This window comes from Malus sylvestris, chromosome 10 (assembly GCF_916048215.2).
Source record: "Malus sylvestris chromosome 10, drMalSylv7.2, whole genome shotgun sequence".
NCBI lineage: Eukaryota > Viridiplantae > Streptophyta > Magnoliopsida > Rosales > Rosaceae > Malus > Malus sylvestris.
In genome coordinates, this window is record NC_062269.1 from 32887768 (window position 1) to 33026537 (window position 138770).

General features: G+C 37.8%; 14 protein-coding genes, 2 long non-coding RNA genes, 1 other non-coding gene and 2 pseudogenes across 26 annotated transcripts; 12 read left to right on the forward strand and 7 right to left on the reverse strand.

The window, feature by feature from the left end:
• The first annotated feature begins 1395 nt into the window (after positions 1–1395).
• LOC126586371 (thiosulfate/3-mercaptopyruvate sulfurtransferase 1, mitochondrial-like) lies at positions 1396–6727 on the forward strand. Of its 3 annotated transcripts, none has more exons than XM_050251209.1 (12): positions 1398–1642; positions 2644–2832; positions 3120–3179; positions 3402–3464; positions 3798–3922; positions 4047–4209; positions 4553–4612; positions 4762–4820; positions 5205–5286; positions 5511–5574; positions 5974–6063; positions 6108–6124. In XM_050251209.1, coding segments are annotated over exons 1-12 (1062 nt in total). In that variant the 5' UTR covers positions 1398–1537; the 3' UTR covers positions 6110–6124. The 3 variants fall into 3 exon arrangements, with proteins under 3 accessions (XP_050107164.1, XP_050107166.1, XP_050107165.1); XM_050251208.1 differs by lacking the exon at positions 6108–6124 and adding an exon at positions 6382–6727 and having other exon boundaries at positions 1400–1642; positions 5974–6041; XM_050251207.1 differs by having other exon boundaries at positions 1396–1642; positions 5974–6334.
• Positions 6728–7269: 542 nt separating this feature from the next.
• TRNAR-CCG (transfer RNA arginine (anticodon CCG)) lies at positions 7270–7342 on the forward strand. The gene has a single exon. It is a non-coding gene; the product is annotated as a tRNA-Arg (tRNA).
• A 3340-nt stretch (positions 7343–10682) lies between these two features.
• LOC126586369 (uncharacterized) lies at positions 10683–17791 on the forward strand. The gene is made up of 9 exons (XM_050251204.1): positions 10683–11020; positions 12358–15228; positions 15332–15412; positions 15949–16101; positions 16254–16417; positions 16576–16723; positions 16823–16945; positions 17137–17224; positions 17344–17791. Exons 2-9 carry the CDS (start codon positions 12496–12498, stop codon positions 17535–17537), a joined length of 3684 nt encoding a protein of 1227 aa, XP_050107161.1. The 5' UTR covers positions 10683–11020; positions 12358–12495; the 3' UTR covers positions 17538–17791.
• Positions 17792–17969: 178 nt separating this feature from the next.
• LOC126584477 (DELLA protein DWARF8-like) lies at positions 17970–20961 on the reverse strand (annotated as a pseudogene).
• A 102-nt stretch (positions 20962–21063) lies between these two features.
• LOC126586375 (nuclear transcription factor Y subunit C-2-like) lies at positions 21064–23602 on the forward strand. Its single transcript, XM_050251214.1, has 2 exons — positions 21064–21229; positions 22460–23602. The coding sequence occupies exon 2, from the start codon at positions 22513–22515 to the stop codon at positions 23344–23346; it is 834 nt and encodes a 277-aa protein (XP_050107171.1). The 5' UTR covers positions 21064–21229; positions 22460–22512; the 3' UTR covers positions 23347–23602.
• A 3413-nt stretch (positions 23603–27015) lies between these two features.
• LOC126586378 (SKP1-like protein 11) lies at positions 27016–28140 on the reverse strand. The gene has a single exon (XM_050251218.1). It carries the CDS (start codon positions 27846–27848, stop codon positions 27231–27233), a length of 618 nt encoding a protein of 205 aa, XP_050107175.1. The 5' UTR covers positions 27849–28140; the 3' UTR covers positions 27016–27230.
• Positions 28141–28955: 815 nt separating this feature from the next.
• LOC126586370 (DEAD-box ATP-dependent RNA helicase 36) lies at positions 28956–31608 on the reverse strand. Its single transcript, XM_050251206.1, has 6 exons — positions 30919–31608; positions 30267–30589; positions 29937–30140; positions 29775–29856; positions 29417–29515; positions 28956–29273 (listed from the first exon to the last, which is right to left on the reverse strand). The coding sequence occupies exons 1-6, from the start codon at positions 31522–31524 to the stop codon at positions 29115–29117; spliced, it is 1473 nt and encodes a 490-aa protein (XP_050107163.1). The 5' UTR covers positions 31525–31608; the 3' UTR covers positions 28956–29114.
• A 4494-nt stretch (positions 31609–36102) lies between these two features.
• LOC126586374 (peroxisomal 2,4-dienoyl-CoA reductase [(3E)-enoyl-CoA-producing]) lies at positions 36103–39350 on the forward strand. Its single transcript, XM_050251212.1, has 5 exons — positions 36103–36386; positions 37292–37451; positions 38015–38184; positions 38260–38482; positions 38922–39350. The coding sequence occupies exons 1-5, from the start codon at positions 36201–36203 to the stop codon at positions 39074–39076; spliced, it is 894 nt and encodes a 297-aa protein (XP_050107169.1). The 5' UTR covers positions 36103–36200; the 3' UTR covers positions 39077–39350.
• Positions 39351–39438: 88 nt separating this feature from the next.
• LOC126586379 (ATP-dependent zinc metalloprotease FTSH 12, chloroplastic-like) lies at positions 39439–47058 on the reverse strand. Its single transcript, XM_050251219.1, has 4 exons — positions 44075–47058; positions 40459–40566; positions 40241–40321; positions 39439–40032 (listed from the first exon to the last, which is right to left on the reverse strand). The coding sequence occupies exons 1-4, from the start codon at positions 44198–44200 to the stop codon at positions 39955–39957; spliced, it is 393 nt and encodes a 130-aa protein (XP_050107176.1). The 5' UTR covers positions 44201–47058; the 3' UTR covers positions 39439–39954.
• An 11498-nt stretch (positions 47059–58556) lies between these two features.
• Positions 58557–60338, reverse strand: LOC126586377 (ATP-dependent zinc metalloprotease FTSH 12, chloroplastic-like). Of its 2 annotated transcripts, XM_050251217.1 has the most exons (3): positions 59807–60338; positions 59569–59664; positions 58557–58934 (listed from the first exon to the last, which is right to left on the reverse strand). In XM_050251217.1, exons 1-3 carry the CDS (start codon positions 60215–60217, stop codon positions 58851–58853), a joined length of 591 nt encoding a protein of 196 aa, XP_050107174.1. In that variant the 5' UTR covers positions 60218–60338; the 3' UTR covers positions 58557–58850. The 2 variants fall into 2 exon arrangements, with proteins under 2 accessions (XP_050107174.1, XP_050107173.1); XM_050251216.1 differs by lacking the exon at positions 59569–59664 and having other exon boundaries at positions 58559–59011.
• Positions 60339–64234: 3896 nt separating this feature from the next.
• LOC126586368 (guanine nucleotide exchange factor SPIKE 1-like) lies at positions 64235–79585 on the forward strand. Its single transcript, XM_050251203.1, has 30 exons — positions 64235–64643; positions 64875–65037; positions 65623–65750; positions 65893–65996; positions 66109–66164; positions 66307–66404; positions 66543–66674; positions 66799–67110; positions 67306–67587; positions 68115–68282; positions 68371–68562; positions 68680–68723; positions 69193–69262; positions 69671–69832; positions 70164–70271; positions 70452–70489; positions 71247–71391; positions 71641–71767; positions 72592–72785; positions 73244–73374; positions 73843–73918; positions 74178–74288; positions 74895–75077; positions 75752–75898; positions 76074–76247; positions 76390–76737; positions 76829–77161; positions 77711–77896; positions 78032–79006; positions 79117–79585. The coding sequence occupies exons 1-30, from the start codon at positions 64584–64586 to the stop codon at positions 79369–79371; spliced, it is 5502 nt and encodes a 1833-aa protein (XP_050107160.1). The 5' UTR covers positions 64235–64583; the 3' UTR covers positions 79372–79585.
• Positions 79586–79918: 333 nt separating this feature from the next.
• LOC126586380 (uncharacterized) lies at positions 79919–84998 on the reverse strand. 5 transcript variants are annotated; one of them, XR_007610782.1, is made up of 4 exons: positions 84553–84998; positions 84027–84466; positions 83264–83337; positions 79919–80010 (listed from the first exon to the last, which is right to left on the reverse strand). It is a non-coding gene; the product is annotated as an uncharacterized LOC126586380 (long non-coding RNA). The 5 variants fall into 5 exon arrangements; XR_007610783.1 differs by lacking the exon at positions 79919–80010 and adding an exon at positions 83070–83094; XR_007610781.1 differs by lacking the exon at positions 79919–80010 and having other exon boundaries at positions 83101–83337; positions 84027–84088; positions 84395–84466.
• A 1768-nt stretch (positions 84999–86766) lies between these two features.
• On the forward strand, positions 86767–87968 carry LOC126584478 (uncharacterized protein At4g26485-like; annotated as a pseudogene).
• A 3878-nt stretch (positions 87969–91846) lies between these two features.
• Positions 91847–93874, forward strand: LOC126586376 (uncharacterized protein At4g26485-like). Its single transcript, XM_050251215.1, has 4 exons — positions 91847–92070; positions 92472–92682; positions 92905–93267; positions 93526–93874. Exons 1-4 carry the CDS (start codon positions 91917–91919, stop codon positions 93539–93541), a joined length of 744 nt encoding a protein of 247 aa, XP_050107172.1. The 5' UTR covers positions 91847–91916; the 3' UTR covers positions 93542–93874.
• A 2638-nt stretch (positions 93875–96512) lies between these two features.
• Positions 96513–97432, forward strand: LOC126584479 (uncharacterized protein At4g26485-like). The gene is made up of 3 exons (XM_050248840.1): positions 96513–96666; positions 96830–97028; positions 97141–97432. Exons 1-3 carry the CDS (start codon positions 96513–96515, stop codon positions 97430–97432), a joined length of 645 nt encoding a protein of 214 aa, XP_050104797.1.
• Positions 97433–107283: 9851 nt separating this feature from the next.
• Positions 107284–109152, forward strand: LOC126586381 (uncharacterized). Its single transcript, XR_007610785.1, has 3 exons — positions 107284–107530; positions 108159–108230; positions 108509–109152. It is a non-coding gene; the product is annotated as an uncharacterized LOC126586381 (long non-coding RNA).
• A 3002-nt stretch (positions 109153–112154) lies between these two features.
• On the forward strand, positions 112155–113118 carry LOC126584481 (zinc finger BED domain-containing protein RICESLEEPER 1-like). Its single transcript, XM_050248841.1, has 3 exons — positions 112155–112676; positions 112904–112965; positions 113070–113118. Exons 1-3 carry the CDS (start codon positions 112155–112157, stop codon positions 113116–113118), a joined length of 633 nt encoding a protein of 210 aa, XP_050104798.1.
• Positions 113119–117361: 4243 nt separating this feature from the next.
• LOC126586382 (uncharacterized protein At4g26485-like) lies at positions 117362–119738 on the forward strand. Its single transcript, XM_050251221.1, has 4 exons — positions 117362–117613; positions 118333–118534; positions 118758–119114; positions 119399–119738. Exons 1-4 carry the CDS (start codon positions 117460–117462, stop codon positions 119412–119414), a joined length of 729 nt encoding a protein of 242 aa, XP_050107178.1. The 5' UTR covers positions 117362–117459; the 3' UTR covers positions 119415–119738.
• A 10091-nt stretch (positions 119739–129829) lies between these two features.
• LOC126587127 (probable protein S-acyltransferase 16) lies at positions 129830–131177 on the reverse strand. Of its 3 annotated transcripts, XM_050252103.1 has the most exons (5): positions 130937–131177; positions 130540–130617; positions 130358–130465; positions 130157–130247; positions 129830–130057 (listed from the first exon to the last, which is right to left on the reverse strand). In XM_050252103.1, exons 1-5 carry the CDS (start codon positions 130988–130990, stop codon positions 130035–130037), a joined length of 354 nt encoding a protein of 117 aa, XP_050108060.1. In that variant the 5' UTR covers positions 130991–131177; the 3' UTR covers positions 129830–130034. The 3 variants fall into 3 exon arrangements, with proteins under 3 accessions (XP_050108060.1, XP_050108059.1, XP_050108058.1); XM_050252102.1 differs by having other exon boundaries at positions 129830–130247; positions 130358–130459; XM_050252101.1 differs by having other exon boundaries at positions 129830–130247.
• Between the last annotated feature and the right edge of the window lie 7593 nt (positions 131178–138770).

The window sequence follows — 138770 nt, forward strand, 5'->3', positions numbered from 1 at the left end:
GTAGGAGTTCTTACTCAAAATTGTTTGTTGTGATTCATAGAACTTCATGTTTATGATCATAATTGTTCATATTAAAAATCATTATATAAATATCTCTTTTGCAAAAAATCAATTAAAACTAAGATCGTCTAGTCATCAAACTATATAAAAACAAATGAACGGAGTTAGTCACAAATTGTCTATATTTGCTACAATAGATTAACTAAACGATTGTAGTTTAATTCATTTTTTGCAGAGACGATCTTTATAGAGTGATTTATAATATAAACTATTTTTATTATAAGCATAAAGTTATGTGATTCTATCACTTACTCATTTAAGTTAAGTACTTAGTCGTTGTCACATTATTCTATCACTAATTGTCTGATTTTCCTTCAAGTTGAGATGAGAGGAGGGAACTTGAGATAAAACTTGGATTCAAGTAATTGAAATCGTCCCTATGAAAGAAAAACGTATTTTTTGAACGTATGCAATTTGATCTCCACTTGCAGATGAATTTGACAAGGACATTTTTACTCCAGACAAGGGGTTCTCGTTTGGAAGTATTTTTAAAATGACTGAAAGTGTTTTTGGAACCAATCCTTAGTAAAAATGCAAGTGAGTTATAGAAAAGTACTTTCACCAACAATATTTTCAGTTATTTTAAAAGTGCTTCCAAACAAGCCCAAATTCTCTGATGTAATGGTATTCAATCTCTCGAACATGAAACACATGATTTGAAGCCAGTGACAGAGAGATATTGTCACAAGATAAAAGTTGATGGTGTAAGCAATGTGAAATCACTTTCATGAAACAACTTCTAAGTCCAAGTAGTTTCAGAGACGTGGGTAGCGATCTATATTCAACTTTTGTAAAAGATTTTGCTACAATGTCACTTCATCTAATAGACTTTGGCTAAGAAATATATAATTATCAGGAAAACTAATGAAAATGACTTGAAAATTTTGAGTTTTAACGATAAAGACAAAATAAATGATAAAATGAATAGTATCAGGATTGACTTTTTAGTGTAAAAATGTGATTTTTTGTTAAAGTGAACAGTACTGAGAATTTTTTATTAAAATTCTCATAATTATCACTCATAATTTCGGTCAAAAACACATCTGGTTAAATCTAATGAATAAACGTGCATATTACATTATTTATAGTATTTTCTTTTTATTAATAATTCAACCACCATTAATTGAGTTGCATTATTTATAGTATTTTCTCGTAATGAAATTGTGAATGAAAAATGCACAGTGGTGCCACATTGGCAAACGATTCTAAGTTTAGGGGGAGAATTATAAAAACTTCTATTCTAAGTGGCAAATACACAAAAGAGGAAATTTCAGGTGACGTAAATGCAATTTTCCAAATTCATATGCTCGCATATGAATTTTAATCTTCCAAACAGGCCCCTAAAAAGGTCCGAGGAAATGAAGGTATAAAGTAAAAATCCTGTCACCGTCCCACTGAGCTCAGCTCTGCTGTATCGATAGAGGGAGACCCTTTGACTTCTTCTTTCATTGTTTAAATTCTATGGTCTTTTGAGTGAATGGCTTCATCTCTTTTCGCAAGGACTCTCCTGGGTCATCGCCTTTTCCACTCTTCCTCTCACTCTCTCTGCCAAAAGCCCCAGCTTTTCACTTCCCTCGTCCATGTAAGTATCAATCTTCCATTCTTTCGTGTTTAATTTTCGGTTTTGATTTGTGGGTTTTGTTCTTTTGGATGATATGTTGATTCCCTTTGTGTAAATTTTCGATCTTTTGGTTTTATCCTGTCACTTTTTTTGCTTCCATGTATCTGTTTTTTTGTATTTTGTTCATGGGTTTTAGTTTTATTGGTGAATTGAGTTGTCTGGAATGCTTTTCAGTTTTTTGCTGACATGGGGTTTTCTTGTTTAATCAGAAGTGGCATGTGGTGATATTTTAGTTTACCATTGTGTAGGCTTTGAGTGTAGTTTTTATGAACATGGTCTCGGTTCCTGATTGCATTCATTGAGCCTAGCAGCTCTTGCTTGACTCCAATAGCCATGAACTGAAAAAGATGGGGAATTTGTTGGAGTCTGCTTGTTTGTTTTCTAAAATCTGTCTTTCATAGTCGCTATAATATGAAGTATTTGGTATTGTACCTTAGCTTTACTGTATAAATGCATAGTTCCCGCAGTGGGTTATTGGCTACGTGTTTAATTAAATATCGTTTAGACTGTAGAGTGCTTGAATACCGGTTGTTTAGCTGTCTCTTACTTACAAGATAGTTTTCATCAAATCGTTGAAAATCCTATGTTCTCTTAGGCACAAGGGTTATATAAAGATGTTGGTTTGGTGTAAGTGTTTGCAGTGAAATCATTGAAAACATGCATTCTTCCTAGGGTGGGTACAAAGTTTACTGCAAACTCTTCTTAACTCAAACGTTAGGTTTTATGGTCTTCTTCTGGTGCAAAGTTTAAGTGGCTATTTCTGAATCGCCATGATCCTCAGATTTCTCAGTGATAATATTGTTTTGGTTTTGCGTATCTATTTGGAAGTTTGTTTACTTGGTATTTGAGTTCGGTATTCATTTTAAATATGTGCTAGTGGCCTAGTAAGTTTGAGCTATTTATTAAATCGAATCTTATTTCTTATGCCAAGATGCAATGTGATGATTTTTCTGTACAAGCAGAAGGGAACAGAATTCTTACGAGCTAAACCTGCCTATACGAAATATAGAACATCTTCCTGGGTTCCTCATGTTATGGCTTCATCAGTAGCTGGCACAAGAGCTGATTTTTCAACACAATCTGTGTCTACAAATGAGCCTGTTGTTTCTGTTGATTGGCTCCATGCTAACCTCAAAGAGCCTGATCTGAAGGTACCATGTCTTGGCTTGTTTGTATTAAACATAATTTATTCATCCTCCCTTTTCTTCCACTGGAGTTTAAGTTTGGAATAAGTTGAATATAATACCATTTACCAAGAAATGCTTGATGCTCAGTGCTTTTTCACCTTCTATTGTATGTAATTTGTTTTTCAGTCGGATCATGATGTATTATATCAAATCATCTTCTTCTAATTGGAGACTACACTTTTTTTCTGCTTTCCTATATGCTTCCTTTGTTCCTATGCATGTTGGTGAATTTTTTAAGTTATCTACTTCAGGTGCTAGATGCGTCTTGGTACATGCCCGATGAGCAAAGGAATCCAATTCAAGAGTATCAGGTGCTCACCAAACTTTCTATTTGTGATAGTCATAACTTTAAACTGTCTTTTTTTTTCTCAAAAATTTAATTCTGGACTGCTGCCGCCATGTAATAATTCTTAATAATATATGTATCAACTCCAATCTTGTTCTAATATCGTCATATTACTTCATATTGCTTCATATTGTTTCACTTACCACTCCGGCTCATTTTGGTCAATTCAATATCTCCGTCATGACAGGTTGCTCACATTCCTGGTGCACTTTTCTTTGACGTAGATGGAATTTCAGATCGCAATACAAAAGTAAGATATTTTCTATTCTATGTTTCTCGTCAAAATATGACATCAGATCGCACTAGTCTCGCTTGCTGTAAATGATTTATTTCATTCTCTTAGTTTGAGTTAACTTAGAAATACATCCTTATTTAGCCATTTTGGAAAATAATTCAAAGTATATGATTAAGATGTTAGTATTAATCTGATGAATGATTGTTCAAGTCAACAAATTCTGATGAATAATTTAGCCATTATGGGTGTGTGCACCATCATCACTAGGCATACACACCACTTTTCTAACTATCTTTCTCTCTCCTGTTCTCTATTTATTGAAGATTTAGAAATGATGACTTGTAACAGTTACCGCATATGTTACCATCAGAGGAAGCATTTGCTGCTGCTGTTTCTGCTCTTGGCATTGAGAACAAAGATGATCTAGTTGTGTATGATGGAAAAGGGATCTTTAGTGCAGCTCGTGTATGGTGGTAAGTTGTGGGGCTGATTCTGAAAGATTTAAGGTTTTAACTCATCTGAAATGTAATAAATAATTGTGCTCTGCGCTTTTCATTATGTTACAATCTAATGCTTCATTTCCTTATAAAATGAAAGGATGTTCCGAGTATTTGGCCATGACAGAGTCTGGGTTTTAGATGGAGGCCTGCCAAGATGGCGTGCATCTGGATATGATGTTGAATCTAGTGCCTCTGGTGATGCAATTTTGAAAGCTAGTGCTGCCAGTGAGGCAATAGAGAAAATATACAAGGGACAAGCAGTAAGTTCACAGTTTATATACTTGTCTCTGAAATCTGTTATGTTTTGACAGTGACAAGGATTTTGGAATTCTCTGAATCCAAAAGCCATTAGCATATGGTTATGGTTATTACAGTATGTTTTGTGGAACATGGATAAAAGTAGAACTGCCACCGCTACCGGATATCATAATGCTTTTTTGTTTTCTTTTATGATGTTAGTCTGTACATTGTAGATTTTTCTTGACATCTAGAAAATTGCTGTTCTTACACAACTTTTATTGTTGTCCTAAGTTTTTATATTAACCTGTGATAGTTTTCAAGGCTTGTTGTGATGGATTCAGTGAATGAAATTTTGTTCTGCAGGTTGGGCCCACCACATTTCAGACTAAGTTTCAGCCACACCTTGTCTGGACTCTTGATCAGGTTTGGTCTCTCTATCTTAATTAACTAGTAAGGGTGTATGTCTTGAATTCATCCCCTGAAATTGGTGGCAAGTATGGTTTTCAACTGACAAATTAAACCCATTCCGCTTCTTTTTACCCTTGTTTTATATTTCCTACTGTATTTTTCAGGTTAGAAAAAATGTTGAGCAAGGAACTCACCAGCTTATAGATGCCAGATCAAAGGCCAGGTATTCTTTATGCTACCAAGTGATGTGAAGCTTGAGTAATTCTTGGTCTGTTATTTTTTCCCGTAATTTTGGAATCACCAGCTGGAACCAGTTCATTCATTCATCGTCAAAGAATTGGTTTGAAATTAGTAATTTTGATTGAGATAAGATAACACTATGTTGAGCACCCTAAATTTTCTGTGTTTTTTTATCTGCCTCACATAAAGGAATTTATTTCAGATTATATGGAGATGGTTTATTAGAGTTTATTTTTCCTATTTGTGACATGGTTTTGAAGGCATATTTCTTATGACTGTTCTTGCATTAATCTTGGATTTAACTGAAATTTGTAATTGCATTAAAAATCTTGGATTTGAATCATTTGACAGAAATTTGCTGTTGCAGGTTCGATGGAACTACATTAGAGCCTCGGAAAGGGATAAGAAGTGGTCATGTACCTGGAAGCAAGTGCATTCCTTTTCCTCAGGTAAAAAGATCAAATGCTTGTGTTATTATAGTGGTTACCTGATGACGCATCCCTAGGGTTTGTGATGATTCTATCAGTGTCTGAACTGTTAGCAATTTCAACTCCCCTTTTCCTAATAGTCTATTTCTTATTCCTTTTGAAATTGCAACACAAATGTGTTGGATTGTGTAAAGAACGGTATGCTGCATAAGCTGTTGATTAACAAATGTGTTGTTTCCTTACAGTTGTTGGATTCTTCAGGGACACTCTTAGCAGCAGATAAGCTGAAAGCCCGATTTGACGAAGAAGGTAATAACCTTTTTGTTTTATGGTTACCTTTTGCTGTCTTAGATCTTGGACACTTCTGTTTGTTGTACCCTAGGTTTCCGTACACAAGAATTCAGTTTTCAAGCATTGTCTCTTTTTTAAACATACAAGCTCAACCGCAAACAAAGAATGCATGTTTTGCCTGGTACATTTGCTCAGACTAGTACATAGATGTTGAATGTCTTACTATTTTGAGATAGTCACCCCCTCATTTAGCAGTGCATAATTTTACCGAAGACCCAATTTCCCCACCCCAGTTTATGGAAAGTATATATATGCTATTTGTCCACGCCATGTGGATTATATTTCCTTGGTAGAATGTTTTAATTGGTCAGAAGGTATATGTGATAATTAATTAACGATCCTAACCTCATGCTGCAGGCATCTCCTTGGAAAGCCCTGCCGTAACTTCATGTGGTACTGGTGTAACAGCTTGTATTCTTGCATTGGTAAGACTCTCTCTCTCTCTCTCTCTCTCTCTCTCTCTCTCTCTCTCTCTCTCTCTCTCTCTCTACAAACACACACACAGAGACAAACGTAGGTGTTTGTGTGCGCGCACACTTGTTTATATCTTAGTAGGATGAAAAGGAGATAGTAGTCCATCTTTTATCTCCTTTGTCTTTGCTTTTAGAGATAGAAACACATTACAGAGATGAATATTCTTTTCAATAATTGCTCATGAACGTAAACAATGGTTTTAGTTTTCCAGATGCATTCTTTCAATATATGTTTTAGTAAGAAACCCTGCCGCTTTTATTCACACTTCTCGTATTCATGTGCTCCCGTTAGGGTCTTCATCGACTTGGTAAGCCTGAGGTACCAGTCTATGACGGATCTTGGACTGAATGGGGTGCGCAGCCCGACACACCCATCGACAGTTCTACAGAAAGTGTGTAACGAAGCGGTATTGCCGGAAACTTGTATCACAATTAAGACATCCGGTTACAAGTCATGCTGTTGAATTGAAACCTGTGTTTTTCGTTTAAAATCTCAACCTCTTATGCCCTCCGTTGAACTGTAACGAGTTTCTTATGTGACACGTGAATCAAAGCAGCAGATTGAAGGGGTTTATTTCAAGTCGAAAACCTTGTAATCATCCCTGGCTTGGCAAAGTAAATAAAGTTCTATTTCCATATTTCTTGAACTTGTCACTCTTCCTTTCCGTGTTTAAAATACTAAAAGTGACCTTGGAAGTTCTACGGATTTTTAACGACTAATTACGGAAAATCGAACTTTGTAACTAGTCAACTTTAATTATAAAATTAACGGAAAAAAAAACTAAAATAAATTCGTGTAAATACGAAATACGAGAATTTGAATACTGAAATGGGGTCGTCCTTCCTCCATGTAAACATTTCGTTCTCGAAATTATCAGTATCTATCGCATAACATGTAGCTCAAACATTAACGATGCTACATATGCATAACAAGGATTCAAACCAGCAATGCCAATCGTTTGAGTGTCGTCCTAGTTACACTGGTGGGTGTCCCCTTCTAAGGAGCTTCGGCTTGCAACAAAGCAGGTGGTCGGGATCGGATTTGAATCGGACGAAATATTTTCGAACTTTTCAGCTCGGAATCGGATATTTCTATCCAATTTGCATTCCTAAATGAAACCAAATCTGAAGAAAAGGAAAACAATTTAAATAAAATATTATGGTAAAATTGTCAACATCTGATCGCGTGGCCTAATGGATAAGGCGCTCGCCTCCGGAGCGGGAGATTGTGGGTTCGAGTCCCATCGCGATCGTTTTTTCATTTTAATCATATTTTTTTTTTTTGGCTGAGTTCAATTTCTTGTTCTTCATGATGGACCTAATGGGGGCAGATTTGAGAAAACTAGAGTCCCTCTCCCCCACCATGGAAAATATATTAAGAAATTGTAGTAATTATAAATTTCAAGTATAATGGATTCATGATTTTTCAGTTTCACAATTAGACCCTTTTTTATTATACATACAACGATAGTAGAGGAGAGAGGTTTAGAACACAGACTTACGAACGAGGGATAGAGATGCTATTTGCCACTTAAACTACAACATTCAACTATGACTACCATGGTAAAATCACGCCCACTACGTATATTAGGCATGTTATATTTTTAAAGTGTCTAAAGTCAATCATAATTAATAAATTTGCTTAGGTAAAGTCTAGTCAATGAGTTTTATTCGAGTAAAAAAAAATTATGTCGGAATTTATATTGAAAATAAAAACTAAATTTTAGGGATTAAAGTCATATTTCCAAATTTTATAATTGAAATATAATGCATGATCTAAAATACCAATCATCGAAGCATTGAATTTACAAACTAATTATGTATGCAGTCTATGCACCAAACAACACAAAGTTAACAGAGATTTTCTTCTTTATATACATATATATGCAAAGTTTGTTTCTCACGCATTCCAACTGTTCATCAATAAGCGTAAATCATAAACCAATATTATCTTAAACTTGATCGCCTAAACCTAAGAATATGCGTGTCTTAGGGCTCCTTGAGCATTTCAGACATGAAATTTTATTTTAAAAGATCTTGGTGCAATTAGTAGTAAACCACCAACTTTTAAGATTTCCTAAGCCAGATTACACCACCAAAACCAAAACTTCTATCCCTCATTGCATTTTTATAAACATGGCTATGTGTACTGTCGGATCAGGTAGCCAATCTCAATGTAGAAAAAAAGATATTTGGAGAAAGAAGAAACACTGAAAAAGGATACAAACTGGAGTAGTAGGCACAAAAACTGCGTTACAAGCTCAGTTGAGAAACACCAGGTTCTTAATATAAAGAAGTCCAACAGCCATAGGAGGGGACTCAAGGACCTCATATATCAAGGCTAAAATGAGCACAAATTATTCCTAGCCCTATGCTCGTGGAGAAAATTCTTTAGTACGACTACTATCGTGTGAGATCTGCGTTCATGGGAGCCACCCATTGTAGGGGCTACAACATCCGCAAGTTCCTAACCAAAAGTTTGTTACCTTTGATTTGTCAACCCAAACGCGTTTTCATCTTCTCGTGTGCGTTGGAGGGAACCAAACATTTTCTTTGTCAAAATTGAAGTCTTGCAGAAGTGCTTAAATGGTTTTAAGTTGAACGCTTACATTCTAATATTTTAAAATCTTTTTCATTGCTAGTGCTAATTCAAAGGCTTAGCATTTGTTTTATTTTTTTCCTCTCTGTGAATGAGAGTATCAAATTGAAGAAAGTTGAGGTTCCACTATAAAATTAATTGACAATATAGGGAGTAGCTCAACTTACTTATAAACTCATGCAAAGTCCTTCCTCACATCAATGTGGACAACACAACATGGTGATGTGGAGCACGTATGACCATTAGACTTTACAAGCAGGACAACCTACTATAATACTATGAAGAAAGTGGATGTTCTATCATAAAACTAATTGATAATATAAAGAGTAGTCAAACTTACTTATAAGCCAATACAAAGTTCATTCTCCTATTAATGTGAGATTCATTCTCAACAAAAATTATAAATATAAAAAAAGAGGACTACTAGATAATTCGAATTGTCACCATCAAACCGCCATAGCCATTCACAAAGATGATTGCGAAGCTGCCTGTTGTTTTCTTCCATTTTTTTTTATGGGATTCTCTTATTTTTTTTGGATTTGTGACAATTTTAGATCATGAAAATGACAAATAATTCTAAGGAAACGACCAAACCGACCATGTTCTTCGAAGTTCAAAATATCAAATTGCAAAGGAGGCAACTGTCCATAGCCAAATTCCAAGCTTCTTTTATCATATAATTCATTATACAAAAATAAGATAATTATAAAAGCATGCGAAACTAAAAAAAAGTCGTAAAAGTAGACCGACCACATCTAATGAAAGTCAAAATAGTATTCCAACACTATAGATTATGATAAATTGGCAGAGAAGCGTGTGATCTAAAATTGTAATAATTTTTTCTTTTTAAATGAAAAAAGATTAGACGAGATTATCTTTCGGCAGTGATAGTGTGTGAGGCGCCTATTATCTTCTGAAGGGGTGAGGATCATTACATCCAGAAACCATCTGCTCATCCCTTCTTCACCAAATTTCTTGATGATAAATTGCAAGATAATTCACGTGTAGTGTTATGTGATTTATTTGTGAATTAGCAAAAATTTATATGAAAAACAGGCAAACAATTTCACATTTTTTGAACAAAAGTTCAAAGTGATTGGTTTCGAATTCTTCATTCATGGAAGATGAATATAAAACATTAAGTGAGGAGAAATATTACTAGACTATAACGCTTGTATTTAACCAAATATTTAAAATAAAGGTGGATTCATGTTCAAGAAGCTTGTAAATCAATTGGTTAAAAGCATAAGCTCTTAATTTTGATGTCCTAAGTTCAATTTCTCATTCCCCACCATATCACTATATAGAAGGAAAAAAAAGTGAGTTGATGTCAATGTGCAATAGGTCACTTTGTCAAGACAAAAACACCCACTTCTTTTGCACTAAAGTTTGAAATATCCTTCCCACAATAGAGAAAAATAAAAGTGTTCTCAAATTTAGAAAAAAAAAATCTACTTCCTAATTCCTTCACACAAAAAGGAGAGCTTTGCCAACAAGGGTTAGTTAAGTTAGTAATATTGTTCTCTTCGTTAGACCAAGGCCTAAGTTCGTGTACTTTGCTGTCACCAATCGTTTTTTGTGTGCGATCTGTAAAAACCAAAAATGGTTCTAAGACCCCGTTATAAGCCCTCAAAGACAGCCTCCCCTCCCTCTAAACTTAAAGTTAAAGCAAACAAACAAAAAGGAGGGTTCACAACATCCATGGGGATTCTCCTAGGCTAGCCTAACTCTGTTCTTAACTAACCTTGTCTAATGTACTAAAATTATCATACAAGTGATTGAATATTTAAAAAAAAAATAAAACAAAAAAACTTTCAACCACTTATATTATAATATTTGATGTTCCAGTATACTGAAAAAATATCTCTCAATCAACTCGTAACATTCTAGTAATATCCCAACCCAATAAGGGCAATCCTGGAACATGAACATTATCTTCATCCAATTGACTTAAGCATCAAAGCGAATAAAAACAATAAATTAGTAACAAAAACATGATTTTTACAAAAGACAGAGAAATCAAATCCTCCAAACCCCTTCTGAGTTACGAGCAGTTATTAAATTATTGGGAGGTAGCCAAAAATTAATAAAATCTAAAATTTTGAACAGGAAGAGCGAGAAAGTGAAGCAAAGTGAGGGTTTTTATTTCTTGTTTCTTATTTCTCATATTTTTGAAATCGGGCTTTTTGAGCTGCGGTCACAAAGACTCCTCCTTTTTCTCTGATTCAGTAACGGTGGGCCGGTGGCTGGTTCACTGAAGCCTTCCTGAACCTAAAAGATTTAAACTTTGGAGCTTTCTGGGTGCAAAAGCGTTGTTCTTTCAATCAATCAGGTACATGGTGGGTTTAATTTCATTTCTTTGTGTTAATTTGACCTAGTTCTTGTTTGATTTTTGTTTTTGGATTTTTTCTGATCGTAGTTTGGTTTTCTGGGGTTTTCCGGATTTTGATCTGTGAGTGGTTCAAGTTGTTTTTATGGATATATACGTACATATATGTATGTATGTATGTATTTGTGGATTATACTTGATGGAATTGTGAAGTGAGCTATTAAGGTCATGATTCGTTTGGCTTGTGATTGTTAATTGGTGAAGGAATTTTTTTTATTAATCCATAAAAAAAGAAGGAAATTTTCATAAAGTTGTTTTATTTATAAATGATTTGTTTTGTTTGTGATGGTTTATGATTATTGATAGGTATATTCGTCTGCGGCGATATATAATCAAGCTAAAAACTCAAGGATCAAATTCTGTTCTTCGTCTACGTTTTTCGTTAATTGTAGCTCGCAGTAATTCTTTAGTTTTGGTTTCTCACATTGACTGAAGAAACAAGTAAAAAAAAAGAGAAAATACTTTATCCGTTTGATCAGAGTTGGTTGTAGCTGAATCCTACACACATACAAGGTGGGTGGCCAATCGGGTTTGAAGAAGTTAGTTGGCTAAGGTAGTTAGAAATTTAGGTGTGGAAGTGTTAAGGCTCGACCTTAAGGATTTAACAATCCTTTTCAATAGGGTGGGAAGGACTTCTTATAGTATGATTTGTCTTTGTTTGAACAGAATTAGAAAGAATGTTATACAAGCAATTTAGTCACCTAATTGAAGTTGTTTACATAATCATATTGATTGTAATGGGGCCTGCAATCTTTATGGAGTGATTACAGTGAATAAGATTTAGGTACTTACAGTTGAAGCCCGGAAATACTTTCCCACCCTCCCTCGCCACTTGACATAACCCAAGGGTGGGCTGCATAGTGTTAATTACTCAAATAATTACATCATTTACATGTAGTGCAGAACTCCATGATCGTGATCATATGGTAATGCAACATGTATACATTGCATGACAGTGAGTATATTTTGCAATACACATATGCTAGAAAACTAATTTGTATATTATTTTGATATGTTATGGGGAAATGGTAGTGGAACATTAAAGGTTTCCTGGGTTTTTGTTTTATTTAGTTTTATTTTCCTGCTAGCTTATTCATAAGTTAAAATGTGGAGACGCACTTTCTCATATTTTCACTACTTGTTGAAAGTAAGCGAAAGAAGATTTACTGGTATACATGTTTTACCAAATGAAGCATTTCTTTTATGATACTACCGAAGCTTTTGGATTTTTTATGGACAATAGAGACCGGACACTTATTGAAGCTTGTTTTCTGTTTCAGTTTTTCTCCCTGCAAAGATCAGCGTATTGGCATCTCATAGGAGCTGCCTGTGACTGTGAGCACTCAAAATATTGCTTCATTGCCTGAGTTTTTGACAGTATTTTGGTGTTGAGGTGAGGAAGAAATTCAAACAATGGTATGCCTGAACAATTAAGAACGCATAAGCAGTTCCAAGACAATTCCATGGAACCTGGGAGGGATGATTACGAACCTGCATCCCAGTCATACATGCCAGACTCTCTGAGCAGCATGCATACTGATATGAGATCTAATGACTTTATACCAGAAGTTAAACCTGCACATAATTTCTCCATACAGACCGGAGAGGAGTTTTCTCTTCAATTTATGCTTGATCGGGTGAACCACAGGATTCCTTTGCATCCAAATGCTGTTGGCGATCCAAATTATGCAACAAATTATGTTGAACTGAAAGGAATTTTAGGCATCAGTCATACAGGATCTGAGAGTGGGTCAGATACTTCGATGCTTCATATTGCTGACAGGGGTCCAAAACAGTTTGAAAGAAAGAGCTCAGCTTTATATGACAACAGAAATAAGTATGCGTCAGTTCAATCAGTACCACGAGCTTTATCTGGCTATGGAAATAGTCATGTGCATGGATATGCCTCTTATGCAGCCTCTGATAGCTCATCAATGAAAATGAAGGTTCTCTGTAGCTTTGGTGGTAAAATCTTACCCCGACCAAGCGATGGGAAGCTAAGGTATGTTGGAGGCGAAACACGCATTATCCGTGTAAGAAAGGACATTTCCTGGCAGGAGCTTATACATAAAGCTTTGTCAATTTATAACCAAGTGCATGTAATTAAATACCAGCTTCCTGGAGAGGAACTTGATGCTTTAGTTTCTGTATCTTGTGACGAGGATCTGCAGAATATGATGGAAGAATGGAATGAAGTAGAAGATAAAGAAGGACCACAAAAGCTTAGGATGTTTTTGTTCTCCATGAGTGATTTGGAGGATGCTCAGTTTGGTCTGCACAGTGTGGATGGTGATTCTGAGGTTCAGTATGTAGTTGCTATCAATGGAATGGACCTGGGGTCAAGAAAAAATTCGGCATTACATGGTTTGACGAGCACTCTAGCAAATAATTTAGATGAGTTCAATGGACAACATATTGAGAAGGAGACAAGTAGGGTTGCAAAAGACTCGATAGGGGTAGGCTCTTTGAATTCAACTGCTAATTTTGTTACATCGAGAACTGTTCAATCTTCCGAGCCAATCCTGCCTAACTCTTCAAATGCCTATGAAACCTATCCTCCTTTTCAGCATACCCAGGTGATGCATATTGGACAAAATATGCAGCACCCATTGCACAATGGCCATGCCCTTCCAAGTCACTCCCCATTTGGAGGAACTGTTTCAGTGTCTCATCATGGGATTCTGAATCCACAAGGAGGTTCAATTGAAGGGCAGCCATCCAGTGGCTCAAGAGAACAGAATTTCGAGATGCCAGTAAAGGAGGTGAAACCCAAACGTGATGGTTTACTGCAGCCAGAGAGTGACCCTGAAAAACTCCGCCCCTCAGGGGTAGAGAACTCTGTTCCTTTACAGCCACATGATGGAAATTTGATGAACTATCTTCCTGTTGAAGAAGCATCAAAAGATGAAAGAAAGTGCCAGGAACCTGAAAAGGTTGCTTCATCAATTGATTCAGGGAACCCAATGCTGGTGCAAAAATCTAGTGAAGTTGAGGATAGCTTCACAGCTAGCAATGCATTTGCTCCTGCTTGTACTGACCATTTGTCCAATGGAGTTGATTCGGGTTACCATGAGCTACCTGTGCTTCCTAAGAGAGTCTACTACTCAGAAAGAATTCCCAGGGAGCAGGCAGAGTTGCTGAATCGATCAACAAAGTCAGATGATTCTCATGGTTCTCCGTTTCTCGTTACTCATTCACGTTCTGATATCACCCAGCAGGATTCAGTCATGGAAGGAGTTAACAAATTACAGGAACATGGCAACCTTGCTCCCCCGACTGAACAATCTACCCCAACAACAGGTACCGATGCTCAAACCGTTGATGATGGATTCATCCAACCTCAAAAGTACAAAGAATTTGCTGATTCAGTTTCTCAGATGAATGCAAAGCTTTTGCAAGATGTAGATGGTGAAGTAAAGCGGGCATTGCCAAACCATATGGTTGATAACATTGCAGAAGCTGGATCTGAGTTTCCAGATATAAGTCAGCTACCTTCTGGAAAGCAACATGAGGTATCTGCATCTAATCATTTGGAGGTTAATCAGAAAGAGGACACCAGCAAGGATCCAAGGACTGTTGACACTATGGGACATGCAGAGCCCAATTCTTTGACAGGGAAGTTTTCTAAAGATGTTTCTCAAGCAGCAGCTTCAGTTGGTGTTTCTACCCCAGTGCAGGGAGACATCATTATTGATATTGAAGAACGATTTCCCCGTGATTTCCTGTCAGATATATTCTCCAAGGCAATACTTTCCGAAGACTCCCCTGATATTGGTTTGCTGCAAAGGGATGGAACTGGTTTGAGCTTAAATATGAAAAATCATGAACCAAGACACTGGTCATATTTCCAGAAGTTGGCACAAGAAGGGTTTGATAAAAAAGATGTTTCTCTTATGGACCAGGATCTTGGTTTTCCGCCTGTGATTGGAAATGAGGACAGTAGATCTTATCATGTTACACCGTTAACAGCAGAAGGAGCTGGTTCTCAGCCTAAATTTGCAGAAGACATGCACACAGAGTTGCCTGGAATGGCTAAAGCTAACGCAACAGCTCTGCACTCTAATTATGGTCATTCCCAAGTGAAGGACACTGAAAGTATGCAATTTGAGGGAATGATGGAAAACATAAGAGCGCAAGAGTTGGAGTATGAGGTAGTCTTTTGATCAGTTCTCATTTTTCTTAACAAAGTGCTCCTTTGCTAACAATGTTTCATTTACTCTTTTATCAAAAAATGTTTCATTTACTTTGATATAGGATGGGAAGTCTGCAAGCAGAAGAGCTGGTTTACCTCCTTTAGATCCTTCTCTGGGAGATTTTGATATCAGTACCTTGCAGGTGTGATGCTTACATGTTCAATAACTTGATACGAAAGTTTTCTCTTAATAACTTGGTTAGGTAAACTGATACCTATTAATGATTGATTATAGCAAAAGAGATACAAAAATAAATAAAAATAAAAAATAAAAAATTTGACTTCATTCGAGTGTAGCTCATAGTAGAAAAAGCGTTTTTTAGTCTTGTTAGAGCTTGGCTTAGGATTTGAATCTGGATCATATTTGTGTGTGAGTCCATGCATGTATTGGTGCATGGTCACACGCACACAGAGAATCATTCCTAACTTTTAATGTGTAATGTTTTTCCATTCATTAATTGTATTACGGAAATTTTGAACATTCTGGATGGTCTTTGGTTGTTTTATTGTTGTTAGAGAAGTTAGTTCCCCAGTTACTTGGTTATTCTTTCTTTTATACATCTAAACAGACTTGCTACTAAATGCACAGGACCTGTTATTTATGGCATTAGTTAAACTACTTTGTCCAGACTTTCCATTTAACATCTGTTTGATTCTTTCTTCTTCATTGACATGATAGTTAATAAAGAACGAAGATCTCGAACAGCTGAAGGAACTGGGTTCTGGTACCTTTGGGACTGTGTACCATGGAAAATGGAGGGGCAGTGATGTTGCCATTAAGAGACTAAATAAGGGCTGCTTCACTGGGAGATCATCAGAGCAAGAGAGATTGGTAGCCATTCCTCCCCACCTCTGAATTTTGTAATGAAACTCGCATTCATTGATGCAAGTGGACGAAATATGATCTCATATTTTTGTTGCTTCTATGACACGTTAATATTTTACTTTTCAAAGCCTTATTGGTAATTCTAACTCCATTGTCAGACTATAGAGTTCTGGCGGGAAGCTGACATTCTTTCAAAGCTTCACCATCCAAATGTTGTGGCGTTTTATGGTGTGGTGCAAGATGGACCAGGGGGAACACTTGCTACTGTTACGGAGTACATGGTTGATGGTTCTCTTAGGCATGTCTTACTTCGAAAAGACAGGTAACAGGTGGTTGTATACCGTTCTATATGTTACTAGTTTGTTTTGTGCTCTCAGATAATCATAGCTATACTTTCATCCATCTGTTTCAAGTTCACTGTTTCTGAATGGAAGCGATTTTTTTCTTTCTTTTTCACCTTCTTTGAATCTTTGAACGCAGGTATCTCGATCGCCGCAAGCGACTAATAATTGCCATGGATGCAGCATTTGGAATGGAATATTTACACTCGAAGAATATTGTGCATTTTGACTTGAAGTGTGACAACTTACTTGTGAACCTAAAAGATCCTGCGCGTCCAATTTGCAAGGTAATTATTATGAAATTACTGTATTGAACTAGGAAAATGATTATTTTTCTCTCTTTGCAACTTGCATTGAATATTCTAATAATACGTATGGCTTCCCAGGTCGGTGATTTTGGGCTTTCAAAAATTAAGCGAAATACCCTGGTTTCTGGTGGTGTACGGGGAACGTTACCATGGATGGCCCCAGAGTTGCTGAATGGCAGCAGCACGAAGGTCTCCGAAAAGGTAAGATTTATTTTTGAGTTTTTGAGTTTAAAATTATTTAGTTTATTATGTATCTTTTACAATGGAGATAGAAGTAGATAGATAATAAGTAGATAGAAGTATATATCTTTTATAGGGTCTGATTAATGTCGAATGACCTGGTAGACGCACTTCATTGCTTCCCTCGTCTGACTCTTGATTAAATGTTGCAGGTTGATATTTTCTCCTTTGGCATTGTCTTATGGGAGATTCTCACTGGCGACGAGCCGTATGCCAACATGCACTATGGAGCAATTATAGGTAATTGTTTTTACTCTCTTCCTTTCGTTGGGGTTGTGCTTGCATGTCAATATTGTTGCACCGCTTAAGACTGATGTTTGCCTCCGGATTTAATTTTTTCGAATTTGGAATACCTGCAGGAGGTATTGTAAATAACACATTGAGACCCACCATTCCAAGTTATTGTGATCCCGAATGGAAAACGCTTATGGAGCAGTGTTGGGCCCCTAATCCTGCAGCCAGGCCATCGTTCACAGAAATCGCCAGATGCTTACGAGCAATGACTACAGCGGCTAGCCAACCTAAAGCACACGGTCACAAAGCTCCTAAATAATAATATGAACACTTGTGTCGGTTTTGCACTATTTAGACGCGATGTTTATTCGTTCAATCGTTAACTCATAAGATAGTGTGTATGATATCTGATCGGAGCACAGATCCATGGTTTCCACTATTTCCGGAATGGAATTGGCTCCGATTAAGCAGTTCCTTTTGTTTTACTTTATTCCCAAGAAATTCACGAAATTGTAGCGAGTTGTCTTGAGCTTTTGGAAAGAGAATGCAGAGTTGTTTGGTTTTTGCTGTGCACCTATATCCATGCATTTATTTTAAGGAAAACTAATGAAAAAGGGCTTGAAAACTTTGAGTTTTAATGATAAGGACAAAATAAAGGGTAAAGTGAATAGTACCAGGATTGACTTTTTAGTGTAAAAATGTGGTTTTTCGTTAAAATGAACACTACCGGGTGCTTTTCGTTAAAGTTCCCTTTATTTTATGCCAGTTTGCCAACATTTCAGATTTACTGTGACTTGTGGTTGGTAGGCCAACATCAGTAAGAATATGTTTAGGAATCAAATTTTAGCATCATTGTGTTCCTTGATCACTAGTTATTACTTCCCAACAGACTATATGCCAATGGCTTAACCGAATCGACGAGCTGCGAGCCTGCGACGACAGATTATATGACGGGGCGGGTTACTAGGAGTCTAGGAGGAAGAAAGGCTGCGCGCTTGCCATGCTGATGCAAGTATTATCGGCCTGCCTTTCCACCTTAGGAAACAACCCTTCTCGCTAGCCAAAGTGTAGCCATCACAGCCATAAACAGATAGCATCATCCTTGCTCGACTTGTACACTTCAACCCCGTCTCTTGAAACCCGGCTCGCCCTAACTGCCTTCTCCACTGGTCTGCCCTCTCATGCCTCTCAATCCTGTTTGAGCCCTCGAAAGTGACAATGTTTCTGATTTTGTCCGCGAAAATGCTGCCTCTTGATCTTCATCCTCTGAGGGCTGTTTCGCGCGAGGCTAGCGTCGGGTTAGTCGAAAATTGCTGAGTAAAAGTGAAGAGACTCGAGGAATCTCTCTTTGACCTACTTACGCAAGTGCATGATGCTATTGATAAATAATGCTTCCCCTTCTCTCAAGTCCAGGTTCTCTCTAGTTAGAAGTGATGGTGTCACCAGCTCCGATATCAAATTGAATTCCGTTAGCATCCCTAGTGAGGTAGCCTCCTCCATCAAGGCTCTCATGCCATCTTCAAGCTCAAACGGATTGTGATCTTCAACGAGTCCCTTGGTCCACACCATGACTCACCTCCTCAACCCTGGGCAGCATCTTGGTTTTTGAAACCGGAAGATCATCCACTGGGCCACTTATATCCACATGATCATCTTCTTCTTCCATCATAATCAAAACATCTCCATACAGATCATCCACCATTGAAAATGTCTCAATCCCATCTTGATCAAAGTACTCAATACTCAATGCTGCTACTACTACTACCACTACTTTGTTGTTTCTCCATGGATTGAATGTCATTATCACCAATGCAAATGCAATGATCCATGTTGATGAAGCTGTCGACAAATTCGTCGACCTCGGAAGGAGGCAAGCATGGAGTGCTAGTGATGTGAGAGGGTGATGAAAAATTCAATCTCATTTAGTATTTCCTCCCACTCCGCACCTCCACCTCCACCTCCTCCTTGTTCTTGCTCAAGTCGCGCCGGACAAACCCTCCGAATGGCGAGATCATGGTTAGGCTCTCATGCAAGGGGGGGAAGGAGAGCCAAGCATTGAAGCCTTCCAGTGCTAGGTTTTGGAGGAGTTTCTAGGGAGAGAACATCAAGAGGAGAATACACGCCTAGAGGTTAAAAAACTTAGTGGTTCCCCTACTCACATACTGTAAAATGTTTAGAATATTCCCTACTCACATGTTGTTACAACTAATTCTTGAAGGTAGGATAAGCTTTGGACATTTAGAAACTGATAAAAATCAAGCACCAATCATGCGCGTAAATGTTTTCTGATGGTAAATTACTATAAAATTCGTATTTAATCAGTGATCCAAAATTGTCACGCACGCCTGGACGACTGACCGTAGCATAACTCTAATAAGTTTCACATCTCACATGAAACAAATAGGCATTATACTTAATGGTTATGCATCATATTGGGATACCCCACCCTCCCTGAAAGGGAACATGATAAGGGGGGGAACAGCAAGTTTTATTGTTATTAGATGTAGAAGGGTTTATTATGAGCAGCCAAACAGCCTTAAAAACAAACAGTTTGGGAGTTTTGATTTTTGAGTCGGTAACCACAACAATTAGTGTGGGGCCCGCAGCTTTAATTGGGTGTCATTTGTTGTCTGCCACAAGTCCTCCTCGCCTTGGTCGGCCGACAAGCAATGAGACGGAGGATGCGGCCTCGGCTCCTCTGTTGCTTTGCTTGCAACCGGTTTGATTTTAGAGCAAGAATGATGTTATCCGTACATTCTTTTTTATCTTTTATACTTTCTCAACTTACGGTCGAGCTACCTTTCACACCCATCCCAACGAACCTAGGTTTGAGAGGTTTTGTATAGTTGACCTAAAATTCAAATATAAGCGCAAAATAACACCACTTGAGCACAAATAAGAGTTTGAATGCCACCTGGTAGTGCACAAGTCTAACATATGAACAAGGTTTTGTGTGGGAGGATGCCTTGGTCCCTAGGGCAAAATCCTATGATTTTACTTTGTGGCTCCTCATGATATAAAACTTAGCTTTGTCAGAATAAATTGTACGACACAAGCGACAACAATAACACAAAACATTTTTAAAAAAAACCAATACATGTCCTTTTTCTTCTCCACTGCGAAAGCATCCAACCTTATAAGATGGGACCACACAAGTGTGACCACACATGCAGACACGTGATCCGACACCTGTGCATCAAAGTTTTGTCAATCGAGATCTTTTCTGGATCCTTATGTTCGTACACCAAGGAATAGAAGTTCCAAATTACTCATTTTAAATTCAGCAACTTCCTTTTAGTCCATTCTATTGATTCACTTCACACAAATTAAGGATTTTGAACTCTCTCTTCAACGGCTCGAATCTCCTAATCATTAGGTTATAGGCATAGAAATCTGAAGAGAATCTCAATCCTTAATGCTTAGTACTAAGGTTTGGTGATATTCCTCTTCACTTGGAAGTGAGAAGTCTTAGGTTTGAATCTCGTGAATGGCGAATTAGATATCAAATTAGGCTGCTCATTGTATGGTTTTACCAAACTCTCCCTTCTCTTCGTGTAAGAATATCGATGTATTAAAAAAATAAAAAATAAATAAAGTCATGGGACCCCTTGTGTCACGTGACCTCTTGAAATTGCTCCACGATCCATCGACTCCAAACCGCATGCTTACCTGGACCAAATTATATTTCCGAAAATACCCTTTACCAACTTTTTCTCATACGTCACAATCGTATAAGCGGGCATCCCTGTCCACTGTAGCCCCAGTGAGGTATCGCCGCGTGGCAACTCTGAACATAACTCCTCGAATAGTCAGAACTCTCAGTGTTCGAAACGTGTCAACCTAGCGATGCTCCCGAACTCTCTCCTTTTCTCTCTCTGAAAAGCCCAAACATTTCAAACTTTCTCTGTCCCTCCCTTTTGACCCTCTCACTCTCTCTCTCTCTCTAAATTCCTCTCTCTTTCTCTCTCTTAGGGTTTCTGCCAAGGAAAAGATTCAGCTAAGCTCTAATGGGTAATTCTTAATTTTACTTTTTTCTTTGGGTTTTCTGAGGAAATTTTGTTGTTAGATGGTTTGTTGGCTTGTTATTTTGTTTGTATCCTCTGTTTGGTTGCTGGGAAAGTTTGGGCAAGAAAAAATGGAAAATTTTCCATCTTTATCTGTAAGTGTTGTTCTGGACTGTGTTGTAATTAGTGGGTTCGCTTAAGTTAAGCACTCAATGGGAAAAAAGACTAGAATTTTGGTTTTTCAGCAACCAAACAATGCATTAGTAGCTTGAGTGTGATTAAAATGAAATTAAAACTCACCTAATCCTCTGTTAACTGGTTGTAGTTAATTATCATGTATTATTCAAGCTTTACTTGTTAGAAACTTGAAGGCATGCAGTTGGCAAGTGTGATTATTTTGCATCTTGATCCATGAAAGCTGATTTTTTAGATTTTTATGCGGTTGATTTTCTTTTGTTCTTATTGTTTTAATGGTTTTGTGTTCATTTGTGGTTACAAAGAATGCATGATGTGCCATAAAATTTCGTAAAACAATTTTGGCATGACGTTCTTCAGAAGCGGGACGCGTTGTTTAGTGAAGGAACAGTGGGGGTCATTTTTCCTCAATCAACGGAGCAGATTGGTTAAGAAGTGAGAAATTAGAAAAATTTAGACTCTCAAATTAGCTATATTTCGCCGGGGCATGGTACTAAGCATGCATATAGTGGATAGATGCATCGAAACAGAACTTGTGGTTGGTTATTGGGGAGGCGTAAACCTGTTGCTGAATTAAACAAAGCTTATTGAATATCCGAGTGTTCCTTCATCAAATCCAAAGTCCCCCCAGATTTTTGGTATAGGTCCTCCATATCAGTTTTTCAAAATATGCAACACCGACTATCCCTTAGAAACGGGAGTTGGAGGTGGTTGAAACAATTCGGTTTTGGTGTAAAGGCGATGCTTGAGCTTTAAGGTTTATATGTGTCATTGAGTCATTGAGTCAAATTTTGTTTTATGCTCTATGAAAGCTGTATATCCTCCATCAAAGAGAGGAAACATGTGTATTGTTAGGACAGTAGAATGGATGCTAAAGCTCACGAGATGCCAATGTAGAATGAGGTTTTCGGTTCTTCAAAGGAGGCTGAAAGAAGAGTTCTTTTGAGATTTTCTTTTTTCTGTCACGTTTTTTGTTCTTGTCTCATATAAAGGACCGCTATATTTTTAAGTTCTTTTATTCATTTTGTTATTCTTTATCCAGCATTGTGATTAGGGAGAAGCAAGGACAAGAAAGATACTTCCCCGTAATTAATCATGGATCACTCAGAACAAACACTACAACAACAGCAACAGCACCATCAACAGCAGCCTGCAGTTGGTGTCGTAGCAGGTTCTGGTCAAATGACATCATATCCTCCTCCTTCCTATCAAACTGCTCCCATGGTGGCTTCTGGAACTCCTGCCGTGTCTGTCCCTTCCCCAACGCACCCTCCCACCACTTTCCCTGATCCGTCACATCAGCTTGCCTACCAGAAAATACAGCACTTTCACCACCAACAACAGGTGCAACAACAGATGCAGCTTCAAGAGTTCTGGTCGGACCAAATGCAAGACATTGAGAAGGCATCCGACTTCAAGAATCACAGCCTTCCACTTGCTAGAATTAAGAAAATAATGAAAGCTGATGAGGATGTTCGAATGATATCTGCTGAGGCTCCAGTTATATTTGCGAAGGCATGCGAAATATTCATATTGGAGCTGACTTTGCGCTCGTGGATTCACACAGAGGAGAACAAAAGGAGGACATTACAAAAGAATGATATCGCAGCAGCTATTTCAAGGACTGACGTCTTTGATTTTTTGGTTGATATTATCCCAAGAGATGAGTTGAAAGAAGAGGCACTTGGCGTGACCAAGGCTACCCTCCCAGTGGTGGGTTCCCCGGCAGATGTTCCATACTATTATGTTCCACAGCAGCATCCTGTGGGAGCTCCTGGGATGATCATGGGGAAGCCAGTTGATCAAGCAGCAATGTATGCTTCTCAACAGCCTCGACCACCTGTTTCTTTCATGCCGTGGGCTCAGTCTCAACCTCAACAGCCGCAGCAACAGCAACAACAGGCCCAACAGCAGCAGACGGACACTTAATGATTCTGGCCAAAGCTGTTGTCAAAGCTGTTCCTGCGCATAGCGTCTTATCGTTAGAGATGAGTTTTAGTACCGTCGGATGAGTTGGCGAGTGTGACACTACACCCTAGTGGATTGTGCAGTGCAGCTAAAGTTAGGTTTATTGTGTATGTGCTCTGTATCGCTACTGATTTGAAGTTTTAGCTTTTCGCGTGTTATTTTCTCGGATTTAGAAGTTTGAAAATTGACTTAATTTTTTAAGTGCTTTTGATTGTTACCTGCTTTGGCTGCTGTAAGTTTCCTGTCCATTATTTGCCTACGTATGTGAATTGACCAGAAACCAAATATGCCTGGATTCCACTTCTTGTCCTGGTGTAGTCCTTTGTCATGATTTTCCTTGGGAAGGCCAACTCTCTCCTCTTCCTTCTACTCGTTAAAGCTTCCCCTTTGATTGGAGAGATTCTTGCATAGAATTAGGATATTCTCATATTTTTAGAGCACTTATCACGCACTTATCACATGATGAGTGCCGTTAAAATACGAGAGTATTTCTATGATGACACAAGTATGTCTTCTTTGACCACGTACTTATCAAGCATGCATGATGACTACCTAAATCCATATTTTCACTGGTTTACTTTTTCAAAGGGGTTTTTTTTATTCACACCCCATAATTTGTTGAAAACACCTCATAATTAAATTTTCTCTCTACAATTCCAACTTTACCCTTCATTTTGTTGAATCCACCCCACCTCCCAAATACAAAAAATCTATCACAGCCACCCACCCACCCACCACCACCACCCTTCTCCCGTGATTCCATTCAACCTAGCCAAAACACAAAATTGAAATTTCATGCAGTTAGCTATACACTTTATAAATCTAAACTAGCTTATCAGGGAAAGATAAAAAATTTATCGCAACATCCAAACAGTCTATCATGGAAATGATGGAAAGGGGTTTTTAACAATTTTATAGGTTGTATTTTCATCCATAATCGCAGTAGCCCAATGCATATGTGATCATTCCCCTCAATCCTATGTCAAATGCCAAATAAAAGCATAACTATGAAAGAAAGAAAATTAAGATCGAATGGGGTCATTGGCGAAGTTGTGGTTGTGGGGTGGGTAGCTGTAGGATTTTATTGTTTGTGGGTGGGAGGTGAGGTGGATTCAACAAAACGAAGGGTAAAGCTGGAATTGTAAGAAGAAATTTTGAATGTGGGGTGTTTTCAACAAATTGTGGGGTTTAAATAAAAACAACCTTTCAAAATTATGGGAAGAAAAAAAAAGAGGCAAAATACATGAACTAACATGATAATGTATATTTGACGTAAAAATTTTACAATTTTGAAATTTCAACCGTTAAATCATAATCATTTTATCTTTGAAAATTTAGGGTTTAATTCACTAAACTTCATTGCACAAACATCAAAATGACCTTTTCCTCTGTGTTTCAGCTTTCAACAACCACCGTCTCCTCTGCGGTAATTTTCCCATTTCTACTATGTTTTGCAATTTATTTCATCAAGGTTTTGTACTTGGTATTTTTGTATGCATTTTTCTCAATGACTAGTAATTGTGGTATTTTCATTTTTGATATTCTCAAGGGCTTTGTTTATGTCCACGGGTAGTTCATGGTTTTCTTGACAATTTTTTCAGCCCCGCCATCTGTGTACAAATTCACTTTTATTTTACCACGCGTATGGACTAGTTACACAGCACATGATAATTTTTTTCTGTAATTATTTATCGGGAAAATAATAAATTCAGGCTTCATTGAGACACTTAATCCTGCAAGTGTTCAAGAAGTGTTCAAAAAGACCAATGATGCTCTCAGTGGTGTAGCTAGGATTTTCAAAAAATGCGTCATAATATCAACCAAAAAAATCTCATTGGGTCATTTCGTCGAACACCTAATAGGCACCTGTCAATTCCTGTCAACATATCTCAAAAGTTTATGCCAACATATGTCGACAACTGCTATAATTTGTAGAGACTTGTTGAGAGTGGATGCAAGATACTTTGGGTAATGTTGAATTCTGTCAAGGCTATGATAGAACAAAATTAAAAAAGGAGGAGGACGAGGTTGTAATTTAGTTTGCTTATACGGGTCTAAACAATATACAAGCAAATATACATAAGATTTTTGAAGTTGTTAGAGGTCAAGAACAACTAATGACCCATGCTAGCTCCGTCACTGGATGCTCAGAAACAAAGATATGATCGCCTTCGAGGCATTGCAGGGAGGATTCAGGCAGTGTTGGGGGACATAGCGACGCAAGGCGTGCGGGTGCAGTCAGCTGAGCTGGAGGGATCCAAGAGCTACAGCTCTATTTATGATCTTCTTGTGCCTAGTTTACAAGAGGCTAATAAAGGAAATTAAGGCATGATTACAGGAAATCGAGTTTGATTGAGATAAATCGAGGTACAATGGCAAGTAACAATAGAATGCGGTTAATTGTAAACGAGGTAAATGAATTAATTAGACTTGAAATAGCTCTCCCACATATGGATAAAAACCAAAATTTGATGGAGATAAATCGAGGTTTCACCCAATGGCAGCGTCAGAATTTCAGCTTAGAAGAGGTCTAAATTTTTTATCTTAAAGTGCTCTTACGATATAAGAAGAATAAAGATCTGTCATGCCCTAAGTATCGACAACCATTATTTGAATTTGGTGTCACGTTGTTCTTGTCATCCTTTTCCTCAACTCTAACCCATGTCAAGTATCATGACTTAGATACAAAATAAAAGTCATTGTAAGTGGTGAGGGGAAGAAGGAAGGAGGATGTGAATAAAGCAAAAATAAAAATAAAAACCAAACTCCCGCCTACTTTCTGTCTCTCCCTCTTTTGATCAACTAAGTTCCTGTAAACTCACAATGACGCCAGTTAATTGCATATGAGCCACCAGCCTCAAATCGAACCTAGTGAAAGAAATAAGGAAAAGATTCTGATTTAGGTCATAATCCCCTGAAATGTCTTTGGACCTCACAAGAATAACTCCAGTTTTTTGTGTGAAAAAAATATGTTAAGGTAGGCCCGGGACCATTCTGGTCTCTTCATGGCTCGCCCATGGTATCACCTAGTGATCTCCTGCACACAAAAATTGGAGGTCCTCAGTCGACCTGGGTTTACTTATGAGAAAAAATGACTATGATTTCAAATCATGCGTTTACTAGCACTTTAGGGAATGCATAAGTTATGTATTTCCATCAATTTCAAGTATGGGATACCTGAAAAAAGAAGATATCCCATTAACATATGGAGGGTTGTCTAATGCTACATACCTAATCCTTCACGTCCTCATCTTTCTAGTCCTTCATTTGTTCATATCACCATACTATATAAGGAAACATGCCTAAGAACAATAGAAAATTCAGTACAGAAAAAATTGTTACTTGTAGAGCAAAATTTACATTTCGACATGTACTTGAAATGTGACTCTAACGCTACAATTCATTAAAATCAAAATTTGTTTGATTCAGGAATAACTAATCAACATCCTCGATATCGCTTCTCAGAAAAGGAAAATCATTATCTGGAGAGCAAGATTTGCACTTTCTGACATGGTATGTACTTAGGATGTAACTCCGACTCTACAATTCGAAAAAATACATTGAAAACCCGAAAAATAGATTGATGAGGAGGAGGAAATTGCAATTGCCCTGGTAGATTTCCAAAACCAATTAGCCAATCAACAAGATCTCAATTAATAATTAGCACTAATCCACACCATCATCAATAATAAAATTAAAACTCTTCTATTCATCCACTGCTAGTCTTCTCGTCTTTATTCTGGACGGTGATATTCAGACACCTCTTTTTATTTTCACGAAATTAACCCTAACCCGAAATTCAAGAACCAAAATTAAAAACGGTAACTTTCCTTCAAATTATATATTCAGTCTTCATCGACTCCTTCAAAAGCCCAAGCATACTCCTCGCGAAGCTTCTGTTCTTCCTCGGGCGTGTAATCGCTCTCGACGCCGAACAACTTCCTCACGTGCTCGACGCTCTTGTTCTTGATCCGATCCGCCACGGTCTGGTTCAGCACTTCCAGCAGTAGATCGACGTGCAAGAAGTCGGCGGCCAGGATCAGCTCCATCACGCGGTCGGTTGTTAACTCCCTGACGAAATCGGTGCTGATTTTCCTCAGCTCCTTCCTCCACGCCTCATCGTGCTCCACTTTCCGATGCAGATGTTGGGTTTTGGTGCAGAAATCGATGATGTTCACGAGCTCCGCGCTGTGCACGTTCGGCAACGGCATCACCATGTCGCCGACGCCCTCGTCCTGGAAGAACGACTTGACGGTCTGGAACTGCATCGCGATATCCCCGTCGATCTCGAAGACCTCGCCGTCGGAGGTCTTGAGGGAGATCTTCTTCTTTTCCGCGCCGTCGTTTTCCGTCGTAGACGGCGCCTCGGAGGCGGAGGCGGAGGCGGAGGCTTCACTCTTGTTTTCCTCGGTGGCAGAGGCGGAGGAGGCGGGGTCTTCAATCTTCTTCTCCTCGGTCGACATGTCGTTTTCGGATGGATTCACGAAGGTGGGGTTGGAAAATGATTAGTGGTGAAATTGGGAAGACAAAGAAGGGGATTATATAGGGGCGCATTAATGATTTTCGAAAGGAATTTGGGAGTGGGATTAGTGAATGAACCCTAAAAACATGACATTTGTTGAAAATTCGGCGAAAAATTAGGGAGTTGTTTGACATTGGTTTTTAATCGTTAATCGTAATTATTATTTGCTAATCACACATTGGGACGGGAAAGCATGAAATATGGGCAAGGAAATAGAGAAGACTTGGAGTGCCCGCGTGAGGAGGAAGACCGGGTAAGTGTAGGAGGAAGGCCGGGCAGTGGCTAAAATATCCTATTAAGTCCTTCAAAAAGAATAAACCACAAAATTTACTTCCATCTTTTGCTGCCACCTCAACCAAATTATACTTTATGTGAAATGAGAGTAAAAGGTTAATATTTTTTTTTTTTTTTTGACAAACGATAATACGGTGGGGAGCGTGGTAAGCAAGATAATATAGAGTGTACGGGTAAATTGAAATTTGATGTAGGGTGTAGGGCTCATAGCTAAAAATAAACCAAGGTAAATAAGAGGTGTAACTTTTTTGTGAACTTACCTTTACTAAAAGAGTGAACATTTTCAATAATATATGAAAAAGTATGTGTGTCAAATAGATGGACAAATCTTCACGGGGATGTTATATATTACCAAATCATCTATTTGTTCGATACAATCTGAATGATAAACAGAATGAGCGATTCTAATTACGATGTTTGCACAAATACATTCGTCGCGGTTGGGCGGATGAATGTGTTATCCTAAATATATGTTACATATATCAAACTTCTAATGTAATCATATATTGTATCTTGTATAAGAGTGATATGATAATTAATTCAATGAACAAGGTTTACAAACCTCTCAAGTTGAGTAATTCTTACCCCAATCAAGAAACCAAAACCAAAACCCTAACATCCAAACTTTCACCTCGGATCTCCTTCTCAACACTTCCCATCGTAGGGTCGTACGAAACCAAAACAAAGCCGAAAAGGAATGAATTGAATCTGTATGCGAATATATATTGAAAGACCAACATAACGAAAGAAGAGATGAGCGAATTAGTAGTTACTTTTCACAACATACAAAGTTTGAAATTTAATTAACAAAGAAACAAAGCAAGCTTAAAAATGGACATTGTATCCTTTGTATTAAAGGCCTACTCTACAAAAATGATACGATTGAAGTTTTTCGGTTCGAGATAGGCGCCAATTACTTGTCAGATTTTTCCCTTTTCCTCTTCTTGCTCCTTTTCTTCAGTAAACCTTTCTCTTCTAGCATCTTTAGCTTTTGTTTCTTCCGTTCTTGTTCTTTCTCTTCAAACCCATCATCCAGCATCTTCATCTTTGCAACACGCCTGGCCTTGAAAACCTGCGCGTTCAAGTTATAATACATAAGCAAATATTTCCGAAACTAAAAGTGGGTGTTGATGACTAGCTTTTCAACAAGCTTTACTTAACCAATAGGTCGTCCATGTATTTCAATCATTTCTTTCAAATGAAAAAATGCAATACCTTGGTAATATCAGCAAGAGCGTCGTTTTCCTTGCATTCAAATTCCTCCATTTGTTTCCCTACAACTTCTTCTATTTTCTTAACAAGGTTTACCTCTTTCTGCAAAAAAGCAATCTCCCTTGTTAACAAAACACATAATCACTTTTTTTCAAACAAATAATATTTTTCTTCTTCAAACAAAAGTAGAAAGAAAAACATCATCCCCCCAATTCTCAATTGTTGGAATTATGAACTACAAGTGAACGACCACCTCAAGATTTCTTTAATTGGAGGGAGGAAACTAGGAGAGAGATTACTGAGCTACAAGTTGCTAACAATAACCCATTTCGCTATGACCAATTCTGCTACTGCTACTTACTTGGGTAATGAAGCTGATGGCTAAACCTCCTCTGCCTGCTCTTGCAGTACGCCCCACGCGGTGAACATAATCCGTTGGATCCCTTTAAGTACATGGCAATTAGATTCTACTTGAACTACATTTTCTCAGAAGGTAGCAATAATAGGTCAACTGGAATAAAACCTTGGAATGTCGTAATTGATTACTAGGTCGACTGTCGGAATGTCCAAACCACGATTGGCAACATCAGTTGCAAGCAACACAGGAACCTGTCCAGATTTGAATCGATGTAATGCAGCAAGTCTTAGAGACTGGGACTTGAATGAATACAACGCTGAAAATCTTTGATCAAGCTCCTCTAGTAACAAACTCAAAAGGTGACAAGTCCTGCTCACACATCATAAAATCATAATTTGATAATTATTTAATAGTGTATGTCAATTGGTTAGCCGTTCAACAAACGAGCCAATCATGGCACTATAACATATGACAAATATCGGAAAAGAGAGATACCTGCATTTTGCAACAAATATGATGGCCGAGCGAACACCCATATCTTCAAGTTTAGACAAAATGTGTACCAGATAAACATCCTTCACACTTTTTGGTTTGTAAACATATTGCTGCTTTAGAGTGTCAACTGTTCTGAAACCTTCATATGCCTCGTACTTGTATGCCTTATTTGCAGAAGGTCTATTCAGTGCTCGGAGTTCACTTGTCATAGTTGCAGAAAATAACAGAGTTTGCCGACTATTTGGCAAGCACGCAAACACAGCTCTCAGCTCCTCTTCAAAGCCAACATCCAATAATCTATCTGCTTCATCCAGAACTAGAAACTGAAACGAAATTATATATTCTATAAGTACAGAATTCATAGTGAAGATGACATGCTGAATCTGTCGTTGTTATCTTCGTCAAATCACCAATTAATTAAAGATCCTAATGTTGCCATAGATAAACAAATTTTCGAATTTGTTACAATTGTCCTATTCAGATCATCATTACTTTAAAAAAATTCTTAGCTTCCCATCCATATCCGTTTTCAAAAAGAAGCCGAAAACTCAGTTAAATCGCGCATTACACCATGTAACCACATTGCAATCTCAAACAATACAAAATAATTGACCAAATTACTGACGAAAACAAAATGGCAGATACCAGTTACCTTGGTGTTAGAGAACACAGGACGAATATCCTTCTGGCCAAGCATAACCTTAATCCTCCCCGGCGTGGCGATCACCACATGCGGTCTAGCCGTCAAGCTCTGAGTTTGAGTCAAGCTATCCATGCCTCCGACAACCACAGAGCACCGCAAGTGTAAAGACGCCCCCAGAGCCCTAAACTGCTCGGCCAACTGATACGCCAGCTCCCTCGTCGGCGTGACCACCAGTGCGAAAACCCCGAAAGGGTTCTCGGAGAGCCGCTGCAGAATCGGCAGAGCGAACGCCGCCGTCTTGCCGCTACCGGTCTGGGCGATGCCCAGCACGTCCCGGCCCGCTAAGATTTCGGGGATGCAGTGGGATTGGACCGCCGTGGGCTTTTTCATACCGAGCTCGTCGCATGTTCGGAGGACCCAGTCGGCGAGGCCGAGGTCGGCGAATGTGGCGGCGGAGTCGGGGTTAGGGTTTGTGGATTTTTCTATTTGGAGGTCAGGGGCGGAGGGGGCAGCGGTTGCGGCGGGGTTAGGGTTTTTGGAGAGTTTTGGGGATTTGGTTGCTGAGGGTTTGAAGAGAGGGAAGCCGACGGAGACTGTGTTTTCTTCTTCGGCCATCGTGTTTTGGTTTCGCGGAAGGTGGCGGCTGAAAGTTTTAACCTTTGAGTAGGGTGTGACAGAAACGACACCGCTTGGCTGCTAATTATTAGCGCCAAAATTAAAATAAGGGCTAACTGCATTTTACACTATAAGATATAAGAGCAACTCCAGTGTAGGAGCCCTCTCCCCACGCTATTCACTATTTAATCCACCTAGTGAACAGTACATGCCCTTAATGAATATTGCATTCCCCTCGCAATTGCCTTTTGCATCTCCACCCCTGCACTGAATAGCCCTGGCAATTGGCAATAAAATATTAGTATTTTTTTTATTTATAAAATAATACATAATAATTTTATTTGTAATTTCGGATAAGATTTTTAATCGTTCTCATTGCACCACGTGTCATTATTCGAAAAGCCAATAGCAATAAATTTTTTGTATTTTTGTATTTATAAAATAATTCAAAAGAATTTTATTTGTTATTTCAGATAAGATTTTTAATTGTTCTAGTTGCGTCACGTGCCATCATCCGCACAGACAATTATTGGTGATGGATTTCCGATAAGATTTTTAATCGTTGTGTCAAGGCACATGTCATTATCTGAAAAGACAATTATTGGTAATGAATTTCTGATAAGATTTTTAACCAATCACATCGTGTCACGTGTCACAATCCGATTACAATCTTTGAGGATGGATTTCCACCAGATTTTTAACGAATGACGGCATACCACGTGGCATTATCTACAACCTAATCCTTTCTGAATCCTCCATATAATCCACCATCCATTCTCATAAATCTCATACCAATTTTCTCAAGATCTCTATCATTATTCATAGTTTCTGCTTCCTTCTTCGCCAAAATCCCTATCATTCATTATTCATAGTTTTTGTTTCCTTCTTCACCAAAATCCCTATCATTATTCATAGTTTCTGCTTCCTTCTTACAATGTCTTCTTCTTCTTCTTCAAAGATGATATGGGAAATCAATCAAGAAGAGGAATAATTGTTTAACCAATTAGAATGAATGTTCAATGTTGGGGATTGGGCCCAAAATGAGATGGAAGAGGATGATGAACGTAGACGGAGAAATGATGAATCAAGAATTGTAGGAGCCTCACAATCCTGCCGAGTCGTCCAAGCTGTGGCTCATATCTGTAGGCCCAACCGTGCTGTAAACATTGATAGAAATAGGCAACGACGAGGTCAGAAGCTCTTGGACGATTATTTTGTCCGTAACAATGCATTCCATGATACATACTTCCGACGTCGTTTTAGAATGGAATGACATTTGTTCAACAAAATCATGGGCGCTGTTTGCAACCATGATTCTTACTTTGTGCAAAAGTCGGATACTTTTGGTGCTATGGGTCTCCTGCCTGAGCAAAAAATTACTGCTGCCTTGCGGATACTTGCATATAGAGTAGCTGCAGACTAAGTGGGCGAGATAACGAGGATGGGAAAATCAACCATTCTCGAGTCCCTGATGAGGTTTTGTTCGGCAATCGAATCTATCTACACCGCAGAGTACCTCCGGAGACCTACTCATATGGACTTGCAAAGGCTTCTGAAGAAAGGCAAGATGCGAGGTTTTCCAGGGATGATTGGAAGCATTGATTGTATGCACTGGACTTGGAAAAATTGTCCAAGTGCATGTCAAGGCGCTTATAGGGACAGAAAAGGATAAAAAAAAATCATTTTAGAGGCGATGACATCTTTTGATACATGGATTTGACACGCTTTTTTCGGAGTTCCGGGAGCTCAAAATGACCTCAACGTCCTTACCCAATCCCCAGTGTTCAACGATGTCCTGCAAGGAAAGGCACCAAAAGTCACGTATGAGGTCAACGAACGTATGTACGACGGGCCATACTACCTAGCTAATGGCATTACCCAAGGTGGTCAACATTTGTCAAAACAGTGCCACGTCCGCGAAGTGCAAAGGAAAAACACTTTGCAAGATGTCAAGAGGGGTGCATGAAGGATGTGGAGCATTGTTTCGGTATCCTCCAAGCTCGCTTGGCAATCATTAGGGGTGCTGCCAGATTGTTTGATGTAGAGTCACTTCGATCCATCATGATGACGTGCATCATTCTTCACAACATGATTATGGAAGATGAGTACGATTATGAAGCCGTTGATGAATATGAGCTAGACACGATGAACACTGGGGATTGAGCAAGGACATTGAGGTCATAATCATCTTCATCATGATCATGCGAGGCATGCTCGGGTGTAAAGTGTAGAGGGATGCTGTTCATGAAAACTTTTGGACCGACATGCACAACTCTAAATTTAGGACAATCTTTGACAATATTCCAACATTCAAACGAGGTGAATGTTTTGTTTTTTGCTTTTGGTTTTGGCACCATACCAAGCTTGTGCTTGAAGTTCCTGCACAATGCAGGAGAATAAATAATTATAATGAAAGTAGGTAACAAATAAATAATACAAACAAATAATTATAATGAAAGTAGGTAACAAATAATACAAACAAATAAATATAATGAAAGTAGCTAACAAATAATTATAATGAAAGTAGGTAACAAATAAATAATACAAACAAATAAATATAATGAAAGTAGCTAACAAATAATACAAACAAATAAATAATATATTGTTACCTGATCTGCTAAATTTTTCCCACTTCGAAGATTACCACTAGCTTGTGCCAAGGCGTCACTCCACGTACTAAACGATTGACTAAGTAATTTACAACGACTGGACATCGATTCTTTAGTTCTTTGCCCACCCATTTTCTCAAGATAATTGGTATGAATAAAACTCCACATTTCTCGCAACTGCATCTCATTACCCGTAATCGAATCATGAGTAACTTGAACCCAACTAGTACACAACGCAACATCTTCAAGAAGCGTCCAATTCGTACCTGCTTGAGTAGTCATTTTGTTGGAAAAAAAAATTGGATTGAAACTTTGAGAGAAAGATAGGAATGTGGTTAAAAATAGTTGAGAAAATATGAAATTGTGGTGTAGGGTAGAAGATAATGAGAAAGTATTTATAGAAAAGTAAAATCAATTTTTTTTTATAATTTTTCATAATTTTTTTTCGGATTTTTAAGAATTTTTTACATTTTTTTTAATTTTTATTCACCTAATTAATCTCTACCTTTGGATTTAAAAAATTTAAATTCCAACACTCCAGATTGTGCCACGTGTCACAACAGTAACATTTTAGATTTTTAAACTGTTTTTTTTAATTTACAAAGCCTAATAACGTGGACCGTTGATCTTAGATCAAATGGATGAAATTAAATGAGACTTTTAAATGTTTTTTACCGTTGGAAATCCAACGGTCCATAAAATAGGACTGTTTCAATCGAACGGACATGGGGAAGCCATGTGGCTTCCCCAACGGTAATAATTAAACTGAGCGCTGTGGGCCCCAGGCCTGTTTTTTTGTTTGAAGACATGCGCCCACGCGCGCGTGACACGTACGCGCCTGACGCCCTCGAGCTCTCGGGCTGGCAATCCTTGACGGGCCTACTCCTCGGGCCTCGCCTGTCGCTTGGGCTTCCCAACGCTGGAGGTCATCCCCCCAACAATTTGTTACTGTTTGGAGGCTTGGCCCCCGAGCAACCTCCCTCGCTGGAGGTGCTCTAAGATTAGGTGTTCATTTGCAGTCATGAGTTTTCATTTTTGAATATTACACCACGTAATTTTGAATTGTATAAATTTTACCCCTACGTTGATTTTACCGTTTAATTAAACGTTGAGTAGTGAGTCTAGTGATGTGGCATAGTCTAGGTCCATATTTGAACCGTCAAATCAGCATTTAATATCTAATTAGACGATAAAATCAATGAGAGGGTAAAATTAGTGAAATTCAAAAATTACATGGTGAAATATGAAAATTGAAACCTCACGGCATATATTGCAAAAGACTCCAAATCTTGTGATGCAAATGCAATTAGCCCTTAAAATAAGTTTAAAAAATAAAAAATTAATAAGTTGGAAGGAAAAAAAAGGTGCAAATTATCCATTACTCAACAAAGTATTAAATTTTAACCAATTTAAACCACTTTTGCATTAGAGCATACGAATCTTCATTAACAACTTATGTGATTTGAGCGACAACCACTTCTATGAGGCTATCAAACTAATCATTCAGCTTATTTTTTCTTTCCTCCCTAACATTTTGTCTAGCACAAACTTTGCAATCCAAAGTAACGTTACGCTAAAGATTTAGAATGGATAAGTCTCATGTTAGACCAAAATTAGGCTACCTTATGGTCTAACTAATCTTCTTCAAAAGAGATACTCTCTTGTCACCAATTCACCACGTTGCAAATTTCTATCAGATAAAATATTTATTTTTTAATACGCATGAACATTAAATTAGTTGAAATATGCCACTGATCCTAAGAATTGGTTGCAAGTGAATATTTTCTTGTGCGTATAGTTAGAAACTCAGAAATAATAGTTGCTTAAATTGTTAATATTTTATAAGTTTAGGTAGTGATGTGAATATTTTTTTTTTAATAAATGGAGTGCGGTTTTGAAAGTGACGAAATTTCGTAATTAGCTCAATAAAATATAACAATTTTATTTTGGACCGCAAACTGTATGCATTGACAAGTGTCGCCATACGAAACACATCAGGCAAATGTACAGGCAAACGAGAGCTTCGTAGAAGGAAGCAAGAGAGAAGAACAGATAGAAGAGAGCGAGATGGACTCGCCGTTCAAGGCTGATGCGGTGAAAGGGAAGGTGGCTCTGATAACCGGAGGTGGGTCAGGAATCGGGTTGGAAATGTCGACCCAATTCGGCAAACATGGAGCCTCCATTGCCATCATGGGCCGCCGGAAGCAAGTGCTTGACTCAGCCGTCTCCGAGCTTCGATCTCTTGGAATTCAGGTACCTTCTCTTTTGTCAAGCTTTTTATTTTCAGGGGTCTGTTTGGTTGCTCAGAAAATTGAGAAAAATGGAATAGATACGATTCTGTTTGTTCTTTGTGATCAGTGAACTATTTTGGTAATTGTATGCATTATCAGTATGCTCTGATTTCCCAGCTGGGTCTTTTTTGTTTTTGTTTGTGTTTCTGGTTTGCTGAATCGTGGGGTTGTTTGGTTGCTGAGAAAATGAGGGAAATGAAATGTAGTTCCTTTTTCAGAAAAAGATAATAAATGTTTTCTGTTGTTCTGCTTGGTTGATTGAAAAAGCCGGTGAATTTCGGAATTTTATTTCGGAGTTTCATTTATACTTTATATGCCCATCTGGGTTTACCGTACACTATCTCAACTAAAATTGATTTTTGGGCGCCAAGGAATTACAAGTGTTAAATACTTAAGTTAATATGCATTAGCGGAGATCATTGCATTGGTGTAAACTTTGGAGTTGAAAGGGCGTGTGTCAGTTGTTTTTTGGTCGAAATGTGTTTACAGGTAATGTTTTGTCTGTTGATCAAAACCAATAACTCCTAGTCACCCATCGAACAACTGCAAATTAACCAAAGCAGAACTTGTGTGCACTTTGGGCAACAAAAAGGAATGGTGATTCTGTTGGTCGAGCAGTTTAGGGTTGCACTATGATCTTAGATATGAATTTAAAAGTCGAAAGCCATCAGCAACACAAGGAGTAGGTTCTAGATTTTACCTGGCGGCTTGAGATCTTCACTATGGTCTCATTCACCGGCATGAAATGGCTCAAAGTCCAATTGTGGGAGTAGTGATTTAGTATTAGTCCATAAGTTCAATTCATATCGGAATTAGTTGGTTGTATAGTTCAAGATTTTTTATTTTTATTTTTTCCTTTTGTATCAGGCTGTTGGTTTTGAGGGAGATGTTCGTAAACAGGAAGATGCAAAAAGAGTGGTGGAATCAACTTTCCAGCATTTTGGTAGGCTTGACATACTTGTGAATGCTGCAGCTGGCAATTTTCTTGTATCAGCAGAGGATCTATCACCTAATGGATTTCGAACAGGTTGGATGTTGTAACAATCTTTATCATATGTTTGGACATATGAATTTGTTTATTTTCTTCATTTCGGTATCAAATGAAATTCTCCTTGTGTATGTATGGGCTAAAACTTTTTCAGCCAATGGTTGAGCACTGTTTTTGGTGAAAAACTGCATAAGTGCAAGGTTTTCTCTAGTTTGGGATCTTAATATATCAATTGTAAAAAGAATCTTTTGAAATTTCAAAGATATTAGGTTAACACAAAAAAATAATATATAGTATTAAAGCTTGCTGAAGTCAAAAGAAAGCAGGAATGCTTGGGTGCATCCATAAACTTGTTTGTCAGTTTACTTTTTAAGGATATGATCCAGCTATCTTAGCCTTTTAACTCAATTGAAATGGGCGAACAGAGATTAAGCAAACAAATGAGATCCGTTATTAGATCTATAGTTGATTTACTAAGGTAAACTTAAAGTTGTAGTACATATTGAGAGTTTTCACTAGATTATCATTGACCTATTAAAACGACTTCATTTATAGGTGCTATTTTTACCCAATAAATCATATATTTCGTTTCTTCCCTGTAGTTATGGATATTGATGCTGTTGGTACATTCACAATGTGCCACGAAGCACTCAAGTATCTTAAAAAAGGAGGGCCCGGAAGGGGCTCATCTGGTGGTGGAACAATATTGAACATCAGTGTTACTTTACATTATACAGCCGCTTGGTATCAAGTCCATGTATCAGCAGCCAAGGTTTGTTCGATATATTTTCAGTTGTTATATCTTGTTTTTGTGATAAGTATATTCAAAATGATCCCTTTCCAACAGGCAGCTGTCGATGCCACTATGAGAAACTTGGCACTCGAGTGGGGAACTGACTACGACATTAGGGTCAATGGAATAGCACCGGGTCCCATTGGTGATACACCTGGCATGAGTAAACTTGTACCTGCGGAGATAAATAGCAAAGCTAGAGATTACATGCCTTTGTATAAGCTAGGGGACAAATGGGATATTGCTATGGCCGCTCTCTACCTTACTTCAGATGCAGGTTGGGTAGTGTTTGCTTGTGCATTTTAATATCATCATTGTCATCTTTGTAGCAACATGTGATTAGCAATATCAGTATCTCTTGCATAATCGTAAAGTTTTGTGCTGCAATCCCCTTAGAAAAAGAGTATGAAATACTGCAATTATCAAACTGCAGGAGTCCATCCTGGTTTGATATGTATCTGATTTCAGGACTTTTCGTGCACATTATCTCTTGATGCTTCAGCTTTTTAGCGTTATCCAGTCCCATCATGCTTTCAGTTGAATAAAATATCCATGCTAAGCTTTAGTCAGTCCGAAATAATAGAAAATGAAACCAAGTAACAAAACATTGAGTTGTTCTTGATGCTCGTGTCTACGGGCTTTGTTACTCCTCTTTTATCAACATCGCTTTTCCATTTGTATCGTTGGAAACTTATTTGTCATTGTAAATTTTTCAGGTAAATTCATCAATGGAACTGTCATTGTAGTAGATGGGGGACTTTGGCTGAGCCGGCCTCGCCATCTGCCAAAAGAAGCAGTGAAGCAGCTTTCTCGAACAGTAGAGAAGAGATCTAGAAATGCACCAGTAGGGGTTCCAAGCAGCAAGTTGTAAGGCATAGGATAAGTACATGACCATATTTACGGTTACCTCCAACGCTTATAAAACTTAGTTCGCTGCTCATAAGAATTCCAACAGAGGAATCCATTTCCATTAATTGTTAATAATTTTCATGTACTTGGATCACTGAGGAATTTGGCGCCACCAGATCGCAAACCTGAATTCTTGTTAAATTCATCGACGTGTGAGAAAATTACAATATCAAAGGTGTAGATTATTGCATTGTAAACTATAATTGTGTGCCAAGAAACCAAGTTGTTTACTTGCCTATTTTGTGTTTATGTTTATCTTGACATCTTGAGAACTCGCGACGAACCAAAAAAAGAGAAAATTCAATAGAAGTTGAAAGTTTCGAATGCTTCTGAAATTTAGGAACTATTTCATATATAATTTTGGCTCACAAACGTTACATGATGGATTTTGGTTATGCTGTTCTGAGTTGCAATCTTCCGAAAAATGAATCAAATACAAAATTGACATGAAGCAACAACTGAGCCTTATTCTTTTTCTTTTCTTTCAATAAACTCATCCGAGCCTCATTTCGAAACACGAAACAATCCTTTTACATGTGACTATCCACAGCTTGATTAGCAATCCTCAAGGATCACCGATTGAACGGTTATCGTTGTAGCGACGTCTAAGGCTCAGCGGATTATAGGTTTCAGAGCTTCAACAAGGTCAATTTCTCAGGCAAAATGGCGTCCTGATATGCAACATGTGACCAGTCATGTCTGCTGGAAATTAACTTGACTACAAGCTAAGGTTGATTCAAGGAAACACTCCAGCAGAGTCGTAGACCCCCCCCGGCTGCTTGACTTTCACAGGAAAGTAACATCTGTGCAATGAATCGATAGATGATTTCCAGCAATAGTTTAACATCTATGCAGTGGTGCAGGATATATGTCCAGCGGTTTATACCGCAACTTATCATTATGTGGCAACGGTCCATCCTAAAAATTTAACCAAATAAACGTAAGTTGGAATCATCTCAAGAAGAAACCAGTCTTCCAAAAGGCACTTTGAAGGGAGGAAGAAGAGCTATACCAAGAAACAGATATTATAACAAAAGAAATTATCTAAAACCATTAGGAAACTATTAATTTAAAAGTTGAAACGGATATAAAACAGTAAGACATTAGCAACTACCGAAATAAATACCTGTTCCAAGTCTATCTGAAATGGCTTTACAAAATCCTCAAACATCACTGGAGAAAGGTCCTTAATTTTCTTTTCAACCTCCTATTAATTGGAACATGAGATTGTGAGAATACACATCTAAAAAGTTTGGTGCAAGAATTTCATAACATGCAAAGTTAAATGTTATCTAATCAACATTACAGTGTTCACAATTAAGAGAAGTGTGTTCTATAACATACCAAACCAGTAATCCTTGACTTCTCTAATAGTTCCTTCGTAATCATGTCCAATATGTGCCTATTGTTTGTCAAACCATTCGTTGCGAGTTCTTCTGTTTCTTCAATGTACTGCAACCAATACCAAATACACACAAAATGTAGTTTTCGATGAAATATATGAGGCCACTATCATTCGACAGGACCATTAACATTCAGTAGTATCCTTTTTGGATAGCATTAGAAATGATAATAAAAAAAATGCAAATTAAATTACCCTTGTCAACTCTCAAGTAAATAGCTCAGACACTTCAAGCATCATATTGGCTGGAATCACATGGGGGTCATCCCACTAACGTCACGAACAAAGATAAGAAAATTTAGTTGATCAAGATTATCAGATAAATAAAAAGATCAAGGTTGGAGCATTTTTTTTATATAATTGCAAGTTTGGAAAATAAAATTACCCTGTATCTTATCAACTCGCCATCTGGACTATCTGGTCGATCCACATGTCCAACTCTCTTTGTTAAAGATGTAAGCCCCAACCTTGAATTTTGAGGGCTGATAACCATCTCTGGAGCAATCTGAAAATATGATAACAATCCATGTTTTTGACAAATCTCATGAAAAACTCATCTTGCCTATGAGGCATTGACGTATTCTGCAATTAAGCAAGGGATGCTACAATGTTCATCAAAATGATTACAGCACAGAAAGAGAGAAGCTGTGGTTGACACTACTTCTGCCAAGAGGATTACTTGAATGCATATCCCTCTTATTCATATATGCCCTGAAAAACAAGGGTTCACTTATCAATGACTTTGCTAAATTTAAAGAAGGGGAGAGATAAAAGGAAATGAGCTAATTGCACTTTCATTGGCTTAAATACATGTAAACGCCTCAGGTACATAATAAACTTCAAAGCAAAGAATGTTAAGCGGGCAATTGATTCACTGTTCCTTTATATTTCTTCCAGAGAAGTAATTAGTATTGTCATTACCTTTGTTATCTTCTCCAAATCATCCCTTCCTCCATCAGTTATGTCATCACCAAACACAACAAACTCGGCACAACGCCCACCATGAGCTACCACCATTTGCATCATCATGTAGCCAAAGGTCGTATAACCTTTTTTTTTTTTTTTGAAAAGAAACGAAAGAATTTTATAAAACGAAAGAATTACAAAAGAGAAAAAGAGATCCACCTGGAGCTAGAAGAAAACTAGCAAGGACCCCTAAAGAAAACTAATTGAACAGAGGAAAAGCTAGACCAAATCAATTAACGGCTGCTAACAAATCCCTAAAAATAGAAGAGAAATTGTAATCTCTAAACTCCACTGAAACCAAAGCCCAAAGGGCTGCCCAGTGTTTTACTCTATCCCAAAGCTCCTCAACCCCCACTCCCTTGTAACCTCAAAGACTCTTTTATTACGCTCCAACCAAATGTTCCAGAAGAGGGCCATCAACAGAGATCCCCACAAAGTTTTGGCTTTCCTCCCTTTCCCTAGGCCTTCGAACTTAGTGCTTAGGAGCTCAAAACAGCCCTTTGGGGTGACCCATCTTGCTCCAGCTTCCTTGAGCAATTTCCACCAAAGTTGAATGCTATACGGACAATGGAGGAAAACATGGTTGGCACTTTCCTCCCCGGATTTGCACAAAGCGCACCAATGGGGGGAGAAGCATGCAAAAGGCATTCGTCTTTGGACTTGATCACAAGTAGTAACCTTCCCGAGCACCACTAGCCACACAAGGATTTTGACTTTTGGAGGCACTTTTGCTTTCCATATCTGAGAGAAAGGGGGAAATTGTTGCACATCTTCATTGTTGCAAAGGAAAGAGTTATAGGATTTGCAAGTGAACTGGCCAGAACCTTCTAAATTCCATCTTCTCTTGTCTTCTCTAGAATGGCACAACCGTATGGACTCCACCTTCTGCAGTAAACCAGCCACCTCTTCAATCTCCGACTCTCTTAGGTTTCTCCTAAACTCTAAATTCCAACTGACCGGCTGTAAAGAAGAAACTACCAAATTTGAAATACTTTGGTTTTTTGTCCTTGATAAAGAAAATAATCTAGGGAATTGCTCCTTCAACGGTCCGCCCTCCAACCAACTGTCCTACCAGAATCTCAGCCTCTCTCCAGCATGAGTGAAGAAAGGAAGGGTAACCAGCCGAGATGTCTGACCAGGGACACCTGCTCGAGCCTCGACTCGGACAATTAGCGTCCCAACCATTTGGCACCAAACCGTACTTGCTCTTTATCACCCTATGCCAAAGAGAGTTTGATTCGCGCGGGAATCTCCACAGCCACTTGGCTAATAAGGCGGCATTCCGATTTCTCAAATTTCCCAGACCAAGGCCACCTTCCTCCTTGCTTTTACACACTTTCTCCCACTTGACCAAGTGAAACTTCTTTCCTTCCTCAACCCCTTCCCTAAGGAACCCTTTCATTAGCTTTTCCAATCTCCCAATGACCCCGCGTGGGGCTTTGAACAGGGACATGTATATGGGCAAGGATCCCAGGACAGCTTGGATCAATGTGAATCTTCCGCCTCTAGATAAAAAAGCTTTCTTCCAACCCTGAAGTCTCAATTCCACCTTCTCTACCACCGGGTCCCAGAACTTAATAGATTTTGGCTTGCCTCCGAGGGGGAGACCCAGGTATCTCATTGGCCAACTGCCCACCTCACAGCCCCATGAACAGCTAGCAGTTTCTTCTTTTCCGACGACACCTATGATATAATTACATAAAACTCAGTGATCAAATAAAAATCATACAACACTTGTTACTGCTGAGGAAACCACTAAAGAATAATCAACACAGACATACACTCTGTTCGCATTTCCGTTGCTCTTCTTCAGTGAGTAGTACACCCATACCCTCAAGCAATTGTTTATCTAATACATCAACAATGTCTTTCTGGTAGATCTTGGAACGACCTTTCCTCACCTGAAAAATGAAGGGTACAAAACAACATGCAAATATAAACTTGAGAAAAATATGCATGAGAAGCTTTCTTTTCAAAATAACAGATTCACATTTTATTCAAAAGTTAAATATCATGTCAAACATCAGTTAAACAATTTTTTATTGAGATCCCAGTAAACACTCACACCACTTCACCAAATATTACTATTCACAAAGAACAGTCATGAAACCATAGTTACTACTGAAACTTGAATAAGCATGCATCTTACTTTTCCTAGATTTGTTGTATTACCGTATTTACTAGCTGGAGATGCATCTACCTAAAGAGAAACCTCACTGGTACCTTATAAATACAACATATACACCAATTAATAAAGAGGTCGCACTTGGTGCGATGGCAAGTGCCTTCGCCCATGAGCGGTAGGTCTCAGGTTCGAGACTTGGGAGCAGCCTCTCTATAAATGGGGGTAAGGCTAGCCGACATTCACCTCTCCCAGACCCTGCGTAAAGCGGGAGCCTTGTGCACTGGGTACGACCTTTTATACACCAATTAATAAACCTGGTTCACACCTTGGAGCAACCTATGCCACTAAAGTTACCAGTTCAATTTTCTCACCATCAATATCTCACACAACTCTTATTTCAAGGAAACAGTAATACAAACAAAAAGTTCGCTTATGCTACACTTTGGGTGTTTGTATGTTTTACTTACTGACATGATTGCTGCTTCATTGACAAGATTCGGAATATCTGCCCCAGAAAAACCAACAGTGCGGAAGACAAGCTGAAGTGGAAGATGAAGCAAATAGTTGCCAAAGCAAATTAGATTGTCATCCATACTATAGAAAGGTAAGCACCAATTACTAAAATAAAAAGAACCAAGCCAAGAGTGTAAACACGGAAATTCCTGTGATGAATGAGACAAAAACACGTGTACAAAATAATATTTGTATCAATGATTTTGTGTTACAATCTCTTCTACAAATTTAGCCTCTGATTCGATCTTCGTAAGGTGTTGATTTGTGGATGGGTTGTTGATCCAAAGGGCCGTCGGGGCTTGATCTTTAGGATGTATAGTTGTGTAGATTTATGGATGGGCTGCTGATCTAAAGGGTCGTCGGTGCTTGATCTTTAGGATGAATAGTGGTGTGCAGATGGTTTCTTTAAGGGTCATTGGGCTTGATCTTGACGAACTGATCTTCAAGGACTTTTGGGCTTGATCTTGAAGAACGGATGTGTGGATTTGTTGATGTTGTTGATCCAAAGGGCCGTTAGGGCTTGATCTTGAATTGGTGGACGTTCTTCAAGGGCCGTTGGGGTTTGATCTTGAAGGAGGATTTGACGAAGAACGGAGGGAGCTTTCTTGATCCTTTGGGATTTGCTTGGGAGCTTTAGAGTTTCAAAGTTTCAAGGTTTTGGTGTGATGTGAATTGGTGATGAATGAATTGGAGTCCTAAAATGAATGAAATGGCCTTGTATTTAAAGAATTTTTCAAGGCCTAATTTTGAATATAAAACAACAACAACAACAACAACAAAGCCTTTTCCCACTAAGTGGGGTCGGCTATATGAATCCTAGAACGCCATTGCGCTCGGTTTTGTGTCATGTCCTTCGTTAGATCCAAGTACTCTAAGTCTTTTCTTAGGGTTTCTTCCAAAGTTTTCCTAGGTCTTCCTCTACCCCTTCGGCCCTGAACCTCTGTCCCGTAGTCACATCTTCGAACCGGAGCGTCAGTCGGCCTTCTTTGCACATGTCCAAATCACCGGAGCCGATTTTCTCTCATCTTTCCTACAATTTCGGCTACTCCTACTTTACCTCGGATATCCTCATTCCCAATCTTATCCTTTCTCGTGTGCCCACACATCCCACGAAGCATCCTCATCTCCGCTACACCCATTTTGTGTACGTGTTGATGCTTCACCACCCAACATTCTGTGCCATACAACATCGCTGGCCTTATTGCCGTCCTATAAAATTTTCCCTTGAGCTTCAATGGCCTACGACGGTCACACAACACGCCGGATGCACTCTTTCCATCCAGCTCGTATTCTATGGTTGAAATCTCCATCTAATTCTCCGTTCTCTTGCAAGATAGATCCTAGGTAGCGAAAACGGTCGCTTTTTGTGATCTTCGCTAGATTGCTCCGGTCATTAGTGTGGATAAGTATATAAATGGATAGAGATAGGAAAGCAAGCACAAGATGTACGTGGTTCACCCAGATTGGCTACGTCCACGGAATAGAAGAGTTCTCATTAATTGTGAAGGGTTTACACAAGTACATAGGTTCAAGCTCTCCTTTAGTGAGTACAAGTGAATGATTTAGTACAAATGACATTAGGAAATATTGTGGGAGAATGATCTCGTAATCACGAAACTTCTAAGTATCGGAGTGTGGTGTCGTCTTGACTTGCCTTATCTGTCTCATAGGTAGATGTGGCATCTTCTCTGGAAGTACTCTTTCGCCATCCAGGGGTGGTATCTTTAACTGGTGGAGATGCACAAGGTAATGTATCAATTTCACTTGAACCTTACTTGTAGTTTCAGGCTTGGTCAAGCGCGATACAAACCATGTAGTAGGAGTCCCCCAAGTCGCCGAGCTAGGGGGTCTGCTAAAAGAGGTGACAGACAAGGTAAGCAATCAGAGCTCCGACTGATTGTTCACCTTCTCCCCATCTTGCAGCAGCATGAAGGATAAAGAGAAGAAAAATGAGAAGAGATGATATGAGATACTTTTGCTTTTGAAGAAGTAACTTTCCACAGGCTTATTCTTGAACTGAGCTGGAGGGTTTTCTGGTTTCCTCCAGAGTACAAGGCCGACTGAAGAATTTGAGGGTCAAAACAAGTCCATCAAATCTAGAGTACGTTCCACCCTGCTGATATGGGATACTTTTGCTTTTGACAGAGTAATGGATGTATCGGCACGTGTGCTGTTACGCTTGTCTCCACATGCTTCCTTGTATCCTTCGCACTTGCCCTATCTGTTCTTCAAGCAGATGCGGAATCTTCCCTGGGAACATAAGATGTTGAAGATGAGTACTCGAGAGCAATGCCAGGTAAGTAATCAGGTAAGGGGTTCCAGGCAGTCAGTTCCTGGCTGGAAGCTTGATTCCAAGTGCTGACTGATTGCTCTCCTTCTCCTTGTCTTGCAGGTAAAAACAAGGCCAAAAGAAAAGACAGGGAAAAAGCATGATATGGGATACTCTTGCTTTTAACCCTGATGATATGAGATATTCTTGCTCTAGTATAGCTTGTTTGCAGAGGTATTATCGGGGGGAAAGAAAGCTGAATATTTCGAAAGGCTTCGTTGGGAGTGCCCTCTCAGATATGATGAAGGGTTGAGCATTTTTGCAGGTCTGCCTGTCCGTTGGGGTGGAGGTCGACATATATAGGAGTCTCCCTAACAACAAGTAGTAATGCTATTCCTTTACCCTGCTTGGTCATAGCACGGTAGTGGGAGCTGCCAGTTTCACATGTTTTAACTCTGTCAGAGCACTTTGAAAAAGTGGTCTGTGGTATCTGGCTCTCGAGATTCGGAGAACGATGCCTCTTCGATTTTTGAGAAAGCAATCATGCTGGGGGTCTGACTCTCGAGATTCGAAGAGCAGTGTCTCTCCGATTTTTAAGGAAGTAATCATGTTGGGAGTCTGGCTCTCGAGATTCGGAGGGCGGTGCCTCTTCGGTTTTGGAGCAAGCAATCTTGTTGGGAGTGTTGTCTCGAATGTGAGTAAAGGTTGGGCATGTTTGTTAGTCTACCTTGCCACGAAGCACAAAGGTTGACACACAGGGACTTTCCAATTATCCAGCAATGGTACTGTTCCTTTACCCTCTCTTCGATTTTGAGAAAGTAGTCATGTTGGGAGTCTGGCTCTCGAGATTCGGAGGACGGTGCCTCTTCGATTTTGGAGCAAGCAATCTTGTTGGGAGTGTTTTCTCGAATGTGAGTAAAGGTTGGGCATGTTTGCTAGTCTACCTTGCCACGAAGCACAGAGGTTGACACACAGGGGCTTTCCAATTATCCAGCAGTGGTACTGTTCCTTTACCCTTGTGGGTAATAATATGGTAGCTAGACCTTCAAAATTTATGTGTCTAAACTTTATTAGTGCTGTTTCTTTGCTATTCTTTTACCTTTCTTGGTCAGAGCGATGTAGTGGGAGCTGCAAGCTTCACGTGCTCAACTTTGGCAGAGAACTTTGGCAAAGTTATCTGTGGTACCCATGAGCTATTGTTGCGTGTGGGAAGTGGGTGATTGAACAGTAAGATTCATGAGCTTTCTACTTCACCAGAAGTCTTCGACAGAATGCCCATAATTTCTGCAAAGCTGAGTGTGCGTGTGACAGGTGCTGACAAGGCTAGAAAAGTAGGTGCCTCTTCGGTTTCTGAGATCGGCCCTCGTGGTCTCTGAGCAGCCCAGCTTTTGAGAAAGCGAGCGCCTCTTCGATTGATTCGGAGAACGATGCCTCATCGATTTTTGAGAAAGCAATCATGCTGGGGGTCTGGCTCTCGAGATTCGGGGAGCAGTGTCTCTTCGATTTTTGAGAAAGTAATCATGTTGGGAGTCTGGCTCTCGAGATTCGGAGGGCGGTGCCTCTTCGATTTTGGAGCAAGCAATCTTGTTGGGAGTGTTTTCTCGAATCTGAGTAAAGGTTGGGCATGTTTGCTAGTCTACCTTGCCACGAAGCACAGAGGTTGACACACAGGGACTTTCCAATTATCCAGCAATGGTACTGTTCCTTTACCCTCTCTTCGATTTTTAGGAAAGTAGTCATGTTGGGAGTCTGGCTCTCGAGATTCGGAGGACGGTGCCTCTTCGATTTTGGAGCAAGCAATCTTATTGGGAGTGTTTTCTCGAATGTGAGTAAAGGTTGGGCATGTTTGCTAGTCTACCTTGCCACGAAGCACAGAGGTTGACACACAGGGACTTTCCAATTATCCAATAGTGGTACTGTTCCTTTACCCTTGTGGGTAATAATATGGTAGCTAGACCTTCAAAATTTATGGGTCTAAACTTTGTTAGTGCTGTTTCATTGCTATTCTTTTACCCTTCTTGGTCAGAGCGATGTAGTGGGAGCTGCAAGCTTCACGTGCTCAACTTTGGCAGAGAACTTTGGCAAAGTTATCTGTGGTACCCATGAGCTATTGTTGCGTGTGGGAAGTGGGTGATTGAACAGTAAGATTCATGTGTTTTCTACCTCCCCAGAAGTCTTTGACAGAATGCCCATAATTTCCGCAAAGCTGAGTGTGCGTGTGACAGGTGCTGACAAGGCTGGAAAAGTAGGTGCCTTTTCGATTTCTGAGATCGGCCCTCGTGGTCTCTGGGGAGCCCAGCTTTTGAGAAAGCGAGCGCCTCTTCGATTTCTGAGATCGGCCTTCGTGGTCTTTGAGCAGCCCAACTTTTGAGAAAGCAAACGCCTCTTCGATTTCTGAGATCACCCCTCGTGATCTCTAAGCAGCCCAACTTTTGAGAAAGCAAACGCCTCTTCGATTTCTGAGCAGGCGCCTCTTCGATTTCTGAAGCTCCGTCGAGTGCAGATTTTTATAGGGGCTGGCATTAAGTTCCGAAGCACCCTTGAATCTCCACCAGTAGAAGCTTCATTCTTGCACTTCTAAGATCTTTATTTGTCCGACCTCTTCTCTCTTCAACACCTTTGAAAATGTCTGGCCCCTCCGACCGTCGTTTTGACTTGAACCTTGTTGAAGAGGCAGCCCCGCCTTCTCCAGACAACATATGGCGCCCATCCTTCATCTCCCCTACTGGTCCTCTTACCGTTGGGGATTCCGTGATGAAGAATGATATGACCGCTGCGGTGGTGGCCAGGAACCTTCTCACTCCCAAAGATAACAGACTACTTTCCAAACGGTCTGATGAGTTAGCTGTTAAGGATTCGCTGGCTCTCAGTGTTCAGTGTGCAGGTTCTGTGTCTAATATGGCCCAACGCCTATTTGCTCGAACCCGCCAAGTTGAATCATTGGCGGCCGAAGTGATGAGTCTCAAACAGGAGATTAGAGGGCTCAAGCATGAGAATAAACAGTTGCACCGGCTCGCACATGACTATGCTACAAACATGAAGAGGAAGCTTGACCAGATGAAGGAAACTGATGGTCAGGTTTTACTTGATCATTAGAGATTTGTGGGTTTGTTCCAAAGGCATTTATTGCCTTCGTCTTCTGGGGCTGTACCGCGTAATGAAGCTCCAAATGATCAACCTCTGATGCCTCCTCCTTCTAGGGTTCTGTCCAGTACTGAGGCTCCAAATGATCCCCCTCCGGTGCCTTCTCTTTCTGGGGCTCTACCGACTGCTGAGACTTCTCCTAAGCAACCTTTGTGAAGGCTCCCTCTTGTGTGTTTATTTTGACTCATGTATATGTACATATTTGTAGCTTATCGGGGATACCAATAAATAAGCTTTCCTTCATTTCAACGTATTGTGTTAAATACACCAAAGCCTTCTTCGCTAAGTTCTTTGAATTTTCTTTTGTTGAAGCTTGTATGTTGAAGCTTTCTGAGTGGAGCATGTAGGTTGGGGTAGTGTTCCCTTAATTTCCCGAGTGAGGAAAACTTCTCGGTTGGAGACTTGGAAAATCCAAGTCACTGAGTGGGATCGGCTATATGAATCTTAGAACGCCATTGTGCTCGATCCTGTGTCATGTCCTTCGTTAGATCCAAGTACTCTAAGTCTTTTCTTAGAGTCTCTTCCAAAGTTTTCCTAGGTCTTCCTCTACCCCTTCGGCCCTGAACCTCTGTCCCATAGTCGCATCTTCTAATCGGAGCGTCAGTAGGCCTTCTTTGCACATGTCCAAACCACCGTAACCGATTTTCTCTCATCTTTCCTTCAATTTCGGCTACTCCTACTTTACCCCGGATATCCTCATTCCTAATCTTATCCTTTCTCGTGTGCCCACACATCCAACGAAGCATCCTCATCTCCGCTACACCCATTTTGTGTACGTGTTGATGTTTCACCGCCCAACATTCTGTGCCATACAGCATCGCCGGCCTTATTGCCGTCCTATAAAATTTTCCCTTGAGCTTCAGTGGCATACGGCGGTCACACAACACGCCGGATGCACTCTTCCACTTCATCCATCCAGCTTGTATTCTATGGTTGAGATCTCCATCTAATTCTCCGTTCTTTTGCAAGATAGATCCTAGGTAACGAAAACGGTCGCTCTTTGGTATTTCTTGATCTCCGATCCTCACCCCTAACTCGTTTTGGCCTCCGTTTGCACTGAACTTGCACTCCATATATTCTGTCTTTGATCGGCTTAGGCGAAGACCTTTAGATTCCAACACTTCTCTCCAAAGGTTAAGCTTTGCATTTACCCCTTCCTGAGTTTCATCTATCAACACTATATCGTCTGCGAAAAGCATACACCAAGGAATATCATCTTGAATATGTCCTGTTAACTCATCCATTACCAACGCAAAAAGGTAAGGACTTAAGGATGAGCCTTGATGTAATCCTACAGTTATGGGAAAGCTTTCGGTTTGTCCTTCATGAGTTCTTACGGCAGTCTTTGCTCCTTCATACATATCCTTTATAGCTTGGATATATGCTACTCGTACTCCTTTCTTCTCTAAAATCCTCCAAAGAATGTCTCTTGGGACCCTATCATACGCTTTTTCCAAATCTATAAAGACCATGTGTAAATCCTTTTTCCCATCTCTATATCTTTCCATCAATCTTCGTAAGAGATAGATTGCCTCCATGGTTGAGCGCCCTGGCATGAACCCGAATTGGTTGTCCGAAACCCGTGTCTCTTGCCTCAATCTATGCTCAATGACTCTCTCCCAGAGCTTCATTGTATGACTCATTAGCTTAATACCCCTATAGTTCATGCAATTTTGTACGTCGCCCTTATTCTTGTAGATAGGCACCAAAGTGCTCGTTCGCCACTCATTTGGCATCTTCTTCGTTTTCAAAATCCTATTGAAAAGGTCAGTGAGCCATGTTATACCTGTCTCTCCCAAAAGTTTCCACACTTCGATTGGTATATCGTCTGGGCCTATTGCTTTTTTATGCTTCATCTTCTTCAAAGCTACAACCACTTCTTCCTTCCGGATTCGACGATAAAAAGAGTAGTTTCTACACTCTTCTGAGTTACTCAACTCCCCTAAAGAAGCACTCATTTCATGTCCTTCATTGAAAAGATTATGAAAATAACCTCTCCATCTGTCTTTAACCGCGTTCTCTGTAGCAAGAACCTTTCCATCATCATCCTTGATGCACCTCACTTGGTTTAGGTCCCTTGTCTTCTTTTCCCTTGCTCTAGATAGTTTATAGATATCCAACTCTCCTTCTTTGGTATCTAGTCGTTTATACATATCGTCGTAAGCCGCTAACTTAGCTTCTCTGACAGCTTTCTTCGCCTCTTGCTTCGCTTTTCTATACCTTTCACCATTTTCATCGGTCCTCTCCTTGTATAAGGCTTTACAACATTCCTTCTTAGCCTTCACCTTTGTTTGTACCTCCTCATTCCACCACCAAGATTCCTTTTGGTGTGGGGCAAAGCCCTTGGACTCTCCTAATACCTCTTTTGCTACTTTTCGGATACAACTAGCCATGGAATCCCACATTTGGCTAGCTTCCCCCTCTCTATCCCACACACATTGGGTGATTACCTTCTCTTTGAAAATGGCTTGTTTTTCTTCTTTTAGATTCCACCATCTAGTCCTTGGGCACTTCCAAGTCTTGTTCTTTTGTCTTACTCTTTTGATATGTACATCCATCACCAACAAGCGATGTTGATTAGCCACGCTCTCTCCTGGTATAACTTTGCAATCCTTACAAGTTATACGATCCCCTTTCCTCATTAGAAGAAAATCTATTTGTGTTTTTGACGACCCACTCTTGTAGGTGATCACATGTTCTTCTCTCTTCTTAAAGAAGGTATTGGCTAAGAAGAGATCATATGCCATTGCAAAATCCAAGATAGCTTCCCCATCCTCGTTTCTCTCCCCAAAACCATGGCCACCATGAAAACCTCCATAGTTGCCTGTCTCCCTGCCCACGTGTCCATTTAAATCTCCTCCTATAAATAACTTCTCCGTCTGAGCAATTCCTTGCACCAAGTCTCCAAGATCTTCCCAAAATTTCTCCTTCGAACTCGTATCCAACCCTACTTGAGGTGCGTACGCACTAATCACATTGATAAGTTCTTGTCCTATTACAATCTTGATTGCCATGATTCTATCTCCTACCCTCTTGACATCTACAACATCTTGTACCAAGGTCTTGTCCACGATGATGCCAACACCGTTTCTCGTTCTATTTGTGCCCGAATACCAAAGTTTAAACCCTGAGTTTTCTAGATCCTTTGCCTTACTACCAACCCACTTAGTTTCTTGTAGGCACATAATATTTATCCTTCTCCTCACCATAACTTCCACTACTTCCATAGATTTTCCCGTTAAGGTTCCTATATTCCACGTTCCTAAACGCATTTTGCTCTCTTGAACTCTACCCTTCTGTCCTAGCTTCTTCACCCTCCCCCGTCTAATAGGATCAAAGTACTTCTTTTGTGTGTCCCGGGTAAAGTTGATAGGAGCATATGCTCCCAAACAACTTTGAGTGGAGTCGTTCGAAAAGAAGTTTCTATGGCCCCCTTGCTCATTTAACACTGCATCCGGGTGCCGATGGAGATACAGCGACCCTTGCTCACTTATCACTGTGCTCGGGCCACACAGCGCGCCACTTACGGGTGACGCCCTAGCTTTAGCGCGATTTTGTTCTAGATTCATTTTCATAAGGATTCGACGTGATCATGGAGTGCCGGCTGTCGACTACCTGACGCCCTCCCCCTCCTCCTTTATCCGGTGATTTCTTCAAGTTGGTGACTTGATCTTTAAGGATTTGATTCAAGGGTGGTGAATCGGCACGTGCAGCTCACAACGCCTAGCAAGACGACTTAAGAATTTGAGGGTCAAAACAAGTCCGCCAAATCTAGAGTAATTGCAACCCTGATGATATGAGATACTTTTGAATATAATATTCAGATGAAATAAATTATTTCTGCCAGTTATTGACACGTGTCCTTATTTGATGACTTCTCCGATTTATTTTTATTTTTCGTTTAGTCACATGCTACGTGTAAAATTTACGTGACACGTGAGCGTTGAAATTGTAATTATTGGTCAACATTTGTTTCACCAAAATTTTGATGTCTACAAATGTCTCCACTTCAAGGCGCGTCGTATACATGTGTTTGTCACGTGTAGGAAATGCGTTTTGAAGTCCCTTAATGTAGATGTTGATCTAAGGGCCATCGAGGCTTGATCTTGAATTGGGCTGGAGATTTCTTTAAGGGCCGTTGAGGCTTGATCTTGAATTGGGTTGGAAGTTTCTTCAAAGGCCGTTGAGGCTTGTTCTTGAACTTTGTTTGAAATTTCTTTAAGGGTCATCGAGGCTTGATCTTGAATTAAATTGGACCACAAGGAGCTTCATGTGGTAGATGATCTTTGGCTTTGGTAGTGGATGAATCGGCACGTATTTTGTTGTGCTTGTTGACTTTCCACAGCTTTGATCTTGAACTGGGTTGGAGGATTTTCTGGTTTCCTCCAATTGTTGAGTTTCCACAGGCTTATTTTTGAACTGGGCTGAGGGGTTTCTTCTGCTAGACTTGCACGAAAATGTCTGGATTTACTCCTTTTATCTGAAGATGAATTTGGTTCAAGGATGGTGGACACTTGATCTTGAATCGAACGTGATTTCTTCAAGTTGGTGACTTGATCTTTAAGGATTTGATTCAAGGGTGGTGAATCGGCACGTGCAGCTCACAACGCCTAGCAAGACGACTTAAGAATTTGAGGGTCAAAACAAGTCCGCCAAATCTAGAGTAATTGCAACCCTGATGATATGAGATACTTTTGTTTTTTAAGAAGTAGCAAATGAATCGACACATGTTTTGTTGTGCTTGTTTCCACATGCTTCAATGTATCATTTTCACTTGCCTTATATGTTCTTCAGGCAGATGTGGTATCTTCTGCTGCCTTGTCTATTTCCCCGGCAGAGCAATGCTAGGTAAGCAATCAAGGACGGGTTTCAGGTAGTCAGTTCCTGACTGGGAGTTTGACTTCAAGTTCCGACTGATTGCTCTCTTTCTTCTTGTCTTGCAGGTAAGAACAAGGACAAGGAAAATGACAAGGAGAAAGCATGATATGAGATACTCTTGCTTTCGAAGAAGCGGTGGCAATTTGACAGCGTTGCACAACGAGGCTTTGCTATTCGGCGACGGTGCCAAGGAAAGGCTTGTTGAAGCTTCTCGAGCTCTTTGATTAGGGCAACGATGCCGAGCTTGGATTTGATTTAGACTCCTCCATCTGGGTTATGCGGTTTTGCAAGGAAGGGCGTCGTGCTATAGTGATCTATTCCGACTCATCATTGATCCTTCTGCTTCAATCGCTTGCAGTATTTACCCCCGATGCAGGAGTGAAATGCAACCTTTGCATTTAAATGGTCTTTCAGAGCACTACTTCTCAACAACGATGAGCACTCGAGAGCAATGCCAGGTAAGCAACCATGCAAAGGTTCCGAGCAATTAATTCCAGATCGAAAGTTTGATTTCAGGTTCCGACTGATTGCTTTCTTTCTTCTTGTCTTGCAGGTAAGGGCAAGTGTAAAGGAAAAGACAGGGAAAAAGCATGATATATGGTACTCTTACTTTCGACCATGGTGATATGAGATACTTTTGCTTTGATGTCATTTGTTTACAAGGGTATTCCCGGAGAGGAAGAAAACTGAGTAGTTCAAGAGGCTCTGCTGGGAGTGTACTCTCGGAGGTGAGGAAGGGTTGGGCATTTTTGTAGGTCTGCCTTACTATAGAGGACGAAGGTCGACATATATAGGAATTTCCCAACAACCAGTAGTGGCACTATTCCTTTACTCTTGTCGGCAATCGTTGGGTAATTGAAACAGTAAGATTCACGCGTTTTCGACTTTGTCAGAAATCTTTGACAAATTTGCCCGTGCTTTCTGCAAAGTTGAGGTTGCGTGTGAAGGGCGGCGACAAACTTTGATCCGGCAAATCCAGCCTTTTAAATTCAAAGAGCAGTGCCTCTTCGATCTTTGAACCAGTGGCTTTGTTGCCTCTTCAATTTCTGAACAAACAGCCCGGCTTTGTGAAATTCGGGGAGAGGTGCCTCTTTGGTTTCTGAACGGCCGCGTTGCCTCTTCGATTTCTGAACAAGCCTTATTGCCTCTTCTTTTTATAGAGGCATTAATCGTGTTCAAAAACACACTTAGAGAGTTGCTACTTGTTAGGAATTTCCCTCCTTTTGTATTTCTAAGAATTCGATTTACATGACCTCTTCTTCTTTCATCATTTTTGCAAATGGCTTGCCCATCTGATCATCGTCTTGATTTGAATGTTGGGGAAGATGTCGATATATCTTCTCCGGACAATATATGGCACTCATCTTTCTTATCCCCCACCGATTTTCTTACAGTTGGGGACTCTATGATGAAGAATGACATAACCGCTACGGTGGTAGCTAAAAATCTTCTCACCCCCAAGGACAACAAGATCCTTTCCAAGCGGTCTGATGAGCTGGTTGTTCAGGACTCTTTGGTTTTCAATGTTCAGTGTGCGGGCTCTGTATCAAATATGGGCCAATGCCTTCTTGCTCATACTCGCCAGGTCAAATCCTTGATGGCTGAGGTGGCAAGCCTTAAGCAAGAGATTAGAGTGCTTAAGCATGAAAACAGAGAGTTGCACATGCTCGCAAATAGTTACTCAACGAGCATGAAAAAAAAGCTCGACCAACTACAGGAATCCGAAGGTCGAATTCAGAGTGACCATCATATGTTTGTGGCTTTACTCCAAAGGCACCTATTGCCTTCGTCCTCCAGAGCTCTACCAACTGTTGAGGCTCCAAATAATCAACCTCTGGTGCCTCACTCTTATGGAGCTCTACCAAGTACTGAGGTGCCACCTGATCAACCTTTGTGAAGGCTCCCTCCTGTTTCTTGCCCCTTTTACTATTATTATTATTTTTTGACTCATGTAAAATGTACGTTTATGTAAATTTTGTAGAGAAATCAATAAATGAGCTTTATCTCCCCTATATGGCACTTCCTTTTTTATTTTTTTGTCATTTGCCTTCCACATGTCATCATCACTTATTCCAAGTGTATGGAAGTAAGGCCCCGTTTTGTTTGCTCATTTTAGGACGTCAATTTTTTAATTGACATTTCCAAATCCACTTTTGGCTTCCCACTCCATTTGGTTGATAAACAAGACAAAAATAAAGGGACCATGATCCTTGTTTTGGGAAGCAAAGCAGATGCTTTAGCATTGGAGCAAAGCAGATGTCTTAGCATTTGGGAAAAGCAGATGCCTGTTGCCGTGCCAGATATCAAGTTCCTCAATTCCAGTTGTGTATAAATAGGTTCTCTTGTAAGGCTTTAGACAGATATCTTATCCCCATTCTATTTCCTTCAAGTTGCAGAGTGCTTGGACTGTGCTACAACCACCATTGATCACCTCTCGCTGCGCTTTATTTATTACGCTTATTGCCACAGGTTCATGCCTTGCTGTGATTTTTTATTTTTTTTTTGTTCCCACTGTGCACCGAAAGGATATCATGTATATATATATAAACACACACACATGGTTCATTGTGCTTTTGATTTTGACTAGCATGTATGTATACATACACACACACGCATACACACGGCTGGTGGGTTTTGACTTTCACGTGACTTTTTTTTTTTAGGGTGGTGAATTTCCTTGCTTGTTTCAACAGAGGTTCTTTTCCCCGCGCTTAGAGCTTGTTGCAGTGCATCACCTTTACCGTGTGGGGTTGTGCAAATGACTGCACCGAGTTTATGTTGTGTAGTGCCTTTTGGTCACGACTTTCCTCGATGGTGACTTCGTTCTGCCTCTTGCCGCTACTTGGAGCTTGTTGCAGTGCGGCACTTTTATCGTGTGGGGTTGTGCAAAAGACTGCAACGAGTTTATGTTGTGTAGTGCCTTTTGGTCACGACTTTCCTCGATGGTGACTTCATCGTGCCTCTTGCTGCCGCTCGTAATGACCGTCTTGTAGCTACCCTCTTTGCCGTGCTGCTCAAGTTTTGTGGCTGATTTTTTTTTCGTTGAGGTCATGGTATTTTTCAAGTGCTTTAAGAGCAGCACCATCACCATTGTTGCGAAGGAAGGCGATTCGCAAAACAGGGGAACGACGTTGAAGCTTTACGCGCCACTGACTGGTCCTAAGGCGCTTGCTCTTCTCGCAAAAGACAACTCCATGCATATTAAGTTGTGGTCTTCTGAAGTATCTTGGAAGGTGGTAGATTATGTTCAACCAGATACAAAGAAGAAGGCGTGCATCTCGAGGATTCTTTTCTTGAACTCTTCGCACCATGTTCGTGACAATCATCTGGCCTCGTCTAAGCTTCTTGGTGATCGTATTCGCAGCGGAGCTGTGGCTTGGAGTAGCATCCTGTCGATTACTGGAGGAGCCGCCTTCGTTGAGTTTTACTGGGAATGGCTTAAAAATGTCTTGAGCCGTTCCAAAGATGTGCTTACCAACATGGGCCTTTATCATGCTGTATATGCATCTTTGTTCAGTTATGATTGCCATCCTTCGTGCATTCTTTGAGCATTGTGTTCAACAACCAACACTTCACACGGCTCAAGAGGAGATGTTGATTTCACTTAGGGATCTTCACAAGATAGGAGGCTTGCCAATCCAAGGAAAATTTTATGACGAGGTTGTTCCTAGTGCGGAGCAATTTTCTTATTGCAACAGTCGAGGATTGCCTGTGAGTTGCCACTATTTGTTTTGGGCGTACCATCCCAAGAGGCCCCGAGTAAGTCAGGCATGAAGATTTCTTCATGGATCCGGTTTTGGTATTGAGATGTCATGAAGTACCAAAGGTGTTTGAAGAAAAGTGGTCGTAACAAGACAACGAGGCCTAAGGGAGACTCAAATCCGTCAGGTGTCATTGGTCAAGCTGGGCGCTGTACCCCTACTGAGTTGAAGGCATTTGAGGATCTTGGCGTGGCGTCAGAGCACTTGGAAGAATCTTACTTAGCCGCTTTCTTAGCTTGTTGGCTTTGTAAGTTCGTTTTCCCCAAAGACGACGTCAATTTCGTCCATCCCGGAGTCTTCAAAGTTGCTAGCAAGATGGCCGCAAGCGAATCTTTTAGCCTTGCTATTTCGGTCTTAGCCAACATTTACAATGGCTTGGGTGTTGTTTTGAACTCGGCCAGCACTGAAGATCAGGCTGCGGTACTTCCCTACCACTACGTGTATGGTTGGTTGGGTGAGTACTTTGGCACTCATTTTTCTTCATTAACTTTAGACAAGTCAAGGCCTTTTTCACCGACTTCAGTTAAGTTGGGGCCTTTGATGACGAAGTATTCTGGCGTGTTTTTTGCGAAAGGCCTTAATGATTTGCAGGCGCAAGCGCTGTTTAGAAGTTATGAAGGCTTAAGGATGTATCACCTGGCAAGAGTGGGCTTGGTGCGGCGAGGCATCATGGATGGTTCAGGAATCACTGCCTCCATATAAGCCTCTGTCAACTCTTTTCTTTGACGATATTGGAGAGGTGCTCGAATTGTTACATATATTCTTTGGCAAGAAACCAAGGTAACAAAAACATAGAATATCAAAGCAGCAACTCTTTTAGATTCCCATGTCTTGATATCCTGAGAATAAACAAATGAAGATGACCATACCATTATGTAATTTCTTTGATGATCATGGACAGTTTGTGACTAGCTTATAAATTTCACTTGATTGAAAATCAATGAAGCTTTCTACAGAATAGTAGCAAAAGGTTGATCAGAATATTAGCTATTCTCAAATAAGATTGACAACCAAAGAACAGAGAATCATTTGAAGCTTGAGACATTGAATCCTTGTTGAAAAGTCTAGTGAACAAGATTGTTCAAATGGCTAGGGAGATTCCCCGAATGTTTTGCTTCAACTGGTGCAGAAACTGGTATTAGCCTACATATAGCTACGAAAATATTCTGAAGAATGGAAAGTTCAACAAAGACAAAATCCACAATGACAAAAAATACAACTGAAACTGCACACTTTATCTTCATTTGGAGTTCTCTAAATAAATTCTGGAGAGCTTATACAGCATTGTCCGATATCAATAATATATATAACATGTTGAGAAAATCAAAACGAGCGTTATAGTTCGCATATCAATTCTATAATTCGCACTCCACAAAACTATTTCGAAAGGACTAACCATCATGCGATTCATGCCATATGAACGCCATTGTGTATGTTGCTTGAAGAGTGCTGATAAAAAAGCTAACATTTCCTCTGAATTGCTATCAATAATCTTTATTCAGCTAACTCAAAGTTATATTTAGTACCCGCCACAACTTAATCAAAACAAAAAAACTCTACTTTGAAGCTTCCATTACCTTGTTCAACTTTCTTAGCAATCAAACAGAAATTAAAATTGAATCTAAATGCCTTACCTTCCAACGTTCCCACTGATTCCAGCTGACGAACTCCGGCAGCAACTCGGTCCTAAACCGCTCCAACTCAATCCCACCTTTCTTTAACCGGTCCCCAACTAGCTCCAAATACTCACCTACGATCACATTAACTTCCTTCAAATCAAACCCTGTTTCCTTCACCCACTCACCAAAATCAAACCAGAACCGCTCGGAACCGCGGCGTATGGACCGACTCAGACTCAGCCAAGAAAACCCATCAGACCCATTTGAACTTGCAGAAGCCATGACACGAAAAACCGGTCTTTGCCGGGAAATTTTGGGTCTGTGCTTTGTGGGTAGGTTAAAAAGAAGGGGTCTTGGAGACGTGTGGCTGATTGGGGTGAAAGAAAGGAGAAGTGGGTTCGATTTGTATGTAATTTGAAGGTCCATAATTTGGTGGAGAATTGGGAATTACAAAGACAACATAGAAAAGGAAGTTGAATTTGTGGAAGCTCAGTTTTTTAGTAGTTGAAGGGAGCAGTGACTGCTCCAGTTTTCCGAGAGGTTTTGGGGTTTATCCGTTATGTTATGCTCTCTGTTCTAAAAACCATTTAAAAATGTATCACCAAAAAATAGTAATTTAATCAAATTGGAATAACGGTAGTTTAACTAAAATTTCATTACCATTGATCCCTCAACTCATCAAAATGCATAGTTATGTTCATTTTCATCAACACCGTCAAAATGAGTTATGTTGAAAAGATCAATGCTACAATTAGGTTAAAGTTGAGGGTCAATGCTCCAATTGGGTTAAAATTGAGGGACCATTTCTCTAGTTGGATTAAAGTTGAGGGACCATTGATGCAATTTCTTATTTGATTTTCTATATTTACCCCTTGATTTAGCCTCACTGTCACGTCGTAGACCCAGGGTCGACAGGAAAATATAACCCTGTGCTCGGCGCGCGAGTAAAAATTAAAAAAATTAAAAAAATTATCAAACTTCTATTATATAAATAACTCCATAATCGGTGTACAAAAATAAATAAAAACTCTTAAATCTCTCGTCTAATACAATTTCAGCTCGCCTACCCTTCTTTAAACTTGTAGGAACCTGCAAGGTCTAAAATGTATACGGTAAGCGAAACCACAACTCAGTAGGGACATAAGTTTTATCAATGATTATTGTCATGGCTAAACCAAGTGTCATGCTCACATAAATCAATTATAACATGTTATCAAACATAGATTATTTATCATGAATGCAACTTAGCTTCAACTACCCAGCCCGTTAATTTATATTATAAAACACATGGAACTGTATGTCTCATACCATGCATTTTACCACTGCAGCAATAGTCCGAATGCTCTATTATATAAACTAACCCCCGTAACTCAATCAACCCAAATTTCCCATTTTGTTGGTCATCTTGTTCTTCTCTTGGTCGCCAGAGTCCCCAACTTCATATCATTCCTATAATTTCACTTTTGCCACCCTTGCTGGTCCCTATGAGAGTCGAACTCAACCATACAAAATATAGTTCCATTTCCATAACCCAATCTCGAATATTCTAATAAAATCCTTCCACTCCAATATGCAATGACATATGCATATAATCATCATCACAATATCCACATTATCAACAATAATATAAATCATATTCCAATATACACAATTATATCAATTATAGAGATATATCAAATATAACACATATTTCACAAAGCTTAAACAAGACAAATACCCCAATGGTGATACGTTCCCAAAGAAACCCCTACCTCAAATCTAAAGCTAGAACCTAACCTTATGTTCCAACCCAAGTGCCAAGCTCCATGAACAATTCCAAATAATCCACATATCCCTTGATAGATAGCTAGAACAATTCCAAATAATCCACATATCCCTGAATGAAATGGGCGACATGAACTCCACATTGGATAACCTTTCCTGTTACTTTGACAGCTCCTACTTGTAAAAGTACGAGTCACAAACACACTTGTCTATTGTATGAAATCTTAATGACACCTCCACCTTAATCCTTCCAACTTAAAAGCTTAGTCATCATGCCAATATTTAAAAGAGAAAATGAACAACTAGGATAAAAGTTGCATTATGACTTAAAAAAAAAATATATATATATATATATTAGCTGGTGGCTTTGTTACGGCAATCCATCATTTCAGAGACCGAGAAGACACAAAAAAAAATTGCATTATGACATATAATGATATAGGAGTAACATGGTTACAGAAATTAGGAAGGAAAATGATATTTCCGTACCATTTGTACCTCACTCTTACTCTTTTTATTTGTATTGGATTTAAACAAATTAAAGAAAATTAAGGGTCTGAATTATGAGGGTGTGCCAAAAAGAAACCCCATTAAAATACAGATGCAACCTAAGTTGTGATCGTTTGTTTTCAAAACTTGAATTTTGAATAAAATAAGCTTCAGACTCGGAACATTTATAAGTGAAAAGTTTGATTAAGGGGTGTGTGGTTTACTTCTCTCACATCCTTTGTTAATTTATGTCATTTGATCTTCTTTAATTCGTTCGATCCGACGGCCGAAAATTAAAAGGATGTGAAAGAAGTAAAAATAGGTGTGTGGATATCACACCTCTTGATTAATTGTCCTTTGTTTGTTGATAAAAGCGATAGAGGGGATTTTGACCCAAAAAAACAATCGAAATTAGGTGGAGAGGAGTGAATTACCTCTTCCATTTTTATTTTGTCGTCTTTGAATTAAATAAAATATAAAAATACTCAGAAGACATAGTTTGAGTAGAAGAGCGTATAAGATCAAAACAGAATACCAAAGTCACCTCCACACTCTAATTATTAAGGTCATCTTTAGTCATAGAGGGCTAAATGCAGTCATTGGCTTTGTTTTAGTTCTCTAAAAATTAATATTTAAAAAATGATTTTAGGACTAAATTTTTCCATCCCCAATTGTCCAGGACTATATTTTATCATTTTTTTTAACCAAACTTAGCGTCTTGGAGTCAAACTTAGTTTGATCTCCCTCAACTCCTTGATTAGAGACCGATTTTATTAATTTTAGAGCTAAACATGACCTATAACCCTCGGAGATGACCTGATATTTCAGGACCCGGCCTCTCTGGCCTCCTAGTTCCCATACACTCTCATCCCTTCTTATTTTGTGCCGTCACGGTTAAGCCACGTCAACATTTTATATTGATTTTTTTATAGGGATAATAAGACAAACAACAATAGTAATATAAAATGTTAACGTGACTTAACTGTGACCACATAAATAAGAAGGGATATGAATGTATGAGAACTGAGAGGGCAGAGAACTCAGGTCCATATTTTCAAGCAGAAACAAGAGAGAGGCAATGATTATGCCAGCGAAGTAGCAAATCTAACATGTGACTGTTCCTAACTTCCAAGCCGGCTTCAAGCAACCCACTTGTGTTTTCTTTATGGAGACTAAATATTTCTACTTCTGCTGATACAAGAAGCATGTCTTCAATTACTATAAAAAGCTCAAGAATAAAAGCCAAAAGCACCTATAAGTTATAAGCACTTCCAAAAGGTTCAGAAACTCCACCCACTTCCTTCATAGAATATGCAGGAATTAAAAAGTTAGCCACTAAAACCCTAGATGCATGTGTAGACGGATACTATCTGCTGTAACTTATGTTTCAAGTTTAATTAGGTTGGAAAGCTAGAAGAAAAGCATACATTAGAAAAATCAAGTGGTAAGCAAAATACCAATTGCTTTTCTTAGAAGCGAAACAACAACAAAGGAAATGTTTGTGCAACTTGTGCTCTCTACTTCTATAGTTCGAGAGAAGAAGTTGAGACATCCATTTTTCATTTCATGTATGGATGATAAGATCATATGAAGTTATACTTGTTCTAAGAAGGCAATTTCTTTTAGGCTCCATTGTGAAGGACGACGTGGAAGAAGCAAAAAGGACCGTTCACGATGCTAAATTTGTTATAGAAAAAAAAAATTTGACTGAACATACATGAAATAAATAGATGTACATGAATCATTTCAGTTGGTAAATCTAGTTGGTTAACTTAGGACATTGGGTGGGTGAAAATCAGCCTCCTCTTGATTGGTCTAAAATGGTCAAATTGAACCAATGTACGCATAAATGACATGTAATAGTTAGAAGAAATGATCTCGAGAGTGGATCTAGTCTTTCATTGTAAAGGTAGTGATTGTATGAAAGTATAGATACGAGGAACTTATTACCACTAACGATTAGCACATATTTTTTTTGTTTTCATGCTTGGTACTTATGCCTTTTCTTCTTACAATAACTATAATAGCATCATTGCTAGACGATTAATACTATACTTACAAATGAAAAAAAATATCACTGAACAGTAATATAAAATGGTCCGTAAAACAAAAAGTTAAAAACCAAATACACAATGGTAGGGGCCAGACTTGAAGCATTGGGGTGCCATAAAAAGCCAAAACCTGCTTGGCATTGTTCTCTGGTTGGACTCGTCTTGACTTGGGTGCTCCACGCCTAATCTTTGCTCCCTTCAAGCTCGCTCTCTCTCTCTCTCTTCTTTCTCTCTCATTCTTCCCCTCTTTTCTTTCAAAACTCACTCATTATTTCTTTGAATTTGTTTGCTTTAGCTTTTGGTTGCAGTTAAGATCTACCAAATACACCACTACGTTTCGGTTTTCTCCACTACTGCTGTCTGCGTCCGCCATTAAAATACATAAAGAAAGAGAAAAACGAAAGAAATTTCGAAATTCGAGAGAAACCCACTATTTTCTTCGCCATCTTGTTCTTGAACTCCAGAGCTTCCGACCCAATAGATCCGCCATGCTCAGCCTGCGGCCTCGCCGCGATTCCACTCCGTACTCCACCAAATGGCAGAACAAGGTAATGTGTCTCACTCTCGGTCTTGGTTTTATCTACCCTTTTGTTTGTTTGGGTTGAAAGAGTCCAAGAAGTATAATTTAGAAAATGCAATTAATTTTATTAAATTTTTTGAGTATTTAGTTCACTGGCAAAGCAATGTAATATAGGTTATGTTTCTATGAGTTTGATTTTTGAGGGTAAGAATTCAAAAGTGGGTACTTTTTGGTTATTTGGTGAATTGGGTTTGTGTAGTTTGAGGAGAATTTGGAGCAGTGGCCACATCTGAAGGAGCTGGTGCAGTGCTACACAACAGACTGGGTGAAGGACGACAACAAGTATGGTCACTACGAGAGTATTGGACTGCCCTCATTCCAGAACCAGATTTATGAGGGCCCTGACACTGACATTGAAACTGGTATAGAACCAACCCCCTTCTTTCGGTCTTTTCGTCTTTTGCTTACTTGAGCATGCAGATATGGGGGTGCATTTGGGTTTATGTATCAGAAGGTTTTTAAGTTTGTAGATTAAATCTCTGGAAACTTTCCTAATTAAGCACCACACTCCCTTTTTTGTTGCACGGTTGAAACCCTTTTTGCAAAAGTATATAATTGGGTTAAATTTGTACATTACCTTCATCTGGTTGAAACCCATTTTCTTGGAGTGCTTAAGTAATGATAAAAGTTTGATTCTTTCTCCTGTATTTCTTATTTTATCTACCTGGTTCTAAGGGCAATATTAAGAGAAAACTACAGAATTCTTGTAATTTGGTTTTTTGGCATAGGATATATAGTTTGTGAAAAATCTAAAGGTAGTGATAGATTTAGGGAGTAATGTTGTTCTGAATTTATCCTGCCTTGTGTGGGTGTCAATCTTGCAAAAGAGTGGTGTAATCCAAGTATTAGAACTGTTTATTTGATTGGCTGCCTGTTAGATGCTAATGTTTGAGAATAACAAGTTAAATTGCAATAGAGTTCTTGATATATCTTGAATCCATTTGCAGAAATGCATCTTGCAAGTGCAAGGCAAACCAAGGTGGAAGATACTACTGATGATGACGTCCCCAGTACCTCGGGACGACAATTCTCAGAAGCTACTGTATCGGATTCAGTACAGTCCAATGATCCAAAGGTTGTACTGGTTCAAAGATAGGTTTATACATTCAACATAAGTTTAACTTTATTCAGTACCTTACTTTTTCTAATCAATGAGTCAATGACCCACCTGCCCCTTTCTAGTGCTAATTCTCTTAAACGTGGTACTGTACATGCAGCATTTTGGTCAATCTCCCCTTCCTGCTTATGAACCAGCATTTGATTGGGAAAATGAAAGGTCAATGATATTCGGACAAAGGATTCCAGAAACTCCAATATCTCAGTATGGCAGTTCTACAATCTTTTTGTGGACTAGAAGTTTGTTTCTGCTTCTCTGGTTCTTTGTCCCTGTGCTTATTAATTGTCTTTTTCTCCATTCATTTGGGCTGTCTTAGTGGATTGAAGATCTCAGTGAAGGTTCTTTCCCTGTCATTTCAAGCGGGATTAGCTGGTGAGTGATATGCTCTTTGTACTGGTGCTGTATCATTGGTGCTCACTTTGTACTACTGCTTTTGTAACGTTGAGATGTTTCAAGATTTCTGACTTTGTGCTCTCTCTCTCTTTGCCCTCTCCTCCCTCCATCTCTCATGTAGAGCCATTTTATGGTACAATGTGCTTATACAATAGGGAGAGAAGAGAAAAATTGTCAGAGGACTTTTATTTTCGACATGCACCAACTGAAAAGCAGGATGTAAGCTAAAAGATCAATTTTACATTTTTTCCCTGTCAATCTATTGCATTTTCTTTACTTATTACTTTTAGGAGTTAATTTTTGGAATATATCATGACTAATAAATTTACTGTTGCCTCCGTCTTTTTTTTGCTGAAGATTTCTTTTGAACCTCGCGGAATCTTCTATTTAGATGCTCCATCATCATCAGTTTGTCTGCTAATCCAGTTAGAGAAGCATGCCACAGAAGAAGGCGGGGTTACACCTTCAGTTTATTCGCGCAAAGAACCAGTATGTCCATATATATGTTACTCGATTCTTAAAAAACTGTATGGTATATTGGCATGACAAATAAATGTACAAATTTCTCAATTTTCTGTTTTGTATAAAACCTTTGTTCACTCTATCTGAACAGGTACACTTGACTGAGAAAGAAAAGCAAAAACTGCAGGTGTGGTCTCAAATAATGCCTTACAGAGAGTCCTTTGCCTGGGCTATTGTTTCATTATTTGATAACAGCATTGGTGCAGCTTCTGGTGGGTCTGCTTCCCCAAGTAGTCCTCTTGCTCATAGTATATCTGGTACAAGTTCTCATGATGGTGTGTTTGAGCCTAGTGCAAAGGTCACATTAGATGGGAAGCTAGGATATCCAAGTCGAAGCTCTGTTGTTGTCGAAATATCGAACTTAAATAAAGTTAAAGAATGCTATACTGAGGACTCACTTCAGGTATGCAGAAATCCTCTTGTATGAATATTTAATACCTCCATGGTCTTTATTACTTTGTTTGTATGAATTTTTCTTGTCTGTATTTCCTATTCCCCCCAAATTATGTGGTACATACAGACGGTTTCTGACTTTTGGAGCTTTCATTAGATGCCTGTTGTTCAAATTCTGATGGTTTGTTTTTGCTGACAATTTAAGGATCCCAAACGTAAGATTCATAAACCTGTGAAAGGTGTTATGAGGCTGGAAATCGAGAAGCACCAGAATGACCATGATGACATGGAAAATATATCAGAAAGTGGTAGTGTGACTAATGATTCTATTGATGACCGCATTACCGATTCCACATTTGGGAAGCTCCCAAGTAATGGTTTGGATGGTCCTCAGGGTAGCAGCTCTAAGTGGAATTCTTCCGACACCAAAGAAAGATCTGGAAATGGATCAAATGCTCATGGAAATTCAATTCCCAGTGTTGACGATGTAAGTATAGCGCATCATAATGCTTTCTGTCTTGAACTTCAATTCTTACTGTGAGTCATTATTTTTCTGCACAAATGGTTTTAAAAAATGACACCCCTACAGCAGGCCCTTTCTTTGTCAGCTGAGAGGCTGCTGTTTCTTAGTTTTTCTGGTTTCTGTTTATGTGTGTAATTTGTTAGGGGTGGGTTGTTTAGTTGTGTTTGATTTTTGTATTTTATGGTTGTATTGCTAGTTCACTGTGACTGTAATTTTTGAGTCAGTTGATCTGTATTGCTGTTCTAGTTTTTCCATATATATTGTATATATATAATTATATATATTAACATTTGTATAATATTATTTGTGACACAACTAGTTGGCTCGTATCAGTCATTCTTTTATTTCTTAGACCCTTTTGATATGCATGCAGCATATGGAAGAATGTGTTCAGAACCATCTATTCCAAAAGATAGTTTTATAAGTTTTGACCATGTTTTTTAATTTTACATGTCTGATAAACTAAGTGTTTTGTTTTGATTAACTTCCAGTTTCAAGCTTTTGACTTCCGTACGACGACAAGAAATCAGCCTTTCTTGCAGCTTTTTCATTGGCTTTATGTATATCCTATGACTGTTAGTTTGAGTCGGAAGAGGAATTTGTTCATAAGGGTTGAGCTTCGGGAGGATGATAATGATATTCGTAGACAGCCTCTGGAGGTAAATATGCCTTGATTATTCTGATGTAAGCTGTTCACCGTTCTGAATTTTCTCTTACGTGTTTGGTTTATACAATTGATTTGACCAGGCAATGCATCCAAGGGATCCAGGTGCATCACTCCAGAAGTGGGTTCACACACAAGTGACTGTTGGTGCTAGGGTGGCCTGCTACCATGATGAAATCAAACTCTCCCTACCTGCTACCTGGACACCGACACATCATCTTTTATTTACTTTTTTTCATGTAGATCTTCAAACAAAATTGGAAGCTCCAAAACCTGTAAGTTCATTTTAATTGCTTTATTTCTCTAAACTAAAGGACTAGCTGGTTTTGCCCTGTTGATCAGTTTTATTGTATTCACTTCATTAAAGTGAACTCTGTCCATTCACTTTTCAGGTAGTAATTGGATATGCGGCACTTCCATTATCTACTCATGCTCAGTATGCAATATGCCTTCAACCCGATTTTTCTTCCTTTTTTGTTCTTGAACTGAATGAAACTCAACACAATTTTTGGTCATGTGGTTGCTCGCTTAATACATGTTTGGTTATTCCTTTGAAACTAATCTTTCATCCAATTTAATAGTTTAAATAGTTCGAGAGTTTATACCATAGTTACAAAGGCCTGCTTCTATGGTAGTTAAAAATGCTTTTGTCATAGCAACTGTATAACTTGTATCAATTCTGCTGGGTTTCAATACTCTAATAATTGATTATGTGAACAATTTTTCGCAATTAAACAATATTATGTTTTCACCATTCCTGTTTGTTACTTCAATTAACTGCAAATTTAAAATTGTTCTTTAGTTTTATTACCATCTTGCTATTTGTTTTATGTTTTCATGGAGAGTTTTGACTTTTAATGATACTCATAATTGATGGGAGCAATAATGGTTGTTTTCCTATTCAGGTGTAGGTCTGAAATTTCTTTGCCAATTATGAGAGAGCTGGTTCCACATTATCTCCAGGATATGGGCAGAGTATGTTTTTGTTTCATAATGAGTTTATAACTTGTTTACTCTCTACTAGTGAAAATACATAAAATGTTGAGTTTTTTGGGTTTTATTCATTTTCAATTTTATTTCTATTCTTCTGTGTATTAACCTCAATTTTGGGTTAGAAGGGATATACCTAACAGTGGAAATCTCAGATTTTTCTGGACAAGTATATTAAAATTTCATTTCTTGCTTATTTTGCATGCTCATTCGTTGATGTTTATGCCATTACCCTGCATGCTGTACTGTTATCCTGCATATTAAAACCATTTTTTCTTGTCTCCTATTCACGAGCAGCTTTCTAATCTTGTAGTTGGTAGGAAGCTTTTAAGTATTTATGTGTCCACTTTGTCTTCTTAAACTGACAATTCCACTCCCCTTCCCCGTGACCAGGAGAGGTTGGATTATTTGGAAGATGGAAAGAATATCTTTCGATTGCGCTTAAGACTTTGTTCGTCGCTGTATCCTATCAATGAGCGGATAAGAGATTTTTTTCTTGAATACGATAGGCACACTCTTCGAACAAGTGCACCTTGGGGTTCTGAGCTTTTGGAGGTATTCTTCCTTTTAATTGTTTATTTCAAACCCATTTGTCTTGTTTTCTTTTATTTTGTGGTAGTCAAGATTCCATTATTTCAGTTATCATAGAAATTGGGCAATACATGGTACTGATTTTTCCCTTTAGATTCACAATATACACATTTGTAGATAAATAAAAAAACTCTCAATATACTGATGGTAACATTGGTTGGTATCATCTGAGGTGTTGGGCGTGCAATAGTTAGTGTAGTTTTTTGCTTTTTTGTATGTATTTTTTCCGCCTAGGCTCTGTGGTTAACCGGCTCTATGTGAAGAAGTGATTCAAGTGTAATGAATTTGCATGCAGGCTATTAACAGTTTGAAGAATGTTGATTCCATTGCTTTGCTTCAGTTTCTACATCCAATTTTGAATATGCTTCTGCATCTAATAGGAAATGGTGGAGAAACCCTCCAGGTAGTACTGATTTCTATAGTTATTTGTTCCTGTGGCTTCATTCATTGTCCTCATTTTCTTGAATTGACGTTCGTTATTCCTTTGGTAACTTTTCTAGATTATCTGATAATCATCCTTCTACTGACTGGTTTCTGCACTGTGTACTGCTATCTGATTTTCTGATTCTACTGCTGCTTTCAGGTTGCAGCTTTCAGAGCCATGGTCAATATTGTCACCCGGTGTGTTGTTCAGTTTTGATTAATGATTTTATGTATTTCAGAATTGTTATTTATCACAGTTCAGAAGTGAAATTATTAATAAAAGAATTAACATTTTTTTTAGAACTCTTCTTGTTTGTGTCTTCAATAACCAACTTTGTTATCATGATATTACATAATTGCATTTCTTAGGCATGCATAAAGTTTGCAAGATTGTGTGGTGAAAGCTATACTTTATGGAAAATTCTTCATGTATTACTTTTTTATTTTATTTTTTATTTTTTTATTCTTTTTGCTTCTGGTAAAATCCATTTGGCTATGGTTGATTTAGTATGGATGTGTGTTTTCTTTGTAACATGTTTCCAACCATTGTTGTGCAATATATTAACAGGCTGTCCTGTGATTATGGTGTTGTAAGGTGCTCTGTTTAGCATTGTTTATTTTTTCGTTGTTGTTTTGTTGGCTGTAAAAAGAAAGAAAATAAATATGGCTAAAATAATACAGAATACATTGAATTAGGGAATGATATTGGCTTTTTCTATTGGGAAACTGAAAGTTGATGGGTCGTGTTTTGGGTTTAGGATAATATCACAGAACACAACCATGACATGCTTAAAATTTAGACATGTAAGTCCTGTGCTGTACATGTAGACGTTGGCCCTTTGGTGTAAAATTTGTGCTCTGGACCAGCCGTTGCTCTTCCACTTAGTTATTTATTGCATTAATTTCTAATGGCCTTTTGAATTTTAGTTTGACATGTGTGAAATGAATTCTATAGGGTGCAGCAAGAGTCAGTTGACGATGCTGAAAGAAACCATTTCCTAGTTAACTACGTAGATTACGCTTTTGATGATTTTGGGGGTCGGCAACCACCAGTTTATCCTGGCTTGTCAACTGTTTGGGGAAGTTTGGCTCGTAGTAAGGTACGCCTGTCCTGCTGGTGATTTTCATATGCCAATTGTATTAGTTTGTGGTTTTCTTGATCACCACATTGGGTTTTGAAGGTTTCCCATCAATTTGGTTGAGAATTCTGCTTTTGGTGAACTGGGCTTGTGCCGATTATTAATGTTTTCACCTTAAATTCTGTGGTGACTGCAAGATATGGTTCAGGATTCTCATCATTATTATTTGCCAACAACTCAACTGCTTAACTTTATGAATTCATTGTGCAGGCTAAAGGATATCGTGTTGGACCTGTGTATGATGATGTTTTGGCAATGGCTTGGTTTTTCCTTGAGCTAATTGTCAAGTCAATGGTGTTAGAGAAGATGCGTCTTTTCTATCATAATCTTCCTTTAGGTATGTTTCACTTTGAGGGAATTTACTCCTTACATATTCTCTGATTGCTATTTTAACTATATCTTTGGGAGTGTTCCCAACAAACAGCAGCCATTCTCTCCTGATACACAGCTTTCTAGTGACCAGACAAAAAATACCAGTAATTACATGTAGAAAATAAATTTTCAACAGTTAGATTTCTGTGTAGCAACCGTTGTACATATTAGCAATATCATGTGAATAGATGGCTGGTAAACTATTGGAGAGGAGGATATATTGAAGCAGGCAGATGGTGTAGTTGGTGGACCCAGAATTTATTAGTTTTAGTGAAAATTCATAGACACTAGTAATCATGCTTAAAGTTGAATTCTCTCTCTGACACAAATGTTCACACAATCAATGTTGCATGTTCTTAGAGCTTTAAGTTTGTTAAAGTCTAGGTTAGACACACTTACATTCAATGATTCAGCGATCATTCAAATAGAATGGTATATTTTGGAAATTTTGTTTTCATTTATAGAACAGTTTCCTACAATGGTTTTCTTATCCTAGCTTATTGGATTTTCTGTACAGTTTCAACTTCATGCCATTTGCATATTGTTCTGGCTGATTTAGTTTTTAACTCTGAATGTAGTTTTTAGCAGTTAGCATTTCTGGAATTTTCTTGAATCTCCTGAATATAGTTTTTATCTCTAACAGATGCTTTTGAAGCGATTTAATTTGTACCTGGGTTTGACATTACCCTGTTATTTTGACATCTATTTCCAGAGAAATTCATCTTTTCTTGAATCTTCTTCAGGTTCCTTTGGTAATAATTTATTTATTTATTTTTTTTTGTATTGCAGGTGAAGATATTCCTCCTATGCAGTTGAAAGAAGGTGTATTCAGATGTATAATGCAGTTATATGATTGCCTACTAACAGAAGTGCATGAACGTTGTAAGAAGGGATTAAGCTTAGCAAAGCGTTTAAACAGCAGTTTAGCTTTCTTTTGTTATGACCTCTTGTCCATCATTGAACCTCGCCAAGTTTTTGAATTGGTATGCCTTCTGCTTAACTTTCATTATTCAGAACTTAGGGCTGAGATAGGGTGTCATCTCAAAGGGGCATATATTGCAGGAAGCCTTAGTAAATAAGTTTTGTTCAAGTTTTCAATCAAATCCTTCTCTGTCCTTTCATTGTGTGTAGAATGTAGATATATTTGTTTTGTGGTTTCCATTAGTGCTACTAGAGCAATGGGGAGTCTGGAGAGAATATATGTACAACGAAATAACATAACGAAATTTTGGAGTTAACAAATACTGCTCTATATGAATCATGTATATACTGCTCTATATGAATCATGTATACAGGTGTCCTTGTACCTGGACAAGTTTTCAGGGGTTTAAAATGAGATTGAAAGAGCCAACCTAAGGATTAGGTTTAAAATTTATTTAACCTTCCTGGTTGCTAATATGTAGTGTCTATTCACTTTATGGGTCTCTTTAATGTGCTGTAGGTGTCTTTGTACCTGGACAAGTTTTCCGGGGTTTGTCAATTGGTTCTTCATGATTGCAAGCTCACATTTCTACAAATTATATGCGATCACGACCTTTTTGTGGAAATGCCTGGGAGAGACCCTTCTGACAGGTAACTTATCCTTTAATTTTCTTTTTTGTTTATTCACCCTCTTACTGTTAACAGTGGAAACCACTGATGAACTATTGAAAAAGAAAAGTGTGCCCTCTATCATAATTTACCCACCCCTACCGAAAGATTTACCGATTGGTGAATTCATTGGATTAAAAATTCGTATTTGTTTAATTACTTCAAAAGCTTTTGTATTGTTCCTATCTTTACAAACTATACACTGTACTCATTCCACATGGGGATGGGGTGGGTTTGTTCCCTTCATTATCCTGATCCCTCTCCTTGGAAGTTTATTTCTAATAAGAAAAGAAAGATTTATTTTATCTCTTTTATATGTATTTGAATGCAGATATTTCTGAATAAAATTCAGTGTCATCCTCTATAAATGTTCAAGACTTTGGTTACTTATATAAGAAGCTTTTGAGTGTTGTTTAGCGTGTCTTGATGAAGTGAATATTTGTGTCATAGGAATTACCTTTCGTCTGTTTTAATACAAGAGCTATTTCTTACATGGGATCATGACGATTTGTCTCTGCGGGCAAAGGTAAGTTTGTAGTCAATAGTCTTTATTTACTTATTTATTGTTGTTTCTTTGTTATTTAATACGAAACAAGAGGCTTGCAGTAGATATACATTTCTTTTATGCTTATGCTGGTGGATACATTTCTATACTCATCCCTCCTCAAACAAGACATTGATATGATATATGTAAATTTTCTAAGTATTGAAAATCATGATGTAGTTGATAAATGTGCAAAATATGTTATGATTCTGTTCTAACTTTTTCATTTTGATGTGTGTAGGCAGCTAGAATTTTAGTAGTCCTTTTGTGCAAACATGAGTTTGATGCACGATACCAAAAGCCAGAAGATAAACTATATATAGCCCAGCTCTATTTTCCACTTATCGGACAGGTGCATAGTTTTATTTTCCTTGTGCAATGTATAGTTCTTTTCTGTTACATTTCCCTCCCTCTATTGTTTATCCCTGCTAATGGGAATCTACTATTTTTGGTTTTGATATTGCCGTAAAGAGTGAAATTGAACCTAGGGGGTAGTGCCAATTTATTGGGGCATTTCTGGTTTTGGGGGTTGTATCCAATACATAAATTAACTGGGGTCAGCGATGGTTTTGCACGGAGTTCTTGGTTATAAAGAATTGAGTATTCCATAAGTAAAGATGCTTTTTACACTATAGTAGAAGTATAAGGTTTATCATATGTGTCATGTAGCTAACATTGATATACTATCTGTTGAAGTTTATAATTTAGATCCATTTTCCAATTAATGTTTACTAATATCGTGTCAAAATATCTTCTTTTAAATAACAATAGTTGATACTTCCATCAGCATCGTCCTTTGATTCAACTTCAGTGTGTAATATTCCACTGTAGGTTAATAAGGGCAGTGCTCAACTATTTGATATTATCAAAGTTTATGCTATGGAAAATATAGAATGATTTGCGTATGTATTTGTGGTCACAAATTAAGAAATCATTACTAGTGTTGTGATCTGTGCAGATTCTTGATGAAATGCCTGTATTTTACAACCTCAATGCTGTTGAAAAGCGTGAAGTTTTGGTCGCAATTTTGCAAATTGTACGGAACCTTGATGATTCATCACTTGTCAAGGCGTGGCAGCTGAGCATTGCCAGAACTAGATTGTTTTTCAAACTCATGGAGGAATGCCTTGTTCTATTTGAGGTTGCCTTTTATTAATTTCTTGTTTAGGATATTTGGTTCCTTAGTTGATGATTTTTTACTTTCTATTCATATTTTTCAGGGTGTTCATTTTGTCGTTCTTGACATACTTGTTCAGTTCTTTCGGAGTTCCCATTGAAATAGGATCAACACAAGGAAAAGCTCTTGCCATTCCAAAAAAAAAGAAAAGAGAAATTCTTGTGTGATCCCTTACGTAGTCAGATTTTGACAAAAAATGGTGGGGGTTTCCCTGAATCGCCCATAATAAGGAGCTATGAGGCCCTTCCTTCTCCTAACTCTCTCTATTCCCGGAGGAGAATCCCCATGTTGAAAATAGCTGTTTAACCATTACAGCCAGCATGGCCAAGAATGGATACTCTCATATTAGTTCAAAATTAAGGTCTTCCTCTGGGCAGGCAAACACCTTTTCTTTTATTGTATTGCTTCCATGCGTAAGAAAGAGATAAGGATTTAGCTCATATTAGTTTTTGTTCTGAGGCTTATTCTTTTTTGTCCTCTGCACATATCTCATTTCATGATCATAGATTCTTGAATTTGTTCACTTTGCGTTTCTTCCACAGTGAAAGGAATTATATAGAAAAAAAACTGTATATTCCAATTTTTTATTTTGTATAAATGCTCCTGGTAACACTAATTGTATTAAATGTGTTTTACAGCACAGAAAACCTGCTGATAGCACGCTTATGGGATCTAGTTCTCGCAGTCCTGTTGGTGGCGATGCCCCTGCTTCCCCTAAGTATTCTGATAGACTTTCCCCTGCGATCAACAACTATCTGTCTGAAGCATCTAGACAAGAAGTCAGAGTGAGTTAACTTTTCTGGTCCTTACGAGGCAGCTTACAAGAGTCAATAGTACACAATGAATATAGTTTTGCTTCCATTAGTAGTTTCATGTCTCATCTTGGAAGCATTCAATTTTATAACAACGAAACCAACATTTTCAAACGTTCCTCAAGAGTTTTGAATCTCTTTAATGCAGCCTCAGGGTACTCCAGAAAATGGTTATTCGTGGCAGAGAGTAAATTCTCAGTTAAGCTCCCCTAGCCAGCCGTATTCCTTGAGAGAAGCACTAGCTCAGGCACAATCTTCTAGAATTGGAGCTTCTTCTCAAGCGTTAAGAGAATCTTTGCATCCAATATTGAGACAAAAATTGGTAAGTTTTGTGTAAGCATTGTGTGTTGTTTGATTGCAGCACGAGCCTCATTTACATCGTGCAATAAAAATCTATCTTGCCTTTGAACTTGTCCGTCATCTCTTTGCTTTTTTGAGGTAGTTAATAGCTTTCACCTTTCCAGGAGCTCTGGGAAGAAAACTTGAGTGCTTCTGTCAGTCTTCAGGTTTTGGAAATAACTGAGAAGTTCTCCATAATGGCAGCATCCCACAGCATCGCCACTGACTATGGAAAATTTGACTGCGTCACAGCCATATTTATGAGCTTCTTCTCTCGAAATCAACCTTTGTCTTTCTGGAGATCATTGCTTCCTGTCTTCAACGGTGTCTTCAATCTTCATGGTGTAACTTTGATGGCTAGGGAAAATGACCGCTTTTTAAAGCAAGTAACTTTTCATCTTCTTCGACTTGCAGTTTTCCGAAATGATAATATCAAAAAAAGGGCTGTTATTGGGCTCCAAATGCTTATGAGGGTAGGCTTCCCTGACACATTGGCATTGTATGCTCCTGTTAATTTTCAATCTAAAAAATAATTCCCATTCGTTTTTTTTGTTCTTGTTGCAGAGTTCTTTCTATTACTTTATGCAAACAGCAAGGTTGAGGGTCATGCTGATCATCACATTGTCTGAGTTGATGTCTGAAGTACAAGTGACTCAGATGAAGGCTGATGGAACACTAGAAGAGAGTGGTGAAGCACGGCGTCTTCGAAAGTCACTTGAGGAAGTGGCAGATGAAGCTAAGAGCCCGAGTCTATTGAGAGAGTGTGGAGTTCCTGACGGTGCTCTGTTAGAAATTCCAGAAAAAATGACAGAAAATAGATGGTCCTGGTCAGAAGTGAAATTTCTCGCTGACAGTCTTCTTCTTGCTCTTGATGCCAGCTTGGAACATGCACTCCTGGTCAGTTTGACAATGCCTACATCAACTTTGTTTGTTAGGGAATATACATCTGTATCTTGTGTTACCAGGTGCTTCGGCTCTTTACTAGGTTCTTTTTTTTTCATAGGCATTGAACTTCTAATATTTTCGAAAGTAATACTTTTCACTATAGACAATGGAAATTCCTTTATGGCTGTCAGAAGGTAATTGTTAGCAAGCCACTGATTTCTGTGCCTAAAAATAGAAGCAGTTTGACAATGATAAAAGAAGTAACGCTATCTTTGGCTTTCTGTTTTTGAGTTTAAAACTAATGTAGTGAAGCTTCATGTGGTTTCTCATGCCCCATCCTATTCATAAATTAAGGAAAATTTACGACTGATTGCCATGTACTCCTATGTTTTAATTATAACTTTGTCCCACCATGCTTTTTTCATTTTCTTGTGAACAGAAACAATATATTATTTCCTGAAATTGGGTTGCCCTAAGTTTTTCTTGTTCTTCTGACAAATGTTGAGATGAGGAGACGCTGTTGGATTTACGTTGTAATACCGGCTACAATTTGTTTTGCAGGGCTCTTTGATAACTATGGATAGATATGCAGCTGCCGAAAGCTTCTATAGACTTGCTATGGCATTTGCCCCTGTCCCAGACCTTCACATAATGTGGTTACTGCATTTATGTGATGCACATCAGGAAATGCAGTCTTGGGCTGAAGCTGCTCAGTGTGCTGTTGCTGTGGCCGGTATTGTAATGCAGGTAAGTGCTACGGTTTTTCGCAATGCAACCTCCGCATGAAACATTTTTCTGTTCTCAAAATCTGTTCTCTGTTTTTAAGTGTGAAGGTGCTCACTATTTTACTATTAGCTAATGGTCTGTTTTAATCTTGTATAGGCCCTTGTTGCTAGAAATGATGGTGTTTGGAGCAAAGATCACATAACTGCTTTACGTAAAATTTGTCCAATGGTCAGCATTGAGATCAGCTCTGAGACAACTGCAGCTGAGGTAGAGGGATATGGTGCATCAAAACTTACCGTTGACTCTGCTGTGAAGTACCTACAACTCGCAAATAAGTTGTTTTCTCAAGCTGAACTCTTTCATTTCTGTGCAAGCATACTGGAACTTGTTATTCCAGTTTATAAAAGCCGGCGGGCGTATGGACAACTGAGTAAATGTCACACAATGCTTACCAATATCTATGAATCAATCCTTGAGCAGGAGTCAAGTCCAATTCCATTCACTGATGCAACATACTATAGGGTGGGCTTTTACGGTAACAGATTTGGAAAGTTGGATAGAAAGGAATATGTATACAGGGAGCCCCGCGATGTAAGGCTAGGTGACATAATGGAGAAACTTAGTCACGTATACGAATCTAGGATGGATGGCAATCACACCTTACACATTATTCCAGATTCTAGGCATGTGAAGGCGGATGAATTGCAGCCTGGAGTCTGCTACCTGCAGATAACAGCTGTTGATCCGGTCATGGAAGACGAGGATTTGGGAAGTAGACGGGAGAGAATCTTTTCGCTTTCAACTGGAAGTGTTCGTGCACGAGTCTTTGATCGTTTCTTGTTTGATACCCCATTTACGAAGAATGGAAAGACTCAAGGTGGGTTGGAGGACCAGTGGAAGAGGCGGACCGTTCTTCAAACTGAAGGTTCATTCCCAGCTCTTGTGAATAGGCTATTAGTTACCAAATCCGAATCGCTTGAGTTCTCCCCAGTAGAAAATGCCATTGGAATGATTGAAACTCGGACAGCTGCTTTACGAAATGAACTTGAAGAGCCTCGCAGTTCTGAAGGGGATCAACTTCCACGTCTCCAGAGCCTACAAAGAATTCTTCAAGGCAGTGTTGCCGTCCAGGTGGAATTTTGTTCTCGAACTATGTTTTTCTAAACCCAATAATGTATCAGCTGCTGACTCCATAACTCAACTTCGTTTGCTGATCGGATTTCCCTACTTTCCACTTGCAGGTCAACAGTGGGGTACTGAGCGTGTGCACTGCATTCCTATCAGGCGAGCCTGCAACAAGATTGCGGTCCCAGGAACTGCAGCAACTGATTGCTGCACTCCTCGAATTTATGGCCGTATGCAAGCGTGCAATCCGTGTGCACTTCAGATTGATCGGTGAGGAAGATCAGGAGTTCCACACTCAACTCGTGAATGGATTTCAATCTCTGACGGCCGAGTTGTCCCATTACATCCCAGCCATTCTGTCAGAGCTGTGACGTTGTTGTAGAAGTTTCATTTCGTTTTTTTGATTTTTTTTTTTCGCCTCGGGCTGTATCTGCAATGTGTCGATATCTTTCCGGCCCCCGGGGGTGGGGGGGTGCACATATCCCATGGCTGTTCATATTTTGTGACCGTATGTTTTAGCAGCTTGAATGTCTACATTGTTTTGTTTATATAATGTTCCAATGAATGGTTTTGTTTCCCCTTTCATTTTCGTGCCCAGTTTACCACCCGTTGAATCATCTGGACATCTAAAAAAAAAGTATATTTTTAAAGAAAAATAAAAAAAATTAGAATTATTCTCCTTTTTCGACAATTGATAATTTGATATTTCAAACTCATCAAATTTACGGGAAGAAGAATTTGAGCTTGACAAAATAACGGATTCAGAAGATAAGATTTGTAGTATTTATATACAGACCGTAAAATTAACTAAAATGTTTAGTAAAAATAGAATTTCCCTAAAAGCAAAGTGAAAAAGTAAAATTAAAAAGAGCCAAGCCCAGGAGAGTTTGAGTGTTTTGTTGTTTCAGATTCTAGTGAACTTGGCAAACCATGTTGATGGATAGCGATATATAAACAACTTTCACATCTTGTGCTTGAGCGATGTGGGATTGTTGGAGGAGACAAAAACCCTGGGTTTGGAAGAAGAAAATATAGTTAGAATTTTGGACAAAACTCAACAAATATAAATTCATAAACAACATATGATTAGTAGTTTGGAGGCAGGTTAAACTTTCGTAACTAGTTATGGTTTGTTTATGCTTCACCTTGAAAAATTTATACCCTGACGAATCATTTGTATATTTTGAGAAAATTTGTCATCTCGGGTGCCAATTTGTTTCCTTCCTTTAATTGTTTTTAGATTTGTTTCAGCAACATGATTGTAGTATCTCCTAATTTTGAGTATTTAGATTAGATAAGGTGCATGAATTCACAAAAATTAAGCAATGTTTAGTGGTCATGAATGGCACAGATTGAGAAGCAAAACTACATGGAACATAAACGAACTGGGAAAGAAAACTAAGAGAGAGACCTTTCGATTAGAAACATAAATGCTGCCCCCTAGCTTGCCACTCCTGTATAATTAACTAGTGTGGTTCACCTTTGGACGTAGCTAGCAAGTAAGTTTCGAGTAAGTTAAAGGCAAGAAAATGGAATTGTTTAGCTTCTAGAGAAGGATCAAGCATTACAGCAGCTCCCAGAAGATACTCTTAGTCGGAGAAGGAGACTTCTCCTTTCCAGTTTGCTTAGCCAGAACATTTTGTTCCGCTACCAGCATGGTTGCAACTTCTCTGGACTCCGAAGGTAATTATCGTCAGTATGCAGCTTAGCTTAGTTTAGTTTAGTTTAGAGAGGGTTAATTCTTTACCAATTAATATGCGATTAAGCTATTCACTATGCTAGTTACAGTTACTTTGATGATGGATTATTCGAAAGCTACGAGCAACCTGAATGAATTGAAGGCCAGGGGACGCTCAACATTGCTTGGTGTGAAAGTCAACACCGTGAGCCAACACCCTTTCCTAATCAACCAACGGTTTGATTGCATTTTCTATACCGGTTACATCCATGGTTCCTCTTCTGCTGAACGCAGCGGTTTCCAAATTATGTAAGTTAAGTACGAAAATTATAGGGAGTTTTAACGAAAAGCCCACGGTACTGTTCACTTTAATGAAAAATCACATTTTTACACTAAAAAATCAAATCTGATACTATTCACTTTACCCTTTATTTTGTCCTTATCATTAAAACTTAAAGTTTTCAAGCCATTTTCATTAGTTTTCCTAAAATTATATAGTTGAAATGTTGGTACGAACCCAATGCCCATCACATATAATTAATCTTGCAATATGCGTCCTAACTAGGGGTGGGCAAACGGGTCCTGGATCCGCGGGTAGGGGCGGGTATTAGCGGTTCGGGGCGGGTACGGGGCGGGTCCTAATTTTAAAAAAGAGAAACGGGGCGGGGCGGGGCGGGTCTTTGAAATTTTAGGTTCGGGCCGGTTCCAAAAGTATAGAAAAACGGGTACCCGGATCGGCCCGTTTGCAAAAATACCCTGTGTTGGGTACTGTTACTGTCCCAGGCCCACTTCTTTTTGTCCCTCCCCGTGATGGTTCTCTCACTCTCGAGAACACACACCCAATCTCTCGAACCTTCTCCCTTCTCCCTCATTCCTCTTCTCTGTTTCTTCTCCCCCCATCTCTGCAACTCTCATTCCGGAGCTCGATCGCACTGATGTCATCCCAGGCCGGCCAAGTCGGAATCTACGGCTACACGGCCTACTCCGCCAGCAAGTTCGGGCTCCGTGGCTTGGCCGAGGCTCTGCAGCAAGAGGTGATTTCTCACGACATTCACGTTTCTCTCGTATTCCCGTTGGACATAGACACCCTTGGCTTCGCAGATGACTTTGCCGCTCTTTCTTCCCGAGACGCAGATGACTTTGCCGTTCTTTCTTCCCAGGACCAAGACTCGCAGTCTCTCTCTTCTTCCTCGGACACCTTCATACTCGGCTTCGTCATCGCCAACATCGTTGGAATTCAATACTCTCATTTCTCTCTCACCCCTTTCTCTCACTCTTTCACAGTCTCACTCTCTACACGTCCCTCATTTCTCTCGGATCTGTCATGGATCCGAGTGTTCTGTGCAAATAAAGCTCTTTGTCATGGATCTGAGTGGTATTTGCACACTCGTAATATACTCAGACCGACATGCATCAGTCACAGATTCGAGTGGTGTTCGCCGGAGACGTGACGATGCTGAACGGCGCGACGGTGAAGGTTGTCGCTGGGCATCTAGGTTTCGCATCGGAGGAAGATAGACAACGACGTCGTTCCCTTCCGTTGGACCCGTGGACCCGGCCCGAACCGCCCGTTTCAAACAGGCCGGGTTATGTCCGGTTCCAACTTCAGAAATTTCAATACCCGCCCCGCCCCGCCCCGTTCCATTTTAAAGCGGGTCCGGTCCGGTCCCTTCAAATTTGGGCCCAGCCCGGCCCGTGCCCACCCCTAGTCCTAACTAAGTACTATACAGGCACATATTGCGAGAAAGGGATCAAATACGTGATGGGCTCGTACAATAATATTCATTCAAGTGAGGCTTAATTTTTAAAGGGATGCATCTTTAAACTAAAATCCTGCATTTTTCAGGTTCATCAGAAGTTGGTTGACTCGCGAAATGCTGATCTGCAAGGGGAGAAATTCATGTGACACAAGACATCGTATCCTTTCAGTGAGAGGAAAAAGGTGAGGTTAGCAGAAGCTGCTGGATTATATTTGGGCAATGAAGCAAGCTTCTAGAGATGGGATTGTCCGGATAATGAAAATAAGAGAGGATTTGGGATATATGATCAAACTTTTCCTGTTGGAATATTTAACATCTTCAGGTTTGCCAAGCAGTTGTACCGTACCGCCTCTACTACTTGAAGTTTTGAAGCTTCCCCTTTGATGTTGGGACCGGTACTGTTTGGGAGATACCTGCATATATATTTGTTTGATGGAATCTCTCGTGAAGCTCTAAGACCACTCTGCATAAAACCCTTGTTTTTGAGAGATTTTTCAATGTACCAGAGTGTGTTCTCGGTACACTGAAAAATTTCTTCTTATTTTTTGTCGTTTTTGAAGTATGGAAAATTTTAACTATCCAAACCAATTGATGATGACACACCCCAACCCGAAATGTCCACCTGGACAGCTGAATCGCGATGTGTTGACCGACACCTAGAATATGACGAAATCATAAAGTATAGTGATATAGAAAAAATAAATAAATTAAAACCTAAAAGTGACTAATTTAGAACGCGCATGTGAGCAGAATTGAACCAATATCACACAAGTGATGTCAGAGTATAGATAAATTGCAGTAAAATAAGAGTAATGACATTTATACCGAAAGGAGAAGTCTCCTACATGATAGCTTTTACCGGCAATCCTCATCATCATGAAACCTTTGCCACTAAAATCCTGGAGAGGCGAAAAATAAAAATGAGTGGGCCTGAAAATAAAGCTTTGTAAAACCTTTTCAAAAAGTGTAACCCCTTGGTGTAAAACAAGTATATGGTTTCCCAAAAATATTATAATAATAACACGGTACCGTGCAACAAAAGTGAGTTAAATGATGTAGGGTACATCAATAAGTTTCCTCAACATTAAATCTCAAATCGATAGCATAAGAAATCAATGCTCATTAATTTATGTAGACACACAAGTCCATTGCAGAGGTATTCAAACAATGGAATAGGCTGGGTGTAGGTTTTACATTCTAATACTACATCACGTGAGCTGCGCTAATCGCATCACATACAAGTCCAACACATCATACAAAAAGACACGCTGACACTTCAACTTTGGATCCAAAACGAATGTAAGTGGTGCATGTGAACTACCCGTGACGCTGGTCCTTGGCCCAAGACAATACAAATAACTAAGAGATACCGTGTAAACATGTAATAATGAGCAGTAAAATGCAAGGATATCATGACACAAGTTTATGCTCACAAATAATATTAAAAACATAAAGTGTACGGAAAGTCTACTTGTAAAGCTAAACATGGTATGTCACATCATAGTATATAAAAACAGTTGTTAGTAAAAAAATCACATATACATACATATATATATATATATATGTAAAAACGGAAAGACCCACTCACATAACCATAGCTTGCTTGCTCTCGATAAGCCTTGTCATTCGGCAAACAGAATAAGTTTGTACCTATACCAAGCCACATTGACTTAACACAATACTTAAACATAATTAATATACAAAATGGACAGATTAACTATAATCTGTCCAAATTGCACATTTTACAAAAATTGCCCCAAAAATTAGAGGTAATTGCAAAAATGCCCCCAACTTCCTAGAATTACCAAAGAGCCCTAAAGCTTCAACAATTTTTACAGTTTTGTCCTTGTTGTAGAAACAGTACAGCAACATCATTATTTTCTAAAATTTCCCACCAAACAAGCATAATCTAACATTGTACAATTTCTAACACCTAACTTGATTAACGAAATATACCATTGGGGTTCTCGTCCGTGGTTGCATTTGGCCGGAAAATGGCCTGCAAGGGCCAGGTTTCTTCGCCGGATTCTAAAAATGGGGAAAAACAGTACTCATGCATGTCAAACCTTAGTAATTTCCAACTAATTTTCACATGCAACGATGTATTTAAGTACCTGGAATGGATTCAAACTGAGCACGAGCTCCAGAACCCACAAACTTGCCGGAGTTTGCTCGGAGGAGGTGACAAAAAACTGGGCAAGGTTTCAGAGAAATTGCAGGGGGGTTGAACCTCCGGTTTCGAACTGGAAAACACCACAAATCTTGTCCCAAGCAACATTAAAACATAATGAAACAAGATTTTCATAGAGAACCTCACCTGGGTTCGAGTTTCAGAGCTTGAAGCTCTCGGCTTCAATGATGGTTTACACCGTGATGATCCAATGACGCATGCAACGGTATAGCTAGGATCCTCTAGCGCCAGAAATTAAGGTTTCATGGTTTTGGAGTTTGGTTTGTTTAAATTCGAAGAGGAAAGGGGACGAGAGCTCTCGGAGCTCTGTAGAGAGTGAGAGTTAGAGAGAGACAGGAACTTTAGAAAAATGAAGGAGAGAAGCGAGAGAGATGAGTGGAAAGAGAGGGAGTGACGCGAGGGAGTGGAAAGTGGACGGGAAAGTGGGGTGTGTGTGTCAGAGAGAGAGAGAGAGAGAAAAGATGTGAGGGAAAATTGTGAGAGAGAGATGGGACCGGTTGAAATGAGAGAAAAGAAATAATAAAATAATAAGAAAAATAGGCTTGAGAGGGGAGAAATTTTTAACTGTGACGGGAGCACAAGTGATACATCACGTGTTTTAATAAGAATTGTGAGAAATTTTATTTTTTAAGTTATTAATTTTTTAGCACACATATCTCATCATTTGTTTAGTGATACGTGATGTACCATCCCGTGTACTAGTAGCATTAAAAAATCTCTCTCTCGATAGAGAGGATGAGGTAGAGGGAGAGAACCGGCTGACAGCCTGACATGGGGAAAAAATAAAATAAAATTGGGGAATGGGACATGAGAGAAATAGTGAGAGAGAATTAATAAAAAGTAACGATGGTGTCTGATGGAGTGGGTAAGTAGGTAGGGTGTTCAAAAACCAAACAAAACAATATTTTAATAATCATTTGCCACAAATCAGTCTCTCATCACAATAAGGAGGTGATGCACACTGCATAAGAAAAGTTAGAATTTTTCTCAAATAAATTTATACTATTTCGAATATAACTTATTCGTTATAACTTTGGATTAAATTCCGTTTGCTGTTATGGGTTTGTAAAAATAAATACTATTTGAAAGTAGTAAAATAAAAGTGAAAAACTGAAAGGAAAATTGAGGTATGCGTGGAAGGCCTACTTGGCACCTAAATGATATTTTGATAATATAACCCCTACTAAAAATAAAATATAATAAATTTCGGGATGGGAAGTCATGGATTAAGTTTGTTTGGGCCTCCGAAATTATTACTTATTCAATTTTTTATACATACGTAAAGGTAAACCTTGATTATCTTGTTGGAAATGACTCTATTTTCTGTTTGATTATTTACAGAAAATCTTAAGGAAATGTAAAATAGTAAACTCGACCGAAAGATGTAAAAAAAGATGGAAGTTGAATGTTTTTTATTTTCAATGTTAAATTTACCTACATCTTCACCATTAATTTAAAGAAAAACTAATGAAAAGTCCAAAAAAAACTTCTCTTTTAACCAAAAGTCATTTTTAAATGTATAATAAATAGTGTCAGTTAAAGGTAAAAATATGATTTTTCATTAAAAATGAATAATACCGGAAGTATTTTGTTAAAACTCTCTTAATTCAAATACTATATTTACATCTTCTCAAAATGTAAATGAAATGAAATTTTTACATCTTAATTTTGTATCTTTTCATTGGAAATGCTCTAATATTGCATGTGCCACACAAAAAGAACTTTGGAATGGGACTAAGCATTGTAACTAAGTTGATAGATACGACAGAAATTACCAGATTGTAAGTTCCAAAATAATCATTATTCTTTAATAAAGGGCGATGTGTACACCCTCTCAAATGTATTTTATTCCTGTATTTGTACATGCTTTGAGTGTTAATAACTATTTTCTAATTTTACTTAGTTTCATATCTTATCAACAATGCCAAATTTATTTGATAATACTAGATAGAATAGAAGTTATACAGACTGACAAAAAAAATTAAAATTTGGGACCTTTCAATTTCCAACACTCGTTCTAATTAATGTAACACATTTCTTCTCAATTAATCAGTCCCTATGAATGCGTTTAAACATTTTGCCTATAAATTTTCCAACTTTCAAGAGTAATAAGGGAAAAATTCAATCAGCTCAGAAAATGGGGAAATTGAAGATGAAAAAAAAGTTAAAGAAATGTGAGATATGTGAGAAATCTCGAGCGAAGGGGAACAAAACGGAGGCAGTGTTTGGCTGGGGTGTAGAAATGAAGATTAAGCATTACAGCAGCTTTCACAAGATACTGTTAGTGGGAGAAGGAGACTTCTCTTTTGCGCTTTGTTTGGCCAAAAGTTTCGGGTCAGCTAGTAACATGGTTGCAACTTCTCTCGACTAAGGAGGTATTAATTTACATCAACCAAACACGTTATTATGTCTTTTCAATTTAGAGATTGAAATTATTTAATTTGTATGTTGTTTGTAGAGGAGTTGAAGGTGAAGTATTCAAAAGCTATGAAAAACTTGATGGAATTGGAGAACATGGGATGCAAAATCTTCCATGGGGTAGATGTACACACCATGCTCCACCACCCTCAACTTACTAGGATGGAGTTTGATGGGATCATATTTAATTTTCCTCACGCTGGATGCTCGAATTTTCGTTGTTCGTCGGAGAAAAAGCAGCACCACATTTTGTAAGTTCTGAAAATAGGGCAAAAATGTTACTTTTATTGAAATCATACACAACAATATGACATGTATGTGTTGTGATATGAGTGAACAACGAATATTTTTTTTATAGTATAATATAACTAACGCGTGCGTTAAATGAAGACACATAAGTTATACCACATGACGTTTTCCATTCGACCACATTTGTGAACTGAACTGATTTGAGTTAGGCTGACCGTGAGAAATTGTCCAGAGTCAGCCTGACCCAAATAGCATGGACTCTAGGACAGTCGTCTAGGTCTAATTATTAGATTGAATCATGCATTTTTCAGGTTGCACCAGAGTTTGGTGAAGGGGTACTTCAAGAGTTCAAGGGAGATGCTGACCAGAAGTGGAGAAATTCATGTGACGCACAAGACATCATATCCTTTCACTGAGTGGGAAATAGAGAATTTAGCAGAAGAGGCTGGCTTATTTTTGGTTAAAGAAGAAAAAGAGTTCTCAATAAGGGACTATCCAGATTACTTAAACAAGAGAGGTGCAGGGAAATGTGATGTATATTTTCACGTTGGAGAGGCGAGCACCTTCAGATTTCCCAAGCGCTTGTACCCTCCAGCTGCTTCCAGTTTCCGGCCCGGAGCTTTGAGTATTAGTACGTGGTCTGATGACATAGTCGATATGGCTTGCACTTAACTGGAGAGCTTAGGGATGAAAACATCAAAGAAGGGATACAAAATTTGGAGATCTCTCTAAGGTTTCCAAGATTACTTTAATCCATATTATCACTGTTTGGTTGGCAGATTGGATTGAATCCCTAAACACCAGATCCCGACGAGTGGATTGGATGACGGATATGCTTGTGAGAATCCAAATAAATCCAATCCAATCTAGTTGGTTTCGTAGCAGTTGTTTTGGAAACAGTTTTTTCTTAAAACAGGGACTTAAGTGACTATAAATGTATAGATGAAACATCATGAGCATAAATCTGGACATTAAAACCCAAATCCGTAAAGCTCAGGAATATATATCAACCAGTTCCTCGTCGAGCTTGCGAGTATCGCTTGAATGCCATATCTGGTTCTAGACATCCTTTAGACCTAGTTTTTTTTTTTTTTTTTTTTTTTGTTTAACAAGAAGTTTTGTTAGATTAGCCGCAAATGAAATTTGAATCTATACTATTATGCAAGAGCTCAACTCATTGAGTATATTCATAATATATCGTGGTAGCTTCTTTGATAAAATTGCACATTTTATATATCGATGCATATAGAACCCAAATGAATTCTCATTCTTTGCTAAAAATTGGCGGAACAGTGAAGTACCAACTACCAACATATTGTGTTAACGGGTTTTTATCATAAATAGTCCTTCAAATTTACCCTCATTATCAAGATGGTCCCTAAAATTGAAAATCAATCAATGTAGTCTTTGAAAATAGGTGTCGTAAATCAATATAATCATTTCGTCACAATTCCGTTAAGTACTGATGTGACATATAAATGTGTCTTCACATGATTTATGAGTTTTTATCATAAATGATTCTTGAAATTGACTCACACCATCAAGATGGTCTTTGAAATTGATCCACACCATCAAGATTATCCATAAAATTGAAAATTGATGAATGTAGTCCTTAAAAATAGGTGTCGCAAATCAATATGATGCTTCCGCCACAATTCTATAAAAAAAATTTGTTATGTGTTGATGTGGGTTTAATAATTAATTTAAAAAGTTGTCTAAATACCTTTTTGCACAAGAGATTTTTTTTCTTATAGTAGGACTTGCTCTGAAGAGAGATCTATTCCATAAATTCTCAAAGGTACAAGGCTTAACCAAGGCCTAAGAGGGTTTGGAAATAGTTTTCAACCAACAATAGACGCATCTCGATTATAACCTCATTATCTCAAGGCAGACCTCGTCGTTCCTTAAGTCACCAGACCACCAGGGAAGTGCGGAACAAGTTTTCCAAGATTAAGGTTGTGAGTATGTTGATCGCCTAAATGTTAATGGTGATGTCCCAGAAGTCGTTGCCAATCAGCCAAGCCATTACCAAAGGTGATATCGATCTAGATTCAATTCGGTGAAGGGTGTCGAAGTGTGTAAAGATGAGTATATTGAGATTTTTTTTTTTACAGAATAAACAGAGGTAAAGAAATGTGGACTGAGGTTTGAGGTGATTGCAGGATTGGATTTTTGGTTTCACAACTTCTATTAACTATTAAATTATTAAACCTATTTGTAATTTTTTAAATTTAATTAGACTTGTGTGATCCATTTGTGTCACATCAACACATAACAATTTTTTTTACAGAATTGTGGCAGAATGACTACATTAATTTGGAGCACTTACTTGCGGGACTACATTGATCAATTTTCAATTTCAGTGACCATTTTGATGTCGCATGTCAATTTCATGAACCATTTTGATGTCATGGGTTAATTTCAATAACCATTTGTGAGGAAAAAAGACTTATGAGACCCAATTATGTGTCACATCAGCACTTAATAGAAATTTTTATGGAATTGTGATGGAAATACCACATTGATTTGTGACACCTATTTTTAGAGATTACATTGATTGATTTTCAATTTCAGAGACCATCTTGATGGTGATGTTTAATTTCATATATCATTTGTGATAAAAACCTTTGTGATAACGTATCATCAATTTTAGTTCCAATAAAAATTATTTTATATTTCATCACGTTTTTAATTGTAATTGATTTTTATGTTTTCCTCCATTATTTGAAACAGGAAAGCTTCCCCAAGAGGCTAAATAGCCAAAATGGTCCATGAGATTTGCATAACTCATCACTTTGGTCCCTAATATTTCAAATCAATAAAAGTGGTCCCTGAGATTGTCCACCATTCATCATTTTGGTCATTCCGTTAAAAACTCCATTAAGTGTCCTGGAGCTCTTGGCTAGAAGTTTGGGCAATTTTCAAAGCTTCGTAACTTAATCGTTTTTTAACCAAATTCAACCCATAATATATCAAAACGAAGATAGGAAAGTGTATAATAAGATTATACCTATTTGTAAACCCAATGGTTTATGGAGATGGCCAGAAAATAGCCTCAAAGTTGACTGATCCGAGAGAAAACTGGAAAACTCGCCGGAAACTGGGTAAAATTTAAACGTTCATAACTTCTTCAATACTCAACGAAATCAAGTGATTCAAAAACTAAAATCATACTTCTCGACAAGACGAAGAGAATGGTACTCATTTTGACAGCTAATTGGCGTGGTTTGGCCGGAAAATGGCTCGAAAGTGGTTGTCTTGGTATCTAAGATAGCCACTTTTGAGTTGTTTTCCGGCCAAACCACGACTAGTTAGCCGTTGAAAAGGGTACCATTCTCTTCGTCTCATTGAGAAATATGATTTTCATTTTTGAATCACTTGATATTGAAGAAGTTATGAACGTTTAAAGTTTACTCAGTTTCCGACGAGTTTTCCAGTTTTTCCTCGGACCAATCAACTTTGAGACAATTTTTTGGCCATCTCCGGCAACCATTGGGCTTCCAAATAGATATAATCTTATTCTACACTTTCCTATCTTCATTTTGATATATTATAGGTCGAATTTGGTTAAGAAATGATTGAGTTACGAAACTTTGAAAATTGCCTAAACTTCTGGCTAAGAGCTCCAGGACACTTAACAGAGTTTTTAACGGAAATACTAAAATGATGGATGGTGGACAATCTCAAGGACCACTTTTATTGATTTGAAATGTTAGGTACCAAAATGATGAGTTATGTAAATCTCATAGACCATTTTTGCTATTTAGCCTCCCAGGAAGCTAGAGACCCAAAGCTTCTCTAACGCACGTACGCGACACAGCAACGTCCTATTTTGGACTTCCACAGTTACTTTGAGAATTTATTTAAGGGAAGAGATGGCCTTTCACCAAATCTTACCAAATTACCAATCAATTAATCCAGACTTTTAAAATTTGATCTGACGACTATAATTATTATAACTTTTTAAGATATTCCCTGTTTGTACCATTGGATCAAATTTCAAGAATCAAAATTAATTAATTGGTGGAGTTTGGTGAAAGAGATCCGGTGGGGATATCTTCCCTTTATTTAAGGACTTAACACTATATTTGGATGAGGGAAATAAACTTGGAATTTGGATTAAAGACAAAATTTATAAATTAACATGCGTCAATTCCCTTGTTTGGATTCATAAACATAGAAATTTAGAATTTCCGCATGGAAAAAAACTTGGAATTTGGGATCTCCAATTCCCAAGTTTAAATTTCATGTAAATATGCGTCATTTTCCAATTTCTATGATTGAGAGTTTAAAAACAACAAATTTCATATTCAATTCTATTATTCTTTTAGGTTACCCAAACAAGAAAATTCACAAATTCTATAAAATAAAATTTCATCATTTAAATTTCCGTCATTTTAAAATTCCTTGACAATTTTAAATTTCTTCATTCAAACATAATGTAAAAGGATGAGAATCCACTATTAATCCTCTTTGTGAGAATTTGAGAATGAATTTATCGTGCCCGTTCATCTAAGATTCGAAAGTTCTTTTAGTTTTCCCAAGAGGAAAATAATAGTAGCAAGGCAAAACAATGCTGAGATAGTAGAAGAAGAAGAACAGAATCACTGAATCAGTCAAATGGAAGTGTTTAGCTTTGAGAAAAGGATTAAGAATTACAGCAACTATCAGAAGATACTGTTAGTGGGAGAAGGAGACTTCTCTTTTGCCGTTTGCTTGGCCAGAGCTTTTGGCTTCGCTGTCAACATGGTTGCCACTTCTCTCGACTCCAGAGGTAATTCCATCACAGTCACCATCATTGACTTGTGTCAACATCCAAATACTTTAAATCTTTGTCCTAATTTCATCCCAATTCTTTTATTCTTGAAGAAACCCCAGTTGAAATTTAATTTAAATGAAAAAATCAATTTAGTATTGATGTTGCAAATTAACTTTGTATTTGGTGCTAAAATTTACATTTTGGTGATGACCCAAATGAAATAATTGATTGCGGGACCAAAGATTTTATCTTTTTGTTTAAACTATAGAGGGTTTCAGAATCCTGATTGAAATCCTTTGCATGCTAATTGTAGAATTCATCAATGGTGAAATAATAGGCAGAGGGGCGCAAAGATTTGATATTTATTTTGTTTAAACTTGAGGGGTTCTGATTGATCATTTGCATGCTAAATGTAGAGTCGTTAATGGTGAATTATTCAGAAGCTATAAGCAATGTGAAGGAATTAGAGTCCAGGGGATGCATTGTATTGCATGAGGTAGATGTCCACAGCATGAGCAGGCACCCTTTCCTGATTAGTGTACGCTTTGATCGCATAATCTATAATTTTCCTCACGCCGGTTACTTGCATGGCTCCCGTTCCTGTGAACGCAACATGTTCCAGATTTGGTAAGTTCAAACACACTCATTTATGCAGCTTTTTGTTTAAGGTCATGGTATATTTTGTGCTCATGCGGTGTTTGTTTACGGGCAAAGCCGGTTTTTAGGGTTTATATGAGAATGATTACTAAACGAAGGACTGGAATGACTTTGTTTCGATAGCAAGCAGAACACTAGCACAACAATGTAAACATAGGACTCAAATTCTAGACTAAATTCATGCATTTTCAGGTTTCATCAGGATTTGGTCAGGGGATTCTTTGAGAATGCAAGACAAATGCTGACCAGGGTAGGAGAAATTCATGTGACACACAAGACAACATTTCCTTTTAGTGAATGGAAAATAGTGGAGTTAGCTTATTTGGCTGGATTATATTTGGTTCATGAAGAACAATTCTCGATATGGGATTACCCAGGTTATGAAAATAAGAGAGGAGCTGGGATGTGTGATCAAACTTTTCCTATTGGAATGTGTAGCACCTTCAAATTTGCCGAGATGTTGTACCGTTCTACCACTTCTGGTTTCCACCTTGGCGCTACTTCTTCGGGTCCATGGTCTGGATATTCTGGAATTAAGGGTCCTCACATGCAACTGTAAGCACACCATATCAAATTTGTTTTTCTTGATTAGTTTTGTGATGATTTTGATTACTGCATACATGAGCAAGCGAGTTGCATCGCGTGAGCCTAAATTTTTTAGGAGTCCCTCCATAAATAGGGCATTGAAAATGAGTATAATTTTGTACACGTGAAAGGAAATAAGTTCCCAGTCACCTTATATTTCCAGCTTCATATCTTCTTCATTAACTTATTGTAACGGAACATTTTTCCCAACTCTTGTTTTTATTGCAGGCCATTTTACACATAAAGTGATATTGATTGCTGGTAAGTAGTATAGAGTACGCTTTTCGATCGATAGGCATTGGGATTCTTCATGAAACATGAGTCCCCTTGTTTCTTTCCCTGTAACATCAGAAGTTTTACTTACCAGCTTAGTTTTGAAAGGATGGTCTTGTAATTTGATCATTAACTTGGCGCAGTACCAGGCTTGTTGTATATGATTTTTAGTAGAAAATCAAAGACCAAGCTTTGTAAGATGATATTTCTTTGGACAATTGTAGGATGATCCTAGTCAAATACATTATATGGCTGTATATATTCCTATTCTGATGATGAACTGCAGTTTCTATTGATGTATTAATCTTGTGCCTTTTACCATGTATTACCTTTTGTCCAGCAACTTGATCTTCGAGTCTCTGAAGGGGTTTTACTTGGGGAATAGTTTTGCTCACCATCCTCAAGTGATGATGAAGCTCACCATGTTATTTATCACCCTTGGATATGTTTAAATTTCCAGATATGTGTAAAAGATAGACACTAATCGCAAAATTTAAATTCATCCAATGATAATAAGTAGGGTGGTGAGCATGAGCAAAAATGCACCCTTAAGGCTACACTAGGGAAATTTAATTTGAAGATACTGAATATTCCATGAGTGCTAGTTTTGTCATCTAAATTGAATTTTAGAATTGAAATCACTCTCATATAATATTACTCAAAATTTCCAGCTTACTATAAGAGTTTGATTACTATAAAATTGGAATCACACTTCAGGCCTTAGAAGTATTTTTTTGTATTCGTGGAACTTGATTTTCAGTAAAGAATATAATTTTATATATCCTCTACTCAAAGTCAAATTGCAAAAATACACAAACAAGCACCTCAAAATTGTTATTTCTCTTGAATTTATCAGGCTAAACCCACGGCTTCATGCCTATCCGCTCATGTGAAAGATTTGTGAGGGGTCCATTAAGTATCGAAAGAAGGATATATGCGAAGAGATGATCAAAAGAGCTGTATTTTTGCCAGAGAATTGAGGTTCAATGCATGATTACTTAACAAGGGGATTCACTGCACATATTAGCTTGCCTCATTATTGTCGAGATAATGGTCTACTTCTTCACATTCTCTGTGCAATGCATGCAGTTATCGATAGACAAAGAATCATGGTATACACTTCCGCGTACTAGCTAAAGTGTTATGTATATCTGGAGGAGATTATATACACTCTGGTCTCGTAGTAGGTAAACTTAAGGGGGAAAGAGAGATTACTTTAGGCTTTGTTAATTTACTACATGATGATTTTGTTGAAAAAGATTGAAGCCGTGATATTTATTTCACTCAAGATTGGGTCTCACTACCAAGTGTTTTGCCTATGGCTTCAGGGGTTATTCGTGTTTGACATATGCCTGCTTTGACCGAGATCTTTGGAGATGATTACAAAACTAATACAAAAAGACAACCGCCTCTTAGTATTACGATGTAGTGGTATTCTTCTTTAATTGTAAGTGTGATGTCTTAGATTTGATTCTCGCCAAAGACGAATTTGAACCAAATTATTGTTAGCACATTATGAGGCTAAACCCATCCCCTCTTCTTTAGTATATATAATATCGTTTGTTGAAAAAAAAAAAGATACAAAAAGGCAACTATTAGAGCATCTCCAAAGGAGATGTCAAAAGATAAATATCAAATATTAATTTGATTGCTGACGTGGCAATATCATATTTTCTATTTTTCCAACCAATATTTTTTTTTTATTATAAATGATATTTGTAGGATCCATTTAAAAAAAAAAATTAATTAAAATAAAATTTTATGATCTATAATTGGTGCATTAATGAGACCTACACAATAAAATAATTATAAATTATTTGACATCACCTTTTCTCATTTGTTAAATTTGGATTTGGATCCCATCCGGATCCAAATTGTGGGGTTCATAGGGATCGTCACATCTTAGTTATTTGTCGTGTTTTAAGAAATCATTTGACTTTTTTTATTTAAAATTAAACATAAATAGTATCTGACAAAAACTAGCCGCACGATGTACGATGAACGGTTAGGATGTGAGAATTCCTAGGATTCCCACAAAGTGGATTTACAGTGGATCCTCTTCTGTCAAATTTGACATATGAAAACTCATATGTCAATCCTCATAGGATTGCCATATCGGTTGGAGCTTGCTCCTACCTTCAAATTTGATTACATGACATTCCACTTAGGATTTAACATCTCATTTGGAGATGGTCTTATCATGCATTCCTCTCTTATAAGATGTAGAAACATAAGAGAAAAGTTAAGGTTCCACGAGTTCATAATCACATTTTAAAGCTGCAAAAGAATTTTGATAAAAAGTTATCTAAGCTAGTTTGAGTTCGACTACTTTTCTTTTTCCCTTCAATTTCTTGGTATCTTTTTTTTTTCCTTTAACATAGACATGCATCATCAACTATAGTACTATCATTTACTCATTTTCCGATTTGACTCAATCAAAAGATGTATCGTGTTCTTTTTTTTTTTAAGTCCAAGGAAAATTAAGTAACATATCTGTTATTTCTTAAAATAATAAAACGTGTTCAAGTATTATTGGGCAAAAATAAAAAAGCCAGTATATAAAGTAGGATGCATTGAATTTAGATTTTGAAATTGATGTCTATCTATTATATAGATCTTGAAATTTTAATTTTTTTTATCTATTCTAACGATGATAAATTAAGGGTAGTGAACAAAAATATTTTTTATAAATACTTACTAATGAGTACCTAAGTATCTAGCTCATAGGTGCACGGATTCACAAGAGTTAAGCATAATTAGTAGTTTTCCAATTTCCAACAAGGAGACCCTACAATTACCAACATACGGCACATTTGGAGTGATAAATGGTAATTATTTAAATGAAATGGGGAGCCTAACAGTTGCCCTATCCTGCAACTCTATATATTTCAACGATCAAGTAAACAATTCTAAGAAATTTCAGACTACTAAAAAAGAGACAAATGGAAGAGGGTAAACAAGAGAAACGGATAAAACATTACAGCAGTTCTCAGAGTATACTTTTAGTGGGTGAGGGTGATTTCTCCTTCGCTGCCTGCTTAGCTAAAAAATTTGGCTCTGCTGCTAGCATGATTGCCACTTCTCTCGACTCCAAAGGTAACATTTTATTCTACTTTTTGATGTAATGGAGTTGTAAGATTCATACAGCTGATCCCACTTAGTGGGGCAAGACTTTGTTGTTATTGTATTAGATTCTTCTTTCCGGCTGATGAATTAATCCTTTCAATTATCCTTTGCATTTATGCTAATTAATTTTTAGAATTGTTGTTCTCTAAGTATTTATGTGCAAAGAGCAACGTGAAGGAGTTAGAAGACAGGGATTGCTTAGTACTGCATGACGTGGACGTCCACACCATGAGCCTACACCCTCTCCTGATTCATAAACTATTTGATCGGATCGTGTTTAATTTTCCTCATGCTGGTTTCTTTCTTCGTGAACACAACAAGTACCAAATTGAGTAAGTTTATATAGAACCTTAACGTTCGAGAAGTACCAATAGACTAAAAGCCCTAGTTATATTCCTCGTTATGTATACGTGAAATAATATTGCATGCAATGCCCACTTTCAGGCTTCATCAGAATTTGGTTAGAAATTACTTCAAGAGTGCGCATAAAATGCTGGCCAACTGTGGAGAGATTCATGTGACACACAAGACTGCATATCCTTTCAATGAATGGAAGATTGTAGAGTTGGCAGAAGAATTTGGGCTGCATTTGGTTGAGGAAGCAGAGTTCTCACTATGTGATTATCCAGGTTATTTAAACAGGAGAGGAAGTGGGATCAAATGCTCTATGGAATTTCCTGTGGGAAAGTGTAGCACCTTCAACTTTGCCAAGCAATCTGCAAATAATGACCCTTGAGGCCTTATCTGACTGTTGATTTTTGGAATTTACCAGAACAAAATGTTGGAATTCCTGTTATGCAGTGATGTATTTAGAAATGTGTATAAGAAGAAGAGGTTTTAGAGAGAAAATGAAAAGACAGAGAGTGTTCTCAAAATATCTCCCAGAGAGCCAAAGAATGCTCTACTTCATATATTCCTTCTTTCCTCAACATTTACATGACTACTAGGGAGAGAGAAGCTACGTGAGCCTATGAGCTCATCATACCATTCATTACAAGACCCTATGAGATCTTGACACATGTTTACATCCAAGCCTAGCACAATATCATCTAATCTCAGCCCTTGATCACTAACTGATTTATTTACACTTGCTAAAGTAAGGAAAATACAGTTTAGACCTTAATCAACTAACACTCCCTTCTAAGGTCTTAACTGAGATTACCCCAAGCTTATCCCTCAAAGCACAGAATCTGTCTTTAGCAAGTGCTTTGGTGAAAATGTCAGCTAGTTGCTCCTCACTTTTGCAGTATTGCAGGTCAATTGTTCCTTCTTGAATTGCATCTCTGATGAAATGAAACTTCCTCTTGATATGTTTAGACCTCTGATGGAATACCGGATTCTTTGACATTGCAATTGCTGATGTGTTATCACACATCAAAGGAGTTGGTTCGATCAATTCTTCACCAAAATCATGCAGCACAAATCTCAGCCATGTAGCTTGAGTGGTGGCTTCTGAGGCACTCATATACTCGGCTTCAGCAATTGAGAGTGCAACACTCTGTTGCTTTACAGAAGCCCAAGAAAATGCACCACTGCCAAAGCTGAAAGCATACCCTGATGTGGACTTCATGTCATCTTCATCTCCACTCCAATCACTGTCACAAAATCCTATGAGTAGAGCTGCATTTCCCTTTTCATACTTAATTCCATAGTCAACAGTTCCTTGCACATATCTGAGGATCCTCCTTGCAGTGCCAAGATGTTTGATGGAAGGACAGTGCATGTACCTGGCAAGTACACATGCTGAGTACAAGATATCAGGCCTTGTTGCAGTTAAGTATAGAAGGCTGCCAACAATTTTCCTATACAATTCTTCATCTGCAGCTTCACTCCCATCACCTTTCCTTAGCTTATCCGTGGGAGGTAAAGGTATTGAGACAGACTTGCAGCTCTTTAAACCAAATCTGTCCAGTAAACTCAGTGCATACTTTTTCTGGTGAATAAAGATACTCCCTTCTTGTTGGATTACTCCAATTCCAAGAAAATGATGCAACAAGCCTAAGTCGGACATCTCATACTTGTTCATCATATCACATTTGAAATCTTCAATCATTTCTAAACAGCTTCCAGTATAAACTATGTCATCCACATATATAGAGACAATCAGAGTTCCCTGTCCATCCACATGTTTCACATATAAGGTGGCCTCATTTGGACTTTTTTTAAATCCACTCTGCAGCAAATGAGTATCAATATTGTTGTACCAAGCTCTGGGAGCTTGCTTTAGACCGTACAGGGCCTTTCTTAACTTATATACTTTGTGTTCTTCTCCCTTGACAATATATCAATCTGGCTGATCTGTATACACTTCCTCTTCAAGGATCCCATTCAGGAAAACAGACTTTACATCTAACTGGTACAGTTTCCACCCTTTCTGTGCTGCCAAAGCAATGAGTGTTCTTATAGTGTCCAATCTAGCCACAGGTGCAAATGTCTCATTAAAATCAATTCCGGGCTTTTGAGTGTACCCTTTGGCAACTAATCTTGCCTTGTGTTTTTGTACAGTGCCATCCAAATTCAATTTGGTTTTGAAGATCCATTTTACTCCAACAATTGGTTTGTCACTTGGTCTATCAACCAATCTCCAAGTGTCATTCTTCTCAATCATAGTAATCTCCTCATCCATTGCTTTCTTCCAAGCTTCATCTTGAGAAGCTTCAATGTAATTCTCAGGTTCAATGACACTGAGTCTACACTGAGCAAATACTTCATTCAGATCTCTCCACTTCTTTGGTGTGTTGTCATAGGTTTCTGTGAGTGGAATTTCACTCTCCATATTCACAGTGCTAGGAGCATCATTGTGTACACTGGAAACATACTCACTTCTTGTATTTGGGCAAGATAAACCAGAGGAACTAATATTAGTTTCTTCACACACACCATTTTCTATCTCAGTTATGCTTATACCCTCATTAGCTTCTGAGAAAGGTACTGAGAAATGCACAGTTTCCATATTCTCCCAATTAAGAGCAGCATCTTCATAAAAAATAACACTCATTGAGACAATGATCTTGTTGTGTTTCAGATCATACACCCTGTAACCCTTTTCTCTTGTCCCATATCCAACAAATACACCTTTCTGTCCAGTTTCATCCAGTTTCTGTCTTAACTGGGTTGGCACATGAGTGTAGCAAACAGAACCAAAAATTCTCAAGTGTTTTACCCCTGGTTTTCTACCACAGAATTCTTCAAAAGGAGTCTTGTTCTCTAGTGCTTTGGTAGGACACCTGTTAAGCAAGTAGACAGCAGTGTGAACTGCTTCACCCCAGAACTTGAGTGGTAATTTTTTTTCATAGAGCATGGTTCTTGCCATCTCAACTATGGTACGATTCTTCCTCTCAGCAATACCATTTTGCTGGGGAGAATAAGCAACAGTGAGTTGCTTTTCAATACCAACATCTTCACAAAATTTTTCAAATTCTAGAGATGTGTACTCTCCTCCTCTGTCACTTCTGATTTTCTTCAGTTTGTAACCAGTTTGTAATTCAGTCATGGCCTTGAACATTTTAAAAATTCTGAATACCTCAGATTTGCACTTCAGAAAATAGACCCAACACATTCTGGACTTGTCATCTATGAAGGTGAGAAAATACCTGCTACCTCCAAGTGTCTCACTCATGGGTCCACACACATCTGTGTGTACAAGTTCTAAGGGCAACTTTGCTCTCCATTTCTGTTCTTTGCTAAAAGCCTCTCTGTGAGCCTTTCCAGTAGCACACCCTTCGCACACCTGATTGTACTCCTTTAGATATGGTAGACCATACACCATACTCATTTCTTGTAACATTCTCAGGCTGTCATAGTTTAGGTGCCCAAATCTTCTGTGCCATTTCCATGTGTTACCTTCAGTGGTAGCAATATTTGCTACAATATGATCCACATGATTAAACATTAGTGGAAAGCATCTATTTCCCTTCATTTTCACAGTGGTTATATGATCTTGCAGTTCACGATCTCCAAATATGCAGGCCATGAAATTACCAAACAACAACCAATAGCCATGTTCAACCATTTGTCCTACATTGAGAAGATTTTCATCCAAACCAGGTACAATCATTACTTCTGGTATGAACCGAGTGCCTCTTTTGGTCTCCACAATCAGTGTGCCTTTGCCAACTGAGTCAACCAATTCCCCTGTGCCCATTTTCACCTTACACCTTATACTTCTGTCAATATTGATCAGCAATGATTCAGTACTGGTCATGTGGTTACTGCAACCACTGTCCAAATACCAAACACCACTGTTTTCTTGCACAGAGGCCTTATGACAGGCATAGAACATCATTGCATTATCTTGAACATGATTCAAATAATTTGCAGTATGATTTTTCTTTGGTTGGTGACAATCTCTCACTACATGTCCAAATCTGTTGCAGTTATGACACTTAGGTTTTCCTTTGAACCAACACTCTCCATGATGAGCCTTATCACAGATCTTGCACTTTTGTTTAACACCCTCAGTGATCTCACCCTGTCTCTCAGGCTGTCGAGTGTTGTTTTCCCACTTCCTAGACATAAACTTCCAATTCTTCTTTCCCTTACTGTGATTTCCCTGTGTGAGTGGTCTATTCTGTGCTTTAGGTACAAGACCCATAGTGGAGAAAGCATGCTCCGTGCTTGTAATTTCATCAACATGTCTACTCAATCTAAGCTCATAACTCTTAAGAGATCCTACCACTTCTTGCACAGTCACAGTATTCAAATCAGAAGTTCTTTCAATCACAACACAGATTGGATCATATTTACTGGACAAACTAATCAAAACCTTTTGAACTTCTCTTTGATGAGTGAGGTTCTCACCATAAGATTTCATTTGATTAATTAATTCAAATAGTCTAGTAAGATAGACAGATAGAGATTCATTCTCCTTCATTCTCATATACTCAAATTCACGACGTAAACTTTGAAGTTTAACAGATCTTGCCTGTTCATCGCCGCGAAACTCCTCCTGGAGTAGATCCCAGGCACCCTTTGAGGTCTCTTGATTCACAATCCGAGGGAAGATCTCCTTCGAGACAGCACTCTGAATAATGCCCAGTGCCTTAGCATCTTTCATGAGCTGATCTTCCATGTGTGCGTCCAACTCGTCATCATCTCCTTCATCATCATCCGATGAGGATGAATCTTCCTCGTCTTTCTCCTTCTTTGTTTTCTTCTTTTCTCCTTTCTTCTTCGATTCTGGAATAACAATCCCTTTGTCAACCAATTTCCATATCCCATACGATTTGAAAATGGTGACCATTCTCACTTTCCAGAACTCGAACTCCGTTCCATCAAAAACGGGAGCTCGTAAATCACCGCTTCCAGATCCAGCCATTTAGCTTGAATCAGAATGAAATGGAGAGATTTCACGTTGGATTCTCTCACACAATTTCACAGAATTCAACGCCCAGTCCGAAATCGAACCTAGGCTCTGGATACCATGTTGGAATTCCTGTTATGCAGTGATGTATTTAGAAATGTGTATAAGAAGAAGAGGTTTTAGAGAGAAAATGAAAGGACAGAGAGTGTTCTCAAAATATCTCCCAGAGAGCCAAAGAATGCTCTACTTCATATATTCCTTCTTTCCTCAACATTTACATGACTACTAGGGAGAGAGAAGCTACGTGAGCCTATGAGCTCATCATACCATTCATTACAAGACCCTATGAGATCTTGACACATGTTTACATCCAAGCCTAGCACAATATCATCTAATCTCAGCCCTTGATCACTAACTGATTTATTTACACTTGCTAAAGTAAGGAAAATACAGTTTAGACCTTAATCAACTAACACAAAATTGTCCCAATTAAGTTTACTTCAATATTTTGAAGCAATGAAGAAGTGAAGATGTTGGATTGTATTTATATCAATTTTATCATGGTTTCACGTAGACACTGTCCACTTTTGGAGTGAGTTTAAAACGACTTGACGTTAGCATGTAGGACATCAGTCAGATTTAGGTCTTGTTTGGTATAAAGGATTAGCTGGTTTTTTCATTTGGAGTAATGTCTCCTATCTCCAAGTTGGTCACCATTTTTCAATGTATACCTTTCAAGTATTTTTAAAATAGTGTCTTGCGGGTGTAAAATTGAACATGCTGAAATGTATTTACAACCAGCATCAATTCGTATGAAATTTATGAAATCATAGGTTAGAGCATACCTTGTAATTTGTGCAAGACGGAATCAATTTTTTATAGGGTGCTGGAAAAACTAAGTTGGAACCTGTTATGGAAGAACATTTCAATCAGATGGACCAAAGCAAAAATGCTGAAACAAATGAGCAACATAAATGTATGAACTGGTTCAATTACGTTTATTTGTTTATATAACTGTTTTAATCGTCCTCACTTTTCAGTTGCTTAAGGTGTAGGCAATTATATCCATACATGAATGAGGTTTACATGTCAGTGTTGAACTACTGAATACAAATTAAGCTTCACTCTGCAAGTTGACACAGGTTGTATAATGTTGTTTGTTGAAATTATCTAGACGATAGCTATGCAGATCATGAGGAGTGGCAACATACCTTGTAATCTTTGTGAGCTAGATAACAACAGCAATGCAGAATTTTTCTTAGGCATTGGAAATATTATAACAAAAGTTAAAACCACATGATACTGTAACCAAATGACAGAAAATTTATAACAATAACTGAAAATTGAAATTACCAACGGAAAATTAAGCAAAAATCTGTTTTGTACAATACAGATTTGTTGATAATTCGTGCTTGAATAACGCTGCATCTCCTGTTTAACATTAAGTTAACAGGTTGTTTAAATTTTGATGTAAAGCTTTGCTAACATGGGGAAAATGTATAATAAAATAAATATGATAAAAAGAGCGAGGAAACTGAACAGTATGATTCCCAACGGTTTAAAATTGTAAAAATATGCTGCAAAAAGATATGCAAGTGAATTACGTGTTGTCTTCATTGCAAGAATAAACATGCCATATCAGATATGCTTCGTTCAGTGTCTCTGCAACACAGAGATACAATTTGCTGCATTGTTTGTACTTTGATTTTTTCAGGTATTATCATCATTTTCATCTTTCATCTTCGGAGGAACTGAATGTTATCATATATAAACAGACACTTTCTTCTTTCAACTTGTTGTGAACACATTATAAATTGTTTGGCTATTCAATGAAGGATTTAAGATAGACATCCTAAAATATGAATGTAGACGTTTTAACCATAGAAATATTCTGCGGATATCCTTTGGTTGGACAAAAGAACATGATATGAACATGGAAATTATTTCTAATGTATTTAACTAATGATAAAAATGTTGTATGGATAAATTTAAAGATTTCTTGATTGGTGAGGTATTTTTTGGTTTAGCCAAGGTTTATGGAGCGGTTATATTTTTGGTCAAAACGTCTTAGATAATACTTTTGGATGTCCAACTAAACCCATTTATGGGTAGGCAAGTAGTTAACCATGTATTAGGAGCAAGCGAAAAGCATATAGTGTGGATATAGATTGGTAACAACCAGTTCTCTTGAAGAGAAACGTTAGTAAAGATTTGATTTAAGCAGTAAACATTTACAGAAAAGGAATAAATTATAATTTTTTAACATGTTTTGCTGTTGTTACAGAAGTATTCATGTAATAGAGCAGTTCGAGCGTGGGCTACAGCCTGAGGGACATGCGAGGGAACAGGGCCTGAGAGCCCGAGCAATCCAGTCTAGCGTGTGTTGGTGAAGGAGCCTGAGTAGGCCCGAGGGAGAGGCCTGTGGAGAGTTGCCAGCCCGAGAGCCCAGAGTGGGTTTGACGCAAGGTTGACGTCTCCCTGACGTCAGCCACGTTTTTTCTTTTGTTTTGCGTCAGTCGATGGGGCCTACGTGCGCAGCTACGTCAGTGACCGTTGGAGGCCACGTGGCGCCTTGGCGTCCATTGGATCTCAACGGTCATTTGTTTTCTACCATTGGATTTCCAACAGTAATAATAATTTTAAAACCTTATTTAATGTGGACCGTTGGATCTGAGATCAACGGTCCATGTTATTCACCTTTATAAATTAAAAAAAAAAGAAAAAAAAATTTAAAAATTAGAAATCTTACCGTTGTGCCACGTGGCACAATTTGGAGTGTTGGAATTGAATTTTTTTTTAATCCAACGGCAAAGATTAATTAGGTGAATAAAAATTAAAATAAAATGTAAAAAATTAATAAAAATCTAAAGAAAAAAATTTTGAATTAAAAAAAAATGATTTTACTTTTCTATAAATACCTTCTCATTATCTTCTACCTTACACCACAATTTCATATTTTCTCAACTACTTTCAACCACATTCCTATTTTTCTCTTAAAGTTTTAATCCAATTTTTTTCCAACAAAATGACTACTGATGCAAGAAAGAATTGGATGCTTATTGAAGATGTTGCGTTGTGTACTAGCTAGGTTGAAGTTACTCATGATCCGATTACGGGTAATGAGATGCAGTTGCGAGAAATGTGGAGTCTTATTCATACCAATTTTCTTGAGAAAAATGGTGGGAAGGGAACCAAAGAATCGATGTCTAGTCGTTGAAAATTACTTAGCCAATCGTTTAGTACATGGAGAGACACCTTGGCACAAGCTAGTGGTAATCCTCGAAGTGGGAAAAATTTAGAGGATTAGGTATTATTTATTTGTTTGTACTATACCCAAATTTACACTATAATTATTTGTTTGTATTATTTATTTGTTAGCTATTTTGATTATAATTATTTGTTTGTATTATTTATTTGTTTGCTACTTTCATTATAATTATTTGTTTGTTTCATTTATTTGTTACCTACTTTCATTATAATTATTTGTTTGTATTATTTATTTGTTACCTACTTTCATTATAATTATTTGTTTGTCTTATTTATTTGTTACCTACTTTCATTATAATTATTTGTTTGTATTATTTATTTGTTACCTACTTTCATTATAATTATTTGTTTGTCTTATTTATTTGTTAGCTATTTTCATTATAATTATTTCTTCTCCCGCATTGTGTAGGAACTTCAGGCACAAGCTTGGTATAATGCCAAAACCAAAAGCAAAAACAAATCATTCAACCGGTGGGAATGTTGGAATATCGTCAAAGATTGTCCTAAATTCAGAGTTGTGTCTGTCAATCCAGAAGTTTTCATGAACAGCACCCCTCTACACTCTACATCCGATCATTCAACTGGTGGGCATGTTCATGAAGATGACACAGAAGAAGTGCTCGAAACGCCCCCCCCTGAACAAGCGTCGCGGTCGACCCGTTATCCAATTAGGCCTCAAGGTAAGAAGGCTTCAAAGAGAAAAAGGGAGTGCTTCCAAGAATGATTATGCAAAGTATATAGAAGAACTTGCTTACCAAGGTGAATTGACTTTGGCGCCGGAAATGTCGAAATTTGAGGCTGATAAGGCTAGAGAGGAGGTAAAAGCTGCAGCTGTTGAGAAAACATTTCAAGCTAATGAGAGAGAAAAAGAGCTACTTAGGCAAGAAAGGCAACATGCTAGAGAAGAAAGAATGGCTCAACGAGATCGTGACATTATGAACATGCCTTTAGAAGGGAAGTCTCCAAATTCTAAATATTTGTAGAAGTCGGAGAAAGCGAACGTGGTGCGAATAAGGCTTGCAAGAGAAGCGAGAGCAAGAGGAGATGGTCCTAGCACGACAAGAGAAGATCATCCTAGCACCACAAATTGGTTAAGTCATGATGAATAAAGTACTTTGGGTTGTAATTTATTATTTATTGAATAGAGTACTTTATGTTGTTTCCAATTTATTGAATTTAGTACTTTATTTAAAGTGAGAGTGAATTTATTTAATTTGGTAATTTATTTAAAGTGAGAGGTCGCACTTGGTGCGATGGCAAGTGCCTTCACCCATGAGCGGTAGGTCTCGGGTTCGAGACTTGGGAGCAGCCTCTCCATAAATAGGGGTAAGGCTAGCCGACATTCACCTCTCCCAGACCCTGCGTAAAGCGGGAGCCTTGTGCACTAGGTACGACCTTTTTTGGTAATTTATTTATACTAAGAGAATCTTTATTCAAATGACATAAACACACCAAATAAAATTACATAAACATACCAAAAAAATAAAAAAACTCACTAAATAAACTAAAAAAAACACACCAAATAAAATTAAATAAACACACCAAATAAAAACAAACACACTAAATGAACTTAAGTATCTTGAGCTTGTTTCAATTCCCACTAGTGCTCTATCAAGTCAATTTGCTGGGCATTGTGCATATATGGCCTTTGAAGTGTAATATATCGTTGAATGAGCATTTAATTGTAACGTCCATCCCTTTCTAATGGCTTGCATTGCACAGGTTCTTCGGTGGTGTCATGAGCACAATATATTTGTGTTTTGGAATTGTTCATTGTGTCTGGCTCATATTCATCAACGGCATCATAATCGTACTCATCTTCCGCAATCATGTTGTGAAGAATGATGCACGTCATCATGACAGATCGAAGCGACTCTACATCAAACATTCTGGCAACACCCCTGACAATCGCTCATCGAGCTTAGAGGATACCAAAACAACGCTCCACATCCTTTCTGCACCCCTCTTGACAGCTTGCAAAGTGTTTTTCCTTTACAATTCGCGGACGTGGCATTGCTCTTAATTTTTTGTTAAATTAATGTTGCATTTGGTATTTTAGAATTTTTTTTTGGGCTATACTGATTATGTCGTCGCTTGAAGGAACGACGTTCTCATTGCAGGATTTGGTCGTAAAGGTAGAGCACATTTGGGACCCCATAATCCGCGTGTTCAACTTCCAGAATTCCAGTCCATAGTTGGGAGACAACGAATTTTCAAAAGATCAAAGTTCAGGATTTTTGTTTGGCCATCATTGACGAAGTAAAGGTAACTCCGTTCTGGATTTCAACATTTGGGGTTTCATTTATATTTATGGATCTTCCAATGCAAAGGGCATTGTTCTTGAGAAAATGTAAGTGAAATTTAGCTAAATGTGTTTTCCATTAAGAATCCTATCCAATCCTTTTTAGCTAATGGCTTTCAATTTTCATTCTACATTAGTATGGTTCAGTTACCTTCACAAAAAAACACTTTCCCACTCGGACGATAGTATAAAAGTCTTAAACCTGAACATGTACAAAGTGTTTTAGTGTTTGTCTTCCATTTCAACAAAGTGTTTGGTAGTAAAAATATCGTTATGCATGCACAAATATGAAAGGGAAAAACTCTATATGCCGCATGTTGTGACTCCTAAACCCCTGCCACTCAAACTTGCTTCCAAGTGCAACAAAAACATGGATATCTAATATTCACTCGTTGCCAAATAAATTGGCCAAACAAAAGGAAAATATTTGTAACTCACAATATACACATAAATGGTATGAAATATTCGACATGAATTTTTATTATTAACATCACTTCACTTTTATATGTTACTTAACTGTTGACAATTCACAATCCTCATGTTCTCTTTTCTTTTTTCAAAAATAAATTATCGTGTTTTTTTTTCATGTAGGAATGCGAAAAATTCCAAGTTGACTTCAACAGATCAAGTATGGAGGGATGTGATAGGAGCAATATATCACAGGTTGTCATCTTAATTGCGTTTCTACTCTTTTTTATTGACTAAAATTTCAGTGTTTTGTTGCTTAATGTTTCAATTTTAATTTTTTTTAAATTAGTAGGGTTCATTTACCTTCACACAAAAAAACCTTCTTTTTTTTTCACTCGGATCAAAATACATAAGACTTAAACCTGTATTTTGGTTGGAGATTTACAATTGCACCTTTGTTGTAGTTCAATATGAATTTTTTTCCTTTTTAAAAAAAATTAAAATTCATTCTCTTTTGCAATTTTTTCGTATAGGTCAGCAATGACAGATGAGGATCCTCTCCGGATCCTCTTTGTGAGGATCTCGGGAATCATCAAATCATGTCTGTTCATTATAAATTGTGTGGTCAGTTTTCGTCAAGTACTGTTGATATTTAATTTTAAATAAAAGTATCTAAAATAATTCCTGACCGTACGGTGTACAATGAACGGACACGATTTGAGGAGCCACAGGATGCTCACAAAGAGGATCCGAATTCGGCAATGACGAAGTTTGATTGGGGCAAATAAATGTTCACAATTCTCGAGAACAATCAAAGCAAAGGTTTCGTAGGAGCAATCAACAAAGACACAGACACCAAACTGTGAATTCATCACAGAGGGCTCAAAATTCAATGCAACAACGTGCCAATTATCAAACTCGATTAACTACGTCAATATAGTACAAAATCAAATGGAAAAAAAGAAAAAACAAAGAAACTATAGGATCAACATTAGCGGGGAACTATGATTTCTTTCTTTTGGACTCTAATAATTATATATTTGTAAATCCATACGATGTATGAATATTTTTGGACAAAAATGCCCTTTAAACAAAAAATTCAAAAGCAGCCCAAAATAATGCAAGGGTATTTTTGTCATATAAACGGTGTTTTTTAATAATTAATTATTTTTGTACAGTTTTATTTTTTATTTTTTATAATTATTATCTCACAATAAGTTAGCAATAATGTAATTCAATCAGTTGTTTATTAAATATTATTTTATGTATTTTTAAACACATTCAAAACATCTTAAGAGACGCGTACCGCCGGTGATAAAAAAAGTCTTTCGCACGTGCACAATAATGTGATTCAATCAATTGTTTATTAAATATTATTTACTCTATTTTTAAACACTTAAGAGACGCGTAGTGTCAGTTATAAAAAAGGTATTTCGCACTTGCATAATAATGTGATTTAATTAGTTGTCAAATGATTTTTTTTTGAACAAATGATTTTATCTGCACTAAGGGGGAGAGGGTGAGCTTATCTTCACAATGGCCTAGCAGTAATGTGATTCAATAAGTTGTTTATTAAATATTATTTTCTCTATTCTTAATGTAAATTCAATAGAATATAGATGGAAATTGAAAGACCGATTTTATTATGTGGATTAGCTGTTTTGATTGGTTTATGAGGGGTTTCTTCTAGTATGATATAATATTATTCATTTACTTCAAATATTTGACTTTCTTTTTGTCACTAAAAAAAGTTATTAAAACATTCTTGCATATAAATACATTTAAAACGTGTAAGTCGCGCGTAATTTTTCTAACTCTCATCATGTTACGAGACTTTAATCCATTTCACACATGTGGGATTTAATTTCAACAATCATCGTCTTTTCTTATTTTTGAATTTCTAGGTACAAGTCTATCACCCTTTAAAAGAAGGGATGACAATTCTAACCGTTAAACCCAATAACCGTAAATAATCGCCCGAATGGATTGGATTTAGATATGAAAATTCGGATATGGTATGGATAGGGGGAAAAACAGTGAACTTTATTCAGTTATGGTTTTGGATATGGTTATAGGGGTCTTCAATCCATATCCGTCCCCAAATCCGACCCGAATATTATATATATATATATATATATATATATATATATATATATATATAATGTAATTTTATTCAATTTACTGAACCCTCCCCATACTAATTCATTATGCATGCATCAAACCCTATACTATCTTTATTATGCACCAAACATCATGCATGGGGCATACCAACAACCTCATCAATTCAATACTCTTATTGTTATACTCAATCAAATTAATTCATTGAATCATTTTATATATCAATTATCAAATGTTCCAAAAGTGTATCAGATTCATCTCTCTTCAAGAGTCTCACTGTCAAGAAATTGGTGTATGTTGTCAGCTCAATAGGTACTCTTTCATTCTTTTTCATGTTATTTGATTCATGCAAATTCTCAATTAGCATCAGTTTTCTAGTTTATTACATATGTTATGAGCCCATAGAATTATGAAAAATTAAATCAATAATTGTCTTCTTGTTTGTTGTTATATATTTAGTTTACATGTTAATTGATTCAGTTTCAGTATTATATCATGTCTTTGTTTACATATTAATGGATTTGGTTGTGTTCGCAGCAATCAAAATGTCTAAAAGAAAATTTTAAGTCTCAAGAAGAAACAATATCTACCCCAACTGATTGTAATCTAGCACCTACATTGAATCCAAGTGTTGTGCAACGAGAAATACTAAATCAAATTGCTCGGCCCCAAGATATACCAACTCCAAATGAGGTCACTGGTAAGACTAAGGAACTTGGAGGTGATGATGGTGAAGGTAATAATTTGAGACTTCGCAATTTGGTGTGGCAACATTACACAAGAACAATAGTTGATGGGGTGATGAAAGCAATATGTAATTATTGTAACAAGAAGCTTGGTGGGAACACTGGAAATGGAACCAGCCATTTGAGGCATTATGTGACGATATGTCAGTGTTGGAGACAAAAAAAAATTGAAGCAAATGCTAACCCAAAAAGTGGGAGATGGGAAAGTAGAGTTGTATACATTTGATCAAGAAAATGCAAGGAGAGCTCTCGCCCAAATGATAATATTGCATGAGTACCCTCTTTCCATGGTTGAGTATGTTGGATTTAGAAACTTCATGAGTGTTGTCCAACCGTTGTTTAAGGTTGTTTCAAGAAACACAATCAAGAGTGATATCCTAAAAATATATGATTATGAGCATTCGAAAACAATGCAATTGTTAGATGAAAATAAGATTAGAATTGCCATAACTACTGATATGTGGACTGCAAGTAATCAGAACAGAGGATTTGTGGTAATAACGGTATATTTTATTAATGACCCTTGGACGTTGCAGAGCCGAATAATAAGGTGATATTTTTAATACTTTAACTTCTATTTAATTATTGTCTAGCTTTAGATTTATATTTCAGATTCTTTATTGTAACCATCTTCTTTGTAACTTTTTCATATTTATTTATGTGCCTTGTCCGCATACTGCCGAGACACTTTTAGATGTTTTGATGGAGTGCTTGCTAGATTGGAACCTCGATCGTAAGCTTTCTACCTTAACCATAGATAATTGCACTACAAGTGATAAAATGATTGATCTTATTCTTAAAAAACTTTCTAGTAGTTCACTTTTGTTGGGTGGAGGGTTCTTTCACATGCGTTGTTGTGTGCATGTATTAAACTTGATTATGAAGGATGGTCTGGAAGTGATTGGTGGTGGTGTTAAGAAAATTCGTGATAGTGTTGTGTACTGGAAAGCGACACAAAAAAGAGAGGAAAAGTTTGAGGAAACATCACGTCAGTTGAAGCTTCCAAGCACTAAGAAGATGGTGCTTGATTGTAAAACTAAGTGGAATTCCACTTTTTTAATGATTCAATCTGCTTTGATTTGCAAGGATGTTTTCCCTTGTTTGGAACAATAAGAGTCGCAATATAAGTGTTTGCCTGATGATAGAGATTGGGAGATGGCAAGAGAGACTTGTGAGAAGTTAAAGTTGTTTTATAATGTCTCCGAGTTGTTTTCTGGAACTAAATACCCTACAACCAATCTTTAGTTTCCAAAGATTTGTGAATCAGGTTGTCGCTAACCTGGTGGCTTACCTCTAGACGTGATGAAAAAAAAATATGGCAAGAAGTATGATTGAGAAATTTGATAAATATTGGAGTGTGATTCATGGAATAGTGGTTGTAGCTACTGTATTGGATCCAAGATTCAAGATGAGGTTGATTGAGTATTTCTTTCCTCTAATGTACGGGCAATATGCTTCGAATGAAATTGATAAGATTCGCAAATATTGTTATGATTTGGTAAAAGAGTGCGAATCTAATCATATCTTTAACATGGGTCATCAACCATCATTCACTTCATCTCAATTGAATCAATCTGACTTTGAAGAGATGAATCCTTTAATGGATAACTTTGACTTGTTTGTTTCTAGTACTGTAAGCACTGATAATGTAAAATTAGAATTAGATCACTATTTGGATGAGGCTGTTTTGCCTAGAACATATGATTTTGATATTTTGGGTTGGTGGAAATCAAATGGAACTAAATATCCTATCTTAAGTGCTTTGGCAAGGGATATATTAGCTATTCCTGTATCTACAGTTACTTCCGAATCAGCTTTCAGTACTAGTGGGAGATTTGTAAGTCCACACCGTAGTAAACTTCATCCAAAGACATTGGAAGCCTTAAAGCATGTGGGCCCAAAATTGGTTACGGAAAGAAATTCAAGGTACCCCAATATTAATTTATTTTCATCTTATATTTGTGCATGTTCTTTAAACTTAATTTCGAAATTATTTTTCAAATTTAATTAATTAGTATGCATTCAGTTTTAGAACTAATTTAAGTATTTATGTTTCACAACTAGCTTCTTGTCCTAATGCACACGTCGGTTGCTACATTTATTTTAAAGATATGGATATGGATGAGGTAAGTATTGGCAATTATATTATATGTATATAACTATCTTCTTTTTAGATTATATGTGTATAACGATTCATATTAATTATTTTGTCATTTGCTTAATAGTGTAGGAATCATGCTCCATTGATGGGCGTTAAGGAGGAGCACCATGAAATATGATGCTGGCTTGGTGGAATTAGAAGCGAAGTGCAAATATCTCGTTCTTTTGTCGTCACAAGTTTTGGAATTATTAGGCAATTTGTTTTGTCTTCCTTTCGTATTTTCTTTTGTCCTCTTTTTCTTTTTTATTGGACCAATTTATCATATTAGCTTATCATGAACAATTTCAAATATATTGTTCTGTTTTTTGTAATTGGATGTTGCTATTTAATGACATAATTAGTATTTACTAAAATTTATAGTGCGTCAATCGGATGAATATATATATTTTTTTTGTTTTTTGACGAAGATGAATATAACCGATTGAAAATCTGTTATTCGGTAGATATGATTATGAATAATCCCAAATGATTAATTTACAGTTATATATATGATTAATTTTCGTAATTATACGAATGAATATATTCCGTCCTCAAATCGAACCGTTGCCAAAGTCTCTTTAGAAAAAGAAGAAACTCTTGACCATAAAAAGATAAGAAACTAATGAAAAGCAAAAGCATAAAGGACCATCAGGGCTCCTCACACAAAGGAAGTAATGAGCAGATCACGCGTTTCTCTAGCCGTATTTTATTAGTTAATTAAAATTTATATTTAGTCATTTAATATTATGATCTAATGATATTTTTCTTCACTTATAAATGAGAAGTTCTAGGTTCGAATCTCATTGATGATGAATTTGATACCAAATTAAGTTATCTATTATGTAACTTAATCAAACTTTCTCTTCCCTTTAATTTAAAATATATCGTCAAACTCAAATTTAAACACACTGCAATACATAAACAATAGAAGGAGCTCTTGATCAGAAATTTATTATTTATGTTTTTTTATTTTGAATTTCTAGGTACATTTCTTTATCATCTTTTAAAAGCTAGGAGGATCATTTCTGAATCCTCTTTGTGAGGATTCTAAGAATTCTCAAATTGTGTCCATTTATTATATATTGTGTGATCAGTTTTCGTCAAGTACTATTTATATTTAATTTAAAACATTTTTGAACGAATATAATTTGAAGATCTTCAAAATTCTTATAAAGACAATCCGATCCTCATTCTCAGTCCCTTTAGAAAAGTAAAAAAAAACCAATGAAGAGCAAAAGCGTAAAGGGCCACCAGTGCCACCAAACAAAGCAAAAGCATAAAAATTATTAAGTATCAGAAATTGGTGGACCAAAGATTTGCTCCGCTTGGGCGAGTGCATGCAACGCGCGAAGAAAGCAGTGACAAGTGGGTCCCAACAGTACATATGGGGCACACATCACAAGGGGTAATGTAACGGGATGATGAGTCTACAGAAATAGATCTCACTAGAAGTTGTAGCCGCGCGCTTATCAGACCTTAAAAGTTAAAACGCCACAATAGTTTTCAGACATTTACATTTAGATACACCAATTTAAATTGGTCTCAATTGAAGCTTAGACAAAAGGACAAGGATTGTCTGATCTTCCACTTTCGATGTCTTTTCGTGCCTTTCTGTTTTGTGTGGTCACGGTTAAACCACGTCAATATTTTATATTGTTTTTTATAGAGATAATAAGATAAAAATAAATAATAATATAAAATATTGACGTGGTTTAACCGTAACCACACAAACAGAAGAGCACTCAAAGTAGGAGGGCAGACAATCCTTATCCTAAACAAAATCCAATTGAAAAGATGTCACATTTTTAATCATACTTCTTATTCGGTTTCATAATAACACAAATCAAAAGAATAAGTTAAGAAATTTCGTAGTTGTTCAAGTGAATTATATGTTCACAAAATTAAAAAATTATTTTCCCAACAGAAATATACCATGGTCTAAATTTAGATTACATTGTAATCACTTGCAATGCGTACAATCCCCGCATGCCCCAGCGCAAACTGGTAGCACACGATCATCAACCTAGAGGCCTTCAACATCTTCCCCAACACTCAACAATGCTGTAAAAAAAATAAAGCATTTAGACACATAATTTGAAATAATTCAGAATTGCAAGCAAAAAAAAAAAAAAAAAAAAAATCAAGACTGTAAAGCAATAAGAAAAATTAAAAAGAAACTACGTACAAATAAAAAACTGTTGAGAACGACAGCACTTATCAACATCTCGGAGTTGATTTTAAATCAGTTCCAAAAATCGCACCCGTATCTTGGGGAAGCATAACAGCTAGTAATATATAAAGTCAACAACTTCTTTTGGGATCATAAGCTTCACCAAATATTTCTAGACAAAAATACCTTTAAAACAAAAAAATTTAAAAGCAATCCAAAATAATATATCAAATAATGCATGGGTATTTTCATCTTTTTAGTAGTGTTTTTTAATAATTAGTTCTTTTGTACAGTTTTTTTATATTTTATATTTTAAATTAGTATCTCATAATAGATTAGCAATAATGTGATTCAATTAGTTGTTCATTAAATATTATTTTCTCCATTTTTAAACACGTTCAAAATATCTTAAGAGGTGTATAATACCGGTTATAAAAAAATTATTTCGCACGTGCATAATAATGTGATTAAATTAATTGTCAAAAGATTTTTTTTTAAACAAATAATATTATCTACCTAAGAGAGAGGAATGTGGGTTTAGCCTCACAATTAGCTAGCAATAATGTGATTCAATCAGTTGTTCATTAAATATTATTTTCTCTATTCTTGATGTAAATTCAATATAATGTAGATGAAAATTGAAAGATCGATTTTATTATATTAATCCAGTCACTTTGATTCGTTTGTGAGGTGTTTTTTCTAGCATGATCTAAGATTATTTATTTACTTCAAATATTTAACTTTCTTTTTATCAATTCACGCATATAAATTCATTTAAAACGTGTAAATCATGTGTAGCATGTTGTGATTAAAAAAATGCATTCTTTACGCGCATGAACGTATGCATAAAAGCTAGTATTGTGTTAACGTATCATCAATTTTAGTTCCATAAAAATTATTTATATTTCATCACGTTTTTAACTGTACATTATATTTATGTTTTCCTACATTATTTGGCGGGGGAAAGCTTCCCCAGGAAGCTAGAGGCCCAAGCTTCCATAACGCACGTACGCGACACACCGACGTTCCATTTTGGACCTCCACCATTACTTTATTTATTTTGGGACTTAAAAAGAATCATTGTATACCTAAACGAACACTGCCTCAAATGAAAAAGTCCCCTCAGTGTAAATTTTAAATTTGAGGTTTATGTAACTTTAAATCGTTAATCTCCAAAGGTTAATAAGAACAAAAATCTAGAATGCATACTACTGATTGCAATTGATACTTCTTTTAAAATGCATTTCAAGTGTTTTTGAGTTTGTAAAACACTTTCATAAAAAATGTTTTCAATCATTGTAAAAGTACTTTTAGCAAACTCTATTTTTTTAATTATAACCGCTAGAGCTTAGGCCAACCTAAAACCAGGTCGAAAACAACATAAGTGAGTTGTATCAATTAGATAGAGAAGCGTGTTTGTCATTTTGCACTTAAATCTGAATCCATATATATCTTTGTATTAGAATGAACAATGTTTACTGCACACTCATTTTTGTTTCTGAACACTCTCATTTATTCGTATTTCTTATTCTTCTTTGCTTTATTCAATGTAAATGTAAAAAATAAACATGAGTATTGAAAAAATAAGTTGTGTGGGAGTAGCTTCCCATTCGAATAATAAGAATGTTACTATGTCCAAAATACTGCTCCATCTTCAAATTTAAATTTTTCTAGACATTTGCTATTAGTATTTTTCTTTAGTTGTAACTTGTAGGTGAGAGCTGTTAGATTCTAATTTCGTTTTGAATAACAGTCGTTTCCATTGTAATTTGTTGTGAGGATAGCTTTTTAGTCAATTATTTGGGACATTCTTTTTTCCTTCGACTGAGTTGAAATTCCTGACAAATTTTTATCGAAGCTCATGTATTCATACTATCCTCTTATTGTACGGTTTCTAGCATTCTTAATGAATATTGTACTTTCTAAAAAAAAATTAATCTTATTAAATTGATCGGAATCATCTTTCAATGGAAGAGGATCCTCTCGAGATCTTTTTTTTTTGGATCCTGGGGATCCAGTGATCGTAGCCGTTCATCGTACATCATGCGATTAATTTTTGTTAAGTACTATTTATATTTAATTTTAAATTTTAAATTTTAAATAATTTCTAGCCACACAATATATAATAAACGGTCACGAAGACGAAATCCAAGGGGTAGCCTAGCGACTCAAAAAGTTCAAAAGTGCTGCTAAATAAAGGTTCGAAAGTTAAACCGGTTTTAGTTTCCCAAGAGGAAAATAATAGTAGCAAGGCAAAACAATTCTGAGAATATTGAAGAAGACAAAGAAGAGAATCACTGAATCAGTCAAATGGAAGTGTTTAGTTTTGAGAAAAGGATTAAGCATTACAGCAGCTACCAGAAGATACTGTTAGTGGGAGAAGGAGACTTCTCTTTTGCCGTTTGCTTAGCCAGAGCTTTTGGTTTCGCTGTCAACATGGTTGCCACTTCTCTTGACTCCAGAGGTAATTCCAACACAGTGACCATCATTGTTAATTTTCTGATTTAAATTGTAATGTATTTCATGTGTTTCAATGTACAAGAGACCAAGTATATATGAGAGGAGAGGAGAGAGAGATGGGTACAAGTAACAACTGGGAAACCTAGTGACCGGATAAACCGAGACTTAATCCAATCCTTAAAGCAAGGAGATTACACCAAACACTAGGTTATGAAGCTAATCACGTCAACTCCCTTCAATCAAAGGAAGATAGCTGTTTTAAACTTGAGATAATGATGACCTTGATATCTAGGAAGGGTGACCCTAGAAACCGAGAGATCAAGGGTGTGTACACTTCAACAATCATTGACTTGTGTTAACATCCAACTACTTTAAATCTTTGTCCTAATTTCATCCCAATTCATTGAGTTTTGAAGAAACCCCAGTTGAAAATTAAATTAAATGAAAAAACCAATTTAGTATTGTTGTTGCAAATTAACTCTCTATTTGGTGCTAAAATTTACATTTTATTAGTGACCCAAATGAAATAATTGATTGAGGGGACCAAAGATTTTATCTTTTTGCTTAAACTATAGAGGGTTTCTGAAACCTGGTTGAAATCCTTTGCATGCTAATTGTAGAATTCATCATTGGTGAAATAATAGGCAAAGGGGCACAAAGATTTGATTTTTATTATGTTTAAACTAAAGGGGTTTTGATTGATCATTTGCATGCTAAATGTAGAGTCGTTAATGGTGAATTACTCAAAAGCTATGAGCAATGTGAAGGAATTAGAGTCCAGGGGATGCATTGTACTGCATGAGGTGGATGTCCATAGCATGAGCAGGCACCCTTTCCTGATTAGTGTACGCTTTGATCGCATAATCTATAATTTTCCTCACGCCGGTTACTTGCATGGTTCTGAACGCAACAAGTTACAGATTTGGTAAGTTCAAACACACTCATTTATGCAGCTTTTTGTTTAAGCTCATGGTATATTTTGTGCTCATATGGTGTTTGTTTTAGGGCAAAGCTGGTATTTAAGGTTTATACGAGAATGGTTACTAAACGAAGGATGTGAATGACTTAATTTTGATAGCAAGCAGAACACTAGCCCAACAATGTAAACATAGGACTCAAATTCTAGACTAAATTCATGCATTTTTCAGGTCTCATCAGCATTTGGTCAGGGGATTCTTTGAGAATGCAATGGAAATGTTGACCGGAGTAGGAGAAATTCATGTGACACACAAGACAACAATTCCTTTCAGTGAATGGAAAATAGTGGAGTTAGCTTATATGGCTGGATTATATTTGGTTCATGAAGAACAATTCTCGATATGGGATTATCCAGGTTATAAAAATAAGAGAGGAGCTGGGATGTGTGATCAAACTTTTCATATTGGAAGGTGTAGCACCTTCAAATTTGCCAGGATATTGTACCGTTCTACCACTTTTGGTTTCCACCTTGGCGCTACTTCTTCGGGTCCAGGGCCTGGATGGGATGAGTGTCCTCCCATGCAACTGTAAGCACATCATATCAAATTTGTTTTGTGATGATTTTGATTACTACTACATGAGCAAGCGAGTTGCATTGCGTGAGCCTAAATTTTTAGAGTTAGTACACCAAATGAGAAAATTGACCCTGCAACTCCCTCCATAAATAGGGCATTAAAAATGAGTATAATTTTGTACCCGTGGAAAGAAAATAAGTTCCCAGTCACGGAGTCACCTTATTTTTCCAGCTTCATATGTTCATCATTAACTTATTGTAACGGAACTTTTTTCCCAACTCTTGTTTTTCTTGCAGGCCATTTTACACATAAAGTGATATTGACTACTAGCAAAAAGTAGCATAGAGAGTACGCTTTCAATCGATAGGCGTTGGGATTCTTCATGAAACATGAGTCCCCTTGTTTCTTTCCCTATAACTTCAGAAGCTTTACTTACCAGCTTAGTTTTGAAAGTGATCATCTTGGCAGAACCTAGCTTTTTGTTGTTTATGATTTTTAGTAGAAAATCAAGGACCAAGCTTTGTAAGATGATCTTTATTTAGACATTGTAGTATGATCCCCGTCGAATACATTATGTTGCTATATGTATATATTCATATTCTGACGATGAACTGCAGTTATCTATTGTTGTATTAATCTTGTGCCTCTTACCATGTTTTACCTTTTGTCCAGCTACCTGATCCTCGAATCTCTGGAAGGGTTTTATTTAGGAAATATTTTTGCTCACCGCTTTCAAGTGACAATGAAGCTCACCGCGTTATTTTTCATTGTTGGATATGTTTAAATTTCGAGATCTGTGTAGAAGATAGACACAAATTTCAAAATTTAAACTCATAAGTAGGGTGGAGCATGAGCAAAATGTACCATTTTATTGAAGGCGTCACTAGGGAAGTTTAATTTGAAGATACTGAATATTCCAGGAGTGCTAGATTTGTCATCTAAACCGAATTTTAGAATTAAAATCACTCTCATATAACTCAAATTTTCCGGCTCATTGTAAGAGTTTGATTCTTATAAAATTGGAATCATACTTGAGGGCCTTAAAAGTTGTTTTTGTATTCGTGGAACTTGACTTTGAATGGCTAATATAATTGGGAACTTTAACGAAAAGCTCCTGGTACTGTTCACTTTAACGAAAAACCACATTTTACACTAAAAAGTCAATCCTGGTACTATTCACTTTACCCTTTATTTTGTCATTATCATTAAAACTCAAAGTTTTCAAGCCTTTTTTCATTAGTTTTCCTAATATAATTTTATAAATCCTCTACTCAAAGTCAAATTGCAAAAAGACAGAGACAAGCACTTCAAAATATTTATTTCTCTTGAATTTATCAGGCTAAACCCACGACTTTGATGCCTATCCGCTCATGTGAAAGATTTGTGATGAATGGGTCCAGTAAGTATCGAAAGAATGATATTATACAATTACAAATTAATACAAAAAGGAAACTATTATCATGCACTCCTCTTTTGTAAGTTGTAGAAACATAAGGGAAAAGTTAACATTTCATGAGTTCATAATCACATTTTTAAACTGCCAATAATAATTTTAGTAAAAAGTTATCTAAGCTAGTTTGAGTTCGTCTACTTTTATTTTTTCCTTCAATTTCTTGGTATCTTTTTTTTTTTCCTTCAACATAGACATGCATCATCAGCTATAGTACTATCCTTTACTCACATTCAGATTTGGCTCAATCAAAAGATGTATCGTGTTTTTTTTAAAGTCCAAGAAAAATTAAAGAATGTGTCTGTGAAATCCCATTCCTGGATTTCACTATTATAATCCATGTATTTGTATTTTAAGATTTTATATTATTTTTTGAGAATTTATTTTAATTTGTTTGAATTTAGATTTTTTTATTAAACTAGTTACGAAAAAGTGAAGTTTGGAAATTAATTATTTAAAACTCATAGACCGTTCAAGGTCACAATTTATATCTTCGAATAGAGCTCGATCTCACGAACGGGTAGGCGCAAACCGTTCGTGAAACGGAGTTATAACGAAAGAGTTATTAACGTTTAAAGTTAGGGACGTTTATGGAATTTTGGCCTTAACTAGAAGACCCCAAATTTTCTGGAGTTTGAGATGTGCCATGTGTGTGGCTGAGATGAAAGAAAAGAAAAGAGAAAGGAGAGATGGACCGTTGTGATGGAGAGGGAAGAAGAGAAATAAGAGTAAGGAGGGAAAGGAAGGAGAGGCTGGCTAATGGGGAGGAAAAGAAAGGAAGGGAAGGGAGAGAGGGGAAGCTCACCAGATCATTTTGCCCGGTTCCCTTCTTCGACCCGACCCGATGGGTTTGACGAATTCCGATGGCTTTCTCGCCATTTCTCTGGCGAAGTAAGGCGATCTACCACCTGGAAAACGTTCCATGATCTTCCCTCTACCCAACACACCAAAAAACTGACAAAATTTGGCTCGGGTTCATGAAGAACCGCACTGGTGGGTGAGGGGGTTCTACAGCAGCGATCCACTATTTATGAAGGTAATACAGCCAACAACCACCACCAATAGACTCCCCTAAACCCCAGGAACAAATCCCAAACAACTATAGGGGTGGCGGAGCATTGGAGGTGACGAATCGAAGTACACTTTCTTCAGGATTTCAGGTAGGTTTGGATGAAATTGGGACACTTCCCCGCCGAATTGGACTTGACCACAGGTATGAAAATTGCCCCCCTCACTGAGATGTAATTGATTGTAAAATTTGGTAATTTTTTAAAATAGTTGAATTTTCCGTTGAGTTTGGGCGGCCGACCTCACTCACGGCGGCACGTGCGGCGGTGCGGGGCTAGTGGGCCAATGATGTCTTCCTAAGTTCAATTAGATGCTCTGATTCCATAATTGATATCTGTATGACGTAATTTGATTGTTTGAAGTTAGTTTCATTACGATACATTACTTGATCAAAATATGAATCGCCAATCCGACCGTTGAATAATCACCAAACCCTAATGCGTTATAGAACATAATATTTGAAGATAATTGGAACTGACGGATCGGGAATCTGACATACGGATCTTCCTGAATTAGATTTCTAAGTTAGTAAAAGTAATTGTTAACTGCCACCTAATTCTAGCAATTGGCGGAGATCCGATCGTTGGATCACAATGAGATTTTAATATGTTGTTCTTTGAGTATAATGTGAACCTTAGGAAGTTACGGATATAGATTATGACGTGCGGATCTTCCGGATTAAATTGCTAGGGTGTGGACTCCACCGTTGACGTTTGGTCAATAGGTCTTGAACCATTTGAATTACTAAAATTAGTATTACTGGAGACTCAGTGAAGCTTTGTGGATTTGCCTTGGTGAGTGACTTTAATATATGTGATATGGTGATTACCCGATTCCTTATATTAATATCCTTTGTGGATATGACATGGTTTTATAAATGTGTTTTCTGTTAAAATATGATTCTTTTATAATTGGCCATCGATCTATTTTTATTAAATGTGATTTGATTCATGGATTGATAAGATTTGTGAAAAAGTGATTCGAATTGCATATTGAAATGTTTTGTAAATTGACGGCTGGTAGGGGACTATGACCCTACTTGGTTAATCTGTATTGGGGGGGGTCACTAGTCGTCCTGCTTGGTTAATCCGCATTGGGGGACCATACTATATATGGATCGCGCTTGGTTAATCCGCGTTGGGTGATCTTTATAGCCATTTATACTTATGAGTGATCATGCTTAGTTAATCCGCTTTGAGTGATCACTGCCTAACAGTTCTATAGGTGTGACACTGCTTGGTTTATTCTCGTTGGGGGGTCACTACTTACCTGATTATCTTGACCCTGCTTGGTTACTTTGCATTAGGGGGTCACTAGTGGTCCTACTTGGTTAATCCACTTTGGGGAACCATACTGTTTGTACCATACTTGACTAATCCCGAAACTACTAAGCATCGGTCAACGTTATATCGTTAAGGACCTAGAAGAGTTTCCCTCCAACCAAGAGGCAATCACAGAACGACACGTGTCGACATCAGAAGCCAATCATAGCACGACACGTGTCAACATCAGAAGCCAATTACAACACGACACGTGTCAATGTCAAAACAAAGCTAGAAACTCTCTTCTATAAAAGGAGATCATTTTCCCACAATATTGCCTAATGTCATTTGTACTAAATAATTCACTAGTACTCACTAAAGGAGAGCTCGAACCTATGTACTTGTGTAAACCCTTCACAATTAATGAGATCTCCTATACTCCGTGGACGTAGCCAATCTGGGTGAACCATGTACATCTTGTGTTTGCTTCCCTGTCTCTATCCATTTGCATACTTATCCATACTAGTGACCGGAGCAATGTAGCGAAGGTCATAAACTTAACACTTTCTGTTGTACCAAAGTCCTCATTGATTTTGTGCATTAACACATATTATATATGGATCACACTTGATTAATCCACGTTGGGCGATCCTTATGGCTATGTATGCTTAGGAGTGATCATGCTTGGTTAATCCACATTGGGTGATCACTTCCTAACAGCTGTAGGGGTCACTGTCTACTTGGTTACTTTTTCAGGGTGGCTCTGCTTGGTTAATCCACTTTGGGGGGCCACTTCATGTTTGGTTATTTATGTAGGCTTCGGCCGAACTGTGTCCCTCCAGCCCAAGTTTTTAATGTACATATGAACGATGGTTTTTAAGAATCTTGGTAGTTTGAATGGGAAAAGCCGTTGGATGTCTGGGTAACTCATTCGGAGTTGTTAGAAACTTGACTATGTTTTCATATTTACGAACTTTTATTTGAGGTTTATAAACTATGATTGATGGTCTTTCTTTTTGTTGATGCACAAAACCGGAGGGGTCTTGGAACAACGTAAATCCGATCGTGAATCTGCAAGAATGTAAAGAACACAAGATGTATCGTGGTTCACCCCAATGTTTGGGCTACGTCCACACTGATGTTGATTGTATTTCTCTATAACTGTATGTATGGATTATAAGCTCAAGGGGAGTCCCCATGAGAAAGAGAGTGTTGTTGTGTTTGTGAGGGTATTGCCCTCTGTTGGGTTCACCGAGTCCAATTTGCAAGGAGGGGAGGAGTCCCCTTTTATAGAATAAGGGGCTCCTCATTTTACATAATTATGGGCTGGGTAATGAGGCCCAAATGTTAAGGTCCAATGTGTCAAGGTCTGAGGCCCAATATGTGTGGTACCAACAGTAGTCCCCTAAGTCTTCAGTCAAGAGAGTCTTTTGGCTGGAGACTTGAAATTCAGTCCATGTGTGGGTCGAAGTAACTAGATGTCGTCTAGAACTGATACTCGATGTGAGGCGGTGCTTAATGTGAAATGATGCTCAACTAGAAGTAGCACATGTTGCGGGGCTGTTTGGCTTGTGGCTTATGTTGCCTTGGTTGGCTCGGCTTGTGGCGTTGAAGGTAAGGGAGTCCATTTTATAAAATAATGGCTCCCTTCTCACCTCAATACATAAATGATGGGCTATAGTTGGTGCTCGTGGCGAGGCAGTTGCTCAGCATGTGGCGATGCTATCTAATGATGGTGAGGGAGTCCTTTTTATAGAATAAGGGCTATCTCCTCATAAATGACGGGTTAGGAGTGATGCTCGTGGCGAGACGATTGCTCAGCAGGCGGCGATGCTCTCTAATAATGGTGAGGGAGTCCCTTTTATAGAATAAGGGCTTGCTCCTCAATACATAAGTGATGGGCTAGAGTTGGTGCTCGCGGCGAGGCGATTGCTCAGCAGGCGGCGATGCTCTCTAATGATGGTGAGGGAGTCCCTTTTATAAAATAAGGGCCCGCTTCTCAATACATAAGTGATGGGTTAGGAGTGATGCTCGCGGCGAGGCGGTTGCTCAGCTGGCGGCAATGCTCTCTAATGAAAATGAGAGAGTCATTTTTATAAAATAAGGGTTCGCTCTTCAATACATGAATAATGGGTTAGAGTTGGTTCTCATGGTGAAGTGGTTGCTTAGCAGGCGGCAATACTCTCTAATGATGGTGAATGAGTCATTTTTATAGAATAAGGGCTCACTCCTCAATGCATAAATAATGGTAAGAGAGTCATTTTTATAGAATAAGGGCTCGTTCCTCAATACATAAATAATGGGTTAAGTCCCCCAAGTATTTTTCATGAGGCCCAATTGCGGAAACCCAATATATGGTACATAGTGTAGTCCCCCAAGTCTTTAGTCAATAAAGTTTGTTGGGTGGAGACTTGAAATTCAATCCATGTATGGGCCAAAGTGGCGGTTGTTCGGAGGCGGTCTTTGTATACCATGCATTGAAGCTTTGTAGGTGAAGCTTTGAAAGTAAAGCTTTGAAGCTGGAGCTTTTGTAAATGAAACCTTGAAGTCGGAGCTTTCGAAGCTGAAGCTTTGTAAATGAAGCTTTCGAAGCTGATTGACATGAGTGATGCTCATGGATGTTAACATGAGTGATGCTCATGAATGTTTATGTTGATTGACATGAGTGATGCTCATGGATGTTAACATGAGTGATGCTCATGAATGTTGACATGAGTGATGCTCATGAATGTTTATGTATGATTGACATGTGTGATGCTCATGAATGTTTATGTATGATTGACATGAATGATGCTCATGTATAATTTTGGGGTACTGGACGTACTTTTGATCACCTGGTTGGTGATAATAGCGGCAGGTTGCCGAATAATTTTGGAGTACTGGATGTACTTTTGATCACCTGGTTGGTGATAATAACGGCAGGCTGCCGAATAATTTTGGAGTACTGGACGTACTTTTGATCACCTGATTGGTGATAATAGCAGCATGCTGCAGAATAATTTTGGAGTACTGGAAGTACTTTTGATCACCTGGTTGGTGATAAGCAAGTGGGTGTCCGGTCAGACAAGAGATCACCATGGGCACGTGACTCATCAGTCTATAAGTTGATAGACTTCTTTAATTAGCAACAATGTAGATCAGTGGATCTAGTTGCTCAATAATTCCTGACAATAAATGACAGTATAAGTATGACCGTATAATGAATAAATCAAACTGACAAAGTTTGTCCTGTGTGCCTTTTGTGAATAAATGATTTATTCTGTTGTGTGATGTTGCATAAATCAACAATATATTAGGTATTGCCTAAATGTGTGTGTATATATATAATCATGACTAAATGATTTATTCAGTTGTTTGATAAATGACATGCTACATAAATCAACAATATATTAGGTATTGCCTAAATGTGTGTGTGTATATATATATATATTATATTTTCAGGTAAGTTGTTGATATCCAATTTGGTAAGATGAGGTGATATATAATGTAAATGGTGTAGTGGGTGTACAGACTCTGCCATGTTTTACGGTAGTGGTTATAAAGTGATCAAAGTAATGATGACCGTTACAAACAATAATAATAATAAAGTAGTAACAATAAGAGTCTAAGGTCATGTGACCCGACATAATGAGCACATAAATGTAATCATGAACTTTATTATAATGACAATGGGGTACACAACCAATATATATTAGTTAAAGTCTTGTGAGTGCCGTGACACACATAATGATAAAATATTAAAGAATAAACAAGTATTGTAAGCTTGAAGATTGCAGACAAGCAAACGCTGTAAAGTGTATGCACACTGTAAAAGAGTATGCTCATTGTAAAGCAAATGCTGTGATTGGAATTCCAATAATGATGTGAAGATGTGATGGTGTGGTTTCCAACAACAAGATCACCACAAAATAATAATGAAATATTAAATAATAAACTAGTTAATGATTTTGCAGAAAACTTATCTTATTCGTTGCTTTTCCCGTGGCTTTCTCAGAAAAGCCAATTCTCCATTATTCTTAGGGGTTGTGAGATAGCTGGGGAAGCAGCAGGGGTAGGAGTACTAGTACTCGGAGCTAGTGCGGGAACAAAGGTCGTGTGCTTTCTTTGTTCTTCTCCCATCAACATTTGAAGCCTCCACTTGAGCATAAGGCCATGCCTTTCACCGGTGGAGGCGCGGAGCCCTCTTTGGTTTCGGTGTCCAAGCTTTAGAATTAGAATTTTGAGTACTCCATTGTCTTGCAGCACTGCTTCCAGCTCTATTCTTTGATTTCCTGGCAATCACCTCCCACCCTCCATCATCCTCGGCCGAACCTAGGCTAACGTTTGTAACACATGACTCAAATCTTCAATCTTAGGGCTACTTACTCCCGAGACATCTTTTCCCTTAACATTTCCACCACTTCTTCTCGTATTCATTGTACCAAACAATCCCTTTTCTGGAACATTGATGAACAACGTCGATCGTAGTCGGAAAAAAAGTCATGTACGCCGGAGGAAGAGATTCTCGATGGGTGGTGTGAATCACGCGCTCTCCAAGTGTAAGCGAGGTTGAGAAAGTGAGAGTGAGAGTGAGTCGTAGCAGAAGAAATGGCGTGGAAGGGAAGTCTTTTGATTGGCTGGGATGATGTGTTTTGTTAAGAGTGTTGAGAGCAGAGGATCTCAAGTGGGTTTTCAGTTTGGAGGAGTAGGAGGAGAGGAGAGAGTTGGGAATGTGAAGCTTGTTCGTAGCTATTGCCGTGACAGGGAGTTGAAGCGGAAGGCATGGATTCTGCAGTGACTGTCCAGGTGTTTGGTTCTTCGGTTTCTGCAGATTCACGGTGGAGGTTGTGAGGTTTGATGAAAAAATGAAAGAGAACCAACATAGTTTTTCCTGTCGTTTCCCACAGACGGCGCCAAATGTTGATGCACAAAACCGGAGGGGTCTTAGAACAACGTAAATCCGATCGTGAATCTGCAAGAATGTAAAACATACAAGATGTATCGTGGTTCACCCTAATGTTTGGGCTACGTCCACACTGATGTTGATTGTATTTCTCTGTAACTGTATGTATGGATTACAAGCTCAAGGGGAGTCCCCATGAGGAATAGAGTGTTGTTGTGTTTGTGAGGGTATTGCCCTCTGTTGGGTTCACTAAGTCCAATTTGTGAGGGGGGAGGAGTCATTTTTTTTAGAATAAGGGGCTCCCCCTTTTACATAATTATGGGCTGGGTAATGAGGCCCAAATGTTGAAGCCCAATGTGTCAAAGTCTGAGGCCCAATATGTGTGGTACCAACACTTTTTATTGACTATCACATACTTGTATTATTGTCACTCACCCAAGCTCCGCAGCTTATTCGAGTTCTGTTTGGCCGGTGCACCATTTCCATGATGTAGGCACTGATTTTATATATGACAGGTCTGGGTAGATTATTAGAAACCGCTTGATATTTTGGTTCTGTTAAGTGGTCCGGAACATGGTGTTGTTGGATTCCGTTGAGTGGTCCAGAATCCTTGCTCTCGCTTATTCCCATAAGGCTAGTCTAGAACCCTAGATTCGAGTGAATGAGAATTACCCACAATAGACCTTGTGAATATAAAATGGATTTACCATGTTATTGCTCATAATCCAAATAAGGAATTATATAGAGTTCCGTAGTTAAATTCGTGAAATGATATGTTATCGCATTGTTTGATTAACGTAATTAAATGCTAAGATCGTGCATCTTTGATTCATGAATTGATTAATTGACGGGATTGTGGAATGATGCTGGATACGAGTGTCGTTATTATGATTATTTTAGTTGATCAATGTTTCTAGAGAATAATATTGTACATTGTTAATTCTTTAATATATTACACGCTATGAATTGTGATTTTATGTGGGAAACATGATGAGTTATGTGATGGATGAAGTGGAAATGTTAATTGTCATGTGGGATTGTTATGTTGGATATCATTGTTATTGTTATGATTAGACTTGTTGATAAATATGGCTAGAGAATATGATTGTGCTTCATCGTTTGTTCTTTGAAATATTGCATGATATGCATTGTGGTATATTGTTGGGATATAACGATTTATGTGATGAATATTCTGAGTGTAGTGAAATAATGAACTACGAATGGTTTAATCCCTATTTAGGGTACGTAAGCAATCTAATGAGGATGTTAGATGTAGCCATAAAGTCTACGAAGAATTATTGCGCAGTTGGATCTAATGTTGTGTTTTGCCATTTTTTGGAGGCGGGATGTGCTAGAGATACTGGTATTTGATGACGTCACATGTCAATCCTGGACGTATGTCGGGATCAAGGCGTGACAATGTCTATTATTTTTTAAACAATAAAATGTGTTAAAATATTATTGTGCCAAAATAAAAAAGTGAGCATATATAGTAGGGTGTATTTTTGCTCACCACCATAACATAGTGATAATCTCATCGCCCTATTTATCACAGTTGGATGATTTTAGATTTTGAAATTGATGTCTATCTACTACACAGATTTTAAAATTTAAACTCTTCTAACAATGATAAATTAGGTGATGAACAAAAATATTTCTTATAAGTACTTACTAGTGAGTACTTATGTATCTAGATCAAAAGGTGCACAGATTCACAAGAGTTAAGCATTAGCAGTCTTCCAATTTCCAACAAGAAGACCCTACAATTACCATAGACGCGCACGCATGTAGAGCCTATAAATTTGGAGTGATAAATGGTAATTATTTAAATCATATGGGGAGCCTAACAGTTGCCCCTAGGGCTGGGTTCGGTTTTTTGCCAAAACCGAAACCAAACCGAAATTTCGGTTCGGTTCGGCCCAAATTTTTTTCGGTTTTTTTCGGTTCGGTTTTTTTTTCGGTTCGGTTTTTCCGGTTCGGTTTCGGTTTTTTTTCGGTTTTTTTTTTTCTCCAAAAAATGCAAAACAACCACAACATAAGATAGAAATAAAAAATATGACATGTTTCCATCTCTCCAGGACGGTTTTTCAATATTCATGAGGTACTAGGCTTCCACATTGTCGTGTTGTTTGAATCAAACAACGAAACATGATACTTTTACAGGCACTTCAGAGTCCTGCGTATGAGATGAATGATTTGAGATGGTCAAGTACATATTCAAGTATGCGCTGGTTGCTTGAAGATCATTTTAGTTCTCACTTCTCACTGAGTTACATACTCAAGTTTGAAGTGGCTACACATAACCAAGAGTGAGTCCTTAGAAAGTCATAATGCTGCAAGCAAAACAAGCCGAGGGAAGGGACAAAATCTATCACGAAATCAAGCCTAGTACCTCCATTTTTATAGCCACCACGATCATATGGATGGGAATATATTTGCCCTCCTTTCTCTGCAAGCCACATACCTCTCACTCCTTCATGGTACTGCCAGAAAGAAGGAAAAAGAAGTGCTATGAAATAGCGGTCCAGATATCTAAATCAGATTTGCCGCAAAAAAAAGAACAATAATATACAACTTGTTAATTCCTAATAACCTCAATTGTGGTCTTGTTTTGCAAAGTGAGGTAGATAATATGCCAACCTAAAAGAACACTCAGCGCCACACATAAGGGAACTAGCAACAGCCCAGAAATGACCTGAAACTTGAAAAGAGAAAAATGATAAGCAAGCTGTCTTGTATCCAAGTATCAAACATAAACCCAACACTTAACCTTACATATGCAGTTTGAAAAGAGTCTCCAGTTTCCTGGTCTTCTTTTTTGGGATCATAAGTTAGGCTACCGACGAGCAAAACCTGAAAGTTTAACCGCAGATCCAATGTTAAACAGGATGAAATAAATAAAGGAAAAGAAAGAAAATTATATCTTAAGCATTGACCATCTTTTCACTACAAAGAGAGTCACCTTCTATGACTCCATCGAAAAGACAAACACAACACAACACAACACAACAAAAATTAAAGAAATCAATCACAAACCATTTACGAAATCTTCACGAAATCAAGCACAAAATCTAAATATTGAATCGCATACACTAACAGCAAATCAATAACCCAAAATCCCTAAATCTAGAAAACCCTAAGTTACTCTTCCTAAATCCCTAAAATTGAATACCTTTTGATTGAGAGAGAATAGGGGATGCCACAGGGTCAGAACGCTCGCAGCCATGGGGATGGGTGCTGGAGCCAGAGGGAGGACTGAGAGAGAAGAGGGGTTGCCGCAGGGTTACCACGCTCGCAGCCATGGGGATGGGTGTGCTGGAGGCAGAGGGAGGACTGAGAGAGAAGAAGGGTTGCTGCAGGGTCTGCACGCTCGCAGCCATGGGGATCGGTGTTGGAGCCAGAGGGAGGACTGAGAGAGAAGAGGGGACGAGAGAGAGAAGAGGGAGAAATTGGAGGCATGGAGGAAGTCTGGAGGTGTGGCTGCGCTAGGGAACGAGAGAGAGAGATGAGGGGAATGACAATTACAAATAGAAAAAGTGTGGCTGCTAGGGTTTTGTTGATTTGGTTATAAAAATTAAAAAAAATCTCCAAAATCCGGGGGGCATGAAGAGGTTTCGAACCCATGCGCTCCACCATGGAAAGTTTCACTAAAACCAACTTCACAACAAGTTCTGTTTTGTTATAATTGTATGACTAAACTATTTATAAACATTGAAAAAAATAATTAAATATATATATCGGTTCGGTTCAGTTCGGTTCGGTTTTCGAATCTCAAAAACCGAAACCGAACTGGACAGATTCGGTTCGGTTCGGTTTGAGAGTTTCGGTTCGGTTTTTTTTCGGTTCGGTTTTTTTCGGGTTCGGTCCGGTTTGGTTTTCGGTTTTTTTCAGTTTTCGATTTTTTGAACCCACCCCCATCCTGTAACTCTATATATTTCAACGATCAAGTAAACAATTCCAAGAAATTTCAGATAAAAAAAAAGAAGAAGAGACAAATGGAAGAGGATAAACAAGAGAAACGGATAAAACATTACAGTAGTTCTCAGAGTATATTTTTAGACCATCTTCAATCTTTGGAATAAAATTTAAAATTTTTAATCCAGAAATAGTTTTTCTACTTCAACTCTTATAACCTAAAATTTTAGCTCTAGATTATTAAAGAATGAATCTCACCCGTTAGATTTAAAGGAGATGAAAATCTATGTCGTCTGATAGAAATAAAGGAGATGAGATTGCATATGGGTGGCCGACAATACCATCAAGTTGGGCCCCACTTCCCCTCAAAGTGTCCCCTTTTCCTTGCTTTTTGGCGCATTTCCATGCTTTTAGCGCGTTAACTAGGGCGCTTTCTCTTTTTGCACAGTGTGTCTGCACGCACAGTGGGCCAATATATTAACCGGTTTCTTGGCTGGTATTTGAGTTCTAGCACTCAACTCATTTTTAGGACAAGGGTTGGAATGATTTTTTTTTTTGGGGGGGGGGGGGGGGGGGGTGGGGATGGAGTGGGCATAGAAGGGAAATTTTAGAACTTACTCCAAGGATTGGAGTTGGTCTTAATGGGTGAGGGTGACTTCTCCTTCGCTGCTTGCCTAGCTACAAACTTTGGCTCTTCTGCTAACATGATTGCAGCTTCTCTAGACTCTAAAGGTAACATTTTATTCTACTTTTTGGTGCAACGATGTTGGAGGATTCATATGGCCGACCCCTCTTAATAAGGCAAGGTTTTGTTGTTGTTGTTGTAGTAGTATTAGATACTTCTTCCTGGCTGATTAATTAATCCTTTCAATTATCCTTTGCATTCATGCTAATTAATTTTCAGTTGTTCTCTTAAGTATTTAAGTGCAAAGAGCAACGTGAAGTAGTATACTGCATGAAGTGGACGTCCACACCATGAGCCAACACCCTCACCTGATTCATAAACCATTTGATCGGATCGTGTTTAATTTTCCTCACGCTGTTTTCTTTCTTCGTGGACACGACAAGTACCAAATTGAGTAAGTTATATATAACCTTAACGTTAGATAAGTTCCCATAGACTAAAAGCTCTAGTTATATATTTACATATAAAGCCGGCAACCCCATTTTGGGGTCATGGCTTTACCAAAAATATTTGTACAAAAATGCTCCTCCAAACAAAAAAGTTCAAAAGTAGTCCAAAATAATACAGGGATATTTTCGTCATATAAACAGTATTTTTTAATAAATAATTCTTTTCGTACAGTGTTTTTTTAAATAATTAGTACATGACAATAACCTAGCAATAATGTAATTCAATCAATTGTTTATTAAATATTATTTTCTCTATTTTCAAACACGTTCAAAACATCTTAAGAGGCGAATAGTGCCGGTTATAAAAAAGGTCTTTCGCACGCGCATAATAATGTGATTTAATTAGTTGTCAAATGGTTAGTTTTTTTTTAATTTCTTTTTCGAGCAAACAATATTATCTAGACTAAGCGGAAGGGGGGGTGGGCTTAGCCTCACAATGAGTTAGAAAAAATGTGATTCAATCAATTGTTTATTAAATATTATTTTCTCTATTTTTAAATACGTTCAAAACATCTTAAGAGACGCATACTGCCTGTGATAAAAAAAAAAGCATTTTGCACGCGCACAATAATGTGATTCAATAAATTGTATTATTTTCTCTATTTTTAAACACTGTGTAGTGCCAGTTATAAAAAAAAATAAAATAAAAGTCTTTCACACGTGCATAATAATGTGATTCAATTAGTTGTCAAATGATCTTTTTTTTAACAAACGATGTTATCTAGACTAAGGGGGAAGGGGTGAACTTAATCTCACAATAGGCTAGCAATAATGTAATTTAATCAGTTGTTTATTAGATATTATTTTCTATATTCTTAATGTAAATTCAATAGAATGTAGATGGAAATTGAAAGACCGGTTTTATTATGCGGATTCAACTGTTTTGATTGGTTGATGAGGGGTTTCTTCTAGCATGGTCTAATATTATTCATTTACTTCAAATATTTGACTTTCTTTTTTTCATTGAAAAAAATTATTGAAGCAATTTACGCATATAAATATATTTAAAATATGTAAATCGCGCATAGCACGCCGTGATTAAAAAAATACCTTATGCACGCGCGCGCGTGCATGAAGGCTAGTTCCTTGTCATTTATACGTGAAATAATATTGCATGCATTGCACTTTCAGGCTTCATCAGAATTTGGTTACAAATTACTTCAAGAGTGCGCATAAAATGCTGACCAACTGTGGAGAGATTCATGTGACAAACAAGACTGGACATCCTTTCAAAGAGTGGAAGATTGTAGAGTTGGCAGAAGAATTTGGGCTGCATTTGGTTGAGGAATCAGAGTTATCACTATATGATTATCCAGGTTATTTAAACAGGAGAGGAAGTGGGATTGCTCTATGGAATTTCCTGTGGGAAAGTGTAGTACCTTCAAAGTTTGCCAAGCAATCTGCAAATAATGAACCTTGAGGCCTTATCTGACTGTTGATTTTTGTTGTTGTTTTCGTTGACATTGGAATTTACCAGAACAAAATTGTCCCAATTAAGTTTACTTCAATATTTTGAAGCAATGAAGAAGTGAAGATGTTGGATTGTATTTATATCAATTTTATCATGGTTTCACGTAGACACTGTCCACTTTTGGAGAGATTTTTTAGTGTGATCGATACACGGGATGGTACTTCACGTGTCACTATACAAATTGTGGGATATGTGTGCTAAAAAGTTAATAACTTAAAAAAATAAAATTTCCCACAATTTCTATTAGAACACGTGGTATACTACTTGTATTCCCGTCACAATGAAAAATTTCTCCCACTTTTGAAGTGAGTTTAAAACGACTTGACGATAGCATGTAGGACATCACTTGACACACCCCGTCCCGAAGGAGGGCATGCTGGCCGTCACGTGAGAGTGACGTAACCATTTGCACAGTACAGAAGCTTTAAGATACAATTTATAAGTTGATACACCCGAAGGTGAGTCCTAATTTTGTCCAATCTGTCAGAAGCCCGCTGAATTCCTCGTAGTCACCACACCTTTGTGATTCTTGAACCTGGAGGGGCGCAAAACCAAAATTGAGTGGGTCAGTAAAACAATTCTTTTCTAAATCCAAACATTTCTCAAAACGTTGTAACCCCTCTCCGTAAAACCTGTATACTTTCCCAGAAATGTAAAATATAAATATACATATATATTCTCAATACTTCAATACATTAACTCAACATTTTTTTTTCTTTATCAATCATGCCATGCCATGTCTAATTCAACAGTTAAGTATGGATGCATCAACAATAATCATATCAGGTGCAAGAAAGTAATCAACCGGAGGCCCTCTAATAGCCCTGCACGGTTGAACCTAGAGCTCAAAATCTATCACTCTCACACTCTGCCGGAGTCACTCCGCGTGACCTGTCCGGCCTTCTGCACACAAGTTACGCTCTAGTGCTTTCTCATCAATCATCTGTGCACATAATCTAAGGTCACCCACCAGTCGAAATCTCACTAACACTCTTCGACTGGCCCGTCGCACCCACTCCGCGTGGACTGTGCGACCAGCATCTACTTGGATCCAAGGCGAGCGTGCGATGCGGTGAATACTATAAGCACTAAACCATGGTGCAGGATTTGAGCTCAATATACATCAACATCATCATAACAGTAATTAAATACTCACCTGATACTCACCTGTGCGTCCGCCGCACCATTCATTCATATGCATCATATATCTCAAATCATACTTTTCATATCATTTCATGCATGGCAATTCAATTTACATTTCCATATATATTTCATATACTTCTATGCATGATCTTTCAATTCACGTTTTCATATCATTCTATATACCTTTCATTTAAAACATAATTTCATTCTAATTCAATTTCTGGGAAAGCGTCAAGTATATATATATACGGAAAACAAAACTGCCCACTCACAGATTACATCGACGTCTCGTAGGTCCCTGAGCATCCTTTGGCCATGCCCGATGTCCGTATAATCCTCGCCTATACGAGAAGTAACCAAATTGACGTTATTTAACGCATAATCCCACTCTTAGCTAATAACTCCTCATATATTGCTCAAATTGGGTATATGAATATACCACCGTGACCTACACAACCTCAGGATCATCCCCATATTTTTAAAATAATTTTTGGAGTCCTCACGTGCCCCCACGCGCCTGACGTGGCACGGACCTACGCGCCCCCCACGCGCGGCCACGTGCCAAGCACACTGACGGTGTCAATTGACGCCGTCAGGAATATTCCGTTAAAACCCCGGAATATTCCGTTAACTTAACCTTTTTCCGTTACTGCCGTTAGGAATATTCCGTTAAATATAACGGATTATTCCTTCTTCTTCTCCGGTCGTCCCTCGCCGGACTCCGGTCACCGGAAACTGGGGAATATTTCAAATCCACTATTCTCCTTCGTTTTTCATCCAAATTTCTCGAATTTTACACCAATTTGAAGCCCTAAACATCTACTTTCACGTTGGACTAGTTTTAGGGCCTAAAAACTACGAGATCAAACTTTTCAAAAATTCAAGAAATCGGCCAAACTTACAACTCGTGATCCCGACGTCCAATCCATGCCAACGAAGCACTCCGAGCTTCCTTGTGACTTCCTAAAGCTCACTGTGAGTTTGGTTTCACCTAAAACAAAGCCAATTCGAAGTTCATGAACAGTGCAATATCACGGGGTCCTTGAAAACTAGGGTTTTCCGAAGTAGAACTTACCTGAAATGGATACCATCGTGCTCATGAAGTCTTCAGGGTTCCAATGGTGGTCTTAGATTCGTCGTTGGTATAGATTTAGGGTGGTTTTGTGGTTGGTCCGTGAGTTCGAAGGAGAGGGAGAGAGAACTGAGAGTTTCGTGAGGGAGGAGAGAGAGAGACAGTATGCAGAAAATAGGGAGAGGATTGAGGGATGTGGGGATCCCTCGTGGTCCTTTTCCAATCCCCAACTCCAAACCACAAAATTTTAACCTAAAAATCTAAGTTCCATCCTTAATAAATTCCATTTTATTTTCAAAACTTAGGAACCTAGATAATTAACAACTTGAGCTTCACATACTTAGTATTTCTTAAGGGCAATTTCGTCCATTCACAGCCACGAATGTAATATTTCGGAACGGGCTGTGACATCACTCATATTTAGACCTTGTATGGTACAAAGGATTAGTTGGTTTTTTCGTTTAGAGTAATGTCTCCTATCTCCAAGTTGGTCATCATTTTTCCATGTATACCTTCCAAATATTTTTAAAATAGCATCTTATTTATTCGAATCAAATCATCTATACAATATAATTTCTTAAATTAATAAAACTTTAAGCCCCGCTCTTGAAAAATAATTAACAATAATATTATTTGTACATATAAAACTGACAATTTTTAATAGAAGTAAACCCTACCATCGTATATGAGATCCGTCTATATTAATTACCATGCAAGCAAATTTGTTAATTTTGTGTGCATAATTAGTATTATCTCAATAATAAGGATAAATTGTCGATTGATTTCTTGAACTATCACCCTAATTAAAATTGACTCTTTAGAGGATGTCAAATTTTAAACATAAAATTTGAATTTGACAGCTTATGTGGCATCTTCATATCTTTCAAAATTTTACCCTCCATTCAGTATGTCAAATTAAATATTATTTTATTGCACTATTTTTTTTCTTTTTATTTTGTTACACTGTTTCTTCAACCCAATTCCTAAAGTTTCAATCTTTGTGCAATTCTTCGTCTGGGTTTTGCTAAAATCCAACTTCTGATCCCAACCCTCAAATATGGCGGTCGTGGAGCAAATCAACGGTACAAATTCACGGCACGTCATCCCATCCTCCCCCTTCTCCTTCTCCTCCTTCAAAGACATCCAAACACTCTGCGCCGGCGAAACCGACGACCACTCCCAGCAACCGACAACCAGCGCCGCCACCAAAAAAGCCTCCGCTATTTTCCATCGCATCCGAGTCGCCAACTCGCTCCTTCGCGCCTGGTCAGCCGCCCAGCTCTTCACATCCTCACACCTCAAACCTCAAACCGTTTGAAATTCAGAGCCTTTGGCGGGTCCTGAGCTTGGACCCGAGATAGGTTGAGAGCTTGAGTACGGGGGCAAAATGGGCAGATGACGGCTTGGGGAAAGAGTGAGAGGGGTTGGGGATGTTGACGAAAAGGGTGGCCATGGACGCCATTGAAGGAGGTGACCAAGGTTCAAACGCCTCTGTTTTTAATCCGAGTTCCTCCAAACTCTTCAATTCAGGGATTAACATCTTTCGAAATGGAGTCTTACATTTGGGTTTTAGGTTGAGATCGTGAGGTTAGTTTCTGGGTTAGGTTCTGAGAAAAGGGGAGAAGAAGGACGAGCATGGAGAGTTGCAGATTTGATAAAAAAAATTCATAAAAATATATTTGACGTGGCAATTTGACAGCTAAGGGAAAGTTACTATTCCATGTTATCTCACATCAGATTTAATTTATCGATTGGAAAACATTGTAGTTGTTTTTTTTTTTTTTTTTTTTACGATTATTGCTGATTTAGAGATTTTTACATTTTTTTAAGATGCTTTTAAACTATTATTTGTGATAAATTAAGGATATAAACTTTTCTAAAATAAACAATTCACCCAATGATTCAAAGAACTTGGAAATATAGCCATTTTAGAAATCACCCGTTGGAATATAACCTACAATTTTCATTTATTATAAAACTAACCAAAATTGATGTTAAAAAGTCTTATTGCCCTTAGTTTAAAACCTTCCATGCTTCCAGAATCGTGGTGTTTCTTTTCTAAATCTTCGTCCCCATTGTTTTTTTTTTTCTTAAACAAAATTTCCTCCACAAAACGCTCCAAACTAGTTTTGAATAAAATATAAACAGTCCAAACACAGCAAATATAGAAAAAGTCGAAAATGTAATCTCATCACTTGTCTGCCTTAGAGACGTTTGCAGCAACTTGTCCTCTGAGACCACCAGTCCACCTAGCAGCAATGAAACCAACCT

What these genes read in the sequence shown, in the direction of transcription:
- LOC126584479 (XM_050248840.1), top strand. Translation starts at nt 96,513, where the DNA reads ATGGAAGAGGGTAAACAAGAGAAACGGATAAAACATTACAGCAGTTCT. An exon ending in CACTTCTCTCGACTCCAAAG is followed by an intron (nt 96,667 to 96,829) that starts GTAACATTTTAT and finishes ATTAATTTTTAG; the next exon opens with AATTGTTGTTCTCTAAGTAT. An exon ending in CACAACAAGTACCAAATTGA is followed by an intron (nt 97,029 to 97,140) that starts GTAAGTTTATAT and finishes GCCCACTTTCAG; the next exon opens with GCTTCATCAGAATTTGGTTA.
- LOC126587127 (XM_050252101.1), bottom strand. Translation starts at nt 130,990, where the DNA reads ATGGCTGCGAGCGTTCTGACCCTGTGGCATCCCCTATTCTCTCTCAAT. An exon ending in ACTCTTTTCAAACTGCATAT is followed by an intron (nt 130,466 to 130,539) that starts GTAAGGTTAAGT and finishes TCTCTTTTCAAG; the next exon opens with TTTCAGGTCATTTCTGGGCT. An exon ending in AAAACAAGACCACAATTGAG is followed by an intron (nt 130,248 to 130,357) that starts GTTATTAGGAAT and finishes TCTTTCTGGCAG; the next exon opens with TACCATGAAGGAGTGAGAGG.
- LOC126586377 (XM_050251216.1), bottom strand. Translation starts at nt 60,217, where the DNA reads ATGGACCTTCAAATTACATACAAATCGAACCCACTTCTCCTTTCTTTC. An exon ending in ATCAGTGGGAACGTTGGAAG is followed by an intron (nt 59,012 to 59,806) that starts GTAAGGCATTTA and finishes GTTTATTCTCAG; the next exon opens with GATATCAAGACATGGGAATC.
- LOC126586382 (XM_050251221.1), top strand. Translation starts at nt 117,460, where the DNA reads ATGGAAGTGTTTAGTTTTGAGAAAAGGATTAAGCATTACAGCAGCTAC. An exon ending in CACTTCTCTTGACTCCAGAG is followed by an intron (nt 117,614 to 118,332) that starts GTAATTCCAACA and finishes TGCTAAATGTAG; the next exon opens with AGTCGTTAATGGTGAATTAC. An exon ending in CGCAACAAGTTACAGATTTG is followed by an intron (nt 118,535 to 118,757) that starts GTAAGTTCAAAC and finishes TGCATTTTTCAG; the next exon opens with GTCTCATCAGCATTTGGTCA.
- LOC126586371 (XM_050251207.1), top strand. Translation starts at nt 1,538, where the DNA reads ATGGCTTCATCTCTTTTCGCAAGGACTCTCCTGGGTCATCGCCTTTTC. An exon ending in AGTGCATTCCTTTTCCTCAG is followed by an intron (nt 5,287 to 5,510) that starts GTAAAAAGATCA and finishes GTTTCCTTACAG; the next exon opens with TTGTTGGATTCTTCAGGGAC. An exon ending in AGCCCGATTTGACGAAGAAG is followed by an intron (nt 5,575 to 5,973) that starts GTAATAACCTTT and finishes CTCATGCTGCAG; the next exon opens with GCATCTCCTTGGAAAGCCCT.
- LOC126586375 (XM_050251214.1), top strand. Translation starts at nt 22,513, where the DNA reads ATGGATCACTCAGAACAAACACTACAACAACAGCAACAGCACCATCAA.
- LOC126586369 (XM_050251204.1), top strand. Translation starts at nt 12,496, where the DNA reads ATGCCTGAACAATTAAGAACGCATAAGCAGTTCCAAGACAATTCCATG. An exon ending in CTGCGCGTCCAATTTGCAAG is followed by an intron (nt 16,724 to 16,822) that starts GTAATTATTATG and finishes ATGGCTTCCCAG; the next exon opens with GTCGGTGATTTTGGGCTTTC. An exon ending in GCACGAAGGTCTCCGAAAAG is followed by an intron (nt 16,946 to 17,136) that starts GTAAGATTTATT and finishes TAAATGTTGCAG; the next exon opens with GTTGATATTTTCTCCTTTGG.
- LOC126584481 (XM_050248841.1), top strand. Translation starts at nt 112,155, where the DNA reads ATGGCAAGAAGTATGATTGAGAAATTTGATAAATATTGGAGTGTGATT. An exon ending in TCAGTACTAGTGGGAGATTT is followed by an intron (nt 112,677 to 112,903) that starts GTAAGTCCACAC and finishes TTTCACAACTAG; the next exon opens with CTTCTTGTCCTAATGCACAC. An exon ending in AAGATATGGATATGGATGAG is followed by an intron (nt 112,966 to 113,069) that starts GTAAGTATTGGC and finishes TTAATAGTGTAG; the next exon opens with GAATCATGCTCCATTGATGG.
- LOC126586374 (XM_050251212.1), top strand. Translation starts at nt 36,201, where the DNA reads ATGGACTCGCCGTTCAAGGCTGATGCGGTGAAAGGGAAGGTGGCTCTG. An exon ending in ACCTAATGGATTTCGAACAG is followed by an intron (nt 37,452 to 38,014) that starts GTTGGATGTTGT and finishes TCTTCCCTGTAG; the next exon opens with TTATGGATATTGATGCTGTT. An exon ending in CTACCTTACTTCAGATGCAG is followed by an intron (nt 38,483 to 38,921) that starts GTTGGGTAGTGT and finishes TAAATTTTTCAG; the next exon opens with GTAAATTCATCAATGGAACT.
- LOC126586378 (XM_050251218.1), bottom strand. Translation starts at nt 27,848, where the DNA reads ATGTCGACCGAGGAGAAGAAGATTGAAGACCCCGCCTCCTCCGCCTCT.
- LOC126586368 (XM_050251203.1), top strand. Translation starts at nt 64,584, where the DNA reads ATGCTCAGCCTGCGGCCTCGCCGCGATTCCACTCCGTACTCCACCAAA. An exon ending in ATTTTCCACTTATCGGACAG is followed by an intron (nt 74,289 to 74,894) that starts GTGCATAGTTTT and finishes TGATCTGTGCAG; the next exon opens with ATTCTTGATGAAATGCCTGT. An exon ending in CAATATTGAGACAAAAATTG is followed by an intron (nt 76,248 to 76,389) that starts GTAAGTTTTGTG and finishes TCACCTTTCCAG; the next exon opens with GAGCTCTGGGAAGAAAACTT.
- LOC126586370 (XM_050251206.1), bottom strand. Translation starts at nt 31,524, where the DNA reads ATGGCCGAAGAAGAAAACACAGTCTCCGTCGGCTTCCCTCTCTTCAAA. An exon ending in ATATTTGTTGCAAAATGCAG is followed by an intron (nt 30,141 to 30,266) that starts GTATCTCTCTTT and finishes ATGTGTGAGCAG; the next exon opens with GACTTGTCACCTTTTGAGTT. An exon ending in CTCTTGCTGATATTACCAAG is followed by an intron (nt 29,274 to 29,416) that starts GTATTGCATTTT and finishes TTGAACGCGCAG; the next exon opens with GTTTTCAAGGCCAGGCGTGT.
- LOC126586379 (XM_050251219.1), bottom strand. Translation starts at nt 44,200, where the DNA reads ATGGATGACAATCTAATTTGCTTTGGCAACTATTTGCTTCATCTTCCA. An exon ending in AGTCAAGGATTACTGGTTTG is followed by an intron (nt 40,322 to 40,458) that starts GTATGTTATAGA and finishes TCCAATTAATAG; the next exon opens with GAGGTTGAAAAGAAAATTAA. An exon ending in TTCAGATAGACTTGGAACAG is followed by an intron (nt 40,033 to 40,240) that starts GTATTTATTTCG and finishes TTAAATTTTTAG; the next exon opens with GATGGACCGTTGCCACATAA.
- LOC126586376 (XM_050251215.1), top strand. Translation starts at nt 91,917, where the DNA reads ATGGAAGTGTTTAGCTTTGAGAAAAGGATTAAGAATTACAGCAACTAT. An exon ending in CACTTCTCTCGACTCCAGAG is followed by an intron (nt 92,071 to 92,471) that starts GTAATTCCATCA and finishes TGCTAAATGTAG; the next exon opens with AGTCGTTAATGGTGAATTAT. An exon ending in CGCAACATGTTCCAGATTTG is followed by an intron (nt 92,683 to 92,904) that starts GTAAGTTCAAAC and finishes ATGCATTTTCAG; the next exon opens with GTTTCATCAGGATTTGGTCA.